The sequence below is a fragment of the Chenopodium quinoa genome, unplaced genomic scaffold (genome assembly GCF_001683475.1).
Source record: "Chenopodium quinoa cultivar QQ74 unplaced genomic scaffold, ASM168347v1, whole genome shotgun sequence".
NCBI classification, from domain to species: Eukaryota; Viridiplantae; Streptophyta; class Magnoliopsida; order Caryophyllales; family Amaranthaceae; genus Chenopodium; species Chenopodium quinoa.
Genome location: NW_018742393.1, coordinates 124,357 through 225,477, shown reverse-complemented (window position 1 = coordinate 225,477; position 101,121 = coordinate 124,357). Strand labels below are relative to the sequence as shown.

The window sequence follows — 101,121 nt, the reverse complement described above, 5'->3', positions numbered from 1 at the left end:
AAAGCACCACAAAATCCCATCCCTCGGTGTTAGAAACACCTTAAGTGCACTTAGGCACCAAAATATAATTTAATCCTCGTGTACATAGACGCTTAAATAGCTTCTTCCTCATGCTTATATCATCAATAAAAATTATATGAACCATAATAAAATTTCCTTTTCATATCCCAAACCAAACTAAGCATTTAGTTTTATTAAACATGCTCTCAATCATGCCAATAATAAAAGGGTGGTTCATAATCAACATGACAACATAATTAATTCCAATCACCAATTCATCATAAATAATTAATACATCACAAATCATTTACCAACATTAATCCAATCAACAAATTCCAACCAACACCTATCATGATACTACTTTGAATTAATTAAACAAAGCCTAGCATGTTTCTACATATTCAAATAATTACCAAGTACACGAACGTACCTTGAATATGATCTCAAAATTGCCACGACTAAATAAAATCACTCACTTGGAAACCTCCTACAAACCAAAATTACAAAGAGATATTAATACCTATTTCACACAAATTTCTAGCAATATATCCGCTCTTTAAATCACTCATAACCCCTCTAAAGTAAGGTGAAATTTAATTTAAAACCCTTACTTTTATTCCCAATTAATGGGTAATTAAAAATCCTTTCAAGAAACCTAATTATAGCTTATATATAAAAATTCCAACTTTATTAAATCATTTGAAATTGTTGTAATCGTGTTTTAAAACACTTATTTCAATAATTTAAATCTCCCATAAACAATTTCCATCAATATACATAAACTTAGAAACCTAGGGTTTATAATTTGGGGCTTTTAAAATCAAAACCAAATCTGAAAATTTATATACATCATACTTATTATCAAACATCATAAAATCATCACAAAACCCAAAAACAATAATTAGATCAAGGCTAGATTAGGATTAAAAACAAAAAGAATAATTTTTTTTTTGTTTGAACACCGCAGCACCGACACCACAGCAGGGATGCTGCCGCGCGCCTTGCTGGTGGCTGCGGCGGTGGTCCGACGGCGTGTGGTGGTAGCCGACGTTTGTGTGGGTGGTGATCGAAACAAAAATAAAATAAAGGGGAAGGGGAAAAGAAAAATAAGAGGAGAGAGAGAATTTACCTTTGGGTGCACTCCACCTTAGGCATATCAGCATATGATGGGTATTTATACCCTCTCTCAATAACTCTCCTACTTAAAATTCCTTTACTACCCTTAATGATCCCTTTCATAGTCAAACTAGTGTTTTGACTTTTTTTAAAAACTCATTGACTTTAAAATTTCCTTTTATAAAATAATATGCCCAATATTTCCAATTCATGAAATAAAATATTTTTAAGATTATTAAATGATTAAAAGTAAACTTTTAATTAAAATAATTCTTTTTAAAATAATGAAACACCATAAATAATTCATTTCAAATTATTTAAATACTTTAAGAAATACTTATTTAAGTTAAAATACGTATAAAAATACAGGGCATTACATACACTACTCGTGTTTATTGAAACCTAAAAGGCAAAACTAAAGAAAATTAAGGGAAAAGGGTTGGAAATAGTCTAATTTCCGAAGAAAGATTATTTTTGGCCTAAACGGCCAAAATATTTTGGAAACCCTAAAACAGAGGATGGGAGAAGAGAATTTTTTTCTTCTTTTGAACTGACATGTAGTTTGACAAGCACAGTAACGTACTGTGCTATTCCAACTTCGTACTCGTGTCATGTCGTGCCTTTTTTTTTTTTTTGTGTGTGTTGGACCATGGCTCATACCAATTCATCCCACTGCCTCTGGACTTTTTTAGTCTCTTTTTAATTGTCCTATAAATCAAAGTTAATTTTTAAAAATAGTGAGGTTGATGAAGACAGAGAAAGAGAAAGAGAAAGAGAAAGAGAAAGAGAAAAATTACAAAAATAAAGAGAGCTAACCAAATAAAGGGAGTAAAAGTGTAAACTCTTTGTTTTGTTTTGTTTTTTTTTTTTTTAAAGTAGTTTGACTTTTGTACTACTACGTTTTAGTGTAATAATTAAAGTTGTGTATTGATAAACGTGTCATTAAAAAAAACGACGGAGGCAGTAGCGGGCGTTTGGTCCTTGTTGACATGCTTTGCTTACTATCGAATTGTTAAATAGTCCTCCACGGCTAGCCTACTACAGTGCTCCCCTACGTATTCCATATCCATTCTCACATCATAACTTGACACACACACATAGGCGGTTTTGAGCCGGAGCAAGGTGGGCGACGGAGCAGGGCCCCCAAATTTGAGGGGCCCCAAAATTTATATATATATCTAATTAAGTTTGGAATAATAACATAAAATTATAGATGGACTAGTGGTTTGAGTTAATTTGCTTCTTATGTATGAGAGATCTTAGGTTCAAGCCTTGGGTCCCAACAATTTTTAAACTTTTTGGGAAATAAAGTGAAAGCTGGCATTGAGTAAGGTTGAGCTTTGAGCGTCCAAACATTGAATGAAGTTATTACTTTGTCTCTAGAATTCTCCACCCAAACCCAAAATTAAATCTTTCCTTTTTCCAAATAATTTTTCCTCTCAAAATTTTTTCAATTTATTATTTTAATTCCCAAAAAAACTCTATATCTTCCAAAATTAATTTCACATTTAACTAATAAAACTTATTGTTTAATTTTGACAAATTTTCTAATGTAATGAATTTTTTTAACAAAAAAATTGGGTATTTAATTTATTGAGTAGAGGGGCCCATTTTGAGAAGTTAAACAGGGCCCCATAAATAATTTGCAGTTGTAGCCCCGGCACTGCACACACATAGATATTTTGGCCAAAATTGTTTGATTATTATTTTTGGGTATTTCTTATTTGTGGGCATATTTTAGATAAGGGGATGATGAATGAATTATTTGGAGGATTACCAAAATGGAAGATTTTGAGCTTAATTTCAATGGTTGGTTTAAGCTTCTTGTTGGCTTCAGCTGTGATAAGAAACCTAAATCCTCAAATCATCAATTCCACCATCACTTCAACTTCAGATCGTCTTCTTTCCCAATTTGTCAATTTTTGGTGGCAACTTGATCAATCTGGTAACCACCATGTTTGGCCGGTAAAACCCACTTACAAAGTCAACATATATATATATTTTTTTTTAATTAGTGAATTGGTTTAAATTAATTGAATTTACATGCCCTTTTAACACTTTTATCTTAATTTTGTTGTGGATTCCCAGAATATTGAATCATGTGTTACTGCATTTGTTATGGAACTTTTGCAAATCAGAAATACCCAGAAAAGGGTTTTTAATTGGGTTGCAGTTTTTTTTTTTGGGCAGCATAGTGCGCCAATGATGTAAACGAGTTTTGATACGGTGTAATGGTAAACACCCCATAAGACTTTACTAACTAAGCTAGTAGACATTTACGGTTGGATTGCACAATAGCTGTGCTTATTCTTTTTAGTCTTTTGAAGGAGCTGATTTGTTTATTATAAAAATTTAGGTATATTGGTTTAAAATGAATAGTTTTGTAAATATTTTGTGCATTAACTTATACTCCGTATGAATTTTGACTTTGCAAGTAATATTGTATTATTGACTTTACAGGAAATTAAATTTGGGTGGCAAATTGTTGTGGGGTCAATTATTGGATTTTGTGGAGCAGCCTTTGGAAGTGTTGGTGGTGTTGGAGGTGGTGGGATATTTGTGCCAATGCTTAGTCTTGTTATTGGGTTTGATCCAAAATCTGCAACTGCTATATCCAAATGTAAGGGTTTAACCTTGTTATATTGTCTGTCATAGATTGTGTGAAGTAAGACCATATTGCTTTGTCAGTTAGTTTGTCGATGATTAAAAATGCCAAAATGGAATATCCAGAATTGATAAATATGTACTGTGGAATCTTGGTTGGATTATTATGAATTTTGACTGTTTTTGTATGATAGAATATCAGGCTGGTCAATTCCAGCCCAAATAGCTAAAAAATGGAGAATTTTCTGTTTACCCCTCTCTGTATCTACAGTGTTTCGTTTTATCTTGTTTGATAAATGTACACAGTATTGTGGTAGTCAAATATGATGTTAGAGTGATTTGATCTTCAGGTATGATAACGGGTGCTGCAGCCTCCAATGTGTACTACAATCTGAATCTAAGGCATCCAACACTTGATATGCCAATCATCGATTATGATTTAGCTCTACTTTTCCAGCCTATGCTCATGCTGGGAATAAGTATTGGTGTTACTTTTAATGTGATATTTGCTGAATGGATGGTCACTGTCTTGCTGATCATTATTTTCATAGGTAATTTTTTGGTGCTGCTAGTTGATTTTATGTACTTCGTATTTTTTTGCTGATAACATGACAGCCTAATCTGAGCTGACTTTCTATAGGCACATCTATGAAGGCATTCTTTAAAGGTGTTGAAACTTGGAGAAAAGAAACGTTGATGAAACAGGTGATTGGACCATTTAAGTGTTTGTGCAGATACTGGTATTCATTTTGTTCTAGTTGTGTAACTTAGTACCCAGATCCATAATTCAGAGTTCATGTTAAATTTTCATGAGTTCTTAATCATAATATCCAATTTTGCTTAAATTTTTTATGACGTGTCAACTGGAAAGAGTGTTGAGAAAAAATAATAAGGCCTTGTTATTTTCTCCCTAGAAAGATAAGTTTCAGGAAAATTCGGGTCTGACAAGGGCTTTAAGGCTACAAAGATCACTTTACAACTTACAATAAGTCTTAATTCGTTCAGGTTAATTCAGATAAGTTCAAATAGGTTCACACAAGTTTTGATGAAGGGTGATGCTAGGAAGTCTTATTCAAGCTTTTGTTATTATAAATTAAGTTGCAATGTCCCCCCTTAATCTTAGTTCTATTTGTTTTCAGGAAGCTATGAGGTATTTGGCATCAAATGGTGAGTTCATATACGTGTTAACTAAAGGCATTCTAAGGTTCTTTTGATTCAATATCTTGGTTATTCATCTCTTTATGATATTGGGAGCAGGTGTTAGTGGTGGAGTGGAGTATAAGCCCCTTCCTGATTGCCCAAATAAGGAGGGTAAAGAAACAAAAGTGAGTAAATTTCTAACTATCAGCTAGACACCTAATTTGAGATTTTTACCTAATTCAAGATTGTTACTTTTTTAACTGAAAATGTGATTGATATAGGTTTCTGCCGTCAAGAATGTTTGCTGGAGGGAACTTGGTCTGCTTGTGTTTGTTTGGGTGTCATTTCTTGTCCTGCAGATTGTTAAGGTTCTTTTATCCTCCAGATCTATCTTTTATAAAGTCTTTCAGTGATTTGGCAGGAAGGGGTTTTCAAGCAGACTAGCAGAGTTTCTGGCTTGCTGGTCTGCCTATGGTCCTCTTGATTTTATAGTATATATCTAATTACTAACTTTCTTACAAATAAACTGAACAGGACACTACGGCTACTTGTTCAACAGCCTATTGGATTTTGAACTTGTTGCAGGTATTTTTTATGCATCCAATTAACTATTCTCTTCTTGTTTACTATGTATGACAAGAGCTTTTTGATCCTTCTTTTGCTCTGTGAAGAATATTAAATGATCTTTTTTGTGTTCCAGGTACCTGTTGCTGTTGGTGTATCCTTATATGAAGCAGTCAGCCTGTACAATGGACGAAGAATAATCTCATCCAAAGGAAATGCATCCACTACGTGGAAAGTCCACCAGCTCGTCATGTATTGTTGTTATGGGATTTTGGCTGGTATAGCTGGTGGACTGCTTGGCCTTGGTGGTGGATTTATTTTGGGTCCCTTGTTCTTGGAGCTGGGAATCCCTCCTCAGGTGACACTTTTGCTTGTATAAATTTAACAGTCCTTTTTAATTCTATATTCCAGCTTAAGAGGTTGAGATTCTTATGAGATATTTCATGGAAGACTAAAGACGCTATTGTGACAATTAAAAGAAGTGGCATTATGTTGTCTAACTTAGTGATATGGTATGACTCCTTTCACCTCAAACTAGTGAATGAATGAATTGCTCTTATACTGAATCTTTTCATGAATAAAGATTCATATGTGAATGATTTACATGCTGGCCGATTGAGTTAGCTTTTGAAACGAGTAGTCAAAATTAATGAAGCATTAGTATGGTTATTCATACTAAGCAATCAGTCGTAAACAAGTACTTGGATACCTGTATCTTTCAAGTATCTTGCAAAACTTGATGTGATTGATCTTTAGCAAAAGTTGACTCAAAGTTTGTCTTATTGCTCTACAAGCATCCGTAAATTATTTGTTAGTATCGCTAAGTGGGAATCATAATCTCTGATATGCTCTGCAGGTTTCAAGTGCTACTGCTACCTTTGCAATGGCTTTTTCTGCATCTATGTCTGTTATAGAGTACTACCTTCTTAAACGTTTTCCTGTCCCTTATGGTAAGCAATCACCTTTTAGTCTTCTTTATCCAAAATACAAAAGGTCTTTTAAAAAATACTGATGTTTGAAGTCCTTAATGACTATTTTGTGTCTATATTATTTTCCTTGCATTGATTTCTATTTTTTTCTGCATATTAACAAGTTTTATATGATTTTACTTGCAGCACTTTACTTTATGGCTGTGGCAACTGTTGCTGCCTTTGTTGGACAACATGCTGTCAGAAAGTTGATAATTATTATGGGGAGGGCATCCTTTATAATCTTCATTCTAGCTTTCACAATCTTCATCAGCGCCGTCTCACTAGGTGAGCTCTATACGTGCTTATTTAGCCCTTACGATGCTCTAAGGCTTTGTTCTTTTCACCCTGTTAAGTTTAGAAAAGGGCCACTACGTTCATGTAAAGAAAATTAGCTCAAAGAGACCGGTAGCGCAATCCGCAACTAAAAAGAGGCAAGTGCAATAGACTTAGAAGGAAAATTAAGTTTGGAATAAGGCTCAAAGTTCTTATAAAAGTGATTCTCAGGTGAAGATACTAGATTTGTATATGCATGTTATGGTCAGAACTCAGAAACAGGAAATCTGAAGTGACTTCCATCATTAACATTGCTCTATTTATATTTTTTAGGTGGAGCTGACATTTCAAACATATTTGGAAAGATTCAACGACATGAATACATGGGATTTGAGGATCTTTGCAAGTAAGGCATAAGACTTGTAAGCTTTTATTGGTTCTCGGGGATACAATGCCCCGGGTTGTTACAATCAGTTACACAATTTATATATTAGTAGTGTGAGTTATCTTAGAGCAATGTTTATACTTCATATTTGCAAAAACACCAATTCTTTATGTATAGATTGTATTGTAAATTTGTATGTAGTATTTATTTTGAAGAACATCATGTTGAAAAGCTTTCTTACGAGTAGCTCCTTGTAATAACACCAGTCACCAGATCTACATTAGCAACTCTGATGAGTAATTCTGTCCTCTAATTTTCAGTTTTAACTATGCTTAGTCTATGTTGTTCTCCTTAGTCTGTACTCTGTACAAGGAAGAGTCAATTAAAGACAAGGAAAGGTTTTATAAAGCTACTAACATAATTAGGTTTTTCCCCTGTATTTGCACTATAAATACAAATCCTACAAATCCATATCCTACAAATCCTACATTAGCTAAATCATTTTGGAAAACTTTTGTCCATCTTCTCATACATATCCTACTTTTGAAATTATTTAGAATAAGAACAACTTTTGGGGTCATGTTGTCATAATAATTCCCCAAGTTGTCTAATGCTTACAATTTAAGATTCTTTATTAATAAGCAAGTAGCCAAATTGACTCCGCATATTATAATGATCATACTTAACAACTCACCTCATATAGGACACTTAAACAACACAGAGCGTCACACATGCGTGTTTAACTATTCTATTTTAAAAGATAATCCATCCACCACGCGTTGCTTTCTCTTAACCAATGATCCTCATTTATAGTCGACCACATTAACCAAAAAAACTTACCTATATGGTCAAGACATTCTACAACGACCTCGACTTTTTAGGCATTATGGATCTCACTTCTTATATCCAAAATAGAACATAACACGTGAAAATGCAATGCGTTCCTTTATTTAAAACGGTTATTATTTTCGTGATTAATTCATTGTAGTCTGCATTATGTAATTCTAAGCAACAATCCGACACATCATAAAAAAATGTAATCTTTTCGAATATAAAGAGAGAAGACACGGGGAATAAAAGAAAAACGTACGCCAAACGGATTCCTGGGGTTGTGCCTATTTTCCCTGTAAATTGTTTGTTTCAAAATTAGCCCTTTTTCTTTTAATTTTACATTCAACTGTCTCTCTTCTTCTTCTCTCTCCTAACTCTGTGCGATAACTGAGAAAGAGAGGAGAGAGAAAGAGAGAGAGAGAATCATCCATCGAAGAAGATGGTGTTCTACTTCAAGGCCCGACCCGAAGCTGGGGATTACACTATCTTCATGGGTCTTGATAAGTTCGAGAATGAAGAACTCATCAAATACGGCTTTCCTGAAGACATTTGGTATCCTTTCTAATCTCATTCAATTGTTAATTATAATGTTTGTTCTGGGGTTTTTCGGGAATTTGATTGTTCGGTTTTGTTAGAATTGGATTATGATTTGAAATTCTGAATTTTGTGATTTATTCAATGCCCTGAGCCCTGACTGTTCAAGTTCTTGTCAATTTAGGGTTTTTCTAGTACTTGTATGCTGTAGTTATGACATGGGTTTGATTTGGATTAGGTTTTAATGGGAAATTGAGTAACTTTCTTGACCATTACAGTCTGCAAATTTTTTGTTGGAAGTTTCTTTGATTTGGGTGAGGAATTGTTGACCGAAATTGATTTTTTTTGGAGGTTTTGCTCGCCGATAGGAAGATGTTAATTAGAATTTGTTATCGTTAATTTGGTCAATACGCACTGAGTGATGTGTTAATGACTTAATGTAAATGAAAATCTATGTGTCATGGAAGAGTGTGATTTGTGTAGTTGCTGTATCTTGATGTTTAAGTTGCTTCAATAGATGGATAAAAGGTCATTACCATTTGACGAAGTCAGTGGAAGAAGAGATTGAGTGAGCAGTTAGATGAGCTAAATGAATTATCTTTACTTGCTGATCTCTGTTGAATGAAAATTTGTAAAGGTTGTACCTTAGCTAAGAGCAAATTGATCTGACATCAGCGTGGGTTTTTTCTTTGAAAAGAGATAGTATATCGATGATTTTTTTATGCTTGAGAGTTGGATTAAGTATTCAATAGGCATCCAAAGTCATGGAGTATTTGGTTAGTTCATAGTCTTCATACCAACTACCTTTCTTTCATCAGGAGGAGCTTAGTTAGCTTAAGAAAATGAGATGGTGGGAGTGAAGATTATATGGTATCGGCAATACTCCTGGTTAAATATTGCTTCCTGTAGAGTTACGCATTTCCCAGGGCAACTTTGACGTATCATTAATTATCTACAAGTATAAGTTATGGAAGTTGATATCTTGAAAGAATGTATAGAGAAGAATCCAAAAAAATTTCCCTTGACTATATTTTTTTTCTTATGTATAAAGCATAATAGATGGTCAAAGGGACTAGTGTACAAGTCCAAATGTAGCTATGTTATGGAATAGAGAAATTCACTCTTTTTTCTTCCTTTATAGGCAAGATTGATGGATACATTTTCCACACTATGGTTCAAGTTTTTCAGGAAATGTAGAACAACAGAATTAGGTGTCAAAGTGGAATATCAAGTTTTTTTTATTATTTATTTATTTATTTTTATGAAAACATAAACTAGGTAGCAATATTAGTTTGTTATGGGGGCTAAATCTGATTTGTGGAGGATTTTGCATGAATATTCACTTGTGTGCACCAATATGACTACTTTTTTAATTGTAACAATTATCATTTATTACAAATTTGATTCACTCATACACTGTGTAATTAAGTCTGACAGAGGCGTGCCTGTGCTCTAGGAGAATAGAGTACAATGCTTTTTGTTTTTTTTTTTTTAGCTTGACAAATCGCATTTAAAGAGGCACGCTTGAGCTGGACCTCTATCGCCTTAGTGCACCTTGAGATTTTTTATACATTATACTCATACATTTTACTGGTCAGCCTGGCCAATACAACTTCACCCACAGTTAGGGTGATTTAGCCAAATTGCTGATTTTGTTTTTTCCAGGTTCCATGTGGACAAAATGTCTTCGGCCCATGTCTATGTTAGATTGCATAGAGGTCAGTCAATGGATAGCATATCGGAAGGTCTGTTAGAGGACTGTGCTCAGCTTGTGAAAGCAAATTCCATCCAAGGCAAGTCCAGAATCCTTCGTAATGTGTTTGTTCATCAATATATTATTTATGTTGAACTGATCTTATTGGAGAAACTTCGTAATGCAGGAAGCTATTCTCCTTCCCAGCGGAGGAATTGTTATTATACCTAAATTTCCGTATGTTCCATAGTGTACAATATCATTATTGCTGCATCTGTCTGCATTGTTTTCACCTCAATGTTGAGACTAGGATTGGAGTATGAGGTAGGGTATGCAGGGAATGACTTGTAAGAACTTTCTCCATGCAATTGCATAGAGGCTATCAATGCTAGAGCCTTAAGGCACATAGTAGCCACTAGCCAGCTACTTGTCAGCAATCAAGTAGAGGGCATGTAAGAGCAACTCCAATGGTTGGGAAAAAAATCTTAAGCTATTAGCTATACCATTGTTGCACATCTTGTTGATTAGCTTTGTTAAAGCAAATTAGCTTTGTAGAGCTAATTAGCTTGGTAAATATTTATTAGATAAAAATTATTATTAAATTAAAAATAAATTAATTTACAACTAGCTTAACCATTGGAGCAACAAATAGCTAGAATTGTTGTAGAAGATGATGTGGCATGACAAGCTATTAAAAGAATTAGCCAACCATTGTAGTTGCTCTAAGTGAGACATCTTAATAATACTTCATGATCCAAAGTTTGCCTTCAAATTACTCTGGACATATGGGCTAAATTTTCATTTGGGACTATGCGAGAAGACCAATATTTGTTTTTTCTTACAAAATTATGTTATTTTTTAAAATAAATATTATATATATTTAATATTTTTCATACCTTTAAATTATAGGAATCCAAATACTTTAGGGAAATCGCCGTGGTTTTCTGTTTTTTGGTTTTTTATTTTCAAAATTATATGATATATGACATATAATGAATTAGTCAAACTTACTAAATCATGATAATTTTGGAAAACTGACAACAAAAAAGTGGAAACACCTTTTTCTTGTTTCCTGTTTTTGGTTTTTTGTTTTTATAAAAAAACAAAAAACCAAAAACTAAAAACAAAAAACAATGCCAAACAAGCCGTTAATTGTAGCTAATTTTCCTCTTTGTATGGAATAACTACCAATGAAATATTTGACTGATTCAAAAAGGCTGGGTGTCGGTGGGAATAAAAATTACTACGTAAGGGTGTCTTATTTTAGTATTCGCACTTATAGGTGTCAGTTAGAATAACGCTTCAAGTTAAGGGTGTTTTCAGCAACCCCAAAAAAGGGGCTTTTCTTTAATGTTTAGTCAGGTGAACATAGTACTTGGTCTAACTGGCCTGTTTGACTCCAATTCTGAAAAACTAGTTTCTTGGAGTATGATGGTGAGGTTTTGATTTTCAAAAGTTTTATTGGTGCGTTTTTGGCAAGTCGGGTAAGGCTGCTTTTCTGAGGACAGTTTTTCCTGGTTTGTTTGATCCTTGAACCCCAGTCACACCAGATGAACAGGCTATGAACGGCATACTCATCTGACTGGGCAGTGTAGTCCATTTTTTAAGCTAGTATCTTGTAATTAGACTACTGTATTGAGGTTTTGATTTTCAGAATTTCATTGGAGCATTTTATTGTAAGCTGCCTCAAATATGAGGATTTCTGACTTTATTCTTGCATTTCACAACCTTTGCATCAACTGACTTGGGCGTTTTAATTTATGGTTTGATGAGCTAATATGTATTTGTTGGCGAAATGACATATGCATGATGTTTGTATGCTGACATTGGTTGCAATGGCATGCTACAGGCAATAAGGTGAATAACATTGATGTTGTTTACACTCCCTGGGCCAACTTGAAGAAAACTGCTTCCATGGATGTTGGCCAAGTTGGTTTCCATAACTCAAAAATGGTAATTACTCACCTTTATCTTCTTGAAGTTTGTTGATTCTTTTCCTAATTAGGAACTTGCCTTATCAAGCTATTGGTGTACTGATATTATTGATAAAAAAAATGGCGATCTGATTATTGTCAATTTAGGTCCGCACTGTTCGTGTAGAAAAGAGAATAAATGAGGTCGTTAATAGGCTGAACCGAACAAAGGTGGAAAGGACACCAGATTTTAAAGGTAATACTTGCACAGCCTCATTTTGGTAATACTGCCTTTCTGCCTTTCACCCCCTCTTGTTTCTTTCTCAATCTTCTATTCTCTGTTTCTTTTGGGTAGTAGTGCAATAATATGTGAATTATCTGCATGCAGCTGAGCGTGAAGCATATGGTGCTGCTGAAAAGGCAGAAAGAAAGGCTCTGCTGAGAGAAAAGGTGAGTCCAGCCTTTCCTCCTTGTTTACATTGTTGCTCTACTTTTGTATACTGGCATGTAGGCTGTGGCTTTTACTTGAGTTTTTCCTTGTTCATGATTAATATTGGATTAATCGCTGCTTTATTTAGATGATAGACAAATGTACTGGAACAGTGCTTTTGTATGGCCACAGTCATGTATATGAAAAAAGCACTGGGCCCTGTAACTGCACTGAAACAAATTATCATAATATGTAGAGAGCACGATGTAATCCCACTGTTTTCTGAATGGGGTAAAGTGTGACTTGAAAAGAATTATACAAGGTTAAGGAATTCAAGACAAGTCATTTTGATCTGGTTTTCTAATCTATTTGGGCAAAGTTAAATGACTTAATTCCTGTGATAATATCTTGTTTCAATACAGCTAATGCTCAATTTGATGCTTTGCAGAAACGTCGAGAGGAAATGGATAGGCTAGAGAAAGAGAGGGTAGCAGAGATGCGAAGCTACAAGAATTTGATGGTATCTGACAAGATGACGTCTAACAAACAGATAGCTTCAGGTGAGAAATCCTTGCAAGAGCTAGAGGAGGATTTCATGTGAAGTGATCCAAGATTCTTCTGTTCTATGAAAATATAGCGGCAAAGTTCTGCATTTTAATTGTGAGCTTGTACACATGTCACTTGGTCTTGCTGCTTCTCAATTGTGTGGGTTGGTCGAATCGCATCTACCTTTTTCTGATCACAGTCTATTGAAGACCTAATCATGTAACTCTATTGTGATGATCATGAAAAGGCTGCATTGTATAGGAGGATAGAAAGAATGATGATGTACCTTGAGAGTCTCATCATGGTTTCCCTCTTGTTCATGACAGCATTAATCTTGCTAAAAGATTATATGTGATGCATTTGATTTTGGTTTGTGTGTTATTTGGAAATGCTTTATTAAGCTCATTAACTAGGGTATTTGATAGCCTTTGTATCTTGAGATTTGACTCGTGTTTAACCGGGTTGGGGGTCCTTGGTGTATTTTTAAGCTGGGATTGATAGAGCAACAGTCATATTAGGTGTTCTTGTTCTTCATAGTTTATTACATGAGTGAAACATCTCGAGTCAATTAGTCAAGCTCAATGTTTATTACATGAGTAACATGACTCATTAGAATTGTGAGTAGCTATAGATTTATGTAAGCTACATCAAATTAATTGTTCCCAATAAACGTTGAAGGAACTTTATATTCAGTATAGTCACCCAATTCGAGTTTTTCATGTTAAATCGACAATTTGTTGAGAATGGTTTAAGGATAAATCATGTAGGAAGAAGTTAAAGTTTGCCTGAAATAGTTAGTGGTTCTCCCAAATTCGGTGGAGGAAGTGGTACAAAGTGATATGTGGAAAAGTTCGCTCAAATTTCTTTTACTTTTGCTTAGATGCCCTGGTCACTTGTTCACGTGTTTTCTATTTTTACGATATGGAAGCTTCTTGTCTATTTGATTGATTTTTATGTCTTGGGTTGTAGTGCTCAAATTTACTTAAATACCCTCATTAAGGTTAAGAAAAGGAGAAGAGGAAAAGATGTAGAATTGTTTGGAGAGAGAAAGACAGCCTTAGTTGTAATAGCTAGCCCACACATAGAGTAAAGTGTGAGAAAGGATTAATTGAGATGAGAGCTTTAATGGTGTATTGAAGCTTTGTAATCTCTGATGTAAAAGAAAAATACTCGTAATCTCCATCATAAACATGAAGCAATTACTCTATGGCGGATCGCTGGCCTTTTCTCTCGGTTCTCGGGTTTTCATTAAAATATTTTCTTGTTTCCTTCATATATACTTGGTTGCTTGCTTATTTGTTCTTCATTGATATTAATGTGTGGGTAAGCACAAGTAGTTAACAATCTTAACATATATATATATTCCCTTTCATGCCATAGTGTCATACAATGTCAGAATTGAGTTTTAACCATAAGATTGAAACTCGGATTCTTATGTTATGGACTTATGCGGGATGTTGTTACTCTCTTCCTCCACCCCCCCCCCCCCCTCTCTCTCTCTCTCTCTCTCTCAATCAAAAAACTCTAGCTCCCATTGTGAAATTTTAGGGGGCTTCTATCGGTTTTTACCGGTGGAAAGCCCCAATCTTTGTTTCTATCGGTTTTTTTTTTTTTTTTAAAGGTTTATAATAACTCTTCCTCTTCTAAGAGGAACGTTTCTCCCTCGAAAGAAAGAGTTTTTCTTCTTCTTTAAGATGATTTTTCTCCTTAGAAAGAAAAAAAAATTCTTCTCTCTTTTGAGGGAGGATTTGCTTTTTTGTTTGATGGATTGTTGTAGAATTGTTTCATGGGTAAAGATTTGTGCGGGATCGAAAAAGAGGTTAATCTTTCGATTACAACAAGACGAACTAGGTGAAAAAAAATTTCACGGCTACAATAAATCGATAGACCCCCTCATCGAAAAATGCTGTAAATCACAGCAACGTGAAAGAGGATATAAAGAATGTACGATTCGCGACAACGATTATAGCTTTGCTGAGAGGATGGTTTTATTTGATTCAATTGTCATGTATATGTTAGATATAAATCTTTTTGTAGATTTTTATTTATGAATCAATCGTTGTTAATAAAAAAAAAACAAACTTATGGGGATGTTTTACAAGTTAAAACTTTAAGGTAATTTAATTTGACTATCTTTGTATCTAACAACATTTGGATTAGGGATAAAAACTTTGATTTAATTTCTATTTCTGAGTTATTTTGTTGCTCCAATCACTTCTTATCTCCTTGAGACCTTGACTAGTTTTACTTTCATCTTACAAGTTCCCTTTGATATGATATCTGAAATTCTATGAAGTAACTAGTGATAGGGCCTATAGGTTCATGCACAATTTTTTCAAAACATAGAACTATGTTTTATCATCACAAATTCACAATCATATAACTCGTGTATTTCGGGGTTTTTGTCCCTCGGGAGAGTTACGTCACCAAGACTGGATTCCAGGCGCCTGTACCTGCAAAACAACAGAGACTCAGGTTGGGTGGAGTTCCGCTTCCAACAATCAAGTTAGAACGTGTACGGAGAAAGTGAAATGGTGCGGAAATTAAAGTGAGATCTTCTCGGATTCCGAGATCAGGGGGTTTCTATAATGTGAAAGAATTGTTTGTATTGTAATTAATGAATAAATGTCCCCAAAGTGGGGTGAATCTCCCTATTTGTAGGGTCATTGGTAAGTGTGCCCCTATCTAGGTCATTCTGACTTAGATTTGGGGGCTGCGCCGTTTTGCGGCTTTTCTCGGGAATTGGGCCCTGAAGGGCGTCTTTTTCCCCATGGATTGGGAGTGTCACGTGTCAGCTAAGGATTGGTTCATGTTGAACCTCTCCTAAGGTGACACGTGTCACCCTTTGATTGGACCACGTGTCCTGGGTATTTTTACCCAAAACATTTGCCCCTCACAGGTGTGTCGTGGCATGCCACGTGGCGCCTGTGACACGTGTCACTTAGGCATTAGTGAATAGTTTTAACTGTTCACCTTCTGGGGGAAATTATAGGGATGCCCCTAAATTTACCCCTCTATAAATAGGGTTTCACCCCCCCCCCCTCATTTTGTCATTTTCGAAAAGTCTAGAGAGAGTCAAACATTCTAGAGAGAATATCTGACTACCGCCTGTGTACTTTCCAGACAATTGTCTCCTTTCTTGCCCAACTGGTTACAGCCGGTCAACCGTCTGTGTATCTCACAAATAGCTGCTTGATTTCTGCCCGCCTGTTACAGCCGGTCAACGCTTGACACCACTTTCATAAACAAATCTTTGAGGTACTGTCTCTCCCATTCTCAGCTCTTTCATACTTTTTTCGTTTGTGTACATATCATTCAATAAATGGATTCACCAACACCACACACGACACAGCCTAGGTCAGTAGTCAGCCGGTCCCCTGGTACGGCTGAGTCTAGGACTGGGGGTGCCATCTCTGGGTGTTTGGATCACCCATGTTCATCTCCAAATCCGACCATCTCCGTGTATGTGCAGGACACTATGGCTCAGACGAGGTGGACGACACTTGATCCGGACTATAGGGAAGAAGGCACATAAGGTGTGCCATGAGGAAGTACCAGCTAAAGAGGGGGGGAGGATCCCTTCCAGGTGCACCCAGCACTCCTAGTGATGGGATCCTGAATCAGAAGAAGGAGACGGTGAAGAAGCCGTCTCTGTATTTGGCTTTGAGGAAGATGATGAAGCTGTCTCTAAGAGAGACGAGGGAGAGACCACTTCTGGGTCTAGCTCTGGGAAAGCAGTAGTGGCTCACTATCGCCGGTTGAGGATAGTGAGGCAGAAGAGAGAAAAAAGTGGAGCAACGAGGGGGATCCGTTCCGGATCCATGTGTCTGCCAGAGACAGGGCAATCATGGAAAAAGGCCTGGCGGACTTCAAATTAAAACGTCCTCTTGGCGAGGGCTATTACATCCGGGTGCTGCCTGCAATGGGTACCATTTCCTGGAAGGATGACCATCAGAATGCCAACAATTACTTCGGCTGCTATGAGGCGGCCTTCCTAACCGGTCTCCGCTTCCCCCTCCACGATGCTATAAAGGATATCCTAAGAGGATATGGCCTGTGTGTGTGGCAATTAACCCCAAATTCTTGGGTTAACATTTTGGGCTACATTACCGCATTTGAGATGCATGACCTCCATCCCGGCAGGGAGGCTTTTGCCCATATGCACTATATTAGCCGTAGCCTAAGCAGCTGGCGGGCGTGGTACACCTTGACCACCTACCCCAACTATTTGAAGACCTTAGACAAACTGTCTAAGTGGTGTGACTGGAAGAACATGTTTTACCTGGTTTCTGCCCCAAATGGCGAGATAACTTCGAGTATCGCTGTTACAATAAAAAGCCAAATCTATTGGGTCAGAAGTGTGCTCTCCCAAAGGTTCCGGATGAGGATTATGAGAAAATAATAAAGTCGGGGTTCTTTGAACTTACAACCACCCCCTCTTATCCGGCGAGTTAATAAGTGTACCCAAGAACTTGGTACCCAAACGTGAATGGCTGAGAGACGAGGCGTTCTTGTCCGCCTGCGATCTGAGCACTATGTTCGATAGACGTACGTAGAGCATGCATCCGACAATTTTATGCCGTCTCTACTGTTTCTAACATGTGAATTCTTGTCTGCTTGATGATCTGACAGACGGTTCTTTTTGCAGAAACCGCCAGAAGCATGCTTCATCAAGATAAGACGCTTGCCCGCTCTACAGCTCAAATCCGCAAGGATAATGCGGAGAAGAAGAAAGCTCAACTGGCGGCTAAGGGCCAGGTATTAACCGCCTGCCCCATTTTCACGTTTATGTATACAGACAGCTATAATCCGACTGTATGCTTAATGTCTGATTTGTTTTTCAGGATGGAGACAAGAGGGCTCCCAAATCCTTTACCAAGCTGATCAAACGGAAACCGGATGACGAGGTCACCAGCTCGGCTAACACCCGAAAGGTGTCTTCTGCTCAGACGGCTCCTGAGTTTCCGTTTAGAAAGGGTCGCCGACCATCGGTGGGAAGAGTATTAGGAACGCTGGTCTGGGGATAGACCTCTCAAACAAGTCGGGTGCCCTTGAGGTTCCGAACGGTGACGAGCCACCCAAAGCTACAGGCGATTTTGCAGCGGCTATAGGCGATCTAAGCCTTTAGCCTCATCCCCAAGGTACAGATGACCCCTTCAACTCCCCCTTTGAGCTTGGTTGGCCCATGCGGGTCAAGTCTCGTTCTCAGCTACAGTCGGAGGGTCCCTCAGGCAACCGGCAGTCTGTTGGTGGCGCCTATGTAGCTTTCTCACCAAATCTACCTTCTGCTGCAGATCAAACCCCCCAGTGGTCGGATGTGCAACAGTTCTCCAAGACCATGCTGAGGTCTATACCTAAGGAGGACAAGGAAGCTATCCCTGGGATTCAGTCATTTAACGTCGACCGCATCCTTTTCCTACTGTGTGAGGTATAATAACTTTATTCACATTCCTTCAAAGTATAATGCCGGTTGTTTTTCTAACACACCGTTCGCATGTATATAGGCGATGCTGAGAGTTAATGGGTTAAAAAAGTCGTATGCTTGGAAGCAGGAAGAGGTAAGGCGAGCTAATAAACGGGCGAGTGAATCCGCTGAAGTTGCTCAGTATCAGAATACAATAAATGAATTTGAGACTAAAGCTGAGCTAATGACGCAGGCGGAATCCATTAGGGAGTTAACGGCTACTCTTCCTGAGGCTAACCTGAAGGCCACCAATCTTTAGGCGGTGCTCAAGAACGCCCAGGCGGACCTCAAAACTCTGGAGGGCGCCGACAAGAAGAACTCCATTCTCCGCGCAGACGTCAATCGTCTGAAGGGTGAGATGGCTGCCTTCCACGGCAACTTCAGAGCAACTTTGGAGGTTGAGCAGAGCCGCCTCATCGAGGAGAATGAGGAAGACTGCGAGGACTAGATGAGGATGGCATGGGACCTTGTGCATCAGGATGCTGACTATGGTGTCTGAGCCTTGGCCTACAATTACGCAAATCTTGTTCTTTCTGCCAGGGCTGAGGAGAGACCGGAGTCGAAACCGTTTGAGGAGTGGGCAAACAAGGAGGCCTCAGACGGTGAAGAGTCGGCTCAAGCAGCAGGGGAGAGAGAGGAGCAAGAACAACAGGAAGACGACGCGTAGGTGAACTCTGCTCTACCTCCACCTGGGAAGGATGCGCCGGTGGCCCCGCCTCAGCAAAATTAGCTTTTCTTAGTTCTATTCGGCCTATGGACGTCTGCATTTTCGGCCTGCGTGCCGAGTATTTGTTGTACTTTTTAACAATCTTTCAATTTTCTGGACGTAGATCCGGTTTAACAATCACTCTCCTGGCCTTCTGGTCGGGTTTTATTTATGAATTGACCGACTGAGTCGGCTTTGTTAAATTTTTCGATTCTTGCAATTTTGGATTTGCTTTGATTTGTTATTTATATATATGCTTGAATTTTTCCTAACCTGTTAATTGCATGTGACAACTAACAAACCGGATGGCTCTTTTGCCCTAGGGTGGCTGTGTAATTTGTTTCAAAAACTTGATTGATTGACTTGGGGACTTTTAATATTTTGAGGAGTATGATGATTTCTGATAAGTCTATTTTATATATATATTTATTCCACGTCCCAATGGTCATAATTGTGTTTATTTGAGCTCTACGGAGCTACTTTTTGTTACTAATAAGCGTTTTCTAGTGTTTTCGTAGATTTGGTATTGTTTTACAGGAAATTGCGGATTTGGAGCATTTTCCCAGATTTATTGGAGCTGCTACGAGCATTGGAGTAAGGTCGCATTCATATGATCACATTCCGAAGCCCAGGACCGGTTGGAGTCATCAAATCAGTGATTAAGGGCTCGGCGAAGAAGAAGAGTCTGGGCAATGGACCATGTATTCATAACCCAAAGAGGAAATGCGAATAAGGCTAAGAAACGACCCAATTGAAGAAGTTCAAGTTTGCCCGGGCGAGCCCTCGCCCGAAGGCGCGCCCGACAAGGCGAGATGGTGCCCGACCGAGCACGTGTTTCTGAGTTTGTTTAGCACTTTTAATCTTCGTTTTAGCTTAGGTTTTCTTAGTTTTATATAAATACGATTTTGTTAAGCGAGTGGGGGGACTTTTCTTTTCTCTCTCTCTCTCTACTTTTCTCATTAGTTTAATTTCTTAGTTTTTAGTTTTAAGCTTTTAGTTAATACTCTTGATCCCTCTCGACACTTTTAGTTTATGTAATTTCTTATTTCCGTCTACTTTGATAACGATTTCTTCCCTATTTACTTTCAGTAATTTAATTGCTTGATTTAATTATGCTTTCTTTAATCGCTTTGCTTAGTTTAGATTTAATTATGTGCGAGTAGTTTTATTTCTAGGGTTTGTGGGGATCCATAAATAATATGAAGGGGTAATTTATTATTGTTGACTGTCAATGCTTGATTGATTTCCTATTGATTGATTTAATGTTATGCAATTAGATTTGCGCAAGTTTAATTGTATGAATTATGCAATATTGATTCGAGAGATGAGATTTGATGTTTAGGCTTAGTTTCAATAGGCAGGTTAATTTATAAATGGTTAAGTCAAGATTCGAGAGATGCGATTTAATACTGGTAGATTTAATGATCATAATACATAGCGAAAGCCCTTTATGATCTGATTAATCTATGCATTGATGATTGATTATTATGTTTTACCCTAGAATATCATTTATTGGTGAACCTATACCCTAGCCCTTTTATTATTGATTTCCTCCCTTATTCAATTTGCCTTAGTTTAATTATTTTCCTTTAGTTTAATTCTCATAAAAACATATTGGTTACTTGATAATTTAGATTATATTAATTAATTAGGAATAGAAAGACTTGTTTCCCTGTGGATTCGACCCAACTTCCCTATCTATTTTAGTTAGTGGTTTTAGGAATTACTTTTGATTAGGTGATATGACTTTAGCCTGTCAATTTCCTAAGCCAATCAATCACAACCGTGATTCCCCCAAACCAAGTACACGGTTGTCTAAGATTCAGGCGGGTTGAGCCCGGAACCCAGGCGGTCTTCGGAGATTTCTTAGTCTATTGGACTAGGATCATTTTAATCGTCTGGGGTATTTGTAACCCATTCACATACTCAGGCGCCCTTCTGCCCCATTTGGAGGGCTATAAGCATATGATTCTTAATGCAATCTAAGTTGGATTAACGGTAGGCTATCGGCTGAGTCTGCGGCCACGCGGTTTTAGTATACCGCCTAGGTTTCCTTTAGATTGCTTATGTGAAACGGTTGTGAGGGCGCCTCATTGGGCTAATTAATCTTTGTCGTCTGCAATAAGTTCATAAAGAAATGTACCACCCGGATGAGAGATGCTCTCTGCGACGAATTCACCCGGATGGGCGTCGCCGGATGTCTACTCATGTTGGAGCAGACGATGGGTTTTAATAAGGCCGTCTGTACATTGCACAGACGGTATTCCCATTGAGAGATGTATATAGTTAAAGCAATAAATAAACAGAATTGAAAATAAAAAGCAACTTTTCATTGATGGGCTTCTTATTTACAAAAAAATTACAAGTCTAAGAAGTAGTACATCTTTAGATTGTCTACATTCCAAGTTTTGGCTAGCTGCCTGCCATCGGAGTTTCAGGCGGTAGGTGCCGCCTCTCACTTCTTCATAGATCTGGTAAGGGTCTTCCCAATTGGGAGTCAACTTTCCTTGCTCATTGGCCCTACCGGTTGCTTCCATTTTTCGTAACACAAAGTCCCCTACTTTCAAAGACCGCTTATGTACCCTTTTGTTGTAGGCTCTTGTCATTCTCAGACAGTAAAATCTCATGACGCAAGGCGGCATTACCCCTGCGCTCCTCGAGTGAGTCCAATGCTAGCCGCATGGCCTCCCAATTAGCCTCTTTGTCATACAGCATGACTCGAAGAGTCGGCTCATAGTGTTCAATGGGAAAGACGGCTTCTGCGCCGTATGGCAAGAGAAATGGGGTTTCATCGGTTGCCCCTTTTGTTGTTGTTCTGATGGCCCAAAGGACATGAGGCAACTCATCCGCCCATAGACCGCCTGCTCTTTCAATTTTCTTTTTAATGCCGGCTGAGATTAGCTTGTTGAAGGCTTCAACCTGGCCGTTTTCTTGGGGACGACCGACTGACGCAAAACAGTGGGAGATCCCTTGGTCCCCCAACCAATTTTTGAGGGTAGGCGTCTCAAACTGAGGGCCATTGTCAAAGACCATAGACATAGGTACCCTAAACTGGGTGATGATATTCTTCTAGATGAAGGAGATGACATCCTTGGTCTTAATGTCTTTAACCGCCTCTACCTCTACTCACTTGGTGAAATAGTCAACGATGACTAGAATATACCGCGTTCGCCTGGCGCAGGCGCATACGGACCCAGAATGTCCATGCCCCATTTGGCGAATGGTACTGGGCTGTGAATGGCCGTCAAATCAGTGGTCGAACGGTGTATGAGTTTGCCGAATCTTTGACACTTATTACACTTCCTCACCATTTCCATGGCATCTGCTTCAAGAGTGGGCCAGAAGTAGCCTTGCCACCTGGCCCTTTTTGCTAGAGACCTACCGCCTATATGGGAGGCACAAAAGCCAGAGTGCAGATCCTCCAGAATCTCTTGCCCCCTTTCTTGGGTGATGCATTTCAAAAGAGGTTGCAGAAAACCTTTCTTGAAAAAGCTCTCCATTATGAATTTCAAAGTTGGCCGCACGTTTTTTCAATGCATCCATTTCTGGATATATATCCGGCAAAGTGCCGTTTAGCATATAGGCCCGGATGCCATCCATCCAGGTTGAACTCCGGTCTAGTATTCCAATGGGGTCTTCAATACTTCGCTTTTCCATTACTTCCCAAAAGACTGATCGAGGTGTATCACAGGAGGCGGATGATGCTAGCTTAGAGAGAGTATCCGCCTGATTGTTCTCTGACCTGGGCACCTGACTTAGATGAAATTCATTAAGTGTCCTAGCCTATTCTTTGACCGCCCGCAAATAATTGATCATGGCCGGATGGGTGGCCTCTTAGTCACTATGGTACTGGCTAACGACCAATTGTGAATCAGAGCAGGCGTCAATTTTTTTTGCCCCTGCCGCCTTGCACATGCGGATACCGGCTAGCAGGGCTTCATATTCCGCCTCGATATTTGAGGCTTGAAACTTGAACCGTAGTGCATATTCATACTTGTCTCCTTCAGGGGACTGACATATAAACCCTGCACCACAGCCATTCATAGTAGAGCTTCCGTCTATATACACTTTCCAAACCTGGTCAAGATTCTCCGGCGTAGCCGGCCTTGTCATTTCGATAGTAAGTCGGCAAACGCTTGACCCTTTACTATCACTAGGAAAAAAATACAATTGGGCACCGGTTCAAAACCCCCATTTCGCACCGTTTTTGAACCGGTCCTTATTTGAGGGATGCCAAAAACCAAAAGATTTCGCACCGGTTCAAAACCGGTGCGAAAACTTAGATTTCGCACCGGTTCCTGCTGTGAACTGGTGCGAAAAATGGCCCAAAAAATTTAAAAAAAAACTTTTAGCACCAGTTCTTGCTGTGAACTGGTGCAAAAAATGGCCCAAAAAATTAAATAAAAACCGGTTCTGGTTCAAAACCGGTGCCAAAAATACCCTCAAAAAATTAAAAAAAAAATTGCATTTTTTTCACTTAAATTGATATAGAAACACTAACATATATATAAAGTTACATATTTTCATTATAAAAGGGTGTAATACTACAATTTTCATCTGCGTAGACCACAACCGAATGTGCCAAGAAGTAAGGCTTCAACTTCTTGACTGCCATGAACAGAGCTAGGCCAAAATTTTCAACCATTGGGTACTGTAGTTCAGCATTTCAAAGAGCATGGCTAATAAAATAGACCGAGAGTTGGACGCCGTCTCTTTCAACAAGGATAACGGCACTGAGAGCATGGTCTGAGACGGCTATGTACATGTAAAGCGCCTCCTTTGGCAGAGGGCTAACAAGCCTCGGCAAATAGTGTAAATGATCTTTCAATTTCTGAAAGGTCGCCTCAGCATCATCTCCCCATTCAAACCTAGTCTTCTCTTTTAATAGCTTGGAAAAAATAGAGGCACTTGTCACTTGACTGGTTGAGGAATCTCCCCAATGCCGCCAGACAACCTGTTAACTTCTGAACTTTTTTGACAGTGCGGGGAGACTTCATGTTAATGACCGCCTGTATCTTCTCTAGGTTGGCCTCTATCCCCCTTTGATTAATCAAAAATCCGAGAAACTTCCCAAACTCAACACCAAAGACACACTTCTTGGGATTGAGCATTACCTTGTGCCACCTGAGTGTGGTGAAGATTTCTCAAAGATCAGCAAGATGTCTGTCTGTAGCTTGGATTTGACTATCATGTCATCAATGTACGCCTTTACATTCCTCCCAATTTGATTAATGAAGATGTATTAATTATTCGTTGGAAAGTAGCAGATGCATTTTTCAAGCCAAAATGCATCACAGTATAGCAGAATAACCCCTGATCAGTGACGAATGCCATCTTCTCTTGATCTTTTTCCACAAAGGTATCTGGCGAAATCCTGAATAGTCGTCCATAAAGCTCATCAAAGCATGTCCGACTGTAGAGTCGACCGGACTGTCGATCTTTGGAAGTGGATAACTAGCCTTCGGACATGCCTTGTTCAAGTCAGTGTAATCAACACACATACGCCAGGTACCATTCGACATCTTTACAAGCACAACATTCGCAACCTAATCACGGAAGTGACATTGCCGAATGAACCCGGCGTCTAACAGCTTTTTCACTTCGGCGGCTACCGCCTGACTTCTTTCCTCGTCGTGGTTTCTTTTATTTTGCCTAACCGGCTTCTTTTTGGGATCCATGGAGAGCTTGTGGATAGATAGATCCGGGCTGATACCTGGTATCTCTTCCACTTCAAAGCCAAAGATGTCTTTGAATTCCTTCAACAAATTGTGCAAGTGTGCACCCAGCTTGGCAAGAGCAACCGCCCCAACCTTAATAGTACGCTCCGGACGGCTGTCGTCCAGAGAAATATCAACATGTTCACTAGCCGACTGGGTACGGAGTTCATCTGACCGTTCCCCAGTCAGTGATTACTATTGCTTCTCTTTTTCCACGGCCACCAGCTGGTCGCCCTTTCTCTTCTTGCCGGCTGCAGTTGGAGTAGGCTCGGCTTCCTTGACATCGCCAAGGTCTATTGGCTCCTCACCCCGGCCGGTTGCGACCACTATGGGCTTGACGTCTGAGATAGCACTCTCTTGACGTCTTCTGGTCCCCATTCAGGGAGCCAACAAACCCATCATCCTTCTAAAATTTCAACAGCATGAGAGATTGAATAATGATGGCCTTGGATTCGTTCAGAGTCGGACGACCCAATATCAGATTTATGGCGGTCAGCTCTTCCACGGCCAAGAACCAGACAACCATGTGGCGTCCCTCTCCTTTCTCCCCCAGCCGGATGGGTAAGTCAATGTCCGACTGGGTGCACAACCCCAACCCCAAAGCCAACCAAGGGGTGAGACACCTTGTGCATGCTGCCGGGCTTGTACTTCAGCTTTGCCAAGCACTTGTAGCTGATGATGTCAGACCTCCAGTGTCAATGAGGATCCGGCCAACCTTCTGGTTGGCCACTTTGCACTCAATAACAATGGGGTCATCATGCGGTCGGCGGACCTTGCCCCTGTCCTTTTCAGTGATGATGACCTCAAGGAAGGTGTCAGTAGACGCCTGACCCTCATCAATTGAACTGACATACAGCCGTCAGTCATGGTCCTTGGTGCCCCTGATGGTTGGGCCCCGTCCAGCAAAGCCGCCTGCTATTGTGTAGATTGACTCTTTGTCAGTGTCCGAACTACTAGCAGGTTGGGCATCCTTTTTGGACAACTGCCCGGAGTTTGTCTTCAGGGTCACCTTAGACTTCAGGATGTAAGACTTTAACACCCCCTTATCAGCCAGACGGTCCAATAGCCGCTTGAGACTATAGCAGTCGTTAGTGTCGTGGCCAATATCCTCATGGAAATGGTAGTACTTGTTTTTGTTCTGATTTTTGGCGAAACCTTTCATAGCAGCGGGCTTCTCTATGGTCACCCGTTCCTTTATCTGCATGAGGATGGAGTAGCAGTCTTTGTTAAACTCGTACTTTGGGACGTACGTTTTAAACTCTTTCTTTTTCTGCTGGGATGGCTGATCGGAATCGTTAACCGCCCAGATCTCTTTTATCTTCTTACTCTCTTTAGCTTTCTTAGCTGGCTGAAGTTGTTGACTCTCTTTTTTGTCAGAATTCTTGGAGTCCGACTGCTTGCTGATGGAGCAGAGCTCGGTCGCCTGTATATAGGCTTCCGCCTCCATCAGCGCTTCCTGGAGGGTGGCAACCCTCTTTCTGACGAGGTCAACTTAAAAGTCGACCCGTCCTTCAGACCCTTGAAGAAGTATGTATAAGCCATATCATCAAGCAACCCTTGAATCTGGATTCTCACCAGATTGAACCGCCTGACGTATGACCGCAACCCTTCTCTATCCCTCTGTTGCACTGCACCCAAGTCAAGACTTGATTTCTTGGCAGGGATATTCATAGAGAAGTTAGAAGCAAACAAGTACGCAAGCGTCTTGAAGCTATTATTGATGCAGCCGGCTGACAAGTTGTTGAACCATTGTTGGGTGGTGCCCTTTAATGTAGCCGGGAAGCATCGGCACCAGGTGGCGTCATTCAACCCCTGCAAGTACATGAGGTTGGTGTAGGCTATGAGGTGGTCTTCAGGGTTGGTGGTACCATCATAAGTACCCACCATGACATTCTTAACCTTGGTCGGCTGTGCCGCCTCGGTTATTTCCTTGGAGAACGTAGAAGGTTGTTCCCCAAGTTTTAGTAGACGGAGCTGCTAATCCAAAGGTTGGACGTTTTGTGTCGCCTGACCCCAAAGGGGGTCGATTGCATGTAAGGTTGTCCATACGGCATGTATGATTGCTTTGGCACATACAGGGCCGAATGGATCATCTGAGGGCCAGTGTAGACGGACGGGCTGCCTGACCGACTCTCTCGTACAGATAATTGAGAATATCTCATTGAGCTATTCTGGAAGCTGTCTGGGTAACTCAATGTTGAAGCTGACTCAGACAGTTGCTGGTTTCTCTTCTGCTCGATTAGCAACCGGGCATCAGAGTATGTCTTCTTTGAGCCATCCGGCTGGACATGTCGTATGACCTTCCTATTCCCAATCTCATGGAGTCGGATCTTGGAAAGATCAATTAAGGGCCGCTTCCCCTCCTTTGGTTTAGGATGCGGAGTGGACTCTCGGTCCCTAACTGGCTTGTTCTTCTCAGAGTGAGAGCGCTTCTTGGCCGACTGACCCTTACTTGGACCAGCCGTCCCCTTGGTGATCAAATCCTTGATTTCTCCCTTAAAACTCGCCATGAGTTTCATCAGCTCATCTCGGGTAACAGGGGCAGTCTCCTCTGCCGCCAGGGGCTGGTCGGATGGCTGGTCGGATGACCTGCCTAGACCCGGTTGATCATTGCCCCATTCCCTTGTATCTTTGGGACGGATGCGTTTGGTTCTGAGTGACCCGTCTGTGGCCACATACGTTTCGACTTCAAAGTCATCAATATCATGGTCCGAATGGACCCTGGCTTCGGCCGTAGGCCGTTTCTCATCAGGAGGCGGTATAGACTGTTGTGAAGCCATCTTAGAGGTACTCTCCCCACAGACGGCGCCAAATGTTTCGGGGTTTTTGTCCCTCGGGAGAGTTACGTCACCAAGACTGGATTCCGAGCGTCTGTACCTGCAAAACAACGGAGACTCCGGTTGGGTGGAGTTTCGCCTCCGACGAGCAAGTTAGAACGTGTACGGAGAAAGTAAAATGGTGCGGAAATTAAAGTGAGATCTTCTCGAATTCCGAGATTAGGGGATTTCTCTGATGTGAGAGAATTGTTTGTATTGTAATTAATGAATATATGTCCCTAAAGTGGGGTGAATCTCCCTATTTATAGGGTCATTGGTAAGTGTGCCCCTATCTAGGTCATTCTGACCTAGATTTGGAGGCTGCGTCGTTTTGCGGCTTTTCTCGGGTATTGGGCTCTGAAGGGTGTCTTTTTCCCCATTGATTGGGAGTGCCACGTGTCAGCTAAGGATTGGTTCATGTAGAACCTCTCCTAAAGTGACACGTGTCACCCTTTGATTGGACCACGTGTCCTAGGTATTTTTACCCAAAACATCGTGTATTCATATTATCATCGTTGAAAGTATCAATTTAATCTGTTTAAGCCTTTGCAGTTACAAATTTTTGCCTTGTATGTTTGTATTAACAAGAAAATAATACTATTTGCATTAAGAAAACAAATTTCGACAACCATCACGATTCCTCTCCTCTCATGTTTGTGATGCTTCTTCTCTCTCCCTGTCTCTTCTATAGTTCTATACCTACCAATAGCAACACCTACAACAAGTAGCAACAAAGTTTTTCATCGATTTACACCATTAGCAAAGTAGTTATCGTGAAAATATATTATGAGAGGTGGTGATAGTTGAGATTTTGTGAGTCAAATTTTCTTTGTAATTATGGTTGTAAATTTTGAATATTTTATTCTAAATCATTCGCAACAATAATTTAATTGTCCGCTAATTTGCAAAGTTGACTAACTATTCACAAAACAAAATTAGTCATTGTATACAAGTTATATAAAACTTAATCATCTCAAATCTCATTGAAAGCATTTATTGTGAACTTGTTTTTATATCATTGAGAAGCTCGACACTCTTTAAGATTACCGGATGGAACAAAAAACAAAAAGAAAAAAATAAAAAAATAAAATAAGGATTACGATTGTATCTCACCTTCATTAAGGGCAACTTGGGGTGAAAATTCGGACGTTTTACAAAACTAAGCTTCGTTTGGAAAATATTAACCAAATTGGTTGCGTGGCAAAAGTATTTACCAAAATAAGCTTCCAAGGTAAATCGGGCAGCGTTTTACCCCCTATTTTTTTTAAAAAAAAAAATTCTGCTTAAAAAACGCTGCCTGGGGCAGCGTTTCTTTAGTTTGACTTTTTTTTTATTATGTAATTTCTGATTTATTAAAAAAAACAAAAGCACTATAAACGCTGCCTCTGGCAGCGTTTATTAATTTTTTTTTTTTTTTTTTTTTTTTTTTTTTATTGTACATAAAACGCTGCCTCGTGTACATAAAACGCTGCCCGCGGAAGCGTTTTATGTACAAAAAAAATGTACATAAAACGCTGCCCCAGGTAGCGTTTATGTACACTTACATTTTTTTCCAACTTCAAAAATAATTTGTACATAAAACGCTGCCCCGGGCAGCGTTTTATGCTGTTTTTCTTTTTTTTTTTTTTAAATTTTTTTTAAAAGTATACGGAAAAAAAAAAAAAGTCAAACTTAAAAAACGCTGCCCCAGGCAGCGTCTTTTAAGCAGAATATTTTTTTTAAAAAAATAGGAGGTGAAAGGCAGCGTTTTACCCTGAAGGCTTATTTTGGTAAATACTTTTACCACGCATCTACTTTGGTAAATACTTTGCCAACGAAGCTTAGAATGGAAAAAACGTCCTGAAAATTCTCTTACGGTCTTATTCTTTCATCCACTTCTAAAGAACCTTACACGCTAACAAGGTTTAAACTGTGAGAGTTTTTAGTCTGTTTAATTTTACTAAGTAAAATGTTAAAAACATGTAACCGGCCTAACCGCTTAAAAAAATAGGTAAATTAGTAATATCCTGCAAAAATCTAGCTCAAAGGCCTTAAACTCTAAAAAACCGGCATTACTACTCTCTAAACCCCAACTCATTCTTCACTCCCAAAACCCTAACCACCCTTCTTCTCCCCCAAACCCTTGTTTCTCACTCTCATTCTCAGGTTCTTTCAATCGCGAAAAAAATGTCGACGACTAACGTTTTAGATGAAGAAACCTCCAAAAAAGTCATACGCCAGGTCTAAAATTTATACAAATTTTAAAAATTGCATCTTTTTAATTGGTTTATTTAATTCAATTCAATTCAAATTAATTTGATTTTATTTGATTTTCTGCAGGTTGAGTTTTATTTCAGTGACAGTAATCTTCCCCGAGACAATTTCTTGAGGAAGACAATCGAAGAAAGTGAAGATGGATGTATCCTTTTTTTCAATTTTTTTTTTTGCTCCCTGAAATGGGGTTTTTATATAAAGATTAAATTTTTATGGGTTCTTATTTTGTTTAACTTAACTTAAAAAATTTGGAATTTTTAGTGGTGAGTTTGGCTTTAATTTGTTCGTTTTCGAGGATGAGAGGTCATCTGGGTATAGGAGATGTTAAAGCTGATGATGTTTCTGAAGATACTGTTAAGGCTGTTGCTGATACTTTGAGGACTTCTGATTTTCTCAAAATTTCGGAGGATGGTTCGTGATTTTCGCTTTACTCTACGTTTTATATTGCTTTTATAATCATTTGGATGAATATATAAATTGATGGAGAGATTTTGATTAGAGTTTTAAATGGTTCACATTGTAACCAAATGAATTATGATATGTTGTTTAGTATTTAGATTTTTCAAATGTTGATTTTGGTGTGCTTGATGTGTGAATTATGATCATGCTGGTAATTCATACATTTGTGTGTATCTTGGCGCTTGCGAAATACGTAGTTTTACTTGGATTTAGTTGTCGAATTAACTCAGGAGTTTTTCGTGTTCTTCATGTAATATGTAAAATGCTGAAACCATTTTAGACTTTGGAGATACATTCAGATGTTTGGTTGGTTTGTTCATACATTTGTGTGTATCTTGGCGCTTGCAGAATAAGTAGTGTTACTTGGAATTAGTTGTCGAATTAACTCAGAGTTTTTCGGGCTCTTCGTGTAATGAAATGCTGAAACCATTTTAGACTTGGAGATACATTCTGATGTTTGGTTGATTTGTTTGTTGGGGGCTTGGTATTTTATTTCCTCTTCCTAACAAAATGATGAATATATTCCAGGGAAGAAGGTTGGCAGGAGATCTGAACTTAGCAAACCAGAAGAGGTGATAGAACAGGTTGATAGCAGGACAATAGCTGCAGCACCACTACCATATGATGTGAAGCTAGAAGATGTAGAATCCTTCTTTTCTCAATTCGCAAAGGTAATCTAAGCTGCTTCTTTTGCGTCTAAATTCTTTTTTTTTTAGCTTGGTGCAATTGCTGTAACTTGAGTTGTTAGTCATGAACGGAGAACTAAAAATCTAAAATACTCAAGGGTTTAGCCTTCTATTTTTTTTTTCCCCATTTTGTCCATTATGTTTGATTTCTCTCTGTCACTTGACCATGAATTAGGTAGAGGGGAGTCAGTTTTGCAGTTTATTTAGCTATAACCTATTAGGGATGTATTGCACTGTATTTAAGGTGCTCCCAAAGCCTGAATCACATACGTAAAAAAAAATCCAAGTAGCACAAGAATACTTGCTTAGATATTTCCTGAGGGAGTTATGTCCAATTTTTGATTTCACTCAAGCAGGACATGTGATGAATTGAATTTACAATGATCAATTTTATTTGAGAAATTTTTAGTGCTCTGATGATGCCATGATGGTATTCAGTGAGCAAATTATAGAGTGCTACTTACAAAGTCAGCTTCATACACTCAAATGGAGCATCATTTTTTAAGCTTTGCTGCCATTAGGCCTCTTGACTGAAGCTACTAGGAAGCAAAATATGTCAATTTGATTCATTGGAGGCTGTTTTGATTGAATCTGTAGTACCTTTAATACAGGTTTGTATATTTACTTCTTACAGGTTAACAGTATCAGGCTTCCCCGTCTTGTTTCACACAAAAACTTGTTTTGCGGGACTGCTTTGGTTGAGTATTCTACAGAGGAAGATGCAGAGAAGATTTTGGCACAAAATTTAACATATGCTGGTGCTGATCTGGAGCTCAAGCCAAAGTAAATACTTCGTATAATTTGTCAAAATTCTTTATAAATTACTTCTAGAACTGTAGAAGTGAGTCCAAGTGACAAAAGTTTCAGATGAAGCAGTTTCTTAAAGAATCACCAAAAAAAAAAAGGCCAACTCTTGTTATCTGAATTTCGCAAAGCGTTTTTTTTTTTTTTTTTTTTTGGGAGGCTATAGTGTCACTTTCCACACGAACCAATCTTGTGGATGTTGGTTAGCTTCAGTTGGTAATGTAGGTTTAATATACTTTGTGTTTTGTGTAAATAGGAAAGACTTCGATGCTGAAAGAGAAAAGCTAGAAGAGGCATATGAAAAGTCAGGTCGTGGTCAGGGAAAGTCTAAAAGTTCTGAAGAAGCCAAGTACGTATCTGATTGTGATCTTCTAAAGGGGCAAATAAAGTCAGAAAAATAGTTATTCTTGCAATACTCATTTCTATCAAAAAATATTGATGTCTTCATCACTATGGTTGCAGCTATCCTAAAGGCCTAATTGTTGCATTCACGCTAAAGAGCAAGTCATCAGGAGACGAATCCAAGCAAAATGGTTCAACTGAGCATGCTAGTGAGGCTGAGGTTTCTAAGAGAAATGGAGGAGAATCTGTGACAATTGGATCTGAAGAGGCAGACAAGGCAGCAGAAAGTGATAAAAATGGTACCGTTGAAGATGCTGATGAAGCTAAGGAAGAAGCAACAGCTGAAGGTACTCCTGACGAGGAAGAGAAGGAAACTGAGAGTGAAGAGAAATCTTCTAATAGTGCTGACAAAAAGGATGTTGAAAAAGCAGCACCAGAAGGCAGAAATGCTGTTGAATCCTACAAGGATAATATGGATGTGGTTATTCGTGAAGATCTGAAAGCTTTATTCCAGAAATTTGGCACTGTCAAGGTACTACTTCTGCATCTGAACTGTGGCATGATTTAAATTGTACACGTCAGATCCTTAATTACTCTACACTGTTTCTATAGTGTTTCTAGGCAAATTCCCTTAGTTTCCCATTTTGCTTCTCGTAGCTTTTGCCAATTACCAGGAATATATCATGAGTACTTACAGCTTTTATGGTACTCTGTTCAAAGTATCATGCCAAGCACACATGGCTTTCTGAGTAAATGAGTATGACCAGTTGACCATTTAGATTTGAAGCGTACAAAACATATGGTTACTTGACAATGTATTGTGACTTTTCAGTTTTTGAATTACATATTTGTCATAGTGACTTGTCAGTTTTTTAATTACATATTTGTTAATAGTCAGCAAATCTCTAAAACTAATATTTTTTGTTCATGTCTCACTTTTTTGGGTGCGAAGTACATAGACTTCAAGATGGGAGAAAGTTCAGGATACATTAGATTTGAGGAACCAGAGGCATCCCAAAAAGCTCGTGCTGCTGCAGTGCTCACAGAGGATGGTGGTTTAGTTGTTAAAAATTTTATCGCTGCTCTAGAACCTGTGACTGGTATGTAGCAAACAATTCTCATTCAGTTTGAAAATGTTTCAATTGTTTGTTATTTGTAGCCTGATAAATAAATCAATTAGCATATACTTCAAATAAAATACTCTCTATGTCAAATATAATGGTCACGTGTACAAATTTGGGAGTCGAAAGAGAACTAAGTTTTGTTTTAAATTTCCAATCACACCTCCACTTAAATGTTTGGTGGAGAAGTGTACATGGGAAGAAGATAGTGGTAATAAAGGCTTTTGCTTTTTGTTGAAATCATGGAAAATTCTTAATTGTGTGGGTTTATTATCTTAACTTGCAAAATCTTTGGCTTGCTTGCAGGTGATCAAGAGAAGGAATATTGGAGCCAAATTCAAGGAAGTCAAGGGAAATTTCGGGATAATAGGGGCGGACACAGAGGAAGGTTTGTTTATAATTCCATTTTTTTGGTTGTAAAAACATTATAAAGATGTTGCAGTGATATGACTGAAACTGCTGTTTGGTGCTCAGGGGAGGAAAATTCAACAGAGGCGGAAGGCATGGGCGACCTCGAGACAGAGATTCACCTGCTGGTCGTTTCAACAAAGCTCAAAAAGTCTCGACATAAGATTTTGATACTATAATCCCTAGAGGTTATGAACAATGTTAGGCAGTTGTGATCACAATTTTGTATCAGAATTTGAACTCGACTAAAGGCCTATACGGATTAGCTTTCATCTGTTGTTTTTGAAGTGACAACTTTTAGTGAACTTAAATTTTTTTTATAATTCTTGTTTAAGAGTTTGTCCTTCCATCTCTTTTCTTTTGTTTTCCTCTCTAACTGGTCTCTCTCTAGTCTCTAGGTGGGTGTAAGGGTGTAAGCACGGAGCATATTTAACACTCGTTTGATCACGTAATAGTTCAAATTGACTAAACAGTAAACACTTGTCTTTAGTCAATTTGAACAGAAAATACATCCCCAAAATTGTTAATATTCACTTCATGAAGAACTTTATTTAAGCTGGCTAAAGCTACCCTATTTAATTTTTGTATACATTTATTTAGAAATTATTGTACTCCATATATGTTAAAATTCATAAAGATTTCAAATACGACTAGCAAAAAGGGATTATTTGAAGGCAGACCAACATGAGCTATTTAATAAATTGCATTAAACTATAGTTACTATACTCCAAGTAGAGATGTTAGTGGGGTGGGGCAGGGCTAGGCGGATCTTGACCTTCCCTTTGGTATCCCTACCTAATCTTTTCATCCTCACAAGTCCACATAATGAGTTCAAAATCCCTCCTCGGCCCTACCCAGCAACCAACGGGTACAAATTTATAATCATCTCTGTCCCATCCACCTATTTGGGTATTCACCCCCATCTAATTCTCAGCTTCCCCGCCCAACTACATGCGTAATCCTCGTCAATTTTATTGTTCTATAAAACTCAATATTAAACTTAATTTTACTTATTTTAAAGTAGGTTTGGGATGGTTTTGAACTTTGATGTAACATCATACGAAGTAGTCATTTTAAAGTGAGGTGAGGCAAGGTGGATTTGAGGTGGTTACAAGTCTTACAATATAAGATCCACCCTTGCCTAATCACCCATGGTGTGCATGAGCTTCATTCCTATCCTAGCCCCACCACCTGTCAAATCGAGACCTATTATGAGGCATGTATTTAATTTGATCTATCCCACTAACATCTCTAACTTTGAGAGAAAAAAACAGAAGCAATTATGACAATCATTTAAATGATCAAAGGGAAAAAAAAATGTTCCACTAAGCATAGCCTTGAAAATAACACACAATATGAACATTTAATAAATTTACTAGATTGTTAATAATTTTAATTTAATGACAAAATTGCTCATCAATATATGGACATTTAATAAATTTGCTAAATTGTTAATAATTTTAATTTTAATTTAATGCTAAATATTTCTACTTTTGATTTCATTTTAACTCAAAGTTTGCACACACACTCTAAAGAAAACAGACACACACATAATATTGTAAGAAATAGAAACGAATGTACCAAAGTCAAAACAACCATAATCAATAATAACCCTCACCAACAACAATTATTAAAAAAAATAATAATTGCTCAGATTTTGTGGATTTGAATTAACTTAATTGAAAAGTTTTGGACTATGTTCATTTCACATAATCTTCATTTATCAAAATTTACCTTTTTAAATTTATCTTTTTTGATTTTTTTTCTCATACTAAACTCATTTTAATTTATTTTACAAAAAAAGTTAACTTTAACTTATTGAATTTCTTACTTCTAAACTTGAAATCCATTATTTTTCTTAAATTGTATTTGTTGAATAGAACAAACTCCTTAACGGTATAATATTCAACGTCAAATTTCAAATATTGTTCACACACTTTTCATTTACAACTACTTATACATTATTACTCGAATTTTAAAATCTTACCTTTAAAACAACCAACACATTATTACTCGGATTTTCAAAATTACGCTTTTAAATAAACCAAGCAAAAGTGAGAAGAAACCCCTTAAAAAAGCGAAGTCATTGAATAGATCCAACCATAGTTGATAGGGTTAGATTTCAAAAAAATTGTCAAAATTGAGTATTTGATGTATAGTCCGCCCCTCCCAATTTGAATTTTGCTCATTTACAATTTCAGACCGTTTGGTATTTCCACTTTCTCTCTCCTCTGAAAAACAACATCATTCATCAAAATTTACAACGTTTCTCTCATTCAAAAAAATTATCCCTATTTCTACTAAATCACATGCTCATTTCCAGATCTTTCTCTCTCCTATTCTTCAAATGCTACTTCCATTGATCGCTTCATCGTTTTCTCGATCACCCATTTCAAGCTGAAGTTAACTTTGGTAATCTATCTCTTTTTGTCTTGCTTTAAATTTTCGTTTTTTGTGATTTTTTGTGGGTTTTTTCTGGAATGTGAAGTTGGGTTTTTTTGGGTGTTTGACTTTTTGTGGGATGTGAATGTTTGGTGGTGTGAAAATTTGAATTGGGTTTTTGAGATCTTTGTGATTTGATGGGTTTTTGGGGATTAGGGTTTTTGTTTGTTTGGGGGGTTTTTGATTGAATGAAGATTTTTCTGGGTTTTGGAATGATTTTGTGATGAAGGTATATCCTCATTTTGCAGAAGATAACCCTAATTTAGTCTCATCATTGAGGCTATTGTTTGGGGAGGTTAAGATATACTTAGTTACACCTGATGTTAGTTTTGTTGATGCCCTCAAATTATATCTGAAGTTTACTTTTTGAGTGGACTGTGAAATTATGTTAATTTTCAATTTTTTTGGTACCAAAATTATAATTGGTCATGCTCCTGTTGTGATTTCATATGATGATTGGGTGGAGTGAATTGCATTGTCATAATTAATCGATGATGTTTTGTTGATTTTGTTTGTTGTTTTTGATATTTGACAAGTTTTAGGGAACGGAGGAAGTACTTGATTATAGGTTTTGGCTTTTCTGGGAGCATAATTTGGATAAGTTGGCATTTAATTTCAATTTCGTGCGAAGTTTAGTTATTTGGGTCTGCATGAACAAATTGCGGCCCTCTGAGTGACTAAGGTTGTAAACATGGTGAGAGAACTTGCTTTGTTTCTGATTATATTTATGTATTGGTAAAACCAAGCTTTTAGTTCTTTTATCAGGCTGTTTGCTACTGCTATGATGACATTTTCACTAATTGATTGTCTTGTTTTCGTCTTCTAGCCTTTCGGGCTGTTCTGTCTAAAAGAAGCTCCAACCATTGTCTAGGAAGACTGATAATGCCTTGGGGAACATTCCGTGGAGAGAATCGACATCGAGTTGGAATTGGGGTATGCAGTTTTGCCTGTTTTTTAGATAACCATGGAAAGTGACAGGAAAATAGCTGCATCACTTCCGCCTCCGCCCCCATCGGCTCCTCCTGGCTCTTTGAATGGGGCCAACAATGCCTTTTCTCAAGTCAGACCTATGCATGGGTATTTTTTCTCTAGTATTCATACTCTTTGTGGTCTGTGTTAAGGGACGTAGTTTTTTAATTACTGTTATTTTCCATCATCTACTGCATAAGCTAAGCTGGAATAACTTCTCTTGTGTTCTAGGAGGACCAGTGGGCCTACAAGGCGATCAACAAGGGGGCAATGGACTCCTGAAGAGGTAACTTTGATTGTTATTCTTGTATGCTTCATGATCTTTTGGGTATTTCCTTTTTGCATGTTATTCTCTCTCTTATTGTTGATACAACCAATTTGGGGTCTCCTTTCATTGGAGAAATGGTTTTAAACTTATAAATATTAGAATTTGCTTTTACTATCTTGAATTGTGACTCTTGCATATCATGTGACCTTGGCTTGTTTTACAAGACGATTATTTGTTCTCCACCATGTCAAATTATTTGCAAAAGTATACAAGTGCATATACCTTCCCCCTGTTGCTTTCTCTTTGTTGTGGATAGACTGATTCTTTAGAAGGATTTATACAAGCAAATTGTAGGTTGAAAAACTATCCACAACAAGATGCAAGGGATATGATATGTTACTACACTCGCAAGTCTGTATACTATCTGCCATTTACACTTCATACCCATCACGTGGAGTTGGAGGAATGTGATATGGAGTATTGGTTTTTTGATGATTGTGGTACCTATATTTGTTACTCTTTCACCAGCCCATTGACCTTTTGGAAGCCTAACTCTCAACCAAGGAAAAATGTTCTTGAAGCTCGAAGGTGTGTGGTTTAAAAGTTACAATCATTCCATAGACTTCGAACTGAATAACCAACATCGTTAATGTGGGCTCACTTCTTAATCGAATCGTATGCATACCTTGAAGGCCTGAACTGTGTTTGAAAAGGCTCAAGGGTGCACTGAGGCAATAGGGGCCCTAGAGCCTATATGCAAAGCACACACGTGAGACTGTGAGAGTTTGTCCCCCATGGAAGCAAGGCACTTCTGATGATTAATGAGTGTAAAATCTAAAAATAGGCTGCAGAGAGTGCAGACAGTGGACTCAGATAAAAACTAATGTAACCGCCAATTATAGCAATTTCTGGAGTTAAGGACAGAGAATATGGTGCCGAAGAGCCTGTATCAAAGAACAGTAAAAAGTTTTGCATGAAGAAAACAAAAGGCATTTCAATCAAGCTCTAAATAGCAGCCAAGAGCTTCAGAGGGGTTCACTGAAAACATGTTGAACAGGCCTTTCTAAGTATGCCTTTTATAAAACTGACCTGGAACAATTAATGTTCAGTTACAAATGAGTGGATATTTTCTTTTTGCTTGGTGAAGCTGAAATTGACTTTGTTTTAACCCCCCTTACCTTGTCTTCTTCTTCTTTGAAGTGTGTCTTCTTAATGATAGGGCATTTCTCTTCTTCTTACAGGATGAGATTTTGCGCAAGGCTGTTCAGCGCTTTAAAGGGAAAAATTGGAAGAAGATAGGTGTGTTCCATCTCTAGCAATATATGCCCCGTATTGATGTTTTTATCTGTAGCTACTTCATTTGTTTTATGTCTTTCTATATTTGTATATATTACACTCCATCCATCCCCCATTGTTTACGCCATATTCCTTTTTGAAGTCCCAAATATGTCTATCATTATTGCTGTCGTTGTTGTTTCTTTCAGATTGATTTATCTCTAGAGTCTGCTGAATAAATTACCAGTCTGCTCTTTTCCTGATGATTTCTTTTAATGAATGTTATTGTTGCTTAAATTGTTTATTGAATATTGAAGTTATTAATCACGATTAAGTAATTTGCAGCTGAATGTTTCAAGGACAGAACTGATGTTCAGTGCCTGCACAGGTGGCAAAAGGTCCTCAATCCCGAGCTTATTAAGGGCCCTTGGTCTAAAGAGGTATATGAACTGTGTATAAAGTGTCAAGTCATATTCTTAGTATTAATCTTAACATATGTATACCATTTTATGCTGTTCAGGAGGATGAAGTTATTGCTCAATTAGTTAATAAATATGGGCCAAAAAAATGGTCCACAATTGCTCAACATCTTCCAGGACGTATAGGAAAACAATGCCGAGAAAGGTATGAACCAAATTCTTTCTTTTCGTGGTTCAAATTTTCAATTTACTATTTTTTTGAGCCTACTTTTCTGTATAAGGCTTCATTTTAATTTTCTTAGTTTTAACAAGTGTTGGTAAATTCTAGTGTAGTTGATTTGACATCTTGACAAGCTTACATTCGATGCCTATCCAGTTAGATGCTAATGGTAGCATTTTAAACTGCTTATGTAGTAAAAGTTTTTGTCCTTTATGATTATATATTATAAAACATGTCTTTAGTCAGCCAAATCATCAAACTAGTTTCTTCCTTGGTGATTCAATTTTTTGACTGGGATACAAAGAAATTGCCATTTTTTTTTTATTTTTTTAATTATTTAATTTATATATATATATATATATATTAATTATTTTTTTGGTTTTAACTTATGCTGCTGGTATAAAATACCTATAAACCTATTAGAATTTCTTTAGTCCCATTTGTACTGGTAAAAGTTTGTAATTTTTTTTTTGTTTCCTCTAGCTGTCCATTCTGTCATCTTTTAAGAAAAGTTACTACTGTTGAGACTTTAGTTACTTCAAAGCTTATTATTTATTTATTTATTTTTAACTCCCAAAGTTCTGCAAAAGAAATGGAATTAAATAAAATGAATAATAATAATAAAAGGGACTGGAGAAATTATATAATTCTGACATTTTTGCTGCATTGCTGCTGATTCCAATCAATAGGTGGCATAATCATCTTAATCCTTCTATAAACAAGGAGGCATGGAATCAAGAAGAAGAGCTGATTCTGATTCGCGCTCATCAGATTCACGGGAATAGGTGGGCAGAGCTAACAAAATATTTGCCAGGAAGGTGTGTTTGAACTTTGTTCCGGTTAATTCTTTTGCTCGAAATTGTCGAAACTTGAAAAATTTAATATAAATCCTCTATTGCCCGTCCTATCTTTCCAGACAAGTCTTTCTCATGCACTCTGCTTGATAAGCTTGCCAACTTGGCTGCATATATGTTAGTTGATGCTATTGTCCTTGAAGTTTCTCTATGCCTTCCGTTCTGAAGTACTTAAGCTTTTGGTGAATCAGGACAGACAATGCTATAAAAAATCACTGGAACAGCTCTGTGAAGAAAAAACTAGACTCTTATATTGCCTCGGGGCTCCTTGCTCAGTTCCAAGGTCTGCCATTGGTTGGCCATCAGAGTCAATCCATGCCTACAGCTTCCCTGCTAGTACAACAGAGCAGTGGAGAAGGTAGTGTATTTAAAGAGGGAGCAGAGCTGGAGCAAAATTCAGAAAGTAGTCAAGTTGGTTGCTCTCAAAGTGCAAGTGACCTGTCTAATACTGCTTGTCAAACGAAGGAAGACTTCTTGTTGTCTGAAGAATCAGACCATGGAAAGTTTCAAAATGCTAGTCCAACTGCGTCATGTTCCGAGCAATATTATACAGAGGACATCACCTTTACCATTCCTGATTTACCTTATGAATTCAGCTGCTCATCTAAATACTTGGAAAATAATTTTTCAAGAGAACACGGGGTTTGTGCAACCGGGAATAGCAGCTTTGGTACTATTAGCTTGCCCAATGTTTCCTCCATGGAGTTGGGCGCAGACTCATCCAATTTATCAGGAAATTATTATTTTGCTGATCCAATGAGCGACATGGTTCCTGGGCCTTCTCACCATTCTATCAAATATGATGCACTAGCTTCAGTCAGTAATGTGGCAGTGAATTCAGATACATCAGTACTGAGACAGAAAACCGAAGAAGACTGTTCTGAGCTCCTATTGGAGCAGGAAGGGGGAAATGGATGTCCTGTGAATATTACCAACTGCTCTGAAATTATTGATATGGATAGATTTAGAGATTATTTAAGTTTCCAAGCCATTTTTCAGCTCCCTGAAACAAGTGGAAATGTAGCTTTGCAGCCAAATACTCCATTAGAACCTTCAAACTGTGAACCTTCTAATCCTTGTGAGGAATTCAATCAAATAAGTGACAGCTTGGCCATATCTGAAGCGCAGGACATTGCCAATGTGGATGAGGGATTTTTTCCTGCATACAACAATTCTGGTTCTTCATTTTATGATCATATAAATGCAGGCTTGACAGAACAAACAGAATTGCAGGAACCATCAAGATTAGTCCCTGTAAATACATTTAGTCCTGAAGCGTCAGATAACCAGAATATTGAGTCTAGTGCAGTTGAACGACCAGAAAATGCTACTTGCAAGCTGGAAGCTGGAACTCTGTGTTACGAACCCCCTCGATTCCCATGTTTGGACATACCATTTTTTAGTTGTGATCTTGCTCAGCCTGGTAATGATGTCCATCAAGAATTTAGTCCTCTTGGCATTCGCCAAATGGTGATGTCTTCTATGAACAGTCTGACTCCCATATGGGACTCACCATCTAGAGATGGCAGTCCAGTTGCCGTGTTAAAAAGTGCTGCAAAAACGTTTGCATGTACACCATCCATCTTGAAGAAAAGACATCGTGACTTATTGTCACCTTTATCACCTTTTTCAGATAGGCGATGTGATAAGAAGACTGGGAGTAGTTCTAAGCAAGAGTTTTTGTGCACATCCAGGTTGACTAACGAGTTATCTCGTTTGGATGTTATGTTTGATGAGGCTGATGATTCCAAGGAATCAGCATCTAATGATCTGAACAATCATGCGTCAATAGAAGATAAAGAAAATATTTGTCCTGCTCTTGAAGGGGAAGTAGAAGAGGCAAGTCATAACCATGCAGAATCAGGAGATAAAATAGAGGAAAACAAAAAGGACTTCAAAGATATGGAGAAGGAAGAAAATCTTGAACAAATTCTGGAGAAATCAGTCCACGAAGATTGTACAGCAGAAACGGTGAGGATCCTGTGTAGTATCTGTGTTATTTTTTTTCCTCTTTCATGCTATGGGCTATAGCCGATATTGTTTCTAGTCGTTAGATGTGGAATGATTCCGTAGTGTCCATTCCTTTATTGTTTAAAAGTATATTGGCTGATGATTTAGTATTGGTTCCAACAGCCTAAAGGAGTACTTGTTGAACGCTACTTCAGTGATACACAATATACTTCTCTGGATGGAGCTGGACCTAAAACAGGATCAGAGATAGGTGGCAAAACTTTGGAAGTTCACAGCGCGAAAATGACTTCCAAACAACAAGCAGCCATGCCAGAGTCAATGACTAGTAAAGCTAAATCTGTTGTAAGCCCGCCCTTATTTGTCCAAAAGAAGCAAAACATTGATTCTGACAGCCTTATTAATGAAGTTGGTGCCGAGAATTTAAACATGTGAGATTCTTCTGCTTTCTGTATGTTGGGCTTTTCTATTATACTTCTTATATGTTTTCTGGAGTCGTACTAATGTCTCCCAATGCTTGTTATCAATAATTTTAGATTTGGCGGAACACCTTTTAGACGAAGTATTGAATCTCCTTCAGCATGGAAGTCACCTTGGTACTTTAGTTCTGTGATTGCTTGCTCGAGGTTTGAAGCAGAAGCAATGATTGAGGTATGGTGTATATATATATTTTTCTGTTCTTGTGTTCAATATCTGTCAAGTAAATAATGCTAATAAATCACCTTTTTATGCTTTTTTCTGTACTCAGGATATAGGTATTTTCATGAGTCCAGGAGATAGAAGCTATGATGCGTTGGGGTTGATGAAACAAATAAACGAGCAGAGTGCAGAGGCATATGCAGATGCCCGGGAAGTTCTAGGAAGTGAAACTCCAGAAAGCATTTTGAGGCAAAGATGCTTGAAAAGTCAGAATCTGGAGGACCAGAGTAACAAGTTTGCTGACAGTCAGCTTGACAGCCGCTTACATTTGGCATCAAATGTCTCGGTGTGTCTGCTTGTTCCTTTCTCAAAAAACCTTATTCATATATTGCCTGTTATATAGATTGTTTTGCTATACATGATTTTCATTTAGAGGATAAAGTTGAAGAGAATAGAAACAAAGTATACTTAATCAAGCTATGCTATACATGATTCCCTTAATTTCCATTAGCTGTATATGCTTGTAAACGTACTTCTTGCCTGCTTGAAAATCAAGCTGTGCTTGAAAATGTACCTGTTGGCTGCTTAGCTTCATTATTACTTGTCAGAAACTAGCAAAATGTTTGGACATCTATCTAAAAATGTTTGCTAACCAAATTATTGCCCGTGACATTCCAGTCAGAGCGGCGGGTTCTTGATTTCAGTGAATGTGGGACACCAGCAAAGGCAGCGGAGAAGGGGAAAAGTGTTACAGCTGCAAGCTTATCAAGCCCGTCTTGTTTGCTGAAAAGTTACAGATAGTATCAACTTTGAGGAGAGCTAGTACATAATGTTGTTCGTAAAATGTATTGTTTCTTGCTGTAACACATTTATTTTGAATGATGCAATTATTTGATTCAGTATACTTTTAATTGCATAAATTTTTTGGTTCCCTGTTTCTGACTTAAAACATTTATTTGAACTAGGATCCCTCAACATACAGGGTTCCATAGTTGAATTAGTATCCTTACATTTTATTACTCCCTGGTTATCAGACACCACAATGCAAGGGTTGATGGAAACTTAACTTGTGTCACTATATGATAAGTAAATATAAAGCATTGAGCTTACACTTATTGGGAATAAGTAGCTTAGCCTTTTAAAACATATATGCATGAAAGCTTAAGCTTATTGGGAAAATGTCAAAATACCAATACTTACACCTGAATATTCAAGTATACAAGGTTGATAAAAGGGAAAAAATGAAAGAAAAAAGCAAAAAAGAAAGATAGCAGCTGTATATTTATATCATCTGAAGCTTGACCTGGTGAGAGTGTATTTCCGATCAACATACAATGTCCTTGGTGGTAATGAACTAGTAAATTGCAGAAGCTATCAGGACTGCACTGGAAGAAACACTCAGCAGACAATAAATGATGACGTTCTATGAAACACGTGTGACAGCAGCGTGCATGGCATCTGCAAGGTGAGGGATAGTCTTTGAACTTAGACCTGCCATGCTAATCCTCCTGGAAATCAGAAGGTTGATGTTATTTGAATTTCTTGTAACAATTTATATCATTTGGAAACAAAAATTACTAATTAAATTTTACTGTCAAGACATGCATGATCTTGCTCTATAATTATCTATATACATATAATAAGGATAATTATCTATATACATATAATAAGATAACCAAGAATCCTGACTATCAAGATCTAGATGCATGTTTTTGCTCTATAATTGTAGACTGGTTAACGCAATGCACACTTTGAAACACACTTATAGAAAAGAACACATTGTCTTAAAAGCAGAGGTTGCACATAGGTCATTAGGATGAAGTTTGAGTTAGGACAAAATTTTAGTTTCAGTCATATGCAGGTATTGGGTTATTAAGTTTGGATTCAGGCCAGTCCGAATCCATTCAAGTTGGGTATACCACAACTTACATTACTTTTCAGGTCAGTTTTGATTGTGTCATATAGATTGGTCCCTTTATTTTTTGATACAAGTATATAATCCAAATTTGGGTTAACTAGGTACGGGTCTACTTCACCAAGTATACTTAACAAAAACTTCAGACTGAAGAACTATTTGCATCTCACAGATAAGTAGTGTTTCACAAGCTTAAGTATATAGTATTAGATACCCTGAAATAAGCCTAGCAATAACACAGGGTTTTTTCTTGCAACAAGTCTAGACTTATAAAGGGAATGCTAGCTAGTGGTGCAACCCAGGTAGAGAAGCTATTATTACTTACCCATCAGATGTCATATATATGTGGTACTCTTTAGTCATGAAAGTGACTTGCTCCTCATTTAATCCGGTGAAAGTGAACATCCCAATCTGCTTGATTATATGACTCCAGTCACCAGGTGTACCTGTTTACAAGAGAAAGGGGAGCCAAGAAGAAAGAAGCTTCACTTCTACACAACTAAAATACGAACCAATAGGATGTACAAAAGAAGTAGCCACACGAATCAAAAAATTTCATGGGAAAAAGTTGACCTCGAGTACGCAAAGCATCAAAGAGTTTCTGCCTCATGCTAATTATACGATCAGCCATTGCCTTCAACTCGACAGTCCATTCACCAAACAGATTCCTTCAATATAGCGAAGTTCCATTTATGAATAGAAGATTGGTTTGATAGCAAAAACAAGCATCCCTTAATTATGAATCAACCTTTACCTGTCTCGGAGAATAGTAGCCACAATGGATGCACCATGAATGGGAGGATTTGAAAACATGGGCCTAATTACCAATTTAAGTTGACTCTCTACCTTGCTTGCCACATCAGCTGTTTTGCAGACCTATCAAAGCGATATTACATCAGCTGTCATGAGGCACACACGTTTTGATTCAAAAAGGTTAAAAAGAAGTGTATGAAACCAAGAGAAACAAAGGTCCGAAAAGCAAGAGAAAGTAGAAATTGACGAACACAAACTCACAAGAAGAGAAAAACAAATGATATGCTCTTACAATGCTTAAAGCACCAACACGCTCTCCATAAAGGCCCATGTTCTTAGCATAACTCTGAGCTAAAAGGCATTCACCACCATCAGCCACGAACATTCTAACAGGTTTTGCATCAGTGTCTAAGCTTCCACTAGCAAATCCCTGAAAATAATCTTTAGAATAAGCAAAGAAGAAATATCTAAATTGTCTCCAGCCTTCCAATGCTTAACTATTCAGATCATAGCAATACATTAATAAGCAAGCACACCCTAGCTGATGTACCTGGTAAGCACTGTCAAAAAAAGGTAACAACCCTTTTGATCTCATCAATTGCCTGATCTTTTCCCATTGTTGAATTGTTGGGTCAACGCCAGTTGGATTGTGCGCACATGCATGAAGCAGCACAATAGCTCCTGAAGGAGCTGAACCAAGGTCTTCTAAGAGGCCTGGTGTCCATGGACAGTTATATGCAAGTTATGCAACTGTACAAATTTGGTTGGGGAAAAACGTAAGATGCACATCTACTTGAATAAATGATTTCCTACCATGAAAATGTAGTCCACGTGTAGCCGGATCATAATAACGGTAAGTCTTGACAGATAAGCCAGCCAGTGTAAATATCTTTGGATGATTTCCCCATGTCGGCTGGGGAATATATATTGTCCTCTGCAAAACAAAGCAAAGTTTAAACACAAATAATCAACAAAATATATTAACAAAAATATAATAGTGTGTATGCTTTTTAAAAGGGGAGGTTACCTCATGATAATGTTTCGCCAAAAATTCACCTCCCACCCTCAACGAGCCTGTACCAGATAAACACTGGACAGTAGTAACTCTATTCTCTCTAAGAGCAGGGCTGTGGCCAAAACAAGAAAACAATTACTTATAAGTGACTCATGATTATGGGCTCAACAAATTTTATCAATTCAAGGGAGTCACTAGTTTCACAGGCATAACAGCATATACGAAGTATAGTATATGCATTATCATACAATAGTGTTTGGCAATTATATTCCCCATCAAATGCTAACAAAATCAAGATGATTACCTGTCTTCACCAAACATCAATTTAGCACTCAATTTATTGAATTCTGCAAGCCCGGTGATTGGGAGGTATTCTTTAACTCGAGACCTATTCAAAATCAAACACATATATTGCTCAGTTCCCTTTCCCAATTATAGATCCAAGTTATACTTGCACTATTTAATTGACTTGCCTGTCATTAATGAGTTGCTGCTCAGCTCGTCTCACTACATTTAAAACCAGAGGTTTACCTTCCTGAAAAAAGACACAGGAATGATAATCCATTGAAACAAGAAACTAGTTTAAAACCTCAAAACCCATCAATACTAACTACTTGTATATTTATAACTAGCCTCGCCGTGTAAGAACATTAGTATTTGTTACACTCACTTCTATAACTACATTTAAGCCTCAATGATTTATGTGAATTATCTTGAATAAGGCATCTCTAAAACAGAAGATCAATTGAATAAGAATGAAAAGATTACCTCAGTTCGATAAGCACCAACACCTAGATTCAACTTAACAGGACTTGGATCTTTGTTGTATGCAACAGTTACCTGTTAAGAAGCTAAGGATAGTTAAGCCCAAAACATGTGAGTAACACAAAATCAAACACAAAAACTTTCATCGTCTAAACCTCAGCATCCATTTGTCCAAAAATCCAGAATAAGTAAATAGTTTTCAGTTTTCACAGACAAGTGTGTAATAAGGCAGATGATTTAAAAAAAAAATAACAGCAACAAAAAGATATTAGTTGGCTGAAGCACTAAACAGCAACTTCTATACAAAACTAATCCTAAAATCGGACTTAACCAGTAGTTTGATACGATAATGTTCGCTTTTACAAGTTTTTTTTTTTTTTTTTTTTTTTTTTTTTTTTTTTTGACAATCGGTTTTTACAAGTTAATACTATATGCTTTGCAACACTAGACTATGACTGAAGCATTAAGCATATATTTCCTCATCATAACAGCCAATCTAAATAACAAATCTGACATTAGAGCCGAAAAACAAATCAAAGTCAAGGCTTTCTAATTCATTTAGCAATTACTGGCATATATGAATTTCACAAACTTGGATATATAATGATTCAATATGAAGACACAACCTTAATCTGTCTAAAACATAGCAAACCGACCTAACAATGGAGCATATATACACACTCTGAACATATAAATGGTGACTTTCAATAACTAGTGTTACAGTATCTGTAAAAATCACAGTAGCTAGCCAAATTTGGAAATGCAATATGCTAACAAGGCCAAAAAATATATCAAGGGGACTATAATGCACTCGTATTACTCCTTAATTCAAAGAAACTATTCATAAGCCATTAAGCCAGCATTCAATATCTGGTTCCAATTATCCCTTCGTATCGGAATTAATAGTCACGTTGACATTGTAATTTGAACTGGTAACGCGACAATTATATCCCGACAACAGATTGAGGGAGTAGTCTACATGACACAGATTAAATATAACATCACCTCCAATCAAAAGCAGAACATATGAAACATAAACCTCATCAACTAACATGTCCAACAATAAACAAGCTTATCAAAATAACAAAAACAATCCCAATAATCTCATACACAAAAAAATTCATCAAATCTCAAAAGAAAACATGATTCTACAACAATATGATGTTGACCCATCAAAGAAAAAGGTCAAAAGAGAGAGAATTTACCCCAAGGATTGGATCTTCAGGAGCTTTAACAACATGGGAAAACACAGAATTAGAATTCCCATCAAACCCAGATGTCATTGATGCATATAATCCTGCATTTTCAGATGATTCAATTGTTTTCACCTCCAAATGTCTTGCTAGAGTGCTCAATCTTCGATTTGCTGCATCTGATACACCTAATTCATGCTCCATTTTTCACAAATTCAATCAATTTTTTATTTTTTATTTTTTTCCCCTGATTTTTTTGAGATGAGTTTATTACGTGTGTAAAAGGGAGGAAGAAGAGAAAATTGTTACGTGCAAGGACGAAGCGAAGATCTAAGCATGGGTCCCATGTTTGATGGGTAGGTGACATGTGGAATTTGGCACGAGGTTCGAGGTAAGATTTACAAGTGAAAGCCTTATCTTTTTCTGATTTTTGTCGTTAATTGAAATTAGACAACAAATTACTTTGTTCGTACTTGAGTTTATCTAGATTTGGACGTGTACTCTTCAATTAGAATAGATGACAATTCACTTGACAAACGAATTCGTAGTTTTAAATTTAGTAAGTGTGTTTTTTCATAGTAAGTGGTCCAAATTACAACATTTGATATTGATGAACTTCATTACCGAGCATTTTGAACATAATATCACGTGTTGACTTGATAGCTAGCTCACATTGAAGAATAGTACGATTACCTATAAATTTAGGAGATTTCATATGAAAATTTGATTGGTTATATGTTGGTGAAAGTAATGCATCAATATAATTTTACTTAAATATATTAGTCAATGTCTCTCTTATTTTTCAATGTCAAATTAATGGTCCCTGCTCAATGCGGGATATCATCCTTTTAGATATCAATACTTAATGAATTTTATAATAAGTGTAAGTAATGAATTGTGATTAATTTAACTAAATATTTATAAATTATCATCGTATAAAACCGTGCTATGTGCTATTCACAGTTTTATATACTTGTCAGTTGTCACCGCATAGCTTGACACCATCATATATTGTCACCACCAGTCCACCATACTAATTAGTGCGGGCATGTGCACACACATACATAAAACCTTGTTCGTCATTGGGTACCTTACCTTTAATCTTTAAAAACTAGTAAATGACGAGTAACTAGAAAAATTGATGTACTAGTAACAAACATATGACGCATAAAACAAATCAAAAGAGGTTCCAACAACCATTAACAATCGACATCTACTTAATCCCATCTGCAAGACGGTACATACACTCTATGCCATATGACATGGCCTTTTTATTGATGCTAAGAAGTAACACAACAACTATATGTAAATTAAAACGACACAATAATCGACAAAAATTATACGATATGATGAATTGATGCATAAATGTTGGACGATATAATCATCAACCCCTGCAAAGATAAGCATCAATATCTTTAGCCATGGCAAGCATAAAATCGACGTACACGGTTGCTTCAGGAGCATCTTTATTCATCTTCTCGTACACAAAGCTCCACTTGATAATGCAACCCTTATTTTCACCCTTTGGAATTGCTTGCATCGTCGAGTAAAAGGTTTTGTAGTAGTTCTCCATGATATAACCTTCATGATAACTATGTGTCACTGACTTGTTTTGTTCATCTATCTCGTCTACCCTTGTCTTGATGGATGCACATTCACCAATATTATCTGTAACGACAAATGCTTAATTAAGACTATAATTTAGAATACGCGTCTTACATATATATAATTGGCTAGGTACATCTTATACAAAAAAAATCATCCAACGAACTTATTTTACTTGTCCCATTTTTGAATCAGACAAGAAAAATGAACGGATGGAGTAAATAGATGTGGATCGAAGTGTAAGATGTGTCCGGTGTACTTACTGATAAGATAATCTCCGGTCAAGACAGCACCAGTCTTATGCCACTCCCCATGATTCAGCACAGTTTTTTGAACTTTACTAGGGCACATATTTTGCACCAAGTATATTTTATGAGCCCAAACATCAAAGAACTTTTCAGCTTGACATTTGAGCTCAATTTGCCCTCCTACCCTGTGAAGCTGAGCCATTAATGTCTCCTTAAACAGTAATAAGCAAGCAAATTTATGTTGTTTCGAGCTCGATCGAGTGTATGTAGTAGATGTTTAACAAGAAAGTAACAGGATGCTTTATATAGAAGTGTTGGTGGCTCAATCACTCAAGTTTTATTGCACAATAATATGCATAACTATTGTAAACCACTCCTTTTAATTTGTTGATTATTCCCCATTATTGATTAAAACAATCGCAAAATTCCTTGTTAGGGCATCTTACATGGTCCACTTTCTGACTTTCATAGATTAAGCCTTGTTTAGCAAGACCATATCTTATTTATTAAACACTCCGTACATATTATGTAGTGATTAAGGAATAGATGTACCCCATATTTATTTCATGTTTGTAGCTTAATTATTATTATTAGGTACTTAAATAATTAGGTAGTGATCAAGAGGTGTTGTATTGTAAAATAGAGTTTTGAGTACGAATGCAAAAATGAGGATCAAACTATTTCAATGTTCCGCTTTAATCAAGATCTAATTATTCTAGATACTTGTAAATTGTTGAACATACAAGTATACATGCAGCAAATCCAGCTACAATTATTTAAATTAAAGTAACTTACTAAAAGTTGATTCCATATATCACTACATGATATTATGATATTCGAATGCAAATTTAATAGGATATGCTGATTTGGTCTTAATTGATTAGCTTAAATTAACTATTTATTGTGATTATTCTAAAAGTAGACCATCTTCAATGACCTAATTCATACTTTGGAATTTCAACTTTTAAAGCAACAATAATGGGGAATATCAAAGTTATCAAAGGAATGGTTCATAGTAATTCTTAGCAATTATAGATAGTGCAACTTGGTTTTAATGTAACACTACTGAGTCTATTTAAGTCATTAGCTTCTTGGCCAGTTTCGAGTACACGAACAAGCTCGAAACATCAGAGTCTTTCGTAGCTTATTCCAGTACTTATTGAAGAGAGAAAAATGGCTCAGCTGCACAGAAATGAAGGGCAAATAGAGCTCAATTGTGAAGCTGAAAAATTCTTTGATATTTGGGCTCATAAAATGTACCTAATTTCTAATATGAGCCCTAATAAAATTCAGAAATCTGTGTTGAATGAAGGGGAGTGGGATAAGGTTGGTGCTGTCATCACTGGGAGTTATGTTATCAGTAAGTATGCCTTTGTCTTTCACAAATGAAGTCACTCTTTTCAATAATAACAATAAAAATTCTATTTACTATTTAAATTTTAACATTTAAAGATTTAACTTATTTAGCGCGGTTTAATTTTATTCTTGTATTGTATTACTTTATTACGTGTGATTTTACTAAAATTGTTTTAGTATTTGCATTGTTTTTGAAATACATATAATTTTTAAGCTCGCACAACTATTTGATATTCGTTGTATGTCACTCAAATTAAATGTACTCCACATATGTTTTTAGATTGTGTAAAAGTATAGATAGGTGCTAGCTTATATGAGCATCAGAGCATATACATCTATAATTGTGAGTATTTTGCTACAAACTACTAATCAAATTTTTATTGGTGACGACTGGCTTAGCTATCTTATAATAAGTGATTTATTGTTTTCAAATTTCATAAGGGTTAAGTACCCTTTCTCAAAAAATTACCAAGAGGAAAAAATGGAATAAATTTGAGCTTTTATATAACAACTAAAATTACATGTGGTTTGGTGTACGTACTAATCCCTAACTTTATAAAGTCCAAATTTGGTATTAATGCAGATGAAACCGGTGAACGAGCAACCCTGAAGGCAAGAATAGACGAGATAGACGAAAAGAACAGGACAGTGAAATACAGTTATCATGATGGGTTCATCATGGAGAAATACTACAAGAGCTTCACCGCCACGATGCAAGCAACTCCAAAGAGTGGTAATAAGGGTTGCATAATCACGTGGTGCTTCGAATATGAGAAGATGAATGATGATGCACCTAATGCTAATATGTACCTTGACTTCATGCTTTCCATGGCAAATGATATGGATGCTCATCTATGTATGTAGGCCTTGATCATATCAATTTCGCAACATGCCATGCATTATAGTCATGCCATCTTATGAATAAACTAGGTTAAACCCTGCAATGCACGCATGTTGAATAATTATAATAAAATTAAATTCGCTTTTAGTAGTGTGTAATTGATGTGATACTATGTATGATAGAATTTCATTGATGATAGAGTCATATGTCAGCTCGCATTAGTCATATGTACCGAATATCATTGATGATTACTGTAACAGTATTTCATGTATTTTGATTATTGCAACGTTTATGTATGAAGCATTGGCCTACTACAATTAAAAAGTTTACTTAAATATGAGTTTGAGACGCTATATGTTGCTATGTTCGATGAAAAGATATGATATTATTACTTTGTGTTATTACTTACTTCGAATTTAATTATATCATACATAGTTTAAGAAATTTTGATAAAAAAAAGTGTGCAAGATATTTTAAGATATATATAGTGTATATAAGTGACTGAGTGTAAGATCAGATGATTAACATTGCATGCATTTTGTATGTATTTCTTTAAATTTATACAACAACAAAGATACACGCATCATCGAGGTATATTGCACATAAACCTTATTAAATTCACAAGTTACGTTACATTGCATTAAACCTCAACAATATTGATGTAACAAAAGAGCTAATAATACTTAATTAGATCGATTTTATAGATCGGTAGGAAAACATTTATTTAAGCACAGTATAAGCATATCATCAATGGTTTTTAAGATCAGCATAAATAGCATCGAATACTTTTGCGACGTCAAGTTAGCCTAGATCGATCGAGTGTAAGATGTATAAATAGCTATACCGAGGATAACTTTACAATAATTTCAGAAAAAATTAGCTCAAATACTAAAAATAGTGATATTTAGTTTAGTAAAAATAAGGTGAACAGAAACGTAGTGATAGTATAGGATCGAGTTAGCCATAGTCGTTGACCGACTGTAAGATGTAATACTTACCAAAAAGATAAGTCCAATCTATGACAACGCCAACCTTATCCCACTCCCCTTCAATTCAACCAGCTCAACTTTAGGAACTTTGTTAGGGCATAGTTTGGAAATAAACTAAGGAGTGGTTTGCAAGCCCAAACCTCAAAAAACTTGTCCGCATCAATCTTAATTAAGCTCAATTTGGCTTCCGACCCTTCGAAGCTCAACCATTTTTTTCCTTTCTTGAAGACTACTCTACTGTTTGTCAGCAATAGCTCAAGGTTGAGGGTGTGAAGCCGACTGATCTGAGGTGCGTACGTAGGTAAGCAACTAAGCCTGCGATAGCCCAAAGATGAGAGTCCCCTGCTAGGAGCTGAATTCTAGCTACTGGAACAGATTACCAAGGATAAGAATAAGGCAAGAACAGCAAGATATTCCCTATATAACGGGGTATTTGTATTGAAAAGCTATTAACCAAACAATACAATGGATATTTGTAAAGCTAGCTATTAACCAGCTAAACAATGGTAGTTTCCTTCAATTCGAGAAGAAGGATGATACATCTCCCAAGACAAGCCTAAGCTCATCAACACAATTTTCTGCATACCCATTGTTGTGGAGGGAGCCCCAGTTCCTCATTACGAGAAACACTTTTGTTTTTCATAATGACATTTTGGAAAATAATGTGATGTTTTTCACTGGTGACGACCGTGTATGTATTATGAGTGGGAGTCCCAGATCTTGACAAATACCCAATAAGAAACAAAACATGTTTCTCACAATGAGAAACAGAGAATTACCCATTGTTGTGCTCATGCACACATACTTATACTACTCTGATCTTCTACATTCTTCCCCCACCCCCCCCCCCCAACAGAATTTTATTCTCTTAAGTAAAAGACTAACAAACCCCTTATAACCCCCCACCCCCCCAAAAAAAAAAAAAACAGAATTTACTGTAAAAGAAAACTAATTAACCAAAACAGAAATTGTAAATTAACAAAATAGTTGCCACGATTTAGAGGTCCAGGCCCATTCCTTGCATCCCCCTCTTTAATAAAACATGGTTAACTCTTTATGAACCACTCCTTTAACTTAAAGATTCTTCCTTATCTCTTTGGAATTGAAGGGAAGAAAAATTCTGAATCATCAAGAAGGGCATCAATGGCATAGTATTGAAGTAGGACCAAAATTATCCAACTAATGGACCATTTTTTTTGTGGATGTCGTAATAAAAATTTGGAATCATATCTGATGTATGTAACTTTATAACGCAATTAATAATTTGGAGGCTAAAATCTAGTAATCTAGTTTATAAAGCTAAAAGCCTAAACTCAACTATACGCTCAAGTCTAACTTGTGTGTGCATTATCATCAATACATATATATATTATGGTCCAACTAGATTCCAACTAATTTTGGTTAAGTAAAATATTCACGATTATACATCATATTCCGTTTGTATTACTTGTCTTTTGCATCTCTCTTTACGCATAACAAAAAAAGACCATTAATTGGAGTACATTTTTGGTACAAAATATTTCCCACTAGCTAGGTACCAATGACCAATTGAATTAAGCTAAGTCAACTAATTCCTCTATTTAAAAATAACTCCACCAGCTCATGCACCATACAACTAATTGTACTTTGCTAGATATAACCGTAGCAATATGTGGTATACATGATGAGCAAACTGACTTATATGGATTTTGCTCATTTGAATTAAAATGAATAAAGCCAGTTTTGAGAATTTTGCTCATTTCTATGTAAATTAAATGAGTAAAACATATATAATGCTTGTTGAAAAGTTAGGTACTTTGTTTGAAATTTTGAACTTGTTTGTGAGGGAATGAACAAAATTTCAGTTATAAACGGAAAATATTTACTATTATATAAAAATGACTTAATTTGAATTGTTATTAAGTTAATTGTTTAAAATAAAGTAATTATTATAGGAAATTTATAGGAGGTGGAGGAGGAGGGAAAAAGTGAAGGTGAGGGATGAAGTAGATGACTTCGCATTTTGATTAGAGGGAGTTTGGGTTCATAGTCATTATAATTTGTAGCTATTTGGTTCACTAAGATGGAATGGATTGGTATGAATTCTCATACTTGGGTGGTATGGATTCTATATTCCATACCAATCTAAAAATGTTTGGTTTAATCATGGAATGGATTCTCATAATTGAGTGATAGTATGGATTATGAATCTTTAGGGTGGAGGTGGGTATGAGATTTCAATGGAATGGGATGGAGTTAGAATTCCCCAGGTATGAGATTCCATACTTAAATAGCCTAACCAAACAAATAAAGCCATGAAATAGATTTAATCCATTCCAACCCATTCCAAGAAGTTCAACCAAACAACTCCTTAAAATTCAAACTAGGTTTATTATTATTAGTTTGATTTAAAATAAAAAAATGAAGTGTAACGTTATAATTTTCCCAATAAATTTGACTTATCTTGCTATTCTAAATTAGGTTACTATTTTTTTTTGTTTGATTTAGTTTGTTTAAAAGTAAAATCTTATTATTAAAGCTAACCATTATATGAAGGGAAATTCTCAACGGTGACCCCTAATTTTTGTTACGCACTAACAGTAATTCCCTTTTTTTTGGATTATACAAAATGACCCTTGTTAAAAATTTCATCCCACCTATAACCATATTTCATTAAATATTAACTATGGTTATATTTATATTTTTCTTAAAAAAAAGAAAAATTAAATAATTTAATCCTAACCCCCAATCCCCCATTGATTCCGGCCAACCTCTCCTCCTTCCTTACCACCCTCTTCCCACCCGCCACCACCAACATTATCATCCCCCACTCCTCAGTCCTCACCGCAACCAAAGCCACCGCACCACCAAGTAATAGCATCAACCTTAATTAATCATAGCACCTTCACACCCACAACCCACCTGCTGCACTCGCCCAGAACCACCACCGTTCCGGCCAGCCCACTCCCCAACCACCTCCTTGTCGCCCTCCCCCAAATACCTCCTTGCTTCCCACAACCACCACCGTAACCCGTCCCGACACACGCAAAATCACTACAAAACCACTCCAAAACCCAAAAATTGGCGATGGGGTGGGGTTTTCCTAGTTTCGAGCAAGGTTTTGGGGGAGGTTTCTAGGTTCGAGGGCCGGGTTCATTTCAACAGAGATGGTGGGTGGGGGTTTCTAGGTTCGAGGGTTGGACCACCAAACAATCGATCTCTCGATCTTTCTGTTTCTTCTCTCCCCACTCCTCCACGCACCTTCTCTCAATCTCTTTATCTTCTTCGATCTCCGCTCAGAAATCTAGGCAGAGGAAATTAAAGGATGGAGGGATGGTGGCTCCGGTGAGGGTGGGAGGTGTCGGCGTTTCAGATGAGGGGGTTTGGTGGCTTCGGTGAGGGTGGAGGTGGTGCTTGTTTGATCTAGTGGGTCGGTGGGGATGAGGGTGGAAGTGGTGGCTGGGTTGGTGGTTTTTATTTTTAGTTTTTAATTTTTTTCCCCCAACTTAACCATAGTTAGGTTTTTATAAATAAATAACACTCATTAATGTCATATGTGAGATAAATTTCTTAATTAGGGTCATTTTATATAATCCAAAAAAAAGGGGTTATCGTTGGTGCGTAGCAGAAGTTGGGGGTCGTCGTTGAGAATTTCCCTTTTATGAAATATTTAAATAAATTTGAGAAAAAAAAAGTGTGTACATTATAGTAAGAGCTAAATATATAATTTTTTTTTTTTTTGGAGACGATATAAAGTCTTATTATTAGACTATTAGTAAAGCATGCACATACAATAATGGATCATCAACATCATCATTCATCAAGTGCTGCAAAGATAAGCATCGATATCTTTTGCGATGTCGAATTCTAAACCGATGTGCTCATTTGGTTCAGGAGCATCTTCATTCAGCTTCTCAACTTCCAAGCTCAACTTCATAATGCAGCCCTCGCCCTTTGGAGTTACTTCCATCTTGCCCTTGAAGGTCTTGTAGTATTTTTCCCGGGCATGTCCGTCAATAACATCGAATATGTAAGTCCTGTTCTCGAAATCCAACTCCTCGGCTCTTGTCTTGCCGGAAATTAATGTTGGCTTACCGTTATCATCTACAATGACAAATCCAAAAAATATTTATGTTTAGATTTCTGCTAAGTAGATCCCTTCAAAATATTATCAAAAGGTCAATTTTTTTTGTAGTTATCATTAACATATGTTACACTTGCTCTTCATTTCAAGTTTAATATGGAGTACAACAGTTTGATTGACAAATTTATCGAAGCTCAACTCTAACTGTTACTATCCTTAATTATTTGTTGGTGATGTTAATTTTCTTGGTATTAGACCTTTCTTTTTTAGTACTATTATTGTATGAATTTCAGACAGAAAATTCAATTATTTTCAAATCACAATAGCAAGATGTTACAAATAAAATATTATGAAAAATAATCTTAACTATTAAATAACTCATATAAATGAACTCAAAAAACCATAAAAACAATCATATTAGATTAGTAAAAATCAGGTGAATAAAACATATCCATATAATGTAGGAGCAAGTGAGTGCATGTGTTAAGATGTAACTTCACTTACCTATGAGATAAGTCCAATTACATACAGCACCCACCTTATCCCACTCCCCCTCAACAAGCTCAGCTTTGGGAACTTTGTTAGGGGTTATTTTTGGAATAAGGTGTGCTTTTCTTGTATAAATATCAAAGAATTTGTCTGCGTGACATTTGAGCTCAATTTGGCCTTCAGCCCTTAGAAGTTGAGCCATGTCTTCAATTCGCGCGCCTCTATTGAATACCACTGTTATGTTAGCGAGCAAAATTTTGATTTCTTGAGGCCGAGTCGCCCTGTTGATGGAGGGTAGGGAGAGGCAAGGGTGCCGTCTTATATAAGATGAGAAAAGATAAAAAAAAATTTCTCTTACAATAGCAAGGTTTCTCATAGTGAGAAACAAAATTTGTTTCTCACATGACATTTTTGTAAATAAACCAACTTTATTCAACTTTATTCAACTGTGGAGCCATAATAATAAAAAAAAGTTGTTGATTTATTCACAAAAATGCCCCATGAGAAACAAATTTCGTTTCTCACTAGGAGAAACATACAGGGAATTTTCCAGGTTATATATTCCATCACTTTGAACCACTCCTTTAAATTTGTTGATTCATTCTCCATTATAATTATTTCTTTGAAAGGAGAAATTCTGAATTTTAAGAAGGGCATCAATAGTGTTTGCTTTTAGACCAAATAATATACATTGATTCACATATTGTATAGAATCTAAGCAGGACCAAAGAACAATTGGATCATAGTCAAGGATTTGGAATAATAATACGTGAGTAATGTTTTTTCCTTAAACAAATGATTTGGAGTAAACCCTAAATCCACTATCAGAAAAATAAAATCCCACCATTTAGTAACAATGATTGTAAATTACCTTATTCGTTATACCCTGCCTCAGAGGCTTGTTCTATTCTTGGCCTCGAAAGACCGAGGCAGCTGGTAGATGATTATGTCTACAGGAAGTTCACAAGAGATGGTTCATTTTCCACCAAGTCTGCGTACTGTATGTTGGCCTCACAACAATCGACTTATTCTTATGGTCCATTATACAATTTATGTCCATACAAACAAATTCCAAACCATTTTATTTATTCAATTGGCCTATTATTTTCATGAGTCCCAATTTTTACCCTACAACTCTATCCTATAAATACCCCATAAATCCCCGATTTTTCGCCACACAAAAAGGTTAGTTAATTTTTTTTTTCCTCTTTATTTTAATTCTTTTATTTTTCCTTTATTTTTTCTTTTCTTTTTTCTTTTTTTCTTTCCTTTTCCCCCCTCTTTCCTACGTGAGCTACTACTCACTTTGCTGCCACCCCTGCTCAGCTGCTGCTGCCACTTGTTCTCGCCTGAAACCGGCGCTGGCGTTCCCTAACCGTTGGCGATCAACCGCTGCCCGGCCTCCCACCGTGGCTGGTCTTCCTCTTCTTTTTTCACCCTTATTTCTATTTCTATTTGCATAATTATATAAGTATTGTTTTGGGTTTTTGATTTAATTGTTTGAAATTATTTTTAATTTATTAGTATGAAAAGCCATATTTTGGTTGTTTAAATTCATATTTTCAGATTTTATACATGTTTTTATTTTTCAGATTTTATGATTCTAAAACCTAGGGTTTTAGTATTTAAATTGAGATTTTAGGGTTCTAATAATTAATTAAATTGGGGTTTTGTTCTTATTGAATTTTCAATGATTAATTAAGCATAAAAACATGTTTTAAAGGAAGTTTTAAGGAGTTTTAATCAAATTTATATTGCTGGAAACTAGTTTGGGTATTAATTTTTTATTATTGGTTGTTTTCTAGGAGGTGATTATCCCTAGGAGACTTTTAATTGATTAAAAGTGGCACAAAAATTGTTTACACGAGGTACGTACATGTCTATTTCGTTGTAAGTAGTATCATGTTTAGGTACCAAAAAGAAAGAACTTAGTTTCATCTTTAGAGAACTCTTAGATGGAAATTGTTTGGTTAAACATTGAAGTAATTCATGTGCTTATGTTTATGAGACATGTTTTGGTGAATTGATTATGTTTGCATGGAATTATGGATGCAAGCATGTTGAATTATATTGGATTAGTTGTTTGTATATAATGTTGATACAAGCATATTTTTATTGGATTGGTTTATTAACCACATTTGGAATATTGAACGATTGGAATTGAATGGTTTAAATGGAATGAATTTATTAATTATTCCATGAGGTTATTATTATTATTATTTTATTTATTACTCAAGCATGACTTGGTAGTATGTTGAGTAAAGGTGGATTACGCCGAAATAGCTAGGTGGGTTGACTATGTTCAACAATTTTGATTATCTTGGAAGTTTAATGGAATTAAAGGTCAATTTGTGATGTGATCATCGTTGTCCTAAATAAGATTAAAAGTGAATTATATGTATGATTATTATGTATGGTTTACTTGAAAGAGTGATCGGCTATTAATTAAACTTGTAATCACGTAAAGTGAAACATGGATGAGCAATAAAACTCTGAAAATGGTGCACTTCTAGAGTATTGACAATTATGGGTTGGGGTACACGGTGGTAGCCCGTGGCTTTCCGAGGCTTGTGTGATCAACATGTCCTCTTTTCTTTTGGTATTTACATTTTTATTTTATAATGAAAGTTAGATGAGATCCTAGACTAACTTTATGAGAATGGAATCGCACCCATTCTTACATCGCGCTATGTATTTTTATTTTAAATGGTCATTTGGGACCAAAATGATATGGTGGATTGGACAACCTCGTCTATTGCTTACTCCAATTAATCTTAATTAAATTAAATATATAAAGTGTCAAGTATATTGAGTTGATTAAACTATTTTGGTGTGAAGTCTTGGTTAATGAAATTATGTTGAATGTTATTTACTTTAATTAGTTGAGCATCGGTTTCTTTTGCGAGGTTAAGCTTAAAATGGATGTGCAAATTTGGTTTAGGAGCATTTTTATTCAGCTTGTCATATTCCATGGTATACATAATACTTTATGATGCAGTTATCGCCCTTTTGAGATACTTCCATCTTGGCCTTGAGGGTCTTGTAGTAGTTTTGCCTGGCATGTCCATCAATAATATTGTATATGAACAATCTGTTCTCCAAATCTAACTCCTCAACTCTTGTCTTTCCGTACATTAATGTGGGTTCACCTTATCATATACATTTAGATATACAGTTGATCCCTTCAAAATTAATTACAGTATTATTCCATGATCTCCTGCAAAAAAATAAAATAAAATAAAATTCAGTATTATTCTTTAACGTCAATCTATATTAGTTATCATTATTCATTTTGGTTTAAGATATATTCCCCTCACTTCAAGTCAAATACCGTAATTTGGCTGATTCACAACTTTGACTGAATATCATATCACCAAGCTAATTATATATTAGTAAAATATAATATTTTTGCAATGTTAAATTTTCTTACTATAAAATAATTATTCTTTCTCTATTAGTAATATTGTAAAAATTTAAGATGACATATCAACTGTATTAAAATCACTATAACAAGATATTAACATATATTAAGAAAAAATTTCAGCATTGATCTAAACAATTTTGTTCCCTTTACCATATAATACCCTTAACTATTGATTAACTCAGAAAATATAAAATAAAATAATAGATAAGTAAAAATCAGGTGATTGAATCATAACCATAGTCTAAGACCAAGTTCGTGTAAGATGTAATACTTACGCATGAGATAAGTCCAATTACAAATGGCACCAACCTTATTCCACTCCCCCTCAACAAGCTCAACGTTAGCAACTTTGTGAGGGCTTATTTTGGGAATAAGGTGTGCTTTGCTAGACCAAATGTCAAAGAATTTGTCTGCATGACATTTGAGCACAGGTTGGCCTTCAACCCTTTGAAGCTGAGCCATTTCTTTCCCTCTCGAACACTAATATTAGTGATCAAATTATAGATTTTCTCAATCGAGGTTAAGCCGATTGATCTATGGAGGGTAAAGAAGTGCAAGGGTCTTATATAAGATGAGAAAGTATACCATAAGAGTTTTTCTCATTAGAAAAGGATAATATACTTATTCCAGATTTCCATCACTTTGAACCACTCCTTTAAAGTTAATTCATTCACGATTCATTCTCCATTATTTCCGTATATAAAAGGAAGTATTTGAATTATTGAGAAGAGCATCAATAATGTTTCCTTTTAGACTATTGAATATTTGAACATAATATACACTCATGCTGTGATGCACATAAAATGTAAGCAGTACCAAAGACCAACTAGATCAAGTTGTAGATGTTAGAATAAACTTTGGAATTATTTGATGTATGTAATTTTACATGATTTATTTTTATTTTTTAATAGAAACGGATGGAGGCAACGATTTACATTGTATTATGGAACAACTATTTTTTTTTTTTTTACAAGAACTAAGCCTTAATTCATGTCTAACTCAGGCTATAATGTTGTCAATATTACATTATTCAATATTTGTTTACCCTAATAGATAGAGTTGAATTTTCTTTAATTGTTGAGTGCAATAATTAATATTCCCTTTGTTTCAAAATTATTAACATTGCACACTTTTACCTTTTTTTATTCATATATTAACATTGATTATATTTGAGTAATGCATTAAAATGATTATTACCATGTAAAAATGCCTTTAAAAGATATTGATGTGACGTTTAATAATATTAACTTTTAAAATAATTTTTATTAATGTTTTATAGCCAAGTTAATTTAATACTCAAACTCGTATATTGGTATATGTGTCAAGTTTGACTATATAAGTCAATTGTTATGATATAGAGGATGTAAGAGATCAGAAAATTTTAGCGCAAAATGCTTGAGTCACTCGAGTTTTGTACGAAGTTTGTTTTTTTTTTTTTTCCTAAACCCTGAATAAAATTTTAGGGACACGTCCAAATTAAAAACTATTTTTTGACTACATAAATTTTTGAATGAATATTGTATGATAATTAACATTCATACATGCATATGTAAGTTAGATCAGGTCAAAACATAAGGGTATGTTCTGTTCACCTTATTTTCACTTATTTTATGTGTAATAAGTTCGAATAAGTTTAGTATAATTTAGATCAATAAGTTCAATTTAGGAAAAATAACATCTGATAAGGGTGACCTAAGTTTTTATTACAACTAAATAAGTTTTTTTTAATAAGGTCTAATAAGTTCAGATAAGTTCAGGTAAGTTCAGTTAAATTCAGATAATTTCAGTTAAATTAAGATAAGTTTAGATAAGTGAAAATCAGATTTTAATACACCTAAGTTAAATTTGAACTTATAAACGGATCTTGTTTTAAATCAATTTCATGATTTTTTTTAACGGTTAGTTGCATTGAATATATATTTTTCTAATTATTGCTTTTTTCTGGTGAACATTTTTCTAATTATTGTGTGTATAAGTTCTTTACCATGATAACTTAAATTACATGTTATGAAAATATAATTGTGCACATTCATCATGTTTATTATGTAAATGGATGTCATGGCTCCCTAATTGGGTAGAGCCTCTAATCATTTTTGCTACACTTTCACATTATTTATATGGATGTTTATTATATAGACAAGTGTTTTTAATTTTTTGCATTACTATTGTAAACCCTTCTAGTATTTTGTTTACCAATTGGTGCGCGATAATGTAAAAATTGCATGCGTACTGATTCAATTGGGGAATTTAGCCAATAATATGTACTGTAATTCAAAATAGCTTCATTAATTTATAAAACAACGAAGATGCATCAATGCATGATATACATTGCACGCATAAACCTTAGAATTAAAATTTAAGTTACGTTACATTTCAATAATGAAATACGTAGTACAAAATTTATAAAGTAGCAATGTTACGTAAAGTAATGGTTAAGATAAGTTGATACACACTTAACAATAGCCAAATATAGCATGGCTTGCCCATTTATTATTTATAGTAAGGCAGCACCATGAATAAGCGTGAAAGCATGCGCCATGGCTTATCTTCATCATCAAGCGCCGCAAAGATGAACATCGATATCTTTTGCAAGCTCGAGTGATAAAGCGACGTGCATATTTGGTTCAGGAGCATCCTCGTTCATCTTCTCATACTCAATGCTCCACTTCATATTGCACCCCTCGCCGTTTGGAATGACTTCCATCTTGGCCTTGAAGGTCTTGTAGTAATTTTGCATGACATATCCGTCAAGGATATTGTAGGTCAACGACCTGTTCTTGAAATCCAGCTCTTCAACTCTTGTCTTGGCGGAAATTAATGAAGTTTCACCGTTATCATCTGCAGTGGCAAATCCAGATCGAAATTATTTGTAGCACTTATTATAAAGCTTTATACGTAGTATATATATCAAATGTTTAGAGATGTTGATATATAATTATATATATTGGTATATCACATGCACTTCTTACTTTATTAAGATTATGTTAGATCGAATAATAAAATATATATAAACGAGTTATCAAATAAAAGTCAAATGAATAAAATACGTACAACTAGTATAGGACCAATCAATTAAGTCAAATCTACTCTACACTAAACATCAAAGAAATTGTCAGCATGACACAAGAGCCCAACTTGGCCTGTAACAATTCGAAGCTGAGCCATTTCTTCCCTTAGAACACTACTAAAATACTGTTAGTGATTGAACAAATTTCTAATATCTCAAGGTCGAGTTGATCGATCGATGGAAGGTAAGGAAGAGCAAAGGTGTCTTATATAATAGAAAAAAGCTAAGAGGTCGGTAAATATTCCGTCACTTTGAACCACTCCTTTTGATCAATTTGTAAATTCATTTTCCATCATTTCTTCGAAAGAGAAATTCTGCATTATCAAGAAGATGTATGTCTGCTCTTAGACACTACATTGGCTATATACGTTGATGCACATATGTAATATATAAGCAGGACCAAAGACCAACTTGATCATATTGTAGGTGTTGGAATAAATACTTTGAATTATTTGATACGGAGTATATGTTATTTAAAAATATAGAAATGAAAGATTTGGAGGCAAAAATCTACATTAATGTATAAGGGAATAATTTTATTTTATAAAGAAGTATGTTAAATCATACTCCCTCCGTCCCTCTTTTATTACCCTATTTAACTAATAAAGCTCTCACTTAAATGGGCCCATGGTGCAAAAACAAGGGGATTGATACAGTACATCCAAGACTCCAAGTGCTTGGGATCAGGCTATAAATTCATCAGTACGACTCCCTGCATCAGATATTTGTTTGCCCTAGTAGAAAGGCATCAATAGTGTATGATGCATTGTTATTTGAGATTTTATTTTATTTTATTTTATTATTATTAACTTTTTTTTTTTTTTTTTTTTTTTTTTTATGATTTGGAGGTGAAGGTCTACATTTTGAGATAAGCTAAACCCTAAATCCAAGTCTTAGTTATGCTATAATGCTAATAATATTGCTCCCTTCAGCTAATGATATACTTCCTTTGTTTTTTTCTTTTTATTTATTTTTTATTTTTTAATTACACCATTTTTCTTTTTAGGAAGTTGCATATTAATTTCACCCGGTAACGGAGCCAAAATTTTATAAATTAACGTTGGTAGGGCACCACCAACTAATATTAATCAAAATAATATAATTCAATATAATCACATTAAATGTTAAAAAAAAAATAGAATAGCCAATTAACATAGACTACCATTACGAAAGAAATATCATTATATAAAATAATTATTATCAAACATAGAGCAAAATATGAACCACCGTTACTATTAAAATAAACAAAAGTGAGCACAACATTGACAAGTAATAACATTTCAGTATATGAGGGAAAATCTACATTATCATTACGGAGTATCAATTTATATTGTTACAATCAAGGAAGCTCACTCATTACTAGCTAGCTTAGCATGATTAAAGATTACATAGAATTAGTAATTAAAAGGGAAAAATGGACAATCTAATGTAAAACAAAAGGCATAGATAATTTTAATCACAATACTTATCCAGACATGCATCTAAAGTACTTTGTATTAACTTGCTAGGATTAAAAATACTAGACCCGCTAGCAAATTACAGTGGTTAATTGTGTGCAAATCTCGTTAGATAAAAAAAAAATACTTTCTCCGTTAACGGTTATCTGCAACATATACTATAAACAGGTGCTACCTATTATGTGCAACAAAATTATATCTTTTCTTTTTTAGTAGGTTTTTATATGACAAAAGTACCATTTTACCTTTGTTAAAAACTGATTTCATACTAACATATTTTGTTATTCTAACTAAACATCCCCATTACCAACACCCCTAACTTAATGATTCCCACCAAAGTTCAACACATCAGATCATCATTCAACCTTTCACACACTCTCTCTCTCTCTTCTCTTCTCTGAATCTGGGTCATCTCATTCAATTCGTCCCTCAACCACCTCCATTAATGAGGCCATTCTTTGATTTAAATCTGGAAAACGTTCCAGATGACAACCTCTTCACACTCTCTCTCTCATCTACTCTGACGATCTGGTTCCCCTCCCTCTCTCGCTTCGCCGAAACCCTAATTTATGTAGATCTGGTTTACCCCCCTTCAACTTTTACAAAAAACCCAGAAAATGAGTCCCCCAACCGAGAAGAACCCAGATGACGATGTCATTGCGACCTACAAATGTCAGCGTCGTACTGGGAAGATGAGGTTGATTGGAACCCGTAGGGAAACTTACCTGGATATGCGACGCATGTATGGTGTGGGTGCGAAGCTTGCGCCGTACTACTCCGATGAGGAAGGTGAGGGGTCAAAGGTTGCAGATCTGGGCAACAACAGCGAGGATTCGAAGAAAAAGGGTCCTGATGTTGATGGTGTGGAAAGCAAGGTTGCTGAATCCCCTAATCCAGCCCCTACGCCGGAAAAATTTGCTGAGGAGTCTGTAGATCTGGGTAGATCTGGTTGTTCTGGCAAGATAAGGGCTAGATCTGGGTCCCCTGTTGACGATGCTATTGATGGTGGTCTGAATGACCACCGTTTCAACTAATTTCGCAGTGTAACTCATTTCTGACTCTGAGCTTTTTGGATTATTTGCGTTTATTTACTGTGATTCTGTTATTGCTTGCTGGTTGAGAAATTTTTGGATTACTTGATTGCTGGCGTTCAATTTGTTTGGTGTTTGTGATAATATCTGCCAGATCTTGATATATTCTTACTGTTGGCTATGTGTTTGCTTGTGTTTGGGAATTATGTCCCTAATTGTACTGTTTGTTGGTTCTGCTTGTACTGTTGGTTGTGCTTGTTCCTGTGTAGTATGAGGTTGTTCATAATAGTCAGTAATGGCTTTGGGGTTTGTGATCTGATGAATGATGATGGAGTTGTAGCCTACTGTGAATGGTGCTAAGTCCCCTCTGTGTACTTCAGTCCCCTAATGTTGGAGTCCCCTCTGTTTAATTCAGCCCCTACTGTTGGAGTCCACTCTGTTTAATTCATCCCCTACTGTTGGAGACCCCTCTGTTTTAATAACTTGAATGTTGTTGGAGTCCCTTGTAATTAACAGAACATTGTTGCCTACATGTGTGTGCCTACCTCATCTAGGAGTCCTTAATTGTAGTGTTTGTTGGTGGAAGAAATCCAAGTGATGAAGGGACTCAGTTGACAGAAAAATTTCATAAGATGGAATTGCTCCAACTTCTTCAACTGTAAGTTGTTGTTGAGGGAACCACTTATGTAATTTATGTGAGAAAGCACAACACCCTCTAATGGATTTAATGTTCTGTTTGTGTGTCTGTGTGACACATAAAAACATAATCTAATAACTTGTGCATAAATTTTTTCAAAGGCTTGTACATGTTCAAAATAACCTAGTCAAGACTGCCCTACAGTTTTAACCTTAACGTGTTAACAAAATACACCTAACCAATCAAAACACAAAAGACTACCTACTAAGATTCCATTTGCTTCCTTGCTGTTGCTTAATTGGTTATGTGTGGCAATCTCACTATCACCTTGCTCATGTGTCTGACTTGTGTTCAATCTGCATCAACTTGCATCCCTTCTTCACCTTCAATCTTTTCACCTATTGGTATGAGTATAGTGTTGAGGTAGTCAACAACTTGTTGAACCACACCCCTGTTCACATGTAGTTGTTCTGGCAGCAACCCCAGTCTTTCCAGCCTTTTCTTCCCTTTGTGAGGTAGGGCAAAGTTATTCCCCCCTTGGTGTTTTAATATTTCTTCCATGCAGCATTGTAGTGTTATCCAGCAGTGCTTGTTCAACACTGGATCAAACAAATCATAAGCCTCTTTCACTTTAACTATGAGTTCCCCCAAGTCCTTAGGGAATGACTGGTATTGTAGGCTGTATCACATTGAATAGGCCAAGATCTAGGACATTTAAGTCTAGTAACTGTGCTGGCTGATAAATGAACTGTATTTGGAAACCATCTGACTGACATACAACAATGAATTCCTCATCTTTGGGAACTTGATGAGGTCTAGCATTATCCCACTGAATCCTTATGTCCTTAGACAGATGGGGTGTCCATTACTTTTTATGCCTGGAATGACATTGGTCAGCAGCATTGCCCTGATTGCCTCCCTGTTTACATTCTGTGTTGCCTTAATTTTCACAGCTCCAGCATCTCTGTTTTTGCTTTTTTTCTTTGCAATGCTCTCATAAACAAATGGAAATATTCCATACTTTCCATCATGTACCACTACTCCATGAGTGTCAAAAATTGGCTTGCCAATTACTGCCATGAACATGCCTTTGACCTTGAATCGCTTTGACTGTTGGCACCTATATGGATTTGGTTCATTTGGCAGTAGATAGATACTCCTTGTTTCTAGGTTCAAGTAGAACCACTTTTCATCTATGTGTATGACTTGCTGCATATCCTCAAACTTGGGGGAACCATTCTGTTCAAAAGGAAGCAAGTGACTTAAAACCCATCTTATTCTTGCTATCTTGTGATTTGATGTCAGTGCTGGGTGGTTTGTGCTTGTATGTGTTCTGAGCCTCCTTTTTTTCTTTAATTTGTGAATGGTGACATGTGAGATTTTTAGAGCAGCTTCATAGCTTTTCTCAGTTGTTCTCTTGTACAAAGGGGCTGATTGCAGAAATTCATCTGTGTACTCTGTTGGTTTGGGACCAGTTTTGCCAATCTTCTTGCTTCTGACATCTATCACATTCCCCACTGCCATTTGGCACTTAATGTCCTTGAATAACCTCTGAATTGTTGACCTGTGTACATTGAACTTGACTGCTTGCTGTGTTAAAAAACCCCTAGGCACTTCCCCATTTTCCAGCTTGAGTAGAAAAATGTCAACAATTTCTTTCTGGGAAATAGTCAGTTGTTTCCTGCTTGTGGGATATGTTGCTTCTTCATGTGATACATTGTTGTGAGTTCCTTCATTGCTTGAATCACTGTCTGCCATGTTGCCTTCATCATTTAGCATTTGATCAATGCTAAAAAAAGCATCATCTAAAATGTCTTCCATGGATGACAAACCAATGAAGTTGAGTTCCACAGATTTGAGGACTGGTAATGAAGTGGGAGGGCTGTTTTTTTTTTTTTTTTTACTGTGCTGAAGCTGAACCAGAAAATTGAAAAAAAACTGAAGATGCTGCTTCAAACCTAACAATAATTAGGTTTTAGGAACTTATTTGACTTCTGACTTTTGAGAAGAAACCTTGTTGTAATTTTTAATGTTTTGGTTTCTATGTGAACTTTGAATTATGTGAGGGCAGAGTACTTACATACCCTCCACTGAATGAAAAATTTCAGGTGGAGGGAAAAAAAATTAGGGGAAATTTGGTTTTGGCAGAAACCTGAAATTTGGTTTTGGCAGAAAGTTTGAATTTTTGGCAGGATTTTTTAGTGTCAAAAATTTCAGTGGGAGGGAAAAAATAGGGGGTGAAACCAGAAAGTTTTGAAAAAGGGTGAAAATTTAGGAGGGAAAGATTAAGGGCAGAAAAAAAGAATGAAAACTAAGGAGGGAAAAAAAGTCAGCTTCCCCCCTTTTCTGTTCATATTCACATGCTCTTTCCCTCCTTTTTAAAAGTTAATCACATGTCCCCATATACAATTATCCCCACCTAAACACCCATTAAATCTTTTGCATTGGCCTCCGTGAAAGGTACGGCTGTTGCACTTTACCATTAACGGAGGTAGTATATCAAACTTAAAAAAAATAAAAATTAATGCTTAAAAATAAATAAAAAAAATATAAAATAAAAAAAGCTTGGTAGTGGGTACGTGCCCTACCAGGTGCCGTCCCTCCGCCCCTGATTGCACCATTTCTATTTAGGGTATGCTTTTATAATGTTTATTTCATTTAATTAAAGGTATTAATCTCTTCGTTCTAGAAAGAAAGTTACGTTTGCTGATTTTACACGGTTAATAAGGAAGAAAGATAGTGGAAAAAATGATTAAATATCACATATGTCAAGTATTAAGTCACTATTTACCAATCGCAATTGAAATATTTTATACATACTCGGGTGTACAATGCACCTAACTAACACAAAATTAGTTTTTGCTCTTCATCATTTGATAATTAAATGAAAACAATCATCAAAATGAGAGCAAAATGCTCATGGGTGTATACACTAGTAGAGAAAATGAAATAGGCACCGCACAATGTACACCGGTTTTTGAAAACCGGTGCTAAAAAAATAGGCGGGATTGGGAAATAGAGTTTTTGCACCGGGTCGCACTAGTTCCAACCAAACCGGTGAGAAATTATCTTTTTCGCACCGGTTTGATTAAAAAAGAAAAATAAAGGGGGAGAAAGAGATATCGCACCGGTTCACCGGTGCTAATTCTTAGTTTTATAAAAAAAAATCGGGCTCTTTAATCTTATAAACCCTTAACTCATTTTCACCCGCCTCTATTTTGCTCTCCTTCTCTCTCATCTCTGCTCTCGTTCTTCTCTCTCATCTCTTTCATCTCTTCTCTGATATTTTTTCTTCTCTGATCTCTCGTTCTTCTTCCTCTTCTCAACAACCACCGACCTTAATCGAATTTTGAAACCAAGCACAACAACCATCGCCGCCTCCGTCAACCATAACAACCATCGCCGCCTCCGTCAACCACAATAACCATCGCCGCCTCCGTCAACCACAACAAATTTGATTGAATTTTCGATTAAAAATCAAAAATTTGAGATTAGGGTTTCTGGGTTCTTTAGCTTTGCGTTTCGGTTTCTGGGTTCTGGATTTTTTCTGCGTTTCTGGGTTTTTTCTTGGTTTTTGTGGGTTTTTTTTTGTAAAGGTTTTCCGTGTTCTTTAGCTTTGCGTTCCATTTTTTATGTTCTAGGTTTTTTCTCGATTTTTTTCTGGGTTTTTTTTGGGTTCTGGGTTTTCGGGTTTTTTCTCGGTTTTTTTTTGGTTATTTCCGGGATCTCTCATTCTTCTCTCTCATCTCCTCTTTAATATATCGTTACAATTTTGGAGGTAGTATTCCTTCAAAAAAAATAAAAATTCAAATGTAGCGACTCCTTGATTGAAGAAAGATTCAAGATTCAAAGATTTTGGTGTTTTGTTGTTCATTGTTGCGTTTTTTAATTTTTTTTTTCTTTTTTCTATATTTTATAATTTGTAAAATAAAAATTTATTTGATGAATATATATATATATATATATATATATATATATATATATATATATATATATATATATATATGATTAATGTATATTACGATTTTGGTGTTTTTTTTTTAGGGAAACAATTCTAGGTTTCTAGGTTCATTGTCTGATGAATTTTGAGTGGAAAATTTGCATTTTTTTTTTAATTTTTTGCATGTATAATGGGCACCAGTTAATCGCCGCCAATTGTAGTTAAAGCCAAAATACAAAAAACGCGGCACTTACTTTTAGCACCGGTTAACCGGTGCTAATTCTTAGTTTTCCCACCGGTTTTAAACCGGTGCGAAAAGTGTTTCTTTTTAGCATCCCTCAAATCCGGACCGTTTCAAAACCGGTGCGGTTTTACATTTTTCGCCTAGTGATATAACAATCTCTCAGTTGCAATCAATTGGTTTTAATTTCCAACCTTTTGCAATCGGAATATGCGTGGTTCTAATTTCCAACTTTTCTAGAACTGTCTGGGTATCAATTTATTGAAAAAATACTAATGTATGCATTTAAAAGAATATCTATGTTCAATATATTTAATTAATTAGTGAAACCCAAAAGGCATACTAATTAAACTTGAACAAAAAATTAGGGTATATGTAACTCTTAGGGCTAAGAACAACATTTAATATATATCCTAATTTGGTACTTGTATTACTTTAGGTGTGTATGATAAAATCACGCATGAATCAATGTAATTAATGCTATCCATTCTATTTTTATTTCAACTTTAGTTCCTTATACGTAGCCTATATTACATTTTCCTAAACATAAATTAGCCTAAAACTGTTAACAAATGTAATTATTAAAGCTTTAAAATGAAATAAACGATTAATTTAAGATACTAGAATTTGTATTTTCTTAACATCATGTAGTATATATAATTATGAAGTATAACTTTGGATACCCGAATTTAGTCCTCGACAGTTCCAAGCCCGGTTTCAAATTTTTTTGGAACCGATTCTTTTAACTAGTTCCAAGCCCGGCTTCAAAATTTCAGGAACCGATTCCAATTGTTTTTGGTGATCATCTGGTTCCCAAGAGTACAAAGTTCGCCTCAAGAGATGTATTGAGTACTTATAAGATAAGTCCAACTACAAAAAGCACCATCCCTATTTACATGAACATAAGAAGAACTCCATATTGTTAAGCCAATGTTAAACACTTACAATAAAGATTTAGAGTTTATTTATTTATAAAAGCCAATGTTATTTATTTATTTATCAGGCATATGTGCATGTGATATATATGTATAAACCTTATAATAACATACAGCCAACGATGGCAAGAAATTGTGCATGCATTATGTCAAGATAAATGGCATATATGCCTTTGATCAAGCATTGCAAAGAGAAGCACCGATATCTTTAGCAACGCCAAGAAGATAGTTGGCGTAAATATCAGGTTCTGGAACATTCTCGTTCATCTTCTCATACTCAAAGCTCCAAGTTACAGTACAACCCTCATCCTTTGGAGTTCATTGAATCTTGGATATTAATGTCTCTTTGTAGTACTTCTCCACAATTTTTCCACCAAGGTGGCTGTACCTTACACACCTGTTTTCGTCGTTAAGCTCTTCAATTTTTGTCTTCACGATTGCTCGTTCCCCGACTTCATCTGTGGATCAGAGGCATATTTAGAAATATTATGCATTACTAGCTATCTTGTTCGTAATAATATTTGATAGTATCATTTTCACAAACAAAAAAAATTCATGAATTCTAAAGGTATATATAGTGATAGAGTATATATATCGATCATGAGATTCAACCATAAGCTTAAGCTTTTGATTAATTGAGTTGGTCCTCTAACATGATTTAAGAGCCAGCGTGCGTGACACAAAGGGGGTTACGGGTTCAAATCTCATCCACCTTCACTTTTAAGTGAAATATTTCTCGCTGGGTATGAGGGGGCTCATGCCGCATCCACATTTCAAGTCCAAAGGGCTCTCCGCATGATAGAGTATATATCGATTCTAGGCTTCAACTATCAACTTAAACTTTTGGTTGAGTTGATTCTTTAACATTTAGCAATATATATGTAAACACATACAAACAAGAAGTATAGAGTACTCTATAATGATTTAATTCGATCTGATAATTTAAGAAATACTTTTAAGCAAATATTTGCTCAAATAATAAGTTTAACTTCACAAATCCTATATATTATTGCGGTAAGCTATGCAGCAGTAAGGCTATATTTAGCTCACCTTATTTAAGGACCCTATTATTTATTTCAAATCATATTAGGAAAATACGTTCATGTCATTCTTAATAGTTTCATATGCGACTTTATTGCTAAATATCTTTAATTTCGTAATGTAAAAGTTTTGAAAATTACATATGAAAAAAAATATACACTTTAATACCACGACCCCATTTGAAATATGTTATTCCTTATAAAGTACGTATACATATTAAATCAAAATTTGGACAAATCAGGCAATAACTACAATCAAATTAGATAAGAAAAAAAAAATAGTTCAGATCGATCAGATAAAAAAAAATGGTTTAGATCAAAACATCATAAAAATTAAGTTTAAAAATATTAGAAAAAATAAGTTTAGATCATATTATATTATATAATAAGTTAAAATCAAATCAGACAAGTATAAAAAAGGTGGATTAAACATAGCCTAATTGTAAGATGTACATTCTTACCAATGACATAATTCCATGTTATGACAGCACCAACTCTATCCCAACACTCCCCCTCATTCAGCTCAGCTTTTTGAATTTTGTTAGGGCACATTTTAGGTACAAGGAATGGTTTGTGAGCCCAAATTTCAAAAAACTTGTCTGCATCACATTTGAGCTCAGTTTGGTCTTCAACCCTTTGAAGTTGAGACATTTTTTTTTTCTCTCTAATTTCTGTCTCTTAATAAAAATAATCTTACTCTTGATATAATTATGTTTTTCTATTCTTTAACAGACATATAAAATATGTTATGTTCTGAGGTTTAAATAGAAGAGTTAAAGGCTCAAATTAAGAGATGTACTCTCTAGAATGTTGTACGTATCACTATAAATCACTCCTTTAACTTGTTTGATTCCCCTTTATTTCTTCAAAAAGAAGATCCTATATTATATGGTTAAGGGAATGGGCATAAAGTGAATATATGGGGTAATCAAATTTTTTTCTTACGTTTTTGTACAGCTGTTTACACTTTGAACCTTTATAAATTTGATGCAGATGGCCTGGCTTGGAATCTAATTAATACTATACCAATAATGGATATACAGTATAAGAAAAACATATTTCCTTTATTTTTTTACTTACAGCGAACACTTCTCATTCCAAGCTAATAACTACATAAACGAATATCAAATTAAATCATATTTTATTTGAGTGAATCTCCGGCAGCGTAATACGGCAAGTTGTTATTTTCGCTATTTTTTTAGTGTTTAGAGAGTCATAAAGACAGGGATGAGAATCGATCTCAGGATTTCCTGAAATCGGGAGGAAATCTCTAACTACTTAAGCTATCCCTCACTCTCTTTTGGCTATGATTTTTGTATATGAGAAAATTTTGAAGTTATAATGTGATAAGTAATCGCATAATATGAAATATTTGATTTTTTAAAAATATCATTACCGTAAGGAGTAAGATAAATAAAAAGTATAAAATACTTACTTTTAGTGTAGATGTAGCGGAGGCATAAATAATTACACAATACAGTTATAACTATAAGATATTATATTTTATTATTTTAAACCATTTAACATTAATGTAAAAATGGGAGATTAATGTTATGGTCTTCACTTTTCATTCCATAAATCACATGTATTCAAAACCTTGTAGTAACTATATTTAAAAATTTTAATTGAGAAACTGGCATGGGCATGGACATCGAACATTTGCATGAGAAGAGAGTGTTGGACATTGAACATTTGTCTCATTCTTTTGTTTTAAGTTTTTCAAATAACTAATAAAAAAATAACTCAACTTATTTACGAAAAGACTTCAATTTTCCATTAGACAAACCCCACATCTGTCGGAGGAACCCTATTTGCTCATTGCAATAACCCATATTACTCCTTTTTCTCAAAAAGAAAAAAAAAATCTCTATTACTCAATTACAAGTAGTTATCTTATACTACCTTCGTTTTTTTTTAGTTGACATCGTTTAACTTTTACGCTATTCACACACTATATTTTGACTCGCTTTTGTGATTTATAGATACGAAAAAATATAGTCATGTAGGATCTTGTTTGAATCGTCTCAATGTATATTTTATTAATATCCACTTTTTATAACTTTATTATGTTGATAATTAGAGATATTAAGCGTTAATATCCACTTTTTGAATTTTTCTTACTAAATTATGCAATAATATAATAATATTTTAAACCTATGAGGATAATATTTGAATAATATTTTCTATTCCAAATTCTCCAAAAAGGCGACTGTACGTTAATTTATTGTAAGACTGGTTAAAGTTATCTTAAAAATATTTAAGGTTACCATTTATACTTACAAAAGTTATTATTTTTCTAATAATAAATTTTATCTTATAAAAAACTTATAATGTATTAGGTTAATCATATTAGCCTTTATAGTATGTACATGAATATATAAGAAATTACACATTAAAATAACATTCAAACCAACGACAAATTAAAAGTTACCTTCTAAGGGGTTAAAGTTACTATAAAAATAGTTAAACTTACCTTTAAACTGACTGTTTTACAATAAAATTAACTTACACAAGACTTATTGTTTCTATTTATCAGATGGTGCCATAGGATTTTTTTAAAACTTTGTATGATTACATCAAACACACTACTAACAATTATAACAGGCCAGGGATAACACTCCTCTTCATGTGGATGCCAAATCAATTAGATAGTACAGTGCTGAGTTCCATTATGCTGACGAAGATGCATCAAGGCATTATATACATTGCACGCATAAACCTTAGAATTAAAATATAAGTTACGTAGCCAAATATAGCATAAGTTGCCCATTTATCTATGAACCATGCAATAAGCATTAAGCATACGCAATGGCGCGGCTTATCATCATCATCAAGCGCTGCAAAGATGAGCATCGATTTCTTTTGCAAGCTCGCGTGATAAAGCAACGTGCATTTTTGGTTCAGGAGCATCCTCGTTCATCTTCTCATATTCAATGCTCCACTTCATAGTGATACAACATTCTAGCTTATTGATTGGTTCATAGACTTTCTCAAGAAAAAAATGGTCAAAGGAGTGGTTCATAGTGATACAACATTCTAGCTTAGAGAGAGCATCTCTTATCTTAATTTGAGCCCCCCCGACATATCTATTTAAACCCCAACACACAACATATTTCATTCATATGTCAGTTAAAGAAATAAACAAATAAATAAAAAATATTTAAAAAAAAAACCTTATTTAAATCAAGAGTAATACTATTTTCAAGAGATAGAAAGAGAGAAAAATGGCTCAGCTTCAAAGGGTTGAAGGCCAAGCTGAGCTCAAATGTGATGCTAACAAGTTTTTTTGAAATTTGGGGTCAGAACCCGTCCCTTGTATCTAAAATGTGCCCTATTAAATTTCCAAAAGTTGAGCTTAATGAAGGGGAGTGTTGGGATAGAGTTGGTTCTGTCATCACTTGGAGCTATGTCATTGGTAAGAATATTTTACACTTATTGTGATAATATTTAGGATATGTTAAGTTCAACTTATTTGAGCAAAAAATTTCTTACGAGTAAAATATTTTTAAAATTATCATATTGAATCAAATCATTATGGAGTACTTCTTATTAGTATTTGTTAACATGTTAAATACCTTTATTTGCGTGGTAAAAAAAACAATTATGAGAAGGACCATATCGCATTTGTTATTATTATATATTATGACGCGAACAGATAATGATGCACAATTATTTTTAACAATGCCTCAACAGATGAAATCGGGGAACATGCATTCGTCAAGACTAGAGTTGAAGAATGTGACAAAGAAAACAAGCTTGTACGCTACAACTATCTTGGTGGACATATGTGGAGTACTACTACAAGACATTAAAGTCGAAGATTCAAGCAACTCCAAAGGATGAAGGTTGCACTGTAAAGTGGATTCTTGAGTATGAGAAGATGAATGAGAATGCACCTGAAGCAGATATTTACGTCGATTATCTTCTTGGCGTTGCTAAAGATCTCGATGCTTGTCTTTGCAGTGTTTGATCAATGGCATGCCAATGTACATGCCATTTATCTTGTCATGAATTGCTACTTTGCTAGATCATCATTTGTACATGCATGCATGGTATATTACTAACTTAAATTATCTACTTGTACTATTGCTACAAATTAAATGTTGCAGCTAATGGTGTTTGTTTGCTGTAACCTTTAAAATATTAAGGGTTATTATGCATATCATGTCACATGCATGGATGTATGTTTTGGACTTTTGGTAGCTTTTATAAATAAAGAAACTCTCTTTTAAGTGTTAAAACATTGATTAGTGTTATATATAAGATCGAATACGTCTTATATGTTCATGTACGTATGTATCTAGTGGCGGATGCACAATTTTTTTTAAGTGGGATCGTCCCATGACCCCACATGAGCATGAAAAAATAATCCTATAAAAATAATCTTTTTTTCTATAAAAATAAAATAAAAAATAAAGCAAGAATCTCAAATAAATAACATTGCATACATCATATCATATAATTCCAAGGTTTTATTCCAAGTTTCCAACACGAAGAATATGATCCAGTTGTTCTTTGGTCCTGTTTAGATATTATATAAGGCAGGAGTACGTGTATATTATATGATCTAAAAGCAAACACTATTGATGCCCTTCTCAACAAATCAGAATTTCTCCTTTTAAAAGAAATAATGGAAAATGAATCTTCAATAAATTCAAAGGAGTGGTTCAATTCAAAGTGCTCTGATGGAATATTAACCTTGGATAAGGTTGGTGATGTATGTAATTGGACTTATCTTTATGTAATTGGACTTATCTTATAAGACCTTCGACCAATATAAAAGTAACTCCGAAGGCCGAGGGCGAGTACTCCATTATGAAGTTAAGCTATGAATCTGAGAAGCTGAATGAAGGTGCTCCTGAACCAATTATGCACAAGGATTTAGCATTCGACATTGCGAAAGATATCTAGTACATTTCTAATACCAATAATTGTTTAACTTCTTATATATGATACAGTACACGAGGGATAGAATGCAACGTTTAAAAAAGGGAAATGGGTCAAATGACTATAAACAATCTAAAGGGTTAATTGATCAACTCTTTGTCTTTGTCTTGAATATATATCTTCTTCCATGTACATGTACGCCCTGTATTACTAATCAATTAACAAAGTTAGAATAGAATTTTTCAAAAACTAACACTATTAGAAAAAGCCCAACTGTTGCGGTTAAAATGGGGGTAGAGGTAGCCAATAATAGGAGTAAAAGACTCCAGTTCATAACAGAAGCAAATAAGGCCCATAGAGGCCATTTTTTGTTTTTTTGTTTTTTGCAATTTTTTAAAGCAAATTTAATGATGATTTGAATTTCTTAATCAAACTAAAATTTGTATCAATATTGAAATTTTTGTACGTCACATTTGAATTTGATGATGAAATTAAAAAAAAGTATCCTAATTACTTATTTACTTGCACTTTAGATATTTATTTCAAATATCAGTAGCTCAATAAACTTAAAGGGAATATGGGGCTATACATACAAATAATATCAAAACTTTGCTCATCTTTGTTTAGTATACTCACCAAAAAAATAAGTTAAGAATCTCTAATCACATAACTCAGGTCTCACCTCTATGAACTGAGTTGCTTTCCTTCATCTTTATTAGAGACTAAGAGTCTTTCGAAGCTAACAGTGACAACAAACCCCACACAATCACAACATTTATCCTTCTTTCTTTATCCTCAGCTCCAACCTACTTCAAATTAATTAGCTACCCTTTTAGCACAAACTCATAATCAAAGTCAGCAAAAAACCAAATGCAAAACATGCAACTAATTTACTTCAATTATAATTTAGTTTCAAATTTTATTCAATTCAACTAAGCATTTTCCAGTATTATAAATCCATAGTCTGATGATCAGTGCATCAAACAAGCAATATTAGATATATTAGAAGTTCATAAGCTATCAACAAAGAGGTTAGTAAGGAAAATCCAAATCAAATTACCTTAATAAAGATGCATGACTACACAAGTACAGAGTAATAATTAACTTTAACATAAGTTCTGAGCAAAGTGTAGATTAGACGTTATATCAATGTGGAATCCTGTTTTGTTAATCTTGATTTATGGTTCAAATTGCCAACTTAAATATTATAATTTTGTCTTTTTTATATTACACAGAACATTTAAAGATATTGACGCGATGTACGCTTCGAATTTGCAGTAAAACTAGAGCAACAAGTCAACAACAAAGAATTACAAGTGAAGGAAACGATGAAGGACGAGAGTATGTGACTTTATTCATCAAGCTAAGAGCCGAAAAACAACATCAACAAATTAATTTAACGGATGCTTGGCCGTATCAAGTTTTCAACTGATGGTACGTATTGAGAATAAAATTAGGCCTACCTAATGGTTGGAAGCCCTTCTTCCATATGTGTTATGTGTAAGAGCTGAGGGGTTTGTTAAGAAATATAAAAGAATCTACTAACTAATTTAGGTATTGTGTGTGTTAAATATGAGTTTGGGCCGCATCCACAAATCAAGAGAGAGAGTCCACTTCACAAGACCAATAGAGGTTCCATTCCAAAATCATATGGCAATGGGAGGGAGTAGCTCCTTATTAGCCTTATAAAGTCTTTATATTAACTCTCTCTTCTTTTCTCAATGTGGGACACTTACATGTGTTATTTGGGAATCCTACTTCAACACCCCCCCTCACGTGTAAGGTCCCTTTTTGCACTACTAGAAAACATCCCATTTTCAACGGACCGATTCTGACGGACGCATAATTCTGTCAGAAAATTAAAAATTTTTGACGGATTTATATTCCGTCGGAAATTTCCGACGAATTCAAACAATTCGTCGGAAGTTTTCAACAGAAAATAAATCCGTCGAAATATATATATTTTCCGACGAAATATTCCGTTGTAAATTAAATTTTCGACAGAAAAATTCCGTCGGAATATAATTAAAAAAAACCCCTTACCTTTTATAAACCCTAAACCGACACCCCTCCCCCTTCATTTCGTCTTTTCTCTCTGTCTACTTCTCCTTTCTCTTTCTCTCTCCTCTTTTCCACTCCTCCTCTTTCTATCTCGTCCTTCTCTTTCTCTCCGCCCCTTTTGTTTCTCTTTTTCTCCGCCTATTCTCTTCTCTTTTCTACTTGTTATTTCGATGCCAAGCAACTAAGTAACTAAAAGAGGGGGGGGTGAATTGTAGTTATGAGGAATTAGTGAACTTTTTGCGGAATTTAAATATATGAGTAAAGTGAGACACACTATATAGGCTTTTCTGAATTATTTTATTATGTAAAACTCAATTACATACGATATAATTATGCCTAGTCTCAAGTTCCTTTAGGAACTCAAGTATCCCAACTACGATCCCTCAATCGCAGCTTCACTCACACTCTGTGATTCGACTCTGAATCACTTATAACAAGTTTTGCTCACTCAAGCTCACACTTACAATACTCACAACCCAATCCCAATTACAAGAGTAATTACAGACTTTCCTGATGCACTAGAGAAGATTAAGGCAGGAAGGAACTCAGTTCTTTGACAGTTAATGTATTTGAAAACTTAAGCTCTAAAAACTGAATGGTTTTTCCCCACTTTAAATCAGAGTTCGTTGCAAGCCTTTTATAGAGAGATAGAAAGCCTCAATCTTGTTTCCCACTCATCCCATGATCCACGTTCACCTTAACCTTGGAAGTTAATGTTAGTTGATCAGAGAGTGGGAAGTAAGATCTCCCTGACTTTTCTCTTAAGCTTTCAATTGCTTCCTTAAATTTAGATAACCAACTATTACTTGGTCAAAAAGATATTTATTTATTATTTAAAAGATTAAACTTTAACAAACTTATCTTTTAATTAATCAATTATTTATCTATTATTTATTTACAGAAAATATATCTCTTTAATTATAAACTGATTTTATTTTATCCTTTAATTAAGGAATAAAACTGATTTAAAATCTTACGTTTAAAAACATTTTCTGATTAAGACATTAAGTTCCTTACTGAGTTCCTCTCTACACATAAAAACTCTAGTGCTTACAGTGTATACTAAAGACTGGAGTTTGTTCTTCTTCTTGAAAGCTTGCTTATGAATATCAAGACTTCCAATGCCTTTGCTCCTACTCCGGAACAACTTCCTGAATTCTTTTGTTCTACCACGACTTAACAACCTTGATTAGTCTGAACTTGTTTTGTTAATGTCAATCATCAAAATACCAGGAGGGCCAACAATATTCCCCCTTTTTTATGATGAAAAACAAAATAAATTCGGTTAAACAAAAATAATCATCCAGGCACTTAAAACAGTAATGACTTAAAAAATAAAATATACAAGCAATATACAAGCAGTGTTTATATATTATTTATACCTTGACTCCTCCTTTACTGCTTCTTGACTTGAGGACTTGAGAAGAAACTCGTGTTCACTTGGCTTTCACTGAATTTGATTCCTCTTCCCCATATTGGCATTATCAAAAATAATATAAGCAAACACAGCCATATATAGCACTACGCTACGGAGGGGGTAGTGAACCCGAATGCAAGATTGATCAAGTATACGCACACATTCAAGAGGAAACAACTTGTGATATTAGACGGAGCATAGTCAAACGGTTTAAAATATTACAGACCCAATAAAAGAAAATTGTTCAAGATAAGGAAGGAAAATTGGTCAACATCTATTAAATTAATGGGAAATCAGATTGCAATAGAAGATAGTGGATGATGATATGAAGGATCAAGATGTTCCAGCTTGGGCAGTAGCGTCCTCCTCAGAGACTTCCTCAAAAGCGACCTCCTTGATTGTATTCAGGATGTGTTGATGACTCTGTTGGACTTCATCCTTGAAGTTCTTGAATGTAGAGTCCATCTTCATATCTAGCTTTTCCTCCAAACCAGCCACTTGCTGTTGCAAAGCACTAACTTGCAGCTTGACATTTGATATTTCTGAGAACATGGCTTTGAGAGTTTGATGAAGGTGGTAAAGGTCTGAGGAGCCAGCGGTAGAGCTATAGGCAGCAAAGCCAAATGGGTGGAAGATGGTCGAGGTGGTGAAGGAGTGAAATGTGGTTGTGGTGGTGATGAAGGCATTTGAGGAGCTGGGGATGGAGTTCCTTCAGGAACTGGCAGGGAGTCAGCATCCAAATCAATGTGAATTGAGGCAGTGGGTTGGGTTTTTCTCTGGGATGCAATCCTGCCACTTTTCCTCCTTGCCCCACTACTTGTCCAACTAGGCATTTGAGGCCTTTCCTTCAACCCATCCTCGGTTTGCTCTCCCTCTTCCTCTGCCACAGCCTTCCCTTTGTTCTTATTTTCCTTATCCTTCCTGACCAATTCCTCCTGGAACACCTCATTTTCAGATTCTCCCTCTTCATCAGATTTTACATTTTGTTCCCCCTCAATTTCTGAGTCCGATGCTACATCGGAGGCAAAACGCACTGACCCTTTAACTACCCTCAAGTTTAATTTCAGCAAGGACTTTTGGTGAAGAATGTTTTCTGGTTTAAGGGAATAATGTTGTTCATTTTTCAAACTTACACCAAAGCTTTGTAGGATAATGGTGATGAGAGGGCCATAAGGAATATGGAGGTTTGGAATACAGTGGTCTAAATGTGCAATCATCAAAGCTGGGAAGTTGATGCTTATATTGTTAGCAAGACAGAATATCAGGGAGGCATCTAGGAGGGTTACCGTGCTTTGTTTTTGGGACCGAGGAACCACACCTCTCCATACAATGTTAAAAAGTAATTTGTGAAGGGGGGAAAGCAGTTTATGGTCTGTGGTGGTAATCTTCGGGTTTCCGCCAATAAAGGAAATGATGTCGGTTTCACTGTGACCATTTAATCTAACCTTAGACTTATTTTTAACATATGTACTCTGTCCTACATTTGGAACTTTAAACAGATTTCCCAAATAAAATGCATCAAACTCCACGGCTACCCCTTTCACCGTAGCCGTACACACACCATCCACACAGTTGAATGTAGCACAAAATGCGTCTAATAGTTTAGGATATATATCAGATTTTGTGCATGAATCAAACAAAAATACCCATCTTTGATAATCCAGAATATCCAGAATCTCAGAAAACTTACTTAAGATACACCAAGTACGATCTATTGCATACCCCAAAAGGAAGTTGTCCCTCTTTGTAACTTGCGCCTTCTTGTTGGAGGAGGAGGAGCGGCTGCCGGATTTTTGAGGTGGGGCTTTGCGCTTCAAGGGTGGGTACACCACTGAAATTGGTGGAAGGTCCGTAGCTTCGCTGAGGTTCGGACGGCGTTTGAGGGGATTGGTGTTCAAATTGGTTTTCATGGTGGATGGAGGTTGAGGGTTGAGGATTTTTTGAGAAGGAGTTGAGGGATGATACCAGAATTTGGGGATGAATTTTAGAGGTTGAAGGGTGGGTGTTTTATGGAAGGCGAAGGAAGAGGGTGAAGTGGTGTAAGGGAGGTGAACTTTGGAAGTGACGGTTGAGGGTGGAGTAATTGAGGTGTTTTTATGGTTGGCGTGTTGGAGGAGTGAAATTTAGGGTGATTTGAGGTGATTTGACGGTTTATTGGGTGGATTTATGAGAAGGGTTTTTATGTGTTGGCAATTGCAATCTTTTTAACATTAACTTAAAAGATATTAAGAAAAGATAAACAAAAAAAAAATTGGGTAAAAATAAAAAATCTTTTTGTATTTTATAAGATTATCATAAGAAAAACTTTGTATTTACAAAATAAAAATTAGGCTCAATATAACATGTGATCCCATGTAGAATAGAATTGCATACTTTCACAATGCATATCAGAGTTATGTTTTCCACACCAAGATTATATATAGCTGTGCTTGATCATTATAAATTGACGTACCTTGGGGTTTGGATGGAGATCAGTTCAGTTAAGCCGTATCATTCCGAGTTCCACTCGCATCTTCTCAAATTTATCCCTACTTAGTGGCTTAGTTAAGATGTCAGCAATTTGATATTCACTATTAACATAATCTAATCTTATTAAGCCTTTTTCAACATTGTCCTTTAGGAAGTGATGCCTTACATGAATGTGTTTTACTCGTGACTGATGTACCGGATCTTTTGAAATACATATGACACTAGTGTTATCGCAGTAAATTGGAACACATTCTAACATTATGCCAAAATCACGCAACTGTTGCTTTATCCATATTAATTGGGAGCAACATGCAGCAGCTGCTACATATTCTGCTTCCGTAGTGGATAGAGCAATAGTGTTTTGTTTCTTGGAACTCCAAGAAACCAGACAAGAGCCTAAGAATTGAACCATACCTGATGTGCTCTTGCGATTTACTAAGTCTCCAGCATAATCAGCATCAGCAAATCCTTTAAGGTTGAATGCATCACTTAGTGGATAGAATAAACTTAAGTCCGCCGTTCCTTTAAGATATCTTAGAATTCTTTTCACGACAGTTAGATACGACTTTTTGGATTTGATTGGAACCTAGCAAAAAGACCAACACTAAAAGAAATGTCAGGTCTACTTGCAGTTAAGTATAATAAGGAACCAATCATACTTCTATACTTAGTTTGATCCACACAAGTTCCCAAGGGATCTTCATCCAGTCTAACATTAGTGCCCATGGGTGTGTGGTTAATCTTTGCTAATTCAAGGTCATACTTTTTCATAAGTTCCTTGATATATTTTTGCTGATGAATAAATATACCTGTCTCAGTTTGTTTGATTTGTAGACCGAGAAAGAAATTGAGTTCCCCCATCATACTCATTTGAAACTCACTGCTCATCAACTCAGCAAAATACTTACACAAAGATTCGTTAGTTGCACCAAATATAATATCATCAACGTAAGTTTGTACAACTAATAAATGAGTTCCTTTAGATTTTAAAAATAGGGTTTTGTCAATTTTTCCTCTTTTAAAATCATTTTCAAGAAGGAACTTTGATAGTCTTTCATACCATGCCCTAGGGGCTTGTTTTAATCCATACATCGCTTTATCAAGCTTAAAGACATGGTTAGGAAAGTTTGGATTTTCAAATACAGGGGGTTGTTCAACGTAAACATGTTCCTTTAAAAAACCATTTAAGAATGCACATTTTACGTCCATTTGATACAACTTAAAACCCATAAATGTAGCAAAAGAAATCAATATTCTAATAGCTTCTAGTCTAGCAACAAGAGCAAACGTTTCCTCAAAAATTCAAAATCAATACCTTCTTGTTGGTTATATCCTTTTACAACCAATCTTGCCTTGTTCCTAATTATAGTTCCATGTTCATCAAGTTTGTTTTTAAAGACCCATTTTAAACCTATTACCTTTTTATCTGCTGGTTTAGCTTCAAGATGCCATACCTGATTTCGTTCAAATTCGTTAAGTTCCTCTTGCATGGCTATAATCTAGTCAGGGTCTTCCAAGGCTTCTTTGTGGTTCCGAGGTTCCATTATTGATAAGAAAGCATTGAAGGCGCAGAAGTTCCTCAGTTGAGATCTTGTTTGTGTTCCTTTGCTTAAGTCACTTATGATTTTATCCAGGGGGTGTGACTTTTGATGCTTCCAAGGTTTAGGCTGGAAGGTTAGGGCAGAAACACGATTAGTGTTAATTTATGAGCCAGTTGCTTCTTCTGTTTCATCCACTTCTTGATCTTGTTCCTCGACATTTCTTCATTTTGAGGATTAGGAACATGAACTTCATTTTGTTCAGTAAGTTCCTCCTCCTGATTTTCAATTACTCTTTTTGGCTGCTTATTGGGTAATGTTGTATCTTCTTCTTGTTCAGTTGAACGGACTAGACCAATCTCAAAATCATAATCATCATGTTCCTGTGTACATTGAAAAGTATTAGTTTCATCGAAAATGATATGTACACTTTCCTCAACACACATTGTTCTTTTGTTATAAACTCTGTAAGCTTACTATTTGTAACATAGCCTAGAAATACAGCTTCATCACTCCTTTCATCAAATTTACCTATGTTCTTCTTGTTATGGACAAAACATCTACAACCAAATGCTCTTAGGTGGGATATGTTTGGTTTTATACCCTTTAATAGTTCATAGGGTGTCTTTGTTCAACAATGGTCTAAGCATGACTCGATTAATGATGTAACAAGCAGTATTCACAGCTTCCGCCCAGAATTTCCTAGGAAGACCACTAGCAATTAACATTGTTCTAGCCATATCTTCTAAGGTTCTATTCTTTCTTTCAACTACTCCATTTTGTTGTGGAGTTCTAGGTGCGGAAAAATTATGGCTTATGCCTTGATCCCTACATAGGTCATCAAATTTGTAGTTCTCAAATTCTGTACCATGGTCAGACCTTATATGTATTAGTTGATTTCCTGTAGACTTTTGAGTTCTTTTATAAAATGCAACAAATTCATCAAAAGTCTCATCTTTACTAGATAGAAAAATAACCCATGTAAATCTAGAATAATCATCAACTAATACTAAGACATACCTTTTTCCACTCCTACTTTGAATCCTCATAGGTCCACATAAATCCATATGAATTAATTCTAAGGGTTTAGTGGAACTTACCATCCTTTTGGATTTGAAGGAAGAACGTACCTGCTTTCCTTTTACACATGCATCACATATTTTGTCACATAGGAACTTGGTTGAGGGAAGTCCTATTACCAAGTCCTTTGACCTCAATTTATCTATTAAAGAAAAGCTAGCATGTCCAAACCGTTTATGCCAGAGAAGTGGATCATCCTCAATGACACTTAGGCAGGTTAAATTGTTCCTTGGAACTGTATTGAGGTCCACTGTGTATGTGTTCCCTTTCCGAGTTCCTTCCAATATAACCTTCCCTGTATCATTGTGAATGATGTTACATTTTTCAGAATCAAAGCTTACTGAGTTACCTTTATCACAAAATTGTGAAATGCTTATTAACAAGCTGTGCTTGAGTCCCTCGACTAGGAACACGTTATCTATAGCATGGAAACTTGACTTTCCTACCTTTCCAATTGCAATGATTTCACCTTTCTTATTATCACCGAAAGTCACAGTCCTTCCATGGTAGGCCTTTAGTGAGAGGAATTTTGATTTATCTCCATTCATGTGCTTCGAACAACCACTGTCAAGGTACCATGTGTTTTTCCCCCTCACTTTGGCCTGCAAAAGAAACTAAGGGTTAGTATCAGGAACCCCATTTTTCATGGGTTCCTGTGTTGACACAATAGAGTCAATTTTCTTTTGCCATAAATATTTAACATTTTTAGCAGTCAATTTTTCCTTCTTATTACATTCATCATTTTTGTGTCCAGACATACCACAGAAGGAACAAACTGTCTCGCTAGGGAGGTCCACATATTTCTTCTTTTTACCACTACTTTTCTTTTTATGGTTGAAGCCTAAACCTTCTACACGTTTGGTTTTAGCCTCTAGAATCCATTTAGGGACACCCAGTTGTATAGCATTTCTATTGTTCCTTGCTCTCTCGAGTTCCTTTTCTAGATTATCATTTTTATCCTTGGTCATTCTCAACTCTTCCTTTAAATTTTCTAAGTTAACATTAAAATTCAATAAAGGCAATTGAGTAGAGTTGTGGGAATCAATATTTGTGCATAACAACTTATATTGAGTCAATTCAACATTTAGCAGTATATTTTCACTCTTGACTCTTTCTAGGGAATCTTTTAATTCATTGTTTTTATCAAGCAATTCAAAAAATCTTCCATGTACATCAGTTTTAGTAGTACTTAAGTATCTAGCATGATTTTTACAAATCTCCACAGCCTTTTCACTTAGTCTTAGTTTGACACATAATTCTTTGTAATCATCTAGTGTTTCAATTAGCAAAGAAATTAATTTATCTTTTGAAAGAGACTTCAAATAACTGGGTTTGAGTTTTACCTCTTCCGTATGGGCATTTGTTTCGGTGTGTTTTGCCATCAAGCATAGATTTGCTGTTTCTTCTTCCTTGGGTTCCTCCTCATCTTCTGAACTTGTATCTCCCCAAGCAGCAATCATAGCTTTCCTGTAATCAGTTTTAGAAAAGTTAGGAGTGTAATTTATGTTCCCTTGTTCCTTTACCTTTCCTTTTCCCTTCTCAGACTCCCAAAGAGGACACTCTTTTATAAAGTGATCAGTGTCTCCACATTTGTGACAACCTCCAGGGTCTTTTGAAAACTGATTTTTCTTGAAGTTCCTTTTTCTTTGGTCACCGAACTTCTTGTTGCGATACAACTTCTTTAACCTCCTGACTAACATGGCAGCTTCCTCTTCTTCACATTCATAATCTTCTTCACTTATTTGAGCAGCTTTTAGTGCAAGGCCTCGGCTCTTAGAACTCTCTTGAGTTTTGTTAGATAAATGAAGTGATCCGGAATTGATCCTTGATCAAGACCTTTTGCAATCTAATGAGCCTAATAGTTCAAAGGGTCCAAACACACGTTCAAGGGTCCAAAAGAATCAAGTTCCTATTGTCCATGGGTTGTTCATTCAAGGGTCCAAACTTGACAATGTTCCACGCATGGGTTTCCACATAGCTCCATCTTTGTACAAGTCATGCGTGACTTGGATGGATGAGTAAGCAAGGAGTTTATTTGCCTTGGATGCCTTGATGATTTTCGTAGCATTGGGGAGGAATATTCTGTGTTCCTTTCTGATTTAAAGGCAGCCAAAGACAAGGGAATAAAGAGGGGGTTACACACGGTTTTAGTGAAGCATTCAAGAGGAGTTTTACTCTCTTGTTGGGCGTCATTCATGGAGTATAACCTCCTTAGTTTAATTGCTTTTTATTACTACTTATTTATATGTTTTATTTTCAGTTTATAGTAGTAATTAGCTTAGCTTAAATTGCTGTAATGAAAGTTATAACTGTCAGCCGTTGGAAATAGGAAGAGCTAGGCGTATTTGCAGCGAGTTCCTTAAGGAACTGCGTTAAGGAACAGCAGCAGTTATTATTCATCAATATGTAACGGTTTTCATGGGAACCGTTACACCTGAGAGCTGGCGACTTTTGAGTTCCTTTTGGCTGGCGACTTTTTGAGTTCCCTTTTATTAAATTAGCTAAGTAGTTAATTAATGTATCTACTTCCTTAAGCTATAAAAAGGAAGTCTTATCTAGCTTGTAAGGCAGATTTTACCTTGAATGAAATATCTATTTTGAAACATACTTTGTGTTATTTCTAAATCTTAACTTGTGGATTCAAGTTACTTTAACTCGTGGACTCGAGTTTGTGAGCTTAACTCGGAGTGTTCGGGGTTAGCTTGTCTTATGGTTAGTAGAGTGAGTGTTCAACTCTAACCATACCTATCCTTGATTAGTATTACGTGTGTTACTTGCTAATCAAACCTTGTGTTCCTCATTCTCAGAAACGGAACTAGTTCCTGTTCCTTACCCCTGTTCCCACGTAAACACCTAGCTTAAACACTAAACCACGTAAACACCTAGCTTAAACACTAAACCACGTAAACACCTAGCCTAAACACTAAACCACTTACACACCTACCCTAAACCCTTAACCTATAACCCAAAACACCTAACCCTACCTTAGATTCCACATCAGTTGGTATCAGAGCCACGGTCTTGGCCAGGGTGTGACTATGACTTTCAACCAAAACCAGAATGATTTCTTACGTGAGATGGAACAGAGACTCATGACTGAAATGCAAGCCATACGTACTCAAATGAGTGTGATTGGCGAAACCACCAATCAACACAACCGTAGGTTGTCTGAATTGGAAGAAGGGGAATCGACCCCCAAGAGTAACTATAATCGGGTCAATCCTGAAAGGGAGGACCGTTCCTTGAAACTCGACATTCCTGAGTTTGATGGTTCTAGTGACCCTGAAGTGTTTAATGACTGGGTTCGAAGGATTGAAGCAATCTTCGAATTCAAGGAGTACGATGATGAAAGGTGTTGTAAACTGGCAACACTGAAACTCACGAATTAGCTGGGTTGTGGTTTGAAAATCTCAAATCCAAAAGAAGACGTGCTGGCAAGGAGAAAATTTTTTCTTGGTTTACCTTGAAAGGAAAATGATACAAAGATGGATTCCTAGGGAATACGTGCAAGATCAATATGTTAAACTGACTCGTCTAAATCAAGACACTTTGACTGTAGATGAGTACGTAAAGGAGTTTGAAAGACTCAGTCTCTTGTGTGACTTGGATGAAACGGAACCATTGAAAATGGCTCGTTTCACTAGAGGCCTTGCGAAAAGCATAGCCAACAAGGTGGACCTCTTACCTTATACCACCTATGACGATGTAGCGAAGGCATCTCGCAAGGTAGAGGCGCAACAAAAAGACAACCAAGTAAAGAATACACCCCGTGTTCCTTACAAACCCCATACGCCTACCAGTCGATTTGAGGGAAGACCCCTATGTTTCCCAAGAGATAAGAAAATAGGGTGGATGATAAGGGTGAGCGTACTTGTTTCAAGTGTGGACAAAAGGGACACATAGCCACGAATTGTCCTAAACGGAACACACTAACCATTCAAGATGGTGGTTATATGACGAGTGAAGGGCAGGAGGAGGATAGCGAATGTGATGAATGTGAACCAGAAGAGGGTGAAAATTCCTTCTGTGGCATGGTGAGAAGGGTCTTGTACACGGAGCCAGTACAAGATTTACAACAACGGGAAAATCTGTTCAATACCCGTTGTAAGGTTAAGGATCACATTTGTAGCATGATCATTGACAGTGGATCATGTACGGATGTGGTGGCTTCCGAACTTGTGAACAAGTTAAAATTGCCTACTAGAGAACACACCAAACCATACAAGCTTAATTGGCTTGACAATGATTCGGGTGTACGTGTAAGAAAGCAAGCCTTAGTTGCTTTTACTGTGGGAAATTTCTGTGATGAAAGATGGTGTGATGTGCTACCTATGACGGCATGTCAAATTTTTCTAGGCCGTCCATGGCAATTTGATCGTAAAGCTATGCATGATGGTGTGACCATTGTGTATACGGTTAAAACTAGTGAAGGTAGGAAGGTACGGTTACTACCTTTACCACCTAAGGTAGAGAAGGAGAAGGAAGAGAAGCCTAATTTCCTCATTTCTAAATCAGAATTTGAGGCGATACATGATCAAGAAGGGATAGTGTTCATATTGGTTGCAAAACCAATTTCAGAAAAATTGGTGGAAGGAGATTACCCTCCTATCATACGGCCCTTGTTGGAAGAATACAATGATGTTTTTCCTGATGATTTGCCTAATGAATTGCCACCAATTCGAGGCATTGAACATGCCATTGATCTAGTACCAGGCGCGGCGTTACCTAACAAAGCAGCTTACCGTTGCAATCCCGAACAAGCAAAGGAATTGCAAAGGCAAGTGGAAGAATTGATGGTTAAAGGTTTTGTGCGTGAAAGTCTTAGTCCGTGTGCAGTGCCGGCATTATTGGTACCAAAGAAAGAAGGAACATGGAGAATGTGTATTGATAGTCGTGCCGTCAACAATATAACTATCAAATACAGATTTCCCATGCCTAGACTACAAGACATGTTAGATGAACTATGTGGTTCCAAGGTATTCAGTAAGATTGATTTACGCAGTGGTTATCACCAAATGAGAATTCGTGAAGGTGATGAATGGAAGACCGCTTTCAAGACCAAACAAGGTCTATACGAATGGTTAGTCATGCCTTTTGGTTTATGCAATGCTCCTAGTTCGTTCATGAGGTTGATGAATGAGGTACTACGACCCTTTATTAACAAGTTCATTGTTGTATACTTAGATGATATTCTAATATATAGCAAAAATGAAAATGAGCATGTAGAACATCTTAGGTTATTGTTTGAAGCATTGCGTAAGCATAAATTGTATGGGAAATTAGAGAAGTGTGATTTTTTTGTAATAGTATTACTTTCCTAGGATACATTGTTTCTAGTGAAGGAATACAGGTTGATCCCGGAAAGGTAAAAGCCATTTCCACATGGGAGGTGCCTCGAAATCTCCATGAAGTCTGAAGTTTTCATGGTTTGGCTTCCTTCTATAGGGTCTTCATCAAAAACTTCTCTACCATCACTGCTCCTTTGACCGAATTATTGAAAGACAAGGTGTTCAAATGGAACGAAGCTGCGCAAATGGCCTTTGAAGACATCAAAGCTAAACTGTGTTCTGCTCCAGTTTTAGCTTTGCCTGATTTTGATAAACTTTTCGAGGTTGAATGTGATGCAAGTGGCGTAGGAATTGGAGCTGCTTTGGTCCAAGACAAAAGGCCAATTTCCTATTTCAGTGAAAAGTTAAATGGTGCCAAGTTGAATTATTCCACTTATGATCGGGAGTTTTATGCTATAGTCCGTGCTCTTGATCATTGGTCCCATTATTTGAGACCGAAAAATTTTGTTCTACATTCGTACCATGAGGCTTTGAAGTTTATCAATGGCCAACAAAAGCTTAATTCACGTCATGCTAAGTGGGTTGAGTTCTTACAATCATTCACTTTCAGTTCCAAGTACAAGGAAGGAAAGAAGAATGTTGTTGCTGATGCTCTATCAAGGAGGAACTTTTTATTGTCCATGGTTCAAACGCAAATCTTGGGTTTTGAACACTTAAAAGGTTTATATGTTGATGATGATGATTTTTCTAACCTGTTTAACAATCCTTCTAAAGATTTTGTGAAACAGGAAGGATTTTTGTTCAAAGGCAACAAGCTATGTGTGCTTAAGTGTGGAGTGCGTGAAGTTCATAGTGGCGATTTAGCTGGTCACTTTGGCATTCACAAGACAGTAGACATTCTCCAAGAACACTTCTATTGGCCTCACATGACTAGAGACGTGAGTCAAGTGGTGGAACGATGTGCAACGTGCCAAAAGTCCAAGAGCACCTTTCACAAAGTTCTCTACTTTCCGTTACCTGTGCCTAATGTTCCATGGGAGGCCGTGAGTATGGATTTTGTCATGGGTTTTCCTAGAACCCAAAGGGGTAATGATAGTATCATGGTAGTAGTGGACCGTTTCTCAAAGATGGCTCACTTCCTTCCATGTCACACAACGGATGATGCCTCTAAAGTTGCTAACTTGTATTTCAAAGAAGTGGTTCGTTTGCATGGGGTGCCAAGGTCTATTGTTTTGGATCGAGACACTAAATTTCTTAGCCATTTCTGGAGAATGTTGTGGAAATTGGTGGGGACTAAACTTTTGTTTAGTACTTCACACCATCCTCAAACGGAAGGGCAAACTGAGGTGACAAACCGAACTATGGGTGTTCTTTTGCGAGGACTTGTGAACAAGACTCAAAGGGATTGGGACTTAAAGTTAGCTCATGCTGAATTTGCTTACAATAGGTCTCCATCCTATACTACGAGTCAAAGTCCATTTGAGGTAGTCTATGGTGTGAATCCATTGCTACCTGTTGAGCTCATTCCCTTGCCTAAAAGTGAGCTAGTGCACGGAGATGCTAAGAAAAGATGGGAGTCTTTTCAACAAACTTGCAAAAAGGTTCGTGAAAAGGTTGAAGCTATGAATGAAAGGTACAAAACTAAAGCGAACAAGAATCGGTCCCAACCACGGTTCAATGAAGGTGACTTAGTTTGGTTACACCTTCGAAAAGAACGCTTTCCTAACCTACGCAAAAATAAACTTATGCCTAGGTCGGATGGTCCTTTTCGTGTGCTTCAAAGGGTAGGTGAAAGTGCCTACAAAATTGAGCTGCCTAGTGACTATGGTGATGTAAGCTCGACCTTCAATGTGGGTGACCTTGCTCCATACTTGGATGATGAAAGCTTGAGGACAAGCTTCTTTGAGGAAGGGGGGAATGATCCGGAATTGATCCTTGATCAAGACCTTTTGCAATCTAATGAGCCTAATAGTTCAAAGGGTCCAAACACACGTTCAAGGGTCCAAAAGAATCAAGTTCCTATTGTCCATGGGTTGTTCATTCAAGGGTCCAAACTTGACAATGTTCCACGCATGGGTTTCCACATAGCTCCATCTTTGTACAAGTCATGCGTGACTTGGATGGATGAGTAAGCAAGGAGTTTATTTGCCTTGGATGCCTTGATGATTTTCGTAGCATTGGGGAGGAATATTCTGTGTTCCTTTCTGATTTAAAGGCAGCCAAAGACAAGGGAATAAAGAGGGGGTTACACACGGTTTTAGTGAAGCATTCAAGAGGAGTTTTACTCTCTTGTTGGGCGTCATTCATGGAGTATAACCTCCTTAGTTTAATTGCTTTTTATTACTACTTATTTATATGTTTTATTTTCAGTTTATAGTAGTAATTAGCTTAGCTTAAATTGCTGTAATGAAAGTTATAACTGTCAGCCGTTGGAAATAGGAAGAGCTAGGCGTATTTGCAGCGAGTTCCTTAAGGAACTGCGTTAAGGAACAGCAGCAGTTATTATTCATCAATATGTAACGGTTTTCATGGGAACCGTTACACCTGAGAGCTGGCGACTTTTGAGTTCCTTTTGGCTGGCGACTTTTTGAGTTCCCTTTTATTAAATTAGCTAAGTAGTTAATTAATGTATCTACTTCCTTAAGCTATAAAAAGGAAGTCTTATCTAGCTTGTAAGGCAGATTTTACCTTGAATGAAATATCTATTTTGAAACATACTTTGTGTTATTTCTAAATCTTAACTTGTGGATTCAAGTTACTTTAACTCGTGGACTCGAGTTTGTGAGCTTAACTCGGAGTGTTCGGGGTTAGCTTGTCTTATGGTTAGTAGAGTGAGTGTTCAACTCTAACCATACCTATCCTTGATTAGTATTACGTGTGTTACTTGCTAATCAAACCTTGTGTTCCTCATTCTCAGAAACGGAACTAGTTCCTGTTCCTTACCCCTGTTCCCACGTAAACACCTAGCTTAAACACTAAACCACGTAAACACCTAGCTTAAACACTAAACCACGTAAACACCTAGCCTAAACACTAAACCACTTACACACCTACCCTAAACCCTTAACCTATAACCCAAAACACCTAACCCTACCTTAGATTCCACATCATGAAGTTCATGAGTTATCAGAGAACCTGCAAGTTGTTCAAGCTTAAACGTAGTGAAATCTTTTGATTCCTGTAAGGCAGCCACCTTGGATCTCCACCGTTCGTCTTCAGGAAGGCTCCTTAGAATCTTGCGTACCTGTTCATCCATAGGAATAGCTCTACCAAGAGATACTAATTCGTTAGTAATATTTTTAAAGCGTGTAAACATCTCTTGAATAGTATCTTTTGAACTCATTTCAAAACGTTCATATTTAGATAACAGAATATCAATTTTTGAGCGTTTTACTTCTGTTGTTCCTTCATGGGTGATTTCTAATAAGTCCCATATTTCTTTAGCTGTTTTACAATCCATTACATGTGTATGCTCATCTGGGCCTAGTCCCCAAACAAGGATTTTTCGTGCAGTAGCATTAATTTCTTTCTTTTCAAAGTCACTTCTATCATATTCAGAAATCGGTTTAGGGATTACCTCATTTTCTGCATTTGTTTTGGTTACCTCGTAATCACCTACTTCGATAGCTCTCCATACTTTATAGTTTTCGGACTGTATGAACATCTCCATCCTCGCTTTCCAGTAAGAATAATATTTCCCATTGAAGAGTGGAGGGCGTTGAGTGGACTATCCTTCTGCCAATCTTTCGTCTTTTGACATCGCTTCTCCAGGAACTTGACTCGATAGGGTTTCCTGCTTTTCAGAGTTCCTTGCTCTGATACCAATTGTTATTTCGATGCCAAGCAACTAAGTAACTACAAGAGGGGGGGTGAATTGTAGTTATGAGGAATTAGTGAACTTTTTGCAGAATTTAAATATATGAGTAAAGTGAGACACACTATATAGGCTTTTCTGAATTATTTTATTATGTAAAACTCAATTACATACGATATAATTATGCCTAGTCTCAAGTTCCTCTAGGAACTCAAGTATCCCAACTACGATCCCTCAATCGCAGCTTCACTCACACTCTGTGATTCGACTCTGAATCACTAATAACAAGTTTTGCTCACTCAAGCTCACACTTACAATACTCACAACCCAATCCCAATTACAAGAGTAATTACAGACTTTCCTGATGCACTAGAGAAGATTAAGGCAGGAAGGAACTCAGCTCTTTGACAGTTAATATATTTGAAAACTTAAGCTCTAAAAACTGAATGGTTTTTCCCCACTTTAAATCAGAGTTCGTTGCAAGCCTTTTATAGAGAGATAGAAAGCCTCAATCTTGTTTCCCACTCATCCCATGATCCACGTTCACCTTAACCTTGGAAGTTAATGTTAGTTGATCAGAGAGTGGGAAGTAAGATCTCCCTGACTTTTCTCTTAAGCTTTCAACGTGCTTCCTTAAATTTAGATAACCAACTATTACTTGGTCAAAAAGATATTTATTTATTATTTAAAAGATAAAACTTTAACAAACTTATCTTTTAATTAATCAATTATTTATCTATTATTTATTTACAGAAAATATATCTCTTTATAAACTGATTTTATTTTATCCTTTAATTAAGGAATAAAACTGATTTAAAATCTTACGTTTAAAAACATTTTCTGATTAAGACATTAAGTTCCTTACCGAACATTAATTTCCTTACTGAGTTCCTCTCTACACATAAAAATTCTAGTGCTTACAGTGTATACTAAAGACTGGAGTTTGTTCTTCTTCTTGAAAGCTTGCTTATGAATATCAAGACTTCCAATGCCTTTGCTCCTACTCCGGAACAGCTTCCTGAATTCTTTTGTTCTACCACGACTTAACAACCTTGATTAGTCTGAACTTGTTTTGTTAATGTCAATCATCAAAATACCAGGAGGGCCAACAGTACACTACTCTATCAAGATCCGTGCACCTTCTCCTTCCTTCTTCTCTTTCCTCATTTCTTTTCTCTTTCTCGATGTTTTCCGGTTGGTGGTGTGACGGCGAGTGGTGTGACAGGGATACTTTCTGGATATTTTGGAAATTAATGGTAAATAGGCCAAATTCGACCATGAAAAGTCTAGATCTAGACTTTTCATGGTCGAATTTGGCCTATTTAAACCAAATTCAAGAACTCAAAGCCAATTTCAGTTATTAAGGTATGTTTTTCAAGTCTTTAATTTATTTATTTTTGTGTTTTTTGTGTCTTTTTTTAAAAAAAAAAAATTCGGTTGTGGCGGCGTGGTGGGTGTGGATGTGGTGGCTGGTGCTATGGTGTGGCGATCTAGTGGTTTGGGTTTTTTGGTTTTTTTTTCCTGTGGTGGGTGAGTCGGGTTTAGTTTGGGTTTAGGTGGGCCGTGGTGGGTGGTTTTAGATCTGGGTTTAGTTTAGGAGGGTTACGGTTAGGTGGGTGGGTTAAGGTGGTGGGTCTGGCTATGTTAGGGTTAGGAGGTGGGTCTAGTTCGGTTAGGGTATGTGGTGGGGTGTTTCGGTTAAGGTGGGTGGTGGTTTGGTTCTGTTAGAGTGGCGGTGATGTGGTTCGGTTAGTTGGGTGGGGGTGGGGTTGTTGACAGTGGGTTTTTAGGTGGTTGGAGGTGGTGATACGCTGTGTCGGTGGTGGTGCGTGTTTTTTTAATTTTAATTTATTGCAGCATTTTTCGACAGAATTTCTGGTAGAATTGTGTCAGTCGAAAATTTCCGACAGAAAAGGCCTTTTTCCCTACAAATCTTTTCCAACGAAAATTTCGTCGGAAATGGGTTTTCCAGCGGAATTCGGGGTGTTTACGACGGAATTTTTCCGTCGAAAATGGGATATTTTTTAGTAGTGTTATTTTGTCACATGTGATGTTTCATGAGACTAGAGTGCATTTTGTCTTATGAAGTGGACTCTCTTTCTTGGTTAGGGACGCGGCCTAGATTGTTATTTAACATAGTATCAGAGACAGCCCTACGGTTTGAGACCTTTAATGGTTTGAGTATATTGTCAGGCCCATGGTTTGGGACCTTTAGTGGCATTAAGTATTCTGGGCCAAATAATTGAATTGGATCATGTGATCCTTGAGTTAAAGGACTCTTACATGCATATGTGAGGGGGAGTGTGAAGTATATCCTACCACATAACACATGTAAGCGTGCCACATTGATAAAAGTTAAGAAAGTCAAACACTTTATAAGGTTAAGGTGCTAAACCTCCTATTGTCATATGGTTTTGGGATGGAAACTCCTTTGATCTTATGAATTGAAGTGGACTTTCTCTCTTTGTTGCGGGTGTGGCCCATTAGTGAATTCACTATAATGTTTATAATTGATAGTGATATACGGAGTAATTAACTTGCTTGTTTCATCCTATATATGATTTGCCAACTAACCAAGTCGCGGTTTGATAACCTCTAATTTGATGATGGAAAAATGAAATAATATTGCAAACCTTCCTCCTTCCTCTTCCAAAAAAAAAACACCTTGAAAATGGATTCTAAGATCCATTTCTCAACCTTTGCATGGGTATTCATCCTTGCCATAATGTCCTCAATGATCATGAGCTCGGTCTTTGTCTCGGGTGCTCGATCACTAGCTACGGAGTCTGAGCATAAGACTGGCCTTACGGTCACTAAAACTCCTATCTATGATCGCAAGAATCCAACTCCTACGAAACTATTGGACGAGCTGCCCCAGCTGTTAGACCTTATGTACCACCTAGTTACCACAAGAATTTGGAAACTAAAAGTCATGAGCTTGATAATCAGAAGGCTTTGAGCAAGCCATCAACTAATGCACCTTAAAAACACATGATTTTGCTCGCTTAGCTTATAGCAAAAAAGTACTATATAATGTGCTCACCTTTTGCTACAGACTTGTAACAATGGTCTGTACTAGAATAAGACTAGTTAATTATGTATATATGTTGTTTAACAAGTTGTGTTAAGTTTGTGGTTAAGTTGTTACTGAAATCTAAGGTGATGCCGTTGTATTTTGTTGCTGAGGCCAAGTGAGGTTTTAGCTTCTACATGTTGTAATCTAGTACGTTACGTACTAATGTTGTAAGTTGGAAAAAATGTATGCTGTAATCAACTATGTCCTGTGCTTTTCAGTGGAACCAAATAATTTGTATGGTGTGGTCAATAAACGCCGTATTAATTGGTAGTAACTGTTGATGATACATCATTCGAAAACGGAGGTAGTTTAGTATATGTCGTACATTGTAGTATCGAAAATGTTTAATCCACGTTAAATATTTTAAAATATAAACTAAACTTGTAGGAATTAGTAGACCTTACGCTGTTATGCAGCTATCCTACCACAACTTCACCATATTAATGGACAAAATCACAAGAAAATTGAGAGCAGGGTGAATGTAGTGATTTAGTATTCTTACTTCAGCTAACGAACTTAAATGATAACTAAGTCCGGCTTAATTTAAGTGCAACTAGAATCTGATTTCTTTATTTATTCATTTATTATTATTTTTTTTTTTTAATCTGAATTCTAAAGGATAAAGTCTGAAATTTTAGGGACCATAATCTAGGAGATTAAGTCCAAATTTTGTAGCATAGGATAAATCACCCTTAAACAATATAAAAAGTTCCTCCCCCGATAAAAAATCACCTCTACTAGCTTAAAATATCAAGTTGCCTTCAACAACATATAACAACATATAGCAATGTAAAACATTGAAAATTAATATCTTTACTTATGTATTTTGAAAAATTATAAGAAATTGATTTTTTGAAAATATATGGGGAGACGAATCTAACAAAAATCTAGACTACTCAACTTTATTTTCCTATGTGTAAATTACAAACAACAATCAAATTGAAGTTTGTGTATTGTGTTAAGCTTGAAAATGTTCACATCGTTTGAAATTTGGAATACGGAGGTAATATAATCGAACATGTTACAAACTTGCTTGAATCGTTTGAACTAACGAACAACTCAACTAGTAGTAATATAAGTATGGAGTAGTAACCAGTGATCGAACAACACAACTTGGCCTAGGAGAATCGTGTTGTGTTTGAAATTTCAACTCCTAATCAAACAAGGATCATGGAGTCTGCCAGCCCCTCCTATGGCATCAATGATGTTTTGATCGAGTATGTGAAGATTATACATATTGAGCACAAGGGTGCTTATATATACAAACTCCCTCAGTTTTTTTTTAATAACCTAGGTGTATACCACCAACCACTTCTACAATTTGAAGGATTTCCCATCATATTCATGTTGGCTTCGGGTCAACCACCTTGTCGTGTCATACGCGCACTCTCCTCTACATTAATATGATATTGTCCGCTTTGACCTAGCCCGCACGGAATTGTTTTTGTACACCTTCCCATAAAACCTAGCTAATACTAATGGAGTGTGCTCTCACTTATAAGAAGGTCTTCACTTCCTTAATCTTTCCATATGGGACTTGGGATGAACACCCAACAATTTATAACCAAAATTCGAAAGTATGGCGAATGTTGGGATCGGCATATATGAAGAAAATTGTTACGTGGTCCCGGTGCAACATGTATATATGCTCTCCGTA

General features: G+C 36.3%; 10 protein-coding genes and 1 long non-coding RNA gene across 15 annotated transcripts; 6 read left to right on the top strand and 5 right to left on the bottom strand.

Annotated features, from left to right (window-relative positions):
• Positions 1–2,791: 2,791 nt before the first annotated feature.
• Positions 2,792–7,379, top strand: LOC110702130 (sulfite exporter TauE/SafE family protein 3-like). Of its 3 annotated transcripts, none has more exons than XM_021879818.1 (12): positions 2,792–3,061; positions 3,577–3,736; positions 4,071–4,271; positions 4,361–4,425; positions 4,860–4,887; positions 4,978–5,045; positions 5,142–5,228; positions 5,395–5,445; positions 5,561–5,782; positions 6,281–6,374; positions 6,540–6,680; positions 7,002–7,379. In XM_021879818.1, the coding sequence occupies exons 2-12, from the start codon at positions 3,682–3,684 to the stop codon at positions 7,076–7,078; spliced, it is 1,089 nt and encodes a 362-aa protein (XP_021735510.1). In that variant the 5' UTR covers positions 2,792–3,061; positions 3,577–3,681; the 3' UTR covers positions 7,079–7,379. The 3 variants fall into 3 exon arrangements, with proteins under 3 accessions (XP_021735510.1, XP_021735492.1, XP_021735499.1); XM_021879800.1 differs by having other exon boundaries at positions 2,792–3,081; XM_021879807.1 differs by lacking the exon at positions 2,792–3,061 and adding an exon at positions 3,105–3,350.
• A 722-nt stretch (positions 7,380–8,101) lies between these two features.
• On the top strand, positions 8,102–13,441 carry LOC110702148 (coiled-coil domain-containing protein 25-like). The gene is made up of 6 exons (XM_021879824.1): positions 8,102–8,436; positions 10,084–10,211; positions 11,961–12,064; positions 12,193–12,280; positions 12,413–12,474; positions 12,903–13,441. The coding sequence occupies exons 1-6, from the start codon at positions 8,324–8,326 to the stop codon at positions 13,053–13,055; spliced, it is 648 nt and encodes a 215-aa protein (XP_021735516.1). The 5' UTR covers positions 8,102–8,323; the 3' UTR covers positions 13,056–13,441.
• A 16,247-nt stretch (positions 13,442–29,688) lies between these two features.
• Positions 29,689–34,125, top strand: LOC110702123 (la protein 1-like). Its single transcript, XM_021879790.1, has 10 exons — positions 29,689–29,923; positions 30,023–30,101; positions 30,218–30,367; positions 30,944–31,086; positions 31,736–31,884; positions 32,162–32,254; positions 32,368–32,779; positions 33,200–33,347; positions 33,675–33,756; positions 33,843–34,125. The coding sequence occupies exons 1-10, from the start codon at positions 29,870–29,872 to the stop codon at positions 33,937–33,939; spliced, it is 1,407 nt and encodes a 468-aa protein (XP_021735482.1). The 5' UTR covers positions 29,689–29,869; the 3' UTR covers positions 33,940–34,125.
• Positions 34,126–35,843: 1,718 nt separating this feature from the next.
• Positions 35,844–43,734, top strand: LOC110702088 (transcription factor MYB3R-1-like). 3 transcript variants are annotated; one of them, XM_021879749.1, is made up of 13 exons: positions 35,844–36,188; positions 36,761–36,912; positions 37,045–37,295; positions 37,419–37,473; positions 38,697–38,754; positions 39,076–39,170; positions 39,251–39,354; positions 40,059–40,187; positions 40,415–42,194; positions 42,357–42,622; positions 42,728–42,842; positions 42,940–43,176; positions 43,509–43,734. In XM_021879749.1, exons 3-13 carry the CDS (start codon positions 37,183–37,185, stop codon positions 43,629–43,631), a joined length of 3,075 nt encoding a protein of 1,024 aa, XP_021735441.1. In that variant the 5' UTR covers positions 35,844–36,188; positions 36,761–36,912; positions 37,045–37,182; the 3' UTR covers positions 43,632–43,734. The 3 variants fall into 3 exon arrangements, with proteins under 3 accessions (XP_021735441.1, XP_021735434.1, XP_021735449.1); XM_021879742.1 differs by having other exon boundaries at positions 36,755–36,912; XM_021879757.1 differs by lacking the exon at positions 36,761–36,912.
• Positions 43,735–43,881: 147 nt separating this feature from the next.
• LOC110702107 (aspartate aminotransferase, cytoplasmic-like) lies at positions 43,882–48,969 on the bottom strand. The gene is made up of 12 exons (XM_021879765.1): positions 48,484–48,969; positions 47,282–47,353; positions 46,987–47,048; positions 46,818–46,901; positions 46,526–46,625; positions 46,312–46,432; positions 46,049–46,212; positions 45,791–45,928; positions 45,500–45,621; positions 45,319–45,413; positions 45,071–45,191; positions 43,882–44,338 (listed from the first exon to the last, which is right to left on the bottom strand). Exons 1-12 carry the CDS (start codon positions 48,673–48,675, stop codon positions 44,254–44,256), a joined length of 1,356 nt encoding a protein of 451 aa, XP_021735457.1. The 5' UTR covers positions 48,676–48,969; the 3' UTR covers positions 43,882–44,253.
• Positions 48,970–49,532: 563 nt separating this feature from the next.
• Positions 49,533–50,622, bottom strand: LOC110702114 (kirola-like). Its single transcript, XM_021879778.1, has 2 exons — positions 50,340–50,622; positions 49,533–50,139 (listed from the first exon to the last, which is right to left on the bottom strand). Exons 1-2 carry the CDS (start codon positions 50,524–50,526, stop codon positions 49,856–49,858), a joined length of 471 nt encoding a protein of 156 aa, XP_021735470.1. The 5' UTR covers positions 50,527–50,622; the 3' UTR covers positions 49,533–49,855.
• Positions 50,623–51,368: 746 nt separating this feature from the next.
• Positions 51,369–52,874, top strand: LOC110702079 (MLP-like protein 34). The gene is made up of 2 exons (XM_021879732.1): positions 51,369–51,684; positions 52,264–52,874. The coding sequence occupies exons 1-2, from the start codon at positions 51,498–51,500 to the stop codon at positions 52,542–52,544; spliced, it is 468 nt and encodes a 155-aa protein (XP_021735424.1). The 5' UTR covers positions 51,369–51,497; the 3' UTR covers positions 52,545–52,874.
• Positions 52,875–57,198: 4,324 nt separating this feature from the next.
• On the bottom strand, positions 57,199–58,373 carry LOC110702070 (MLP-like protein 28). The gene is made up of 2 exons (XM_021879721.1): positions 58,078–58,373; positions 57,199–57,593 (listed from the first exon to the last, which is right to left on the bottom strand). Exons 1-2 carry the CDS (start codon positions 58,262–58,264, stop codon positions 57,310–57,312), a joined length of 471 nt encoding a protein of 156 aa, XP_021735413.1. The 5' UTR covers positions 58,265–58,373; the 3' UTR covers positions 57,199–57,309.
• Positions 58,374–68,515: 10,142 nt separating this feature from the next.
• On the bottom strand, positions 68,516–69,499 carry LOC110701686. The gene has a single exon (XM_021879319.1). The coding sequence runs from the start codon at positions 69,497–69,499 to the stop codon at positions 68,516–68,518; it is 984 nt and encodes a 327-aa protein (XP_021735011.1).
• A 3,418-nt stretch (positions 69,500–72,917) lies between these two features.
• On the bottom strand, positions 72,918–74,547 carry LOC110702049 (MLP-like protein 31). The gene is made up of 2 exons (XM_021879695.1): positions 74,296–74,547; positions 72,918–73,252 (listed from the first exon to the last, which is right to left on the bottom strand). Exons 1-2 carry the CDS (start codon positions 74,483–74,485, stop codon positions 73,113–73,115), a joined length of 330 nt encoding a protein of 109 aa, XP_021735387.1. The 5' UTR covers positions 74,486–74,547; the 3' UTR covers positions 72,918–73,112.
• A 2,229-nt stretch (positions 74,548–76,776) lies between these two features.
• LOC110702067 lies at positions 76,777–78,075 on the top strand. Its single transcript, XR_002507439.1, has 2 exons — positions 76,777–77,249; positions 77,528–78,075. It is a non-coding gene; the product is annotated as an uncharacterized LOC110702067 (long non-coding RNA).
• The last annotated feature ends 23,046 nt before the right edge of the window (positions 78,076–101,121 follow it).

Coding starts and splice junctions, on each gene's coding strand:
- LOC110702130 (XM_021879800.1), top strand. CDS start 2,866: ATGATGAATGAATTATTTGGAGGATTACCAAAATGGAAGATTTTGAGC. Junction 5,046..5,141: donor AGGAGGGTAAAGAAACAAAA/GTGAGTAAATTT, acceptor TGATTGATATAG/GTTTCTGCCGTCAAGAATGT. Junction 5,229..5,394: donor TTGTCCTGCAGATTGTTAAG/GTTCTTTTATCC, acceptor TAAACTGAACAG/GACACTACGGCTACTTGTTC.
- LOC110702088 (XM_021879757.1), top strand. CDS start 37,183: ATGGAAAGTGACAGGAAAATAGCTGCATCACTTCCGCCTCCGCCCCCA. Junction 37,474..38,696: donor GGCAATGGACTCCTGAAGAG/GTAACTTTGATT, acceptor TTCTTCTTACAG/GATGAGATTTTGCGCAAGGC. Junction 43,177..43,508: donor ATTTGGCATCAAATGTCTCG/GTGTGTCTGCTT, acceptor GTGACATTCCAG/TCAGAGCGGCGGGTTCTTGA.
- LOC110702079 (XM_021879732.1), top strand. CDS start 51,498: ATGGCTCAGCTGCACAGAAATGAAGGGCAAATAGAGCTCAATTGTGAA. Junction 51,685..52,263: donor CACTGGGAGTTATGTTATCA/GTAAGTATGCCT, acceptor GTATTAATGCAG/ATGAAACCGGTGAACGAGCA.
- LOC110702148 (XM_021879824.1), top strand. CDS start 8,324: ATGGTGTTCTACTTCAAGGCCCGACCCGAAGCTGGGGATTACACTATC. Junction 10,212..11,960: donor GAAAGCAAATTCCATCCAAG/GCAAGTCCAGAA, acceptor GGCATGCTACAG/GCAATAAGGTGAATAACATT. Junction 12,065..12,192: donor GTTTCCATAACTCAAAAATG/GTAATTACTCAC, acceptor TTGTCAATTTAG/GTCCGCACTGTTCGTGTAGA.
- LOC110701686 (XM_021879319.1), bottom strand. CDS start 69,499: ATGGAAGACATTTTAGATGATGCTTTTTTTAGCATTGATCAAATGCTA.
- LOC110702114 (XM_021879778.1), bottom strand. CDS start 50,526: ATGGCTCAGCTTCACAGGGTAGGAGGGCAAATTGAGCTCAAATGTCAA. Junction 50,140..50,339: donor GACCGGAGATTATCTTATCA/GTAAGTACACCG, acceptor TTGTCGTTACAG/ATAATATTGGTGAATGTGCA.
- LOC110702049 (XM_021879695.1), bottom strand. CDS start 74,485: ATGTCTCAACTTCAAAGGGTTGAAGACCAAACTGAGCTCAAATGTGAT. Junction 73,253..74,295: donor AACATGGAATTATGTCATTG/GTAAGAATGTAC, acceptor TCTGATCCACAG/ATGAAGTCGGGGAACGAGCA.
- LOC110702070 (XM_021879721.1), bottom strand. CDS start 58,264: ATGGCTCAACTTCTAAGGGCTGAAGGCCAAATTGAGCTCAAATGTCAC. Junction 57,594..58,077: donor TAATTGGACTTATCTCATAG/GTAAGTGAAGTT, acceptor TTGTCATTGTAG/ATGATAACGGTAAGCCAACA.
- LOC110702107 (XM_021879765.1), bottom strand. CDS start 48,675: ATGGAGCATGAATTAGGTGTATCAGATGCAGCAAATCGAAGATTGAGC. Junction 47,354..48,483: donor CTGAAGATCCAATCCTTGGG/GTAAATTCTCTC, acceptor GCTTCTTAACAG/GTAACTGTTGCATACAACAA. Junction 46,433..46,525: donor TGGCGAAACATTATCATGAG/GTAACCTCCCCT, acceptor TTTGTTTTGCAG/AGGACAATATATATTCCCCA.
- LOC110702123 (XM_021879790.1), top strand. CDS start 29,870: ATGTCGACGACTAACGTTTTAGATGAAGAAACCTCCAAAAAAGTCATA. Junction 31,087..31,735: donor TCTTTTCTCAATTCGCAAAG/GTAATCTAAGCT, acceptor TACTTCTTACAG/GTTAACAGTATCAGGCTTCC. Junction 32,780..33,199: donor AGAAATTTGGCACTGTCAAG/GTACTACTTCTG, acceptor TTGGGTGCGAAG/TACATAGACTTCAAGATGGG.